The sequence below is a fragment of the Macaca nemestrina genome, chromosome 3 (genome assembly GCF_043159975.1).
Source record: "Macaca nemestrina isolate mMacNem1 chromosome 3, mMacNem.hap1, whole genome shotgun sequence".
NCBI lineage: Eukaryota > Metazoa > Chordata > Mammalia > Primates > Cercopithecidae > Macaca > Macaca nemestrina.
In genome coordinates this window covers 32,980,061-33,124,239 of record NC_092127.1, presented here as the reverse complement: position 1 = coordinate 33,124,239, position 144,179 = coordinate 32,980,061, and the positions used below count along the sequence as shown (strand labels likewise).

The 144,179-nt window shown below is 35.7% G+C and overlaps 1 long non-coding RNA gene across 2 annotated transcripts; it reads right to left on the bottom strand.

The window, feature by feature from the left end:
• Window positions 1-73,619: 73,619 nt before the first annotated feature.
• Window positions 73,620-130,648, bottom strand: LOC105488619 (uncharacterized). Of its 2 annotated transcripts, none has more exons than XR_011620502.1 (5): window positions 130,543-130,648; window positions 93,543-93,662; window positions 77,357-77,463; window positions 75,434-75,538; window positions 73,620-74,812 (listed from the first exon to the last, which is right to left on the bottom strand). It is a non-coding gene; the product is annotated as an uncharacterized lncRNA (long non-coding RNA). The 2 variants fall into 2 exon arrangements; XR_011620501.1 differs by lacking the exon at window positions 130,543-130,648 and adding an exon at window positions 121,712-121,814.
• Between the last annotated feature and the right edge of the window lie 13,531 nt (window positions 130,649-144,179).

Genomic DNA, 144,179 nt, shown 5'->3' with positions numbered 1-144,179 from the left:
AGAGAAAATACAGGTTGGTGCAAAAGTAATTGTGGCTTTTGCCATTAAAAGTAATAACAAAAAACACAATTACATTTGCAACAATCTAATAATAATACATGTATATATACATATATATACAGATAATGTCAAGATACCACTAATTATGCTGTGGAGTAGAAGAGTAAGTATTAATATTAATCTTTACTTTTTAGCCGGAGGCCTAAGATGACACTAATGTTATCATTATCATCATCAGCATCAGCATCCCCTTCCTTCTAAGAGCTGAGATTTGTTGAGCCTTTACTTTGTACTTTGCATGCATTATCTTATTTAATGACAACAATAACCCAACGAGTCAGTACTCTTATTACTCCATTTTTTAGATTTAAAATATCGGGTTTAGACAAGTGAATAATATTCCTAACCTCACACAGCTAGTGGAGGGAAGTTTTGGGATTCAGATCTAGTATCATATTCTAACTTGACAGTGCTTTCAACAATTGCTGAGAATTTCCTAGTAGCATAATTTTGTTGTTTTTTAATTACCTCATAGATGCTCTAACATGCAACTCGAAGACTGAAATAATCTTTATTGGTTGGTTACTGAAGCTACTTTCCTCTTTTTCAATTTTCTCTACTATGACCTCCTCCCCCTTCTACCTTCCCTCTCTTCCCTTCCCACCCTTTCTTTAAGATTACAGGAAGAAAACCTATTCATGCATTGCTAGGTCAGTTCTAAGAATAACTCTAGATAAACCTAAGGTCCCATTTTATATCTAAATTTCAAGACCAGTATTCATAATCCTTCCATCAAAGGGATTTTGTGTTTGTAACACAGATAGCAGTGTTCTAATCCAAGAAGTGTTTCTTGGAGAAAAAGACTATTACTCTTGTCACACCAACTAATGACATTGTCCTCCTTATAGTCTTTGGAATATTAGGAGATAGTGATTGTTTATAAGCTCAGAAAAGAGCATTAAATTGATGGTCCACTAGGATTGTCATTTTCAAAGTCTTTGAAACAACTTGGTACACACTTTTATACCATCCTATTGTTTTCTAAACAAGATTAATGGTTCTTTGACATTCTTTAGGATCATGCAGATTAAATAGTGAGAGTCTATTTGCGCTTATGTTCATCAAGTTGCAATACTGACTAAAGTCAAACTAGAAAATTAAACACCTGTTATTATCATATGTGACCAGAATATGAAGCCAATAAAAGCCAAACTGATTATTTTGGGTCATCATGAATTTATTCCATCTTTAGGTGATATGAAGGTTTCAGCTTTGATATTCTTTATGTATGGAACTGGAGTTTCTACTACTCAGTTCTAAGAGTAGTAGGAACCCGAGAGCATGACTTTTACATTAGTAGCAAATGATTTTTTATGGTATAAGTACTGTAGTTATATATATTTGATTATTCACTATTAAAGCATCAACAGATTTAATCGACCAATACTATCTGTGAAATACACTGAATCCAAATAGAGGACACTTCTACCTAGAAAAGAGGCAGCAGAGCAGAATACAATAAGGGACCTAATCGTTTTCACTTGTCACCTGTAAGTCTCTTTATTGTTATTATTGTGATAAAAACACATAACATGAAATCTACCCCATAACAATTTTTTTAGTGTACAGTACATATAGTTAATTATAGGTACATTTTTATAAATCAGATCTGTAGAACTTCTTCTCCTTGCATGACTGAATCTTTATATCCATTGAAAAGCAATAACCCATTTCCCACTCCCTGCTGCCACTGGCACCCATCATTCTACTTTTTGCTTCTATGAGTTTGACTATGCTTAATACCTCATATAAGGGGAATCATATAGTATTCCTTTCCATGACTGGATTATTTCACTTAGCATAATGTTGGAAGGTTCATCCATGTTTCAGCATATGACAGGATTTCCTTCTTTGTTGAGGTTGAATAATATCCCATTGTGCATATACAATAAAATATATACATTATATATATGTGTGTGTATATATACATATATATTTTTAAAAAGTTTGACTTACAGTTCTGCATAGCTTGGGAGGCCTCAGGAAACTTACAGTAATGGAGGAAGGCAGAGGAGGAGCAAGCACCTTCTGACATGGCAGTGAGGGAGAGAGAGTGCAATGTAGACGTGTTCCCTTTTCACTGCATGCACACCAAAATCTATTATTTTTTGATTTTTAGATTATGGTCATTCTTGCAGGAGTAAGGTGGTATCACATTGTGGTTTTGATTTGCATTTTCCTGATCATTATTGACGCTGAGAAATTTTTTTATGTTTGTTGGCCATTTGTATAACTTCTTTTGAGAATTGTCTATTCATGTCCTTAGCCCACTTTTTGATGGGATTGTTTGTTTTTTTCTTGCTAATTCACTTGAGTTCATTGTAGATTCAGGATATTAGTCTTTTGTCAGATGTATAGATTGTGAAGATTTTGTCCCACTTTCTGGGTTTTCTGTTTACTATACTGACTGTTGCTTTTGCTGTGCAAAAGCTCTTTAGTTTGATTAAATCCCTGCTATTTATCTTTGTTTTCATTGCATTTGTTTTTGGGTTCTTCATCATGATATTCTTGCCTGTGCCAATTTCCAGAAGGGTTTTTCTGATTTCATCAGGCTTTTCTGATTTCATCTTCTAGAATTTTCATAGGTTCAAGTCTCATATTTGAGTTGATTTTTGTATAAGTTGAGAGATGAGGATCCGGTTTCTTTCTCTTAAATGTGGCTTGCCAATTATCCTAGCACCATTCGCTGAATAAAGTGTCCTTTTCCCACTTTATGTTTTTGTTTGCTTTGTCAAAGATCAGTTGGCTGTAAGTATCTAGGTTTATTTCTAGTTTCTCTATTGTGTTCCATTGGTCTGTGTCTATTTTAAAACCAGTGCCATGCTGTTTTGGTGACTATGGCCTTATAGTTTAGTTTGAAATCAGGTAATGTGATGACTCCAGATTTGTTCTTTTTGTTTAGTCTTTCTTTGGATCCGTGGGCTCTTTTTTGGTTCCATATGAATTTTAGGATTTTTTTCTAGTTCTCTGAAGAATGATGGTGGTATTTTGATGGGAATTGCATTGAATTTGTAGATTGCTTTTAGCAGTAAGGTCATTTTCACAATATTGATTCTACCCATTCATGAGTATGGGATCTGTTTCCATTTGTTTGTGTTGTCTATGAATTTTTTCAGCAGAGTTTTGTAGTTTTCCTTGTAGAGGTCTTTCACCTCCTTGGTTAAGTATATTCGTAAGTTTTTGATTTTTGTTTTTGTTTTTGTTGTTGTTGTTGTTTGCAGCTGTTGTAAAAGGGGTTGAGTTCTTGATTTGATTCTCAGATTGGTCACTGTTTGTGTATAAGAGAGCTACTGATTTGTGTACATTAATTTTGTGTCTGGGAACTTTGCTGAATTATTTTGTCAGTTCTAAGAGCTTTTTGGAGGAGTCTTTGTGGTTTTCTAGGTATACAATCATATCATCAGCAAACAGTGACAGTTTGACTTCTTCTTTACTGATTTGGATGCCCTGTATTTATTTCTCTTGTTTGATTGGTCTGGCTAGGACTTCCAGTATTATGTTGAATATAGGTGGTGAAAGTGGGCATCCGTGTTTTGTTCCAGTTCTCAAAGGGAATGCTTTCAACTTTTCCCCATTCAGTATTATGTTGGCTGTGAGTTTGTCATAGATGGCTTTTATTACATTGAGGTATGTCCCTTGTATGCTGATTTTGCTGAGAGTTTTAATCATAAGTGGATGCTGGATTTTGTTGAATGCTTTTTCTGCATCTATTGTGATGATCTTGTGATTGTCATTTTAAATTCTGTTTATGTGTTATATGACATTTATTGACTTGCAGATGTTAAACCATCTCTGTATCCCTCGTATGAAACCCACTTGATCATGGTAGATTATCTTTTTGATATGCTAGTATTTTGTTGAGGAATTTTGCATCTATGTTCATCAGGGATATTGGTCTATAGTTTTCTTTTTTGGTTATGTCCTTTCCTGGTTTTGGTATTATGGTGATACAGGCTTCATAGAATGATTTAGGCAGGATTCCCTCTTTCTCCATCTTGTGCAATACTGTCAAGAGGATTGGTGCCAATTCTTCTTTGAATATCTGGAAGAATTCAGCTGCGAATCCATCAGGTCCTGGACTTTTATTTTTCTTGTCCATTGTTTAGAGGAGGCCACAAAATCTTTGCCTAGACCAAAGTCCTGAAGTGTTTTACCTATGTTTTCTTTTGGTTGTTTTATAGTATTGAGTTTTATGTTGAAGACTTTAATCCATTTTGATTTGATTTTTGCATATGGTGAGAGATACAGGCCCAGTTTCATTATTTTGTATGTGGCTATACAATATACCCAGTAATATTTATTGAAGAGAGTATGGTTTCACCAATGTATGTAGTTGGTATATTTATCAAAAACAATTTGGCTGTAAATACATGGATTTATATCTGAACTCTCTATTCTCTTTCTTTGATCTATGTGTCTGTTTACATAACCATAACATACTATTTTGTTACTCTAGCCATATAATACATTTTAACATCAGGTAATGTGATGTCTCCAGCTTTGTTCTTTTTGCCCAGCTTGTTTTGGCTACTAAGGCTGTTTTTGGTTTCATACAAATTTTAGGATTTCTTTTTAATACTGTGAATAATGGCATTGGTAGTTGGATAAAAATTGCATTGAATCTGTAAATTGCTTTGGGCAGTATGGTCATTTTAATCATATAAATTTTTCCAATCCATGAATATTGAGTATGTTTCCAATTTTTCTATGCTCTTTAATTTCTTTTTATTACTGGATTATATTTTTATGGTAGAGATTTTCAATTCCTTGATTAAAGTTATTACTAGAAATTTCATTTTCTGTAGCTATTGTAAATGAATTATTTTCCTGATTTTTTCTCAACTAGCTCATTGTAATGTATAAAACACTAATGATTATTCTATGTTGATTATATATCCTGTGACTTTAATCAATTTATTTATCTGGTCAAAGTTTTTGGTGGAGTCTTTAGGTTTTCCTGAATAGATCATATCATCAGCAAAGAGAGCCAATTTCACTTCCTCTTTTCTGACTTGAATGTTTTTTACTTCTTTCTCCTGCCTGAATGCTCTGGATAGGGCTTTAAGTATAATATTGAATAAGAGTAGTGAAAGTGAGCACCTTTGTCTTGTTCCAGGTCTAAGAGGAAGGACTGTCACCTATTTCCCATTCAGTGTAATGTTAGCTGTGAGCTTATCACATATAGCTTTTAAAAAAAATATTGAGGTACATTTTTTCTATGCCTTGTTTGCTGAGAATTTTTATCATAAAGGGATGGTAAATTTTATCATTTTTTTTCTGTCTATTGTGATGATTGTATAGTTTTTTGTTCTTCATTCTGTTGATGTGATGCATCATGTTTATAAATTTGCCTATCATGAACCATTCTTGTATCATGGGGATAAATCCCATTTGACCACACTGTAGTTTGTTGTTGTTGTTGTTGTTGTTGTGCTGTTGGATTTAGTTTGCTAGTATTTTGTTGAGATTTTTTACATCTATGTTTATTGGGCATATTGCCTGTGGTTTTATTTTCTTGTTGCATCTTTGCCATTTTTTGATATTAGGATAATTCTGGTCTGGAATTCACTCTACTCCATTTTTTTGCTAGAGTTTGAGAATAATTGATGTTAGTTTTTCTTTGAATGTTTGGTAAAATTTGGCAGTGATGCCATCCAGACTTGATTTTTTATTACTGCTTCAATCTCATGATTTTTATTGATATATTCAGGTTTTCTATTTATTTCTGATTCAATCTTGCTAGTTTGTTTATATCTAGGAATGTATTATTTTCCTCTAGGTTTTCCAATTTATGAGTGTATAGTTGTTCATAAAAGTCTCTGATGGTCTTTTGTACTTCTGGGGTATCAGTTATATTGCCTCCTTTTTCATTCCTGATTTTCTTTTTATTTGGGTCTTTTTATTTTTTCTTGGTTAGTCTAATTTGTAGTTTATCCATTTTGTTTATCTTTCCAGAAAACCAGCTTTTGGTTTCAATTATTCTTTTTAATGTTTTTTAGTCTGTTTCATTAGTTCTACTTCAGCCTCTTCTATTTCTTTTCTTCTCTTCATTTTGGGTTTGTATTGTTCTTGCCTTTCTAGTTTCTTGGGTGCATTGTTAGACCATTTATTTGAAGCCTTTCTACTTTGTGATGAAGATCTTGTTGTTATAAACTTTCCGCTTACCACTGGTTTTTCTGTATCCCATAGGTTTTGGTATGTTGTAGTTTATTGTTTGTTTGTTTGTTTTTTGTTTGTTTGTTTTTTGAGATGGAGTTTCGCTCTTGTTGCCCACGCTGGAGTACAATGGCTCGATCTCAGCTCACTACAATCTCCACCTCCCGAGTAGCTGGGATTACAGGTGCCCACCACCATGCCCAGCAATTTTTTTTCTTTTGTATTTTTAAAAGAGACAGCATTTCACAATGTTGGCCAGGCAGATCTCGAGCTCCTGACCTCAAGCAATCCACCCACTTCGGCCTCCCAAAGTGCTGGGACTACAAGCATGAGCCACCGCGTCTGTCCGGTATGTGTTAATTTTCAGTTGTTTCAAGAAATGTTTTATTTCCTTTTTAATTCCTTCCTTTACCCAGTGGTTATTCAGGAGCATGTTGTTTAATTTTCATGTCTTCATACAGTTTTGAAAATTCCTCTTGTTATTGACTTCTAGTTTGAGTTCACTGTGGTTTGAAAAGGTATTTGATATGTTTCAATTAATTTTTTATTTGTTGAGACTTGTTTTGTGTCCTATCACATGATCTATCCTGGAGAATGTTCTGTGTGCTGATGAGAAGAATGTATATCCTGTTGCTGTTGGATGAAATGTTCTGTAAATGTCTGTTAGTTCTATTTGGTCTGAGCACAGTTTAAATCCAGTGTATCTTTGTGAATTTCCTGTCTTGATGATCTGTCTAATGCTTAGAGTGGGTTGTTGATGTTCTCAACTACAATTGTTTTATAATCGATCTCACCTTTTAAATCTAATACTATTTACTACATATATTTGGGAGCTGGAGTGATGGGTGCATATATGTTGAGAATTGTCATATCCTCTTGCTGAACTGATCCCTTCATCGTTATATAATGATGGTCTTTTCCCTTTTTACTGTGTATGACTTAAGGCCTATTTTATTTGCTATAAATATAGCTACTCATGCTTGCTTTTGGTGTCCCTTTGTGTGGAATATATTTTTCCATCCCTTTATTTTATTCTATCTATCTTTACAGATGTGATGAGTTTATTGTAGGTAACATATATCTGGCTCACTTTAAAAATTCCACCCAACCAGTCTATAACTTTTAAGAGGAAAGTTTAATCTATTTACAATCAAAGTTTTTATTCATATTTATTTCTGTTATTTTATTAATTAGTTTCTGATTATTTTTATATTTTTTCCTTCTGTATATCTTCCTATTTATCATTGTGGTGTGATGGCTTTCTGTATGGTAATTTTTGAGTCTTTTCTCTTCCTTGATTCTGTGTTTGCTCTACCAGTGGGTTTTATCTTTTCATGTGTTTTCATGGTGATAGATATTATCCTTTTGCTTCTGGGTATAGGACTCCCTTATTCCCTTAAGCACTTCTTGTAGAGAATGATGAATTCTGTAGGAATTCACCATCTATTGATGATGAATTACCTCAGCTTTTGCTTGTCTGCAATGACTTTATTTCTTCTTCATTTAGGAAGGATAATTTTGCTGGGTACAGTACGTCCGGCTAGGATTGTTTTTTCCTTTCAGCATTTTGAATATATCATCTCCTTCTTTCCTGTCCTATAAGATTCCTGCTGATAAATTTACTGTTAATCTGATGAGGGTTTCTTTTCAACTGAATAGATGTTTTCTCTTGCTGTTCTTAGAATTCTTTTTATTTGACTTTTGACATTTTAACTATAATGTGCTGTGAAAAAGACACTTTTTGAATTTTATCTTTTTGGGAACCTCTGTGCTTCCTATATCTATGTGTCCAAATCTCCTGCTAGACTTGGGAATTTTTGTCTATGATTTTGTTAAATAGATTTTCTGAGCCTTTTAATTTCTTTTTGCTTTCTGTGATACCAAAATTTCAAATATTTGGTCACTTTTTTGTAACCCATATGTCATGAAGCTTTTGTTCATTTTTTTTCTATTCTATTTTCTTCTGATTGGGTTGTTTTAAAAGACTTGGCGTCAAGTTCTGAGGTTCTTTCTTTTGCTTGATCTAGTCTATTGCTGAAGCTTTAAAATATATTCTGTATTTTTTAAACGAATTCTTCAGTTACGGAATTTCTAGTTGGTTCTTTTTCATGATCTCTATCTCTTTGGTGAGTTTCTCATTTATATCCTGAATTGTTTTCCTGACTTTTAAAATATTGTTTTCCAGTATTCTCTTATATTCCACTGAACTTCTTTAGCATCAATATTTTAAATTGTTTTTCCATTCAACACCTCTGAAAAGAAGGGGAAATGAAAAAGAAAAAGAAAAAACTAAATGATTTTTCCAGGATTTTGCAAGTAATTTTAGCTGGGATCTTTTTTGGAGAACTATTGTCTTCCTTTAAAGGTGTCATATTTCCTTAATTTTTGTGTTTCATGTGGCCCTGTGTTGATATCTGCATATGGATGTATTAGTGTATTCTTCCAATGTTTTGAATTTGCATACTTAGGTGAGGACTTTTTGCTGAACATGTATCTATCGTGTTAGTTGAATATGTCACTTTGGTTTTGATTCCAGGTGCGTGCAGTAATGTAGTCTCTGTATAATTCCTTTGGCTGTAAAGAGTCAGTGGCGTCTGTAATTTCCTTGATGTCTTAGGGTATCATTATTAGTAGAGGCTGTGGTGATGTTTTTCTGGGGACCAGGATACAAGGTTGGCCAGTGCTTGGGGCCCAGTGGTGGCAGTGGTAGGCTGAGCATGCCTACCTGTCCTTGGGCTCCAGGGTGGCAAACACTGTACTGGTGTTAGTAGGACCAGGCAGGTTAGTGGGACCATGATTTTGAGCTTCCAGTTGGCTTGCTTAGATGCCTGTAGTGGCAGCAGCAAACCAGATGGGTGGACAAGTTCTTGAGCCCCTGTGCAGCAGGTGTGGAATGGATGATGACAGTAGCAGTAGGAAACAATCTTCTGGGTCTGAAGCAGTGAGTACTGCTGCTGGTGACTGCTGCAATGGGCTGAGTGGGTCAGTCTCAGGCCCACAAATGATACATGCAGGTAGGTGCCAACTGTGGTGGTAGCAGTGGAGTGGGCAGGCCCAACCTCAGGCCCCATGGAGAAGTTCTCAAATGCTAACAACAGTAGACTTGCTAGGCAATCCCCTGACCCCTAGACTGAGTGCTCAGGTACTGGCTGTGGAATCAAAGCCAGGCTAGTCAGGCTTGTACTCAGTTCCCCCAAGTGATAGGCAGTGACTGCAGTAGGAAAGTGCAGAGTGATCTGCAGTCCCCTGGTGAAATGCTTAGACTGGGGGCTGCAGCAATTGTGCTGTGGCCCTGCGTCTGGGGAGGGTGCGGTTTCTTTCAGTGGCAACAGCTATATGCAAATCGATGGGAAACATGATCTTCACTCCTACTTTAGCCCCAGTGGTGGTGGCTCTTGCTCAGCTCACACTTCAGTTCCAGCAGTGGCCGCCCACACTCTGTTTGTGCTTTTGACCTGGCAGTAGCAGCCCACAATTTATCATGCTTTAGGCCTGGCAGCACAGCTATGGGGATATAGAATGTAGTAGCTCCACTGCTGGAGGCAGCAGGGTTGTAGGCAATGTCCTGCACTTGGTCCCACTGACAGCAATCAGCCACAGTGTAGCTCCAGGTAGGGAATGTTGGTCGGGGTCCAAGGATGTGGAGATGCAAGCACTGTTGGGCTTCAGGGCAGAGTGCAGTCTGTTGAGAGCTGGGCTTTCAAAATGGTATTTTACTCTAGCTGCATAAGACTTTGGCCACAGCGTGAGTAGGACACAGCATGAGCTCCCTCTCTGGAGTAGTGCCATTGCTTAGTCTCCAGTCTCCAGGCAGCTTCCTATGTTAGTTTCAGAGTCTGTGAAGGTTAAGGGGCTCTGTAGTGGCTAGTATTGCAGCTCACAGTGGGAATTCGAACCACTGAGGAGTACCTCACTTATCCTTTTCCCACAATGGGGAGTCTCTCCAGGCTCACAGCAGATCCCTGCCAAGCAGGCTGCTTCACTTCCCTCTCCTTTTTTTACTTTAGGTGTTTCCTGTCACATCCCTGTTGAATTCCAGTGTTCTCAATATCTATTGAAAATGTGATTATCTACTCGCTAATCAGTTTTCTTTTTACAGAAGAAGATGTCTAGTTAGTCATCTTGGAGCCCCTCTGGTTTGCTACTATTTTGTTGAGAATTTTTCCATTTATACTCATCAGGAATATTAGCGTGTAGTTTTGTTTTGTTATTCTTGTAATGTCTTGTCTGGATTTGGTATCAGGGTAATGCTATCCTCATAAAATTATTTTGGAAGTAGTCCTTCCTCTTCAATTGTTTTGCAAGAGTTTGAGAAGTGTTGATGTTAATTCTTCTTTAAATGTTAGGTGGAATTATCTAGTGAAGCCGCCAGGTCCCGGGCTTTGTTTGTTGGGAAGCTTTGGGTTACTGATTCAATCTCCTTATGAGTTGTAAGAGTTCAGATTTATTGTTTCTTAATGAGTCATGAATTGTAAGGTCTGTTTTTTATTTCTGATTTTTAAATTGGGTCTTCTTTCTTTTTCGTTTTTTGCTCTAGCTATAGGTTTTCCAATTTTGTTGATCTTTTAAGAAAGAAACTTTTAGTTTCAGAGATTATTTCTATTATTTTTCAATCCTCTATTTCATTTATTCTGCCCTAGTCGTCTTATTTCCTTCCCTCTGCTAACTTTCAGCTTAGTTTGTTCTTAGTTTTCTAGTTTCTTGAAGTCTAAGTTAGATTGTTTATGTGGAATCTTTCTGCTTTTCAAATCTAAGTTTTTACTGCAATAAACTGCCTTCCTAGTATTGCTCTTGCTGTATCCCATTGGCTTCAATATGTTGTGCTTTCATTTACATTTCTCTGGGGGCATTTTCTAATTTTTCTTTTGATTTCCTCTTTGACCTGTTGATTGTTCAATAGTTTGTTGTTTAATTTGGACATATTCGTGAATTTCCAGTTCCCTTTTGCTATTGATTTTAGTTTCATTCCATCATCATAGAAATAGATACTTGGTATGATTTCAATCTTCTTAAATTTCATAAAACTTGGTTTGTGACTTAACATGTGCTCTGTTCTGGAGAATATTCTGTGTGTACTTGAGAGGGATGTGAATTCTATTGCTGTTGGATGCAATATTCTGTAAATGTGTTAGGTACATTTGGTCTCAAGTGTTGTTCAAGTGTTGTGTTTGCTTACTGCTGCTTGCTATGGATGTTCTATTCATTATTGACATTAGGGTATTGAAATATCCTATTATTAGTAGGTTGCTATCTATCTCTCTCTTCAATTCTGTCAATATTTGTTTTGTATAATAACTAAGTGCTGTTACACTAGATGTGCCTATATTTACAATTTTTATACCTTCCTGGTGAACTGACCCTTTTATCATGATATAATGTCCTTCTTTGCCTCTTTTGACAGGTTTTAACCTAAAATCTATTTTTTTCTGATATAGCTGCCTTGCTTTATTTTGGTTATCATTTGCACGGGTTATCTTTCTCAGTTTTTTTTTTTTTTTTTTTTTTTTTTACTTTCAGCCTATCTAAAGTGAGTTTCTTATATATTGTATACTACATATATTGGATCTTCTTTTTTGTTGTTGTTTTGTTTTGTTTTGTTTTTAAATCTACTTGGCCACTGTAAGTCTTTTGATTGGGAGACTTTTATCCATTTAAATTTAGAGTAATACTGATAGTCTATTAGTCTGTTCTCACACTACTAGAAAGAACTACCAGAGACCGGGTAAGTTATGAAGAAAAGAGGTTTAGCTGACTCACAGTTGCAGAGGCTTAACAGGAAGCATGACTGGGAGGCTTTGGGAAACTTACAAACATGGCGGAAGGTAAAGGGGAAGCAAGCACATCTTATCATGGCAGAGCAAGAGAGAGAGAACACAAAGGGGGAACTGCCACACACTCTTAAACCATCAGATCTTGTGCGAACTCACTCTCTATCATGAGAACAACAAGATGGAAATCTGCCCCCATGATCCAGTCATCTCCCATGAGGCCTCTCATCCAAATTGACATGAGATTTGGGCAGGGACACAAATCTAAACCATATCAGATAGGAAATCATTTATTTTGCTGTTTGTTAATTGTTTTGTGTGTGTGTGTGTGTGATATGTCTTTATTTCTTTCTCATTTTCTTTTGTGTGTCTTTCATAGATTTTTTTTTTTTATAGTTACCGTGGGGCTTACAGAAAACAACTCAAAGTTATAACAACTTACTTTAAGCTGAGAAAAATTGAATTTGACTGCATACAAAAACTCTGAACTTTTATTTCTCCCCTCACACTTTATGTTATTGAGGTCACAAATTGCATCTTTTTATATTATACATTTCTTAACATATTTTTATATTTATATTTATTTTTTATACTTTTGTTTTTTAACTTCTACCAAAAATATAGGTGATTATTCAAGACGATTACACTACTATAGTATTGTGTATTTGTCTACAAATTTATCTTTACTAAGAAGTTTTATGCTTTCATATATTTTCATGCTGAAGTTTACTTTGTTTCAACTTGAAAGATGCTTTATAGTATTTCTTTCAAGACAGGTCTACAGTTGATAAACTCCCTCAGCATTTGTTTATTCTAATAATTCTTTATATAGTCTTCATTTTTGAAGGACCTCTTTAAGTCTTGATCATACACATAGACCTTCTATAATACTTTTTAGAAACACTCATCTCTTTAGCCACCAACATATGGTAATCACAGACATGGTTTTTCTTTTTCTATTTTTCCAATTTGCTAATGCTGTGCTGTATAGCACTGTTGCATTTCATAATATATTGTCTATTTAAATCAATTTATTATTACAGTGATTCCATCTTAATAGTTAAATAAATACATCTCTTATTTTCATAAAATATTATATTCAATTAAATAAGCAACTAAGCTCTCTTCTAATTTTTTTCTCCCATTCTGACTCATTATGGGTCCAATTCCTCATGGAGATTATAATTAAAGGATTTTATAGCATGTTGAAGTAGACTTTAGAAGAGAGTAGCCTGATAAAATACAGAACACATTTATATCAAAAAATTCTTTGTTGATCTGAAATTTAAATTTAACTTGCTACTCTATTTTTATTGCCAAATATGGTGGTTTACTTTTGGAAAACTCCTGACATTAGCTCACCCCATGGGAATTAAGAGAAACAAACACTAAAATCAACGCAGATATTTTTTAATAGTGACGTGAGATACTCCCACTAGAATCAAATCAGAGGATAAAATAACATTTATAACAAAACAGGCACCATTGAAAACTTGCAATGTGCCAGACACAATGCTTAGCTTTTAACAGGCATTTCAGTACATAATTCTTCCAACTACTCTGTCTTTAAGATAGGAAAATGAAGACTTAAAGAGGACAATTTGCTAAAGACTACATCTCTAAGAAGTGAGACAACCAAGATTCTAGGCCAGGAGCAGTGGCTCACGCCTATAATCCCAGCACTTTGGGAGGCTGAGGCGGGTGATCACCTGAGGTTGGGAGTTTGAGACCAGCCTGACCAACAAAAGCTGTCATACACATATTAACAAGATGAGTTTCATGGTTATGGCTTTTCTTGAATATAAAAAATGAAAAATTTTCCACTCTACACATAACAGTAGTTTGTTTCCTAATGTGTAGTGGCTTACCTCGTGATCTGAGGTAACTCACCATTTAGAGTTTATATGCATATGTGAATAAATCAAAGCTGATTATTCAAATTATTAGAATAGACCATGATAACAAATTAGAAAATGGTTAGTATGTATTTTTATTGCTTAACGAGTATGCATATTTTATAATATGAGAAAAATTAATTTCTAAATAATTAAAAATTTCTCAAGCCAGATGTTATTCTTTTAACACTTACAAGTAGGATGATTATATCATTTATCACCCAAATTAGGATACTTCTAAGAGTAAAAGGAGAATCTATTATTATTATGTTTGTTCAACAGGCACACCCAGGATTGTCACAGACAAGTCATACTTGTAATCCATTCATCTCCATCTCACAGACTTCAAAGAAGACCTCAGTGTTTGGCTGTAATTAGTGCTAGTGAATTTTTCCTGGTGGGAAAACAAGAGATCATGGTACCAAATGTATTATATCAGGATTTGTCACGGCAGGCTTCTGGTGCCATTGACAGTGATCAGAGCTAAAAATACAGCAAAAGTGAAAATCCTTCCTCTCAGTAATAAACATTTATCCTTTCCAGTGAAGACAGAAACAAAATGCATCAGCTAGTTAAAAAGATGAGATAAAGAAGGTGAAAAACAGTCATTGTTGTGTAGTTAATAATAATGTATGTAAAACTTGTCATCTGTTATTACTGCTTATCTCATTCTTTTTATCTGCACATTTAGTTGTGCAGTATTTTAACAAGTGAAAAATCCCTCAGTAGAAAATGTTTTCATATTGCCCAATAGCTGCTTATTACTAGTCTATTTCTCTCTCTTTGTCTTCTTTGTGTTTAATGTTATCAACTTGGTTCAATTTTTATCTTATTTATAAGGAGATTGGTTCCCAGAGTGTAGTGACTATTACCACTAGAGCTCATATCTAGACTGCATCTTCAGTGACACATTGACACACTGTCTTGTAAATAATGCAGAGAATTATGCTTTATTTATCTACCTTTGTGGTTGCCTTCCTCCTCATTTAGTGAGAGTTCTGCAGAAAATTATTATTTGTCTCCGATATGTAAACCTAAAAGCATGCACACATATTCTAAGAGTTAACTTGAAATTTTAAAGAGCTGTACCCATAGGCAAGGATGCCCATATGCTAATTTGCAAATACAGCCATTCTTTAAACAAAATAAAATCAAGTTGTATTTGATACAACTTGTTCCATTCTAGCTCAGCAAATTAATAAACCCAAGGGAAAGTAACAATGATTGTCGGTAAGTGAAGAAGCTTTTATCTGCTTTACAATCTGCTTATTAATAGACTTTTACATGACAGTATTGGGAGGAACAGGATAGAGTAAAAGCCACATAAAAGGAAAGAAAGGTTTAAAAGTTAGGCTCACTGTACACTAAATTAGTTAGCATTAAACTGTTTTATATTTTATTTTTGAAACAATACTAATTTCAGAACCATTAGCAATTTCTATACCTGTACACATTTAAAAGCTATTGGGTTTTCTACATTATTTCCCCGCCACCCCCACCAGGAACAATAGTCAGTGTGCAAACTTTCTTTGACATTTCAACTAATACATTGGGAATTCGTGCAGATTCTAGAGGCATATTGATCAGGTTGAACTTTGGAATAAGACACAAGTAGGAAAAACAAGCCACATTTAAATGAAATCTCTTTCCAAGACACTGAAAGTGTTTTAGAACTTAGAAGAATCAATGAGACTTCACAGTGCTTCTGTAAGGTGAGGAGACATTATTAATAATGTTATAGCAATGGAAAAACAGAGATGGGGGATTAAGGGGCAATACAGGCCAGTAAAAAAGGTAGGTAATGAAAATATCCTACAGGGATCCAAGAACCATAGCTACAGCTAAACAGCTGTTTACAATATTTAAAATTTTAGCATTACTCATAAGAAATAGCATAATAATTCTGCATCCAAAATTATAGGTGGCTTAATAAATGTTCAGGTTTCCCACTAAAACAAATGTATTTCTTCTGTCATATTAAAAAAAAAAGTTAATCTATTTTAAATCTTCAAATATGAACCAAACGTGTTGAATGAAAACCACCACATTTTAAAATAGGTGTATTTTTGAGATGGGAGGACTGCTTTAGGCCAGGAGTTCAAGGCTAGTCTAAGCAACATAGCAAGACCCCATCTCTACAAATTAAAGAAATTAGCTGGGCATGATGGAACCTGTAGCTTCAGCTACTTGGGAGACTAAGGCAGGAGGATCACTTGAGTCTAGGAGTTCAAGGCTGAAGTGAACTATGATTGCTCCACTGCACTCCAGCCTGGGCAACAGAGCCAGACCCCCTTGCTAAAAAAATAAAAATTAAACATTTAAAATAAATTTAAATATAGGTATAGTCTTTCTCTGTAACATCACAGGAACTGCAGTTTTGAAAATCACTTCCCTGTGATTAACAACCACATGGATAACAGGGAAAGTGAAAATTAAATGGTTAATCAATCAGTAACTAGAGGGTAAAATACTCCATAGACAGGAAACTTCCAATGGAAAAAGGAGAATTTAAGAGTTCGGTTCACAGAATCCAACTTCTTTTGGTGGATTTTACTAAACTTGATCTACTTGAGATCTCTGCCATGGGTCTCCTTTCCCATCTTACTGCTGATAACAACCCTTTCTTTCAGTTTATAAGAGAAAGGAGGTGTGTGCTTCCTACTGATCTCACTAGGTAGCATCCCCTAAAGTTATAAAAACCTCCAGATCACCAAATAAAGAGAAAATTAAATAATAATGTCTGTAAAGCTTCCTTTAATCAAAGAAACATACATTTTTTCAACCAATTTTATTAGAGAAGTCTTTCCAATAATATTGCTTTTTATTTTTACAGAATTCAAAATATTGTGCACTACTAATAACTACTATTGTAATTCAGTCATGAAAAAGTTTATATAGAGTCTTATTATCATAAGAAGTAAATTATTTTAAAATTTCAAAATATAGACATTATTTTTGTTGCAGAGAACTCTATAGATGGTCAATACAACTTTCAATGATAAAAATAAACAGTATATTAATACAAAAGTCTAGGGAAGTAGAATGCAAATTATGACTTCGAGTGCACAAAGGGCCGAGTAAATTTTCCAGCTGCTAAGGAAGAGATTTCATGTATTTTTAACGTGGATGTTGGTGAATACCAAATCATTATGATTCTTAGGTTCATTGTATGCATTTATTTTTAAAAAGCCTGTTAAAAGTTGTATTCTTAAAATATAGAGGGTATGATTTCAAATGTATTATAAATATTGAGATTTTACAGCTTTATATTAAAATCTCAATATTTATAATACACTTGAAATCATATGCTCTGTATTTTTAAAATCTAATAATAAATTTTAGAGGTCAACTTAAAAGTGTGCAAAGGAAGACATATATTTTCAAAATCGTATTAGATGACTTCCGAACAAAAATAAAGTTTGAAGATCTCTACCAGAGCCAACGTCTAGTTTAATAGAAGCATAAAAACTATTGAAATAATATAAATCCTCAGAGTAGACTCAGGGACTGAACACTGAGTTTTCCTGAATCAATTAATACAGAAAGTTAATTGAGAGCTTTTCCAGGTGTTCTGTGTTTTGCAAGCAAAGGCTGAAAAAGTACAGGAAGCACATACAAAAGACCAAGCCTCAAAATTCAGAGACAAGCCCTGAACTTTCATCTCTAGTTCTTACATGTGAAATTTACCAAATACTGTAATCAATGTGTTTTACACCTGAGTAAATTATCTCCTAAGACATTCAATGTATACATTGAAGATTGAGTTATTCAGCTAACCAATAATTTAACCTTTAATTTTAACCATGAAACGTGTAGGGAGTATATACTTTGACAATACAAAAAGCAGTAATACAAAAAATATTTGCTTACTCAAAAGATTTCTCAGGAATCAAAGTAAGATAAACTTCAAAAATTCTTAACATTTTTAAAATTGGAGAGATAGCTTTGCTTTATATATTTAAAGGCCTACCAAAATCGTTATTTGAAAATATGATTTTTTAGGACAGGCACAGTGGCTCACGCCTGTAATCCTAGCATTTTGGGAGGACAAGGTGGGTGGATCACCTGAGGTTGGGACTTCGAGACCAGCCTGTTTATTTAAATTATTCACATGTATACTTTTTACTTTTAATTTTTGACTGAGACAAATTGATACTCTTTGATACTTTGTATTAAAATAATAGTATAAACTTACTGTTAAATTTCTTACAAATGTATGTTTTAATGTTTGGAATATGTTTATTTTCCATTTAAAATATATGTACATTTACTTTCACTGTAATATTTGATGTCATTAATTCTAAGTCATTTAAAAATATTAATTCTAGTATTTTATAATTGTGTAAAATTAATATCAAAATTGCACTCTGGTTTATTTTGCATCAGCATTGCCATCATTTGGCTTGATTTCCCAGGCACTTCCTCATCTGCTACGTTTTCTACCTGACACTGTTACTCCCTCATTTCCAACTTGCACCATTTCTTAGTCATCTCAGTTATCGTTCTTGTTTCTGGAGTTCCTTGCTTATTGCCTTCTCCTTTATCTTCTAAAACCTTATCTAGCTCTTGTAGTTCTGCCAGATTGCCCTCTTCTCTGACATTCAAAATTAAGTTTAAATTCCACTCTTCAGCATGTGGAAAGCAAGACCCCTGAGGGCACAGGTTTTAGTCAACTTTCATTCCAGTGCTGCCTCTACAGAGTTGAACACTTTCTGGTACATTAAATGCTCTCAGTAAGTATTTCTTGAAGAAATAAATGGAACTGACAATAAGTTCTCTTGCTAATATGATAAGTATTTCAAGCTTCTTTCATTTCCTTCTCCAAATATGTCACAAATTCCTCTGAATGCATGCCAACAGTTAACAAGTTTGGATCTGCAGGCCTGGCTCTTTCTCCTCTAATCTCTAGTCCTGCAAATTGAGTAAACTACCTTCAATGAATGGAATACTCTGAGTCAAGGCACCCTGATGACAAGTTAAGCTTCACGTAAGTATGAATAAATTGAGAGAGTAGCACTCTACTTATGCTTAATATCCTCAAAAGCAATGTGGTAAATATGAGTGATATGTACATTAAAATATTAATACAAATATAATCTACAGAATATATTTTAAGAAATGTATTTGCCTACATAAACTTTGTAATAAGTCTCAAAAGCTTTTACACAATATGTAACTTAAACTAGATGTTAACAAAGTATTTTACTTTTGCACCTATAACTGGGTTCCAAGCCCTATTTACAGGAATGCTTCTTAGAAACAGTAACCCTTTGACTTTCAGCTCTGATTTTAAGCCCTTCTATTCTGTGCTGTACCCTGTAGCTGCAGAGAGGCCACGCATACATTACCAGCTGGCTTTTCTCTTCTCTTCAGTCCTCAGAAGCGTTTAATTACTAGCTTTCTCTAATTATTCCACTTCATTGTACTTGCCCTGCTAATTCCTTGCACCTTGAATCTTCACATCTTCAGACTGGAGGGGTTTTTTCCTCAAATTATGATTTTATTTTCTTAAAATACAACATAAGTGCATGCTCTGTTATTTGTTTTAATTTGACTTCCTTTTAGGAAAAAGTGGAAAAAGATGAAAAAATAGCAATTTCAAAAGTGATTTTCCTACATGTAGAAAATTATCAAGTGGACTTCCTTTAAATCCTAACAAATCTTTTAAATAGACAAATTTTATTCCTCTACATGCAACATCATATTCCAGCACTTTCTTCCTTGTCTCCGAAGCTTAGACCTATAAAAAACTTTTACTTTGAAAATAATTAAATAAAATATTAAAGATTACTTACAGGCTAACCTAAGTACCTCCACAACTTTTATTTTTTAACTTGTTTTATTCCCCTCAGCTTTGTTAAAGAAGCAAAACAAACAAACAAACAAACAAACAAACAAAAAACACTGATGTGTTTCAAACCAGGACCTCATTTGCTACTCTGTTGTATCGCAACTTTATTATTACATTGTATCTTTACTTTGCACTCTTGGACAATATGCCATCAAAAATAAATGGTTTATTGATTGAATATCTAGGAAGCATAAAGATGATATAAGTTTGTATATAACATGACCTGTCATAATATCCTTTTTCCATTTTGAAAACTAAGCGTATGATTTTTTTTTTTGAGGACTTGAAGTACTTTTATTCCATATGCACAATATATAAAAGTTAATTTTGCAAATTTTTCCTTCATAATACTTAGTCATTATGTATCTAAATGATAGCTAGAAATATATATAGAATTTTTAGTGATGTTTTTTTTACTTCTCTCTTCTTTCTCTCTCTCTTTTTCTTCTCTCTCTCTTTTATTCTCTTTCTCTCTCTGTCATCAAAGCCAAAGTATATCAGTTTTGACATGGCAGCTGTCCAGAGGGATTTGCTCCCAATCATTTTGATCTAATGTTCTTTGTCTATGTGATGACAAAGCAATAGCACATTTTTCATCAAAGGCAGGAAATGCATTATTCTTTTTTTGATCTCTAAAAAGAATTTTGGGGGCAGAAAGGTGAGAAGACAGACCTTAAAACATTTCATAATGCTCTTATCTAAAACTAAACCACTTTAATGAGAAAAGTTAAATGTTTCTGAAAGCACAATTCCAAAATGAATAGGCCTTGATTTTTAAATTAATTTTTAAATCTTTAAATAATAATAATAATAAAAAAATTCTCCCCTTTTAGATGGGTATGTATCTCTACATCCCAAACTGGGGATCCTTTGCTCACTTTGACATCTTATACTGTATTTTCAGCTTGAAAATAAGTAAGATCCTTGAAACTCACTACTATCCCTCAAAAAGTGATCCCTTATATGTCCTTTTCTTCTGTCTTTCCTCTCACTTAGTTTGAAGCACTGGTTGAACTAGGGATTGTCTGTTCCACTGCCTTCTTGTCTGTTTCATGTTACCTTCAGTTTTCACCATTGTACTCATTTCTGCAGTTAGCTGACTTGAGTTTAGACCACATTTTGCCTTGTACCCAATTAATTTCTTTTTCTTTTTCTTGACGTGTGCATATGTGGGTGAACGTGTGAGCCTGTGTTTGTGGGTCTCTCCCTTACCTAGTGAATGCTCACTCTACTTCTCAACTCAGTTTTAAACTCTTAAGGTTAAGTACAACTTTTATTCTATATGTCAAGGAGAAGTTTTGAAAAGCACAAAAATTTTTAATTTTATAATTCATTTAATATTTATTTTGTGCAATACCCTACAGAAGCAATTATGAAATGGATAATGTATTTCTGGGCAAAAAGGTTCCTTCAGGAAAATATGACTTACAAGATAAAACTATAAAGCCAGGCAATGGATAAAAAGCATCATAGGTGTTCTATAAAATACCGAAGGGGTTTAAATGAGGAGTAAATATTTTCTTAAATCTTGGAGATAACAAGTAGGTCAACAGGTGGGAGAAATACCATGAACAACCTGCAGAGAAGGGAGAGTTTTAAAAATAGGGAGTATTTTTAAATAGCTAAATATATTGCATCTATATGTATAGTATAGCTATGGAGTTAAGTTGAGCAGGTCATGATGTTCCTTGATTGCCAAGCAAAGACTTATAAAGTTGATTAAGCTTAAGGAATAGGGAGTTTTATGATGATGAAAAGTGTCACTTATTCAGTTTAGCACTTTGAGGCTTTTCATTTCAGAGTATAAGCGTATGAAGAGAAAAAAATATTAGATTCTAGGAAACCAGATACAAGTGTTACTGGCAGTGAATCCATAGGGATCTGCATCAACCTCAATTCTTGCATCCTCAGAAGAAAGAATTCAACCAAGAGAATAAGGCAGAGAGAGAAAGAGAGACCAAGGCAAGTTTTAGAGGAGGAGTGAAAGTTTATTAAAGAGTTTTAGATAGAGCAGGAATGAAATGAAGTAAGTACATTTGGAAGAGAGCCAAGCCAGCGACTTGAGAGATCAAATGTACTGTTTGACTTTGACTTGGGGTTGTATATGTCAGCATGCTTCCAGGGGGTTGAGTCCCTTGTCCCCTGATCCTTCCCTTGGTATGGGTTCTCTGAATGTGCAGTGGCCTGCCAGCACTTGGAAAGGGCTGCAGGCACAGTGTTTACTGAAGTTGTACACGTGCTCACTTGAGGCATTTTTCTTTGACCAATAGAATATCCATAGAAGGTCACATACCCGTTAAACTCTGCCATTTTACCTCTTAGTGAACATGCGTGAGCCCACTTGCCCAGCTCCCGAGATCCTATTGGGAAGCTGCTAACCACCAGTTTCAGGTGTTTCTGTTTATTGGGAGACTGCCTTTCCCTGGCGCTGGCTGCAACCAGTTATTATTTCAGAGAGACAGTTAGCAACCACCTGAACATCACCTGATGACTGTCGGCCACTCCTGTCCTGTTGTGTGTGTTGGCGGGTGGTGGGGAGCCCTCTTCTGCTCTGCTCATGTCTGAGTGGCTGCCTACAGTGAAAAAAGAATGTCATGATAATCTATGCAGGATATGACAACAGCCTGATCCATGGTAGAAAAAGGATATAAAAAAGGCCTGAGAAATATTTCAAAGTAAATATCAAAAGAACAACAGGTGGAAAATAAGAAAAATTATGCCTTTGGAGTTCTCAGTCTGAAAACCAGGATAATGGTGGACCCAGTAACAGAATTTCAGAAAAGAACAAAAAGAACAAGTAAGCTATGGAAGATAGTGTCACTCTTCTCAATTTTTTTTTCCTTCAGGTGCTGGATTTTTCTTTCCTTTTTTTTTTTAAGACAGAGTTTCACTCTTGTTGCCAGGTTGGAGTGCAATGGCACGATCTCAGCTCACTGCAACCTCCGCCTCCCTGGTTCAAGTGATTCTCCTGCCTCATCCTCCTAATTACCTGGGATTATAGGCATGCACACCACGCCCGACTAATTTTGTATTTTTAGTAGAGAAGAGATTTCTCCATGTTGGTCAGGCTGGTCTTGAACACCCAGCCTCAGGTGATCTGCCTGCCTTGACCTCCCAAAGTGCTGGGATTACAGGCTTGAGCCGCCGTGCCTGGCCAGGTGTTAGAATTTGTACTATTTTTTTTTCAGAACCTCCTTCTGAGGGTAGAGACACCTCCAAGCCAGGTGAAAGTGGGGTTTCACTTTGTGACCTGCTTTGGCAATAGATTGTGGGTGGAAAATAACAAGCAAGAGTTCTCAGATAAGGCCTTCACAGGCGTCAAGTGCTGTTCATGCATGCTGCAGTGCTCCTGTGATCACCACGAGAAGAGCATGCCATTTTAGCATGGTCTCATACACTTGTAGAATGGCCTCTAAATTGAGGCATATGAAGCAGACTGGAGGAAATCTAAATCTTCCAAAATGAAATGTAAGACAGCTATCCAAGTTCACTTGCAGACCAATAAGCAAGAAAATAAATGTTTCTTTTTAATAACTCATTGTTTTAGAGTAATTAGTCATACTGCATTATTGAAGAAATTGATAAATGAGCTCATACTGAATTTTATATTAAGATTTCAGATGGAAATATATTGGAAATAATTAGAAAGTTAAAAGAGAGTTATGTCCTTGAGCTTACAGATTTCAGTCATGCTCATAAAATTTATGGTTAAAGAGGAGACAGTAAAAATCAACAAAATAAAAGGCTGACAAATGAATCATTACTATTAACAGGACTAAGAAAATGTAGTCAGTAAAGAAGAAGAAGAGAAAAAATATTTTTGCAGCATAGCCCAGTGGCAAACATAGAGGCGCTAATGAGATATGACCTTAGCTTCAAATTCTAGGTCTGAAATATTTGACTTATAACCTCAAATAAGTTATTAAATGTTTATTAGCCTGATTTTGTTTCATCAGTAAAACAGGAATAATATTTATTCCATGTGATTGTTCTAGAATTTTCTAATACATATAAACTCTAGTGTAGTGACTGGCACGATAATTTTTACTTAAACTTCATTTCTGTCCAATAGAGCTTTCTGTGATTAAACTGTTTTATATCTGTACTATATAATATGGCAGCAGCTAACAATATGTGGGCATTAAACAATTAAAATGTAATTACATTGCAAGACTTTAAATACATGTAGAATTTTATATATGCAATGATAGCACAAAAAGCCAGTTTTAAAATTTCAGTGTTCTAAAGTTATTGAATTTTTAAGTATGTGGTAGAAGTACTAATCTATATTGATCTTTGATAAATCAAAACACATTTCGATTTTTAGGTAATAACTATCAAGGGATAAGTAAAAGGAGGTTTGGCTAACAAATTAATGGAGACAATGAAATTTAAAAGTCACTATTATGGAAGGGTGAGGCCAGGGGATCACTTGAGCCCAAGAGTTTGAGGTTACATTGAGCCATGATTGCACCATTTTACTCCAGCCTTGGTGAAAGAGTGAGACCCTGTCTCAAAAAATAAATAAATAAACAATAACATTTTTTAAAATTCACTAATAAATCTAAATAAAGATAAGAAAGAAAACAACAAAACACCAGCAGGGAAAATAAAGCAAAGAATAAATCAGAAGAATTATACTCAAATATATCAGTATGTAAATTAAATGTAAATAAATTAATTATACCAATTAAAAGATAAAGATTATCTGATCAACTGGAGATTTCTCAAAGAAGTTAAAACAGAACTACCATTTGACCCAGCAAACCTATTACTGGATACACATCCAAAGGAAAATAAATCGTTCTATAAAAAAGACACATGCAGTTATATGTTCTTCAGAGCACTACTCACAATAACAGACTTGAAATTAACCTAGGTGCCCATCAAGGGTGGATTGAATCAGGAAAATGTGGCACATATACAACACGGAATATGATGCAGTCATAAGAAACAACGAAATCCTGTCCTTTGAAGCAACAAGAAAGCAGCAGAAACAATTATCCTAAGTGAATTAACACAGGAACAGAAAACCAAATCTGCATGTTCTCACTCATAAATGGGACCTAAACACTGGTTAAACACAGATATAAATATCGTAAAAATGGTCACTTGGAACTACTAGAGGGAGGGGGGCAAGAGCTGAAAAACTGCCTATTAGGGTACTATACTCACTACATGGGCGATGGGATCATTTGTATCCCAAACCTCAGTGTCATGCAGTAAATTCAGGTAACAAATTTGTACATGCATCCCCTGAATCTAAAATAAAAATTGAAATTATATATTTATATATGTTTTTTAAATACTTAAGTGAACAAAAACAGGTCTTGAAAACAAAAACCATCTGGAAATTTCCCTGACCTGATTTCAAGCCTTCCTACAGTTTCATAAAAATTAAGACAGTGTAATACTAATGTAAATATATTGATCACAGAAGCAAGTAAAGTACAGAAATAATTGAGTCTCAACAATCGCATCAAAGTAATCCAATGGGGTAAAAACATTTTTTTAACAAAGAGTGCTAAAAAAGTTTGATCTTTAGATAGTCTTTTATTTTAAAAAAAGATATTTGACTCTTTATTCCATGCACAAAATATTAATTTGAGACAAATGATATGCCTAAAGATAATCACTAAAGCCATAAATGCTCTAGAAGAAAACCTAGGAGACTATCTTTATTACTTTAGGTTGTCACAGATTTTTTTTAGAGAGAATACACAGAAATACTAACAACAAAATGTTGATAATTTAGACTTCTTTAAAATGTAAACCTCTGTGTATTAAAAAATCACTAGAAAGTTAATGACAAGATAATCTGTTGAAAATATTCACAATATACTAGATTTGACAAAAGACTCATGCCCAGAATATACAAATAACAAATTTAACTCTATAAAGACAATATAATAAAAATAGTCAAAATTCAAAAACAGAAGATTAAAACTGGAAAGTAAGCATATTTAAATATGTTGAACATCATTAGTCAGTAGGGAAATGCAAATCAGTACCACCAGGAGATATCTCTTCATTTCCTCTAGAAATAAAATTTAAAAGAGTGACCGCACAAAATGCTGGTAAGGATATGAAGGAACTAGAACTCTCATACATTGTTCATTGTAGATCTATTTGAGCCAACAATTCTCACCCAAAGAACTGAAAACACATGCCCACAAGATCCTTATACATATGTTCATAGCATCTTTATTCATGATAGTCCAAAATTGAAACAGCCCAATGTCTACCACCAGGAATATAAATATCACTAATATGATTTTGAACAAAAAGAGAAAAACATGAAGATAAATCAGCTGGAAAAGGAAAAGAGGGGAAGCAGGATTGAGCAAAGGGAGTCCTCAGCGGATGATACAAATCTGACTAAGTTTTGACCAGCCCCATGGGGTGCTCTGGAGCAAAGACTGGCAATGAGTGCAACCTAATTTTGAGTAGAAATCACTTGGCTCTTGTACCATAAGCTTGTTCGGTAATTGCCTGAAGGACAGTCCAAGAAAAGTATGTCCTTAAGCTACTGCCACCTGACTTAGTCATTGACTAGGGATTGCCAAATATAGTGTGGCCTAGACTGAAAAGCTGAGACAGGCCATGCAGAAGCTCACAACTAGAGGCTGGCAACTAACCACATTCCTTGCAGCTGGCATGGAGCTCTTCCTGGAAGTGGTATTTAAGCAACACATCTCCATGATTTTCACCCTGTAAGGTTTAAATTACGTAAATTTCAAAACTACCCTATGGGATGAGTTGTCGTGATGGTGGTTATCTTCAGGGAACAGAAAGACATTAGTGGTAGAAAGGGTCATGACAGTGGTTTCTGTGGTGCCGGTAATCTTCTATTTCTTAACCAAAGTATAAGTTATGTAGGCGTGTTTATTTTATAATATTTCATCAGGTTATATATTTAGAGTTGGTGCACCTTTTGTTTGTATGTTTATTTAATTAAAAGAAGAATACTTTCAGTACTTCCAGTAATGAGGATATAAACCAGATGATGTTCTGAAGAATAAGTGAGTAGTGAAAAAATTTAGAAGATTTTATAAAAATTTAGATTTTACATGTATATGTGTGTACATATATACACACACTATTTTTGAAAAAGCATGACAGAAAACAGATTTTGATGTACTGTAATGAAAGACGAGATACTCTTGAAAATATAAGTGATTATAATATCTAGATATCATTAAAGTGTCAGAAATAAATCTAATGAGGTAAGTTTATCATCTACTAAAATCTGTAATTTAATGAACTTCAAAATATAGAAATAGTCTATAAAATCTAAACTTTTCATTCTTATACTATATTCATCTTTTCCTAAACAAATTTTATTTTTCTTACTCAAATTATTATTTTTTATTATTATTATACTTTAAGTTCTAGGGTACATGTGCACAATATGCAGGTTTGTTACATATGTATCCATGTGCCATATTGGTGTGCTGCACCCATTAACTCGTCATTTACATTAGGTATACCTCCTAATGCTATCCCTCCCCACTCCCTAAAGCCAATAAAAATGAGATCTTACTAACTAAATGTTACTACAGAGTAAATTTGTTGACCTGAATTAAATCCATCCAAAATAGAATGACAGCAGAAAAATTTCATCTATATAATTTATCCTGTATTTAGGAGCCATAATATGCAAACACTCATTTGTTTATTATTTCTAACACACATTTACAGGCAAATATATTTTTTTATAAAGCCACCATATGTTAGGCACTATTCCACATACTAGTGGGAATAGGTGATTAAAACACAGTTCTTATCATCAAGGAACTAAAATTTCAACACAGAAAAATACACTCATATGATTAATTGTAATATAATGTGAGTGCTATACTAGTAATAAAAAAAAAGATGCAGGAACAGAGAGAACACAGGGTTCACGTTCTTTCTTTAATGGCAGAGAAAAGGCTCCGCTACTAGATGCTCCAGAGAAGTGTTCTGTAAAGTATTAAGAATTCACCAAGCAGAGGCAGGGAAAAAGAGGCAAGGAAAGGCAGTCAAGAGGAAAACATAATTGCAGACTGATGAACTCTTGTGATATTCTGAGGATGGTTGAAGATTGTAAGGCAACATAATTCAGTCCTGGTAGTAGAGGGAGAGTAAAGTAAAGGGCTGTCAGACATAAGCTGGAAAGTGCAGATTGGGAACATAATTTGAAGTGTTAAGATAGATGAGGGAGCACCAGAGCAGGCATATAAAATAATCCTGAGAGGAGAGAGGGTGGGACCCTGGAGAACAGCAGCCTGTAAAGACAGAGAAGCCAGGGACAGAGACAGGGAGAGAAAAACAAATGAAGAAGGAGAACAAGTGACTAACCCAGAGTATTAATGCAAAAATTAAGGGAAGCAGACACTTCAACAAGAAGGTAAATAGCAGGGTCAAATGTCATAAGTCAATCATGAAAGATGGGCTATGAGAAGAAGACCTTGGATTTGGCAGAAAGGAAGTGGTGCTAATAGACTGGGATGGGTAAGTCAGAATCAGTGGGTCTAGGAGTGAAGAGAGGTGAGAAAGTGGAGTCGCAAGTCTGTACTATTAGCTCTAGAACTGTTGTTGTACTATCCCTTTTAAGAAAGAGAAGAAACATCTGAAGCATTAGTTTGAAGACAAAGAGAAGAGAAATACTTGTTTTTTAGACATAGAAAAGCAAAAGTATAGCTGTCTGAGTGGAGTATGCCTATAAAGAAGGAATAATTACAGATATAAGAAAGGATATAAGAGAGCTATATCCTGGAAAGAAATAATCCTCATTTTGTTTTCCTCTGGAATAGGATGCATGTAAAGAAGAATGAGCAAATAGGTAGATAGATTTAGAAGGAGAGAGATTGACTTAAGTAAACTTGGCTAAGGACTGTCTTGAGCCAAAGGCAGAAAATGCTACACTAACGTTTTGTAGGAACGGGTCTGCATCTAGAGTCTCAGGAACAACACATCCTGTAAACGACTCATTGCCAGAATATGACTGATTACCAGACCTAGATAACTTGTCTACAAATACCCTAGACTGACTTTGTTTTTCTTATACCCTGTCCCACGTTTAATTTTTTTCCTTTTTTCTATCACTTCCTCCTTCTTATCCTCTAGACAAACGGCCGACTTTTGTTCTTCTAGACCTGCCTCCCGGCCAGATGCTGCCCCAGCAGCACAAGGGCTCTTTCCTGAAGGGAGCTTTCTGGAAGGGGAGATTTTACCCTCCCCAAACCCCTCGCTTCTTTACTACCCTTCCTCCTTCCTGAACCATTTGCACGAGATCTGACAACTCATGTTGAGTCAGACTTAATAATGTTAATGATAATAATAAAAAGAATAAAAAGAATAATCACAACAGCCATGTTTGAAACTGTGACACTGAGGCACAGAGAGTGCAAATAAGTTAACTTGCAGAGGCTCACAAGCAGTAAGTGGTGATGAAAGTCACCAAGCCCAGTGCTGCTTATTCTAACAACAAAAAGTAAGTCATGCTTTTACTGGGAACTCTTAAATCCCAGCAAGAATGGGTTGAGAGGCCAACTTGAGAAAATTGTTCTAATGTTTTCAGATACTTTTCTCTGAGCAAAACTGAGCTAAGGGCTTTGGAGATTTCATCCTGGATTTTCAAAGGACCTCCAGTGGACTTGTGTTGTGAGAATTTGCAACTAAATCATTTATGACTAATTCCCAAACAATCAAACTGTTCTCCAAAGAAAATCAGGTGAAGGTAAGCTGCTCTCAGCACTTTCAAATATGACTAAGCCCTTTTTACCTTCTTCAGAAATCCACATCCCTGTACACAGGGTTTGCGATCTTCAACTCTTTAAATATGGAGCGGTGGGCAAGTGGGCAAATATAAGTGGAAATGAATTTTATTACTAAAGATTTTCTCTGCAAAGTTCAAGTGTGCCAGGGAAAGGCAATGTTTTTACTTTAATTTTTATTTTATTGTATTTTTAAATGTTGGGCATATGCTGTCACTGAGAAAATTTAGAAATCTCAAACCAAAGGAGAGCTGACAAAAACAGGATCTCCTTTATCAGAAAAAATATGTAAATATATCTGAATAATTAGTTTTTAAATTGTAATATACACAGTTGTAGCTGCACTGGACATGGTCTATCAAACAAGTCCTGCTAATACTTTTTATCAATGACACATCTATGGATGATTAGTAAGATAATCCTGCCTTACACAAAATTTTGCACCACAACTTGCAAATATAATAACAACAACAATAATAATAACTAACACTTCAGACTCTACCTCTTCTTGTATGTTACTTGGATATTAAAAGGCGACATAAGAAGACAAATCTTTCTCAAGTTTTCTACAGTTTCAAGAAGAAGGATTAAAAGACAAAATAACTGTAGGCAAAATAACTAGCTGATAACTTAATCAGATAACTCCTATTCTGAAAGGCATATAATACGTGGGTAAGCCTCCAATATTCTGTGAGTCCACCTTGGCTCTGGGGCAGTGTACTCCAAGTTCTGCCTAGATCAATGGCCTTTAAACTCTACGTGTGTCAATTTCACCTGGGAAGTTTGTTTAAAATTCAGCTTCTTTTACAGTGTTCTAAAAATTTCTATGTTAATAAAATTAAAGTTGCACCCAGAAATTTCCATTGAAATCACATCTGGTGATTCTGTTACAGTTGGTTCAGAAAGAATACTTTGAAAAGCCTGTGTTTTGACGTCTACTCAGAAGTATTGGAATCAATGAAGAGTGGGACAGTGAATCTGGAGCCTCACTAAGGAATCATTTTCCAGAATACATCAAATGTTTCCTGCTTTGTAAACCTCTCCAATTCTCTCAGTTCCCTCTGTCATCATTCAAGCACTAACCATCAGACCTTCCTGTACCTAGACAGCCGCTTTCTGTTTCTCTGCCTCAGGCACTGTTCTCCTCCATTCAAACCTTCACAATCATTATCTTTAAAGTGAAGAACACGCAGTCTCAGGAACCCAAGATGATTCATGGCACCTCCAAATAAAATAGTACAACTTTTTATGTATAATTATTCTTATCTGAAAAAAAATAATAAAGCCTTACTACTATTTAAGATCTGGAATTAATATAGGTAATTATAATCAATCCCCAAGTCACTTATTTCAATGTTACAGAAGTTACTAAAGATATCCTGAGGAAAGACTGGGAATTCAACAGGCAGTTAACAATGCTAGCCACTCTTGTCCATTTCATTTAGCATGCTGCATTTTACCACAATTGACCTATGCCTGGTTAAGTGGATTTACAATTTATGTCACTAAATTTTAGTCTTCAAAAAATTGAAAATTAGATGTTAAAATATTCCTACAATAAAACTTTGAATTGACATCATTACTATACTATAAGTGAACAGTAAGAAAATAATAGGACCGAAAATTCTAAATCTGGCTTTTTCTTTGCTGTGTTACCAAGTAAACACAACAATGGTCTAATCACATTTGACAAGAAATCATCAAAAAGTTTGAAATTATCATATTATTATAAACAATGAACCTTAGCCTAAATGCATGTAGTGTCTTGAGATATTGGCCAACAAAATGCAACTATATAGTTTATATATAAATAAATACATTAAAATTAATTGGAGTAGGTACTCAAACTTTCTTCCTGACAAAAATAAATTATCCACATGTTTCACCATTCATTTCACTGTTTGGACTATGCTTCAATGAGAGTGACCTTGTGAAACACTCATTAAACTCTTCAGTGATTGTCTGATATCTTTAACATAGTTTTACAAGTTTCTCTACTCCAACATCTCATCCTGGGTTGCCCTCCAGAAATACTGGACTTCAGCTCTGTGAGACTTCCCGGGCTCTCTCTACTCTAGGTTTGCACACACGGTCTCTTCTCTGCCTGTAACATTCTTTCAGTAACTCTTTTCCCTCTTTGCCTGGTTGCCTTCCTCTCAATGGATCTCTTCAGATTATTACATTTAAAAATTACTTTGGTGGACCTTTCCAACACATTTAGACCAAGTTAACCACCACCACCTCCCCCATCTGTCTTTTTAGAATATTCTGTGCTTTCAGTCTTAAAAAAAATCACACTTTACTGTAATTTACTAGTTAAATGTTTTATGTTCCCCAGTAGTCAGTATAAACTGAGGTCATGAGCTAGGACTCTTGTGCATTGCTGCGTTGCCGCCACTGTCTAGCATACTGCCTTTTTTTTTTTTTTTTTTTAATTTTTAAAAGAAGATGACAGTTTTAGAATGGCATTTAGGAAAATACAGGCAAAAGCAAATTCATATGTCTTCAATTATCTCCCTAAAAACTTAGGTCATGAGGAAGTGTAACAGAAGTGCCTATGGTTTAAATGGGGCCAATAATCTGGGGTACTCAGTAGAGTAATTCCTAAGAGTAAGTCAGTAGTTCACTTATGGCTGGCAGAAAGTATATAAAGGTCCAATGCTTTGGGGAAACTTTGAGAATTTTAGGTTGTGCACAATTATTTTTTTCTTTAAATGGCTCTTATAAAACAAATTGCAAGACAAACACAATCACACAGAATTCCCGATAGAAAATGAAAGTGCTTCAGCAAAGGTAATAGGTTGTTGTCATTTTGCCAATAAATATATTGACGTTCTGACTTTCATTTGACCTTTCAAACGTGCTATATAAAAAGCTGCGTGTTTGAGGATGAGCCAAATGCTTTTAAAAGAAGGAAATAGTGCCAACAATAAAGGCTCTGTGACTGAGCACTTGCAGAAGGAATTATAGGGAGACAAGCAAGGACATTCCCTTAAGCAAGGCATCTAAAGAAGTTTCTCTGTTTCCATAACCAACTATGATGCTTAAACAATTCAACTAAAATGTTTTAATCCTTGTAGTAAAGTTTGTATTGGTTTATTATAATTAAGAAATAAGAAATAATAAAAAAAATAGATATTGTTGGCTATTACCTTTCCTTCATAGTGAAATAGTCTACTCAATAGAATGGGTGTTAGTAAAGAGAAACACAAATTGTATAATGAAGAAACTTTAAAAAAATTAGGCTACCTTGTTCAGACATTTTCTTTCACTTACACCCATTAATCACTGTCTACAGGTACTGATAGCTTTTTAAAAAATCATTTTTAATTTATTTGCTGTTTATTTATAATAGTTGTACACATTTTGGGGATACATGTAATATTTTGATACCTGTATACAAGTATAATTATTAATTCAGAGTAATTGGGATATCTGTAACTAAATATGTTACATTAATCGTCTGAGTATTTCTTATTGCCAGTGTTTGCATTTGACATTCATTTTGTGTGAGTTAGTACCTAGGTATGTGATATAGTAAAATACTACTTATATAGATATTTTAATGGACCAGCTATAAAGGCAGATACATTAAAAAGAATGATTTATATAGTAATCATGTAAATGTTCAATCATGAATATAATGAGTCATGATTTTTTTGCAATTTTGTTTTATAATATGCCTTTATTAACTCTGATGTATTTGAGGCATAGATCCTAAAAGGTTGCTGTGACAAATAAAATTTATGCTAAAGATTTAGTACTTAGTCTTTTTTTTTCTTTCTTTTTTTCTTTTTCTTTTTAACAAAATTGCTGCTTGGAATAATGTGTTTTATTTTCCGAATGATCCTGTTTAATATTGTACCCTAAGAAACGTTTGAGTGAAATTAACTGTTCCGTTTATGAATTATTTCTGGCCTCTACCATCACTTCTTGTAAAGGAATGTCAAATAGAAATCAAGCTATGTAACCCCACTGGTGATCACTGTGATACAATAGGTGGCAGTACTAAAATAAAAAATGTTTGTATATTTCTCATTCTGTCATTTTATTCTTCAACTTTTCATCATGAACACGAAAAACCTGAGTGAGAGATTTACATTACTCAAGCCCTAATCCCAAATAACTATATAGTACTGGCATTTGTCTCAGCATATCTAAACACTTTGAAATTTACCGATATAATTTAAATATCTTTAGTTAACACTGGTAAGACAATTAAGGGATGTAGAATAAGTATAACTATGTGTCATATATAAGAGACAGCGTTCATAAAAACAGAGAAAAACTTGCATATGAGTGAAGACATGCAGAAAAGAGCTGATGTTTTGATTTTCACTTTGAATAGGAGAAAGTGCACTAAAGGATATTCTTACTGCTAATGGTCAATTCTTTCTACAACTGTGATTTATTTTACTAGAAGCTGGAACAGGTGTGGTCTATCTTTGCCAAAGTCTTCCAGAAATTCATACCTGTCCCAGGTTTCAGGTTTCAAATGTGTTTGGTGAGATTGTCGAATAGCATGCAACCCAAGAACTTCTATCTTATTACACGGTCAGAGTACTGACTTACTGTGAAAGCCTTTATCTGCAAATCCAGTTTTTCACTTCGAATATGGAAAAACTGAACTTACATAACTTGAAGGATGTTGGTAAGTTTGGTCTCAAGAAAAATGTCTTCTTCGAAAACGTTTTAACAAAATGGAAGTTGAAGTATGTATATACATAAATTGAATTCACTTTCTTTAATTTCCCAAAATAAATGTCAGTGCTGGCCAAGGAACAAACATGGTACTTTTCATAACTTGCAATAGTTATTATAAAAGTTAACAGTAGGAAAATCAGGAGGTCAAAAGGAAAGTGTTATTTTGCTGCTTGGAATACAACATTTCTGCCATAAACTCTATGAAAAATAAATGTAAGTAGGGCAAAGGGAAAAAATGAAGAGTTTCCATACTCCAATCAAATATAGGGCTTTCACCTTAGGTCAAATACCATTTACTGAAAATACCTGACTTTATAAAAGAAGCCTTATAATTGCCTTATTTCCTTGGAAAAATATGCAGCATTTTGCCAAGCAGGTACATTTGTGTTGCCGTTAGTGTGGCCAGTTCATTTGGCGGTGCTGTTGAATGTCATGTGCACCACTTAGGAGCGATCACGTTTTTAAGATGGCAGAAAAATAATTGCAGCAGATCGGTTTGCTGACCCTGACTGCTATAAATGGCTACATAAAATGAGAATAGGTAGATCAACACAGCTCAAGTTCTGAAGTGAAATTTTATCTCATTTCTGGCACCGCAAATACTAACCTGATTCTTATCTGTCTAAGAAAAAACATTCCTCCGTAACAGGCTGGCAATAACTCTTTACGATTTCCACATACCTCTTAAAAATTATGAAAGACCCATTGTATTAAAACCTGGGATAAACAGGATATTTAAAGCCTGTTAGTGTGATCAAGTTCATCTGTAAATTTCACTTTGTTTTACAGATCTCTGAAGAAAAAAAAATTTGTTCAACGCTCTTTACATTTTTCAAATTTTCCACTCCCCTTGGGAAGAAAAAACCATGAAATAAGAAAAGGAAAATGAAGAGAATATTATTAAAGAACGCAGACTATTGTATATTAATGAGTTGTAGACCAGGAGTCTTGAGATTTTGTTTTCAGTCCCTTTTGTGCCACAAGTGAACCATGTGTCCTTGGCTATTTGTCCTTGGGGAAGATACATGGCGTCTCTTGTGTTTCCATTGACCAAATGACCTCTGAGTCCCATTTCAGTCCTAAACCCCCTTGTAAATATGTTTAAAATTTTCTTTGATTTTCAGTTGTCTTAATTTTAGAAATCCTAAATATTTATATGTCTACATTCATTCTAATTTCAGAAGAAAAACAGGCACTGTGTATAGTATATATATTGTGATCTTTGAGTTATAACACTCTGCCATTCAATGATAATTCCTTAACCAGTTACTTATCTTCTCAAAGCATGTTCCTCAGATGAAAAAAACAGTTACGATATTCTATTGCCCCTATATGGAGGCAATATTCATAGAATTTCAAGAGATAAACTAAGAACCTATTTTATAATTTACATAAAGAGTAATAAATAATAAAACACATACTTTTGAACCAACCATCAACTTCAGAAATTGAACATTTCCAAAGCCTGTACATTTTTTTGTGCCCTTCAATAATTACAGATCTTTTCCTCCTGTAAAATGGTAACCATGACTATGCATTTTTTTGTTGATAAGTTTTTGCACTTTGTTATTTTCTGACTAAATATATGTACCTATAAACTATATATATATATATATATATATATATATATATATATATAATTTTTATTTTTTTGAGACATTGTCTCACTCTGTCACTCAGGCTGGAGTGCAGTAGTGCAGTCTCGGCTCACTGCAAGCTCCGCCTCCCGGGTTCACGCCATACTCCTGCCTCAGCCTCCCGAGTAGCTGGGACTACAGGCACCCGCCACCACGCCTGGCTAATATTTTGTATTTTTAGTAGAGACAGGGTTTTACGGTGTTAGCCAGGATGATCTCAATCTCCTGACCTTGTGATCTGCCCGCCTCAGCCTCCCAAAGTGTTGGGATTACAGGCGTGAGTCACTGCACCTGGCCTAAACAATATATTTTTAAAGTTTTGTATATATGGGGAATTTATATATTATATTATTAATTTATATATTATTATTATTATTATACTGGTATTATATCAAATATATCCCTCTGCAGCTTGTTTTATTCACCCTACATTGTCTTTGAGATTAAAAAATGAATTGTTTGTTTATTCAAAAGGAGAAGAAATTTCCTTCTGGCATTTTTGAGGTAATTCTTGATTAATTTTTAAAATTGCTTTTATAACATTACTTAATTTTATGCTTTGTTTGTTTTTACTTCTTGAGAAAATTTTAGGCGTATATAGTGACAAGGAAAACCATCAATTTTATCTGGTTAGAACTCCTTAGAATAGAGGTGAAATCAAATTCTTTTTGTACTAATCTAATAATCCTGATTATTTGTAATAAAGCTGTGCTTACAGCACAACGAATCATGTATAAATGGCCAGTAATGATGGGCTGGAGAAGGCAGAGGAGTCACTCCTCTCTTCTCACTCCATACTCTATAAGCTGGCAATTCTCGAGTTTTTAACTCCAACCACGGCTCTTATAGATGAGTTTGTATACTGCCTAGTAGACATTCCCACGTGGAGGACACGAAGGCACCTGAAGATCAAAATAAATGACAGTGGCTTTACCATCTTTCCTCCAACTTTAGGCCTTCTTTGTCCCCTCTCTCTCCCAGCTTACTAAACCTAAAACCTGGGAGCCACCCTTGACTTCTCCTTCCATACTGTAAAGCCAATCAATTGCTAAATCCTCTTGATTTTGTCTAAACACAGTCCACTTTCTCCATCCCCACTAATATGACATTAAAGATCTCCAACACTTGCCAAGCACTGTGTAAGTGCGTGCTTTATATAGATTATTTTTCTGAATACTTATACCAACCTCATCAGGGGGTTATAATGGCTGTCCCCAGGATATATATTGGAAAACAGGGTGAGAAAAGATAAACAATCACACAACTAACAGATAACAGGACTGATTATGAAATCTCACTCCAAATGTTTGAACTACCTTGTGACAAAATACCTCAAACTCTTACCTTGTATCCAGTTCCTTGCTCTACTTCTGTCTCCCTCCAAAGTTTTCTCTGGCCTTGAACCAGAAGATTTTTTTAAAGTGTAAAATCTTATCTTTTTAATTCTTGGGTTAAAACAGGAGTGACCAATCTTTTGGCTTCCCTGGGCCACATTGGAAGAAGAATTGTCTCGGGCCACACATGAAATACACTAACACTGATAATAGCTAATGAGCTTTTTAAAAATCACAAAAAAAAAAAAAAAAAAAACCTCAAAAAGTTTTAAGAGAATTCACAAATTTGTGTTGGGTCACATTCAAAGCCATCCTGTGCCACATGTGGCCCATGGACCACAGGTTGGACAAGCTTGGCTTAAAAACTTTCAATAGCTTCTCAATTGTCTTATTCTCATTTTTTATTCTGTTTTCTTTTCTAATTCATTTTTCTTATTCTACTCTAAAAATCATTAGCAGAGTCTAAAAGGTGCCACCTGCCTATTTCTCTTCTCACTCTGAATAGATATGCCCCTTTCTGTCACAGATTCTTTGCTTTTTCCCTCTAATTAAAACCTCCTTCCCTAACTAAGAGCGACTGATTATAATCTTTTTTAAATTCTTCATATTTCACTCAAAAATCAGTTATTCAAGAAAGCCTTTCTTTCTAACTCATTAGTCTAGGTCTTCTCATAACATTAACTGTTATCACAGCAAATAGATTTTGCCAGGTTATTAAGATAAAATAGCAGCAAGGTAAAATGACTGAATATTTACAACTCTATTGTCTGGGAGAATTAACTCAAGACCTAGGTAGTCAAAAACTAGTAAACATTTGTTGAGAGCATACTATGTGTCAGTCATGGTACTGCTTTATGTATTTTTGTTATACTTCCTCTTAGAATTATGTATGGGTTCTATATAACACTTATAAAAATTATAATAAACTAACAGTGCGATTTATTAATATTTGTCTCCATTTTTGCACCTTAACTCATTAAGGGCTAAGATATCTTCAGTTCCTTTTCCAGTACATTTTCAAGAAGAATGTGTCAAACTAAAATTTGGTTGCTAAGATATAACTGCCAAGTTAAGACATTACTTATGTGCTCAGGGCAACCAATTTAAATACAGTTTTCTAAATTTTACATGTTACTATCTCAATGAAGTTGAAATATTTATCTTGCACCTTTAAAATTCAAAGTTAATAAGTAGAATATCTAATGCATAAAGTACAGAATATGAGACCTGAAACTGTAAAACTCTTAGAAGAAAATATAGGAAAAAGCTCCTTGACATTGACCTTGGCAATGATTTTTTTGGATATGAAACAAAAGCATAAGTAATAAATGCAAAAATAGACAAGTAGGATTAAATCAAGCTAAAAAGCTTCTGCACACTGAAGGAAAAAGTCAACAAAATCCCAACCTATGGTGTGGAAGATATTTGCAAACCTTGTATCTGATAACAGGCTAAAACTGAAATATATGTAAAAATACCCCAACAACACAGTGTCAAAAATAAATAAATAAAAAACTTGAATCACCCAATTTTAAAAATGGGCAAAGGATCTGAAGTGGCATTTTTCAAGAGACAATGAATTGGACAACAGCTGTATGAAAATCTGTTCGTTATCACTGATCATAACCAAAATACAAATTAAAACCACAATGAGATATTAATTCATGCCTGTTAAGATGGCTATTATAAAAAAAAAGATAACAAGTGTTGGTGATGGGATACAGAAAAGAGAACCTTAGGACACTGATAGTGGGAAATTTAATTCATACAAATATTATGGAACACAGAATTTGGATGCCTCAAAAATTTAAAACTAGAACTGCCATATTGTCCAGGAATATCACTTCTAGGCTTCTAGGCATATACCCAAAGGAAATGGGAGAGCTTCATTCCCATGTTTATTATAACATTATTCACAATGGCCAGGATATGAAGTAAACCAGTTTCCATAATAAATGGTGTTATCATTTATATGTGGTTTGTTTGTTTTTCTCCACCAAATCTCATGGTGAAATTTGAACCCCAGTGTCATTGTGTTGGGGACCAGGCCTAATAGGAGGTATTTGGATCATGGGGGCAGATTCTTCATCAATATGTTAATTACTTCTTTTGGGGGTGAGGGAGTTCTTATTCTATTAGTTCTCATGACTGCTGGCTATTAAAAAAAGCTGGCATCTCTCCATCTCTCTCTTGCTTCCTCTCACAGCAGGTGATGTCTGCACACACTAGCACCCCTTTGCCTTCCGTCATGAGTAGAAGCAGTCCAAGGCCTTCACCACATTCCCTATCTTGAACCTTCCAGCAAGAAGAATCATGAACCGAATAAACTGCTTTTCTTTATAAACTATTCAGCTTCATGTATTCCTTTACAGCAACACTAAATGGACTAAGACAAATTGATAAAGAAAATGTGATATCTATACATCTCTCTATCGATAAAGATAAGATACCAATTACAATGGAATATTGTTCAGTCATAAAAAGATGAAGATTCTGGAATCTCAGATGTCAGGGATGAATCTGGAGGAAATTATGCAAACAGAAATAAGCTAGACACAGAAAGACAAATACTATATAATCTCACTTATATGTAGAATCTGAAAAAGTTGAACTCAGAAGCAGAGACTCAGTAGTAATTGCCAGGGGCTGGGAGCAGGAAGAAGAGAATTGAAAGAAGGAAAAGGGAGATGTTGGTCAAAGAGACAAAAATTCAGTTACAAGATGAATAAGTTCTGGAGATCTAATATATAGCATGGTAACTATCATTAATAATACCATATTTGTATATTGTATACTTGAAATTTGCTGAAAGTAAATCTCAAGGGTTCTCAACAAATACATACAAAAAAAAATGATTACCTTAGATTACTATGTAAGATGATGGATGTGTTAACTACTTTGATTTTGGTAATTATTTCACAATATATATGTATATCAGGTCATATTATTCACCTTAAATATATACCACTTTGTATGTTGATTACCTCAATAAAGCTGGGGGGTGGGGAAATATTTGAAAAATGTAGTATTATAAGCCCTAAAGCTTTGAGTAAAGCTTTGAGCAAAGCTTTGAGCTTCAAGATTTTCAAGGTCTGAAAAATAATGAATTCCTTTCATTATCATGTAAATTTTAGAATCAGCCTGTTGATTTTCACACACACACACGCACACACACACAAATTGGAATTGTTTTGAAGCCGTAGATCAATTTGAGAAGAACTGACAGATTTAAATATTCTGTCTTCCAGGCCATGAACATGTTACATAGCTCCATTTATTTGGGTCTTCCTTAGTTTTGTTTTGTTTTTTTTTCAGTAATTGTTCATACTTTTCTATCTGGAAGTCATGCACAATTTTTGTAGTTATTTCCTTAGGTGTTCGGCATTTTTTATGGTCTCATAATGCTATTTTTCAATAATTTTTGTTTGTGGCATATACACATGCACATAAAATTGATTCTTGTGTGTTTACAGTACATCCACTGACCTTTGCTTGATTCATTAATTTATTCTAATAGTTTATACATAGGTGGCTTTGGATTTTCTATGCATATAATCATGCCATCTGCAATAACAATAGTTTTATTTCTCCTTTTGAATCATTTTACTTGATGCAAACAAGTTTAAGATTGTGATAACTTCCTTTGGAATTGATCATTTTGAGTTTATGAAGTGGCCCCCTTTATGTCCATTAATACTTCTTACATTAAACTCTAATGAGTTTGGTATTAGCATAGCTATAGCATCTGTCTTTTTAAACGTTCTTATGGCATATACCTCCATCTTTTTACTCTCAATTTTAGGTATATAATTGGAATATATGTATGTATGTGTAGGCAGCATATAGTTGGGCTTTATTTTTTAAATCCAGTTTGACAAAAATTATCTTGGAGTTTTATTTCATTCATAGGTAACATCAATACTGATATACTTGTAGTTGCCTTTAATTTTGACATGTAGCATATCTCAAATAAAGAATTCTGATCATAGAACAATAGTACAGAATACATGTCTAAGTATTTAGAGGCATAACTCTTCTACCAGAAAAGATTAAACCCAGAGTAAGAGAGAGAGAGAGAGAGAGATCTTCCACAGATATGCAAGTATGAAGAGGAAGTTATATATAAAAAGAGTCAGCCATAAACACTGTTTTCTAAGTAGGCTCAGGAAGGCACCTTTTGACTGTATATTACAAATTCATAAGAATACTTGAGCTAGGCTCAAATGGAAAGAAAAATTTCAATATCACCCAGGTCTCACAAAAGCAGAGCATTCCATGTCTTGTTTCAAGGTTGAGAAGATCCGCTATTAGTTTGCTTTCTCTCCTTCCCCGGTTGGATGAAACTTGTAAATGTTAGGGAGAGGTAAATTATAGTTTTGATGCATGATCACCCACATCGACACATCAAAATGATACCTTCCTATTTCCCTAGTCTAGTGTGTAAAAATATACTACATCCCAGGAATATTCAGTGTCAGTAAGAAAAAGAAATATGAGAAATACAGATCCAAACCCAAAATAAGTTTTAATGAGATCAATTCCACACATAATCTAATACCTAGAACCCTTACCTGAGAGGAAGTATAGTGTAGAGGTCAAGAGTTTATTACAGGTCAGAGATTAGGCTATGGAAACCGACTCTTAGGTATGCTACTTACCAAATCTATGAGTTAAAGACAAATCCTAAAATTTTTGTTGACTCAGTTTCCTCATCTGTAAAATGAGAAGCAATAACAGAAGCTACTTTGTAAGGTAATGTGGAGATTAAACTGCATCTAAAGCAATTGGAAAAGTGCCTAGCATATATAGCAACTGTTCAAAATGGTTATTATTGTCGTCGTCATCATCATCATCATCATCGTCGTCTAAGTATACATCCATGTTTCGTAAGTTTCAGGTTTACAAACAGCAGTGCTTCTAAATTTCAAACTACACCTCATTGTTGACACTCAACAACAGTAAGAAAGATAGTTATTGTACCACCATCAATGCATGGAAGGAACCATAAGCACAGTATTATATATTCAGTCAGCCTTTACTATTGACAATCAGCTTGAACAATCAGCTTTTCTATTCCTAAGACAGGATAGCTATGGAGAAAAGAGACTTAAATATGAAAGCCATTCACATCTATTTCAAAGACAAAAAAGACACTCTTTCAGCTCTCTACTCATATTGCAGCAATGCACAGGAATTGGACACAAAAATCGGCAAAGGGTCTTTTATATTTTGTCTTATATTCTCAGGACATGGATTTTAAGCTGTAATTCAAAAAATTATTTCTCATACTGCACATATGTTTATAATTGTTATAAAATTGAAAAGGACAAGATTGTGGGTTATACTTCAAAGATAAATTTTTAAAAATATACAACGCATTATAAATTTTATAGTCAGCATTCTGTGTAATAGATCACTAAAGCTTTTTCCTCCTCTCTAGTGGAAACTGTACCTTTTGATCAACATCTCTCCTATCTCCATTAACTTCCCCTCCGCCAGTCTCTTGTAAGACCTCTACCCTCTACTTGTAGGAGTTCAACTTTTTTTTCAATTCTACATATAAATGAGGTCATACTGCATTTGTCTTTGTGTGCCAGGCGTTTTTCACTTAGCATAATGTCCTCCAGGTTCATCCATGCTGTTGTAAATGACAGGATTTCCTCCTTTTACAAGGCTGAGTAATATTCCATTAGGTATGTATACCAAACTTTACTCATTCATCTGATGATGGACAGGTTACTTCCATGTCTTGGCTATTGTGAATAATGCTGCAATAAACATGTGAGTGCAAATCTCTCCTCAGCATACTGATTTCAATTCCCTTGGTAATATACCTAGAAATGGGATTACTGAAACATATGATAGTTCTATTTTCTAAGGAACCTCCATAACGGTTTTCATCATAACTGTATTAATTTACATTCCTACCAACGATGTACAAAGGTTTCCTTTTCTCCACTTCCTCACCAACACTTAACATCTCTTGTTTTTGGTAACACCCATTCTAACAGGTGGTGATAATATTTCATTATGGTTTTCATTTGCGTTTTCCTGATGATTAGTGATGATAAGCGTATTGTCTTGCATCTGATGACCATCTGTATGTCTTCTTTTGAAAGGTGCCTATTTAGTTTCTTTGCACATTTTTGATTGGGTTTTGTTTCATTGCTATCCAGTTGTTTGAATTCCTTATATATTTTTGATATTAGCCCTTATCAGATGTATGCTTTGAAAATATTTTCTCCCAATCCTTGGGTTGCCTATTCAAAGGTCAATATTTGTTATGTCTAATTATATGGATTTTATACATTTTCTAAATGCAAAATTGTATATTTGTTTTACTTGTTTGGTGTTTACTGTCTTTTTTTAATTTTTCTCATTTTTGTAATAATTATTGACAGTCCTTATATCTTGTTTTGGGGCTAGGAGGAAAACGTTATTGTCATCCAAGACAGAATTAGAGTGACCATCTATATGAAGACTCCTTACCACAGGATAGACAGAAACTCAACCTTACAAAAGATGCAGAAAAAAAATCTATCCTTTACAACAATCCAAATTATTTTAAACTTATTTTTAACTTAACTTTCCACAAACAATATATTTTCCATATTTTCTAAAGGTCTATTGGGGGAGCCAGAGTCTGTATAATATGCTCAGTCCATCATCTTGAAACAATTCCAAAAACATATTTTCATTTTCTAAACTCCTATAGTAATTTATCTACTTTTCATATGGCATTTGCCACTCTCTACCTCGTGCTTCAATTATCTGAGCCATTGTCCTCTCTCTCCTACTAACTCCTAAAGTGACAAGTAGACATGCGCATAGAGATGCAAGGTGAGCAGTTGTATTTATCAAACTTTCACTATGTTCAAGAAACATCACATATATTATGTACCTCAAGTGTTTTATGAAACATTAAATAAGTATTAACATTATTTTGTGATACAGATGAGAAAACTGAAGCCCAGAGAAATTACAGTACATTACCTTGTGTTTCTCTGATTTCAATGCTGTAAGTATTTCCATGAGGCAGAGATTAGATTCATTTTTGAATCCTCTGCAGAGCTGAGCATAGATCTTCATCCACAGAAATTCTCAATAAATGAAAGAAGGTAAACATCTTGACGATACTCTTACTTTATACATCGAATAACATTTGTCACCTGTGTTCTCTGGAAAGTTAGTTTTATAAACGGCTATGCTGTGATCACACACACACGACAATTTTTTTTTTAAAGGTATCTAGAGTGCAGGATGAATAAGGTTAAAGCACATTAGCAGTGTGCTTTATACTTATTTGTATACTTATTTGCTTGAATACTTGAGTCAGAACTTTAAATATTTCCTTTTCATTTTGTATTTAACCTATATATCAATGTAAACAAATGAAACAATCTTTATTCTTACCTACTATAACACACTTATAATCTAAAATACACTGGAATTGATTTGTTTGGATTGATAAATTCAGTTAGTTAACCAAGGTTGATTTCACACCTGTTGTGTGGTCTGCAGTGTAGACTCTACGCTACTCGAAGACTAAGAAGAGACTTTCTAAACATGCATGTTGCCACTAAACACCACCTTCTAACACCTTTACCAAACAGATGACTGCCTGGGCCTTTAAAATAAGCAAATTATGTGCAAACGAATAAACGCCACAGAATTAAGAACAATTTTATGAAGACAGGTTTATTCTACACAAACATTTTAAATCTGCTGTAATAAATCATACTTTATGCCAGCTGACATGTTGTGAGCTGCCCAAGGGGAGACCACATGGCAAGTACCAGAAGGAGGACCCTGGTCAGCAGCCAGCAAGGGGCTAAGGCCCTCAGAACAACAGCCTGTGAGGAACTGAAGCCTGCCAACAGCCATGAGTGAGTTTGGAAGGATCCTTTCCCAGTTATGTCTTCAGATAAGACTGAAGCTCCTGCCAACACTTAAATTGCAGTGCTATAAGAAAATCTGAGGCAGAAAACCCGACTAGGTAGGTGTGCTCTGATTCTTAACTCACAGATATAATCAGATCAGAAATATTCATTTTTTTCAAACCAGTAAGATTTGATGTAATTTGTTGCACACCAAAACAGTCTGTATTGACTGTAATACAGTTGGTAACAGAAAATAACTGAAGAGGGGCAAAAATAAATACCATCTTTCAAACAATGACTCATAAAACTGCTTGCAAAATACATACACATACACAAATACACATACACGCACAGACACACACACACACACACACATACACAAACACACCACAATAGAGTGATTAAGACCATAAATTCTGGAGCCAAAATTCTAGGTGTAAACCCTAGTCCTGCCACTTACAGCTGTGTGTCCTGGTAAAAATGTTTTAACCCCTCTGTTTCTTCATCTACAAAATGGAAAAAGTAACAGCAACATTTTCTCTGATTTGTAGTAAGGATCAACGTGCTTAGAACATGACCTGTACATTGTAATCACAATATAAATGTGAGCCATTCCTGTCATTTTGGCAGCTAGTATTGTGCCTGGCATATAACTCTTGGTCAATAAACATATATATCTCCCTCCAGTCACATTTGATCAACCTAACATGATTAATTCCCTGAGAAGCAATTAGTTCTGAAGCTAAAGCATATCCCATGGTCTAAACTCAATATACCTTTGAGTAGAGTTCTGAACTGAATTTTTTTATTGAAACTTCTGCTCACACCAGTTGAGAGCTTAATTGTATCATCTAGACATTCTGAGCAGGTGGCTGATTTTTGAAGCAGCCTTTCTACAAAACCAATGAAGCAAAACAAAGGAGTGAGAAGACTCATGAGAAAACACTCATAAGAAAATAAGATTTAGAGTTTACATAAAGCAGCCTTCTTCCAAAGCAGGATTATTGGTAGGGTGGGAACAAAAGTGGGAAAGAGTAGAATCAGGTAAATGAAATTTTTATGTGTTGTATACTGACATTTTTAACTGAATTTTTTAATGCAAAGCAGGGCATGCTTTTCATTGACTTTTTCTTCATCACTCTCATTGTTTTCACTTCTTAATGAGAAAACAAGTATTGCACTGCACAGACATCAGCCCAGATGGGGATGGAGACCCATCGAAAGGTGGAAATCCTTCTTAAGCCTTAGAGAAGCATCCACAAGGACCAAGCTCAGGGTAGACACTTATCTAAACCTTGTGGGTGTGTGAATTTCAAGCCACAAGCCTTGTGAGAACAGATTGAGGCACCGCATTCCTGGTATTCCTCCCCAGTGGGACCAGAAATACCCAGGGAGAAAGTTTCTCATGTGCTTCTTGCCAAAACACTACACTCCAAACTCCCACAGTAATCCCTTCTGCAATGAATTCTAATTTGTTTCAAAAATAAATTTAGTACTTATATGGGAAAAAAAAAAAAAACTCCTCTCTGCTCAATGATATCAAGGGGCAGAATCAAAATGAGGTTCAAAAAACAATGGTCCAGAAGATAAAACATTTGGCAATTTGAATCTTATTGTAGTAAATACCTTCTGGGTAAAGGTTTTTTTTTTGTTTGTTTGTTTTTGTTTTTGTTTTTTTAATTTCCTATTGAGTGACTTCTCGAGGAGTCTGCCACAGAGTATATAGGTGACAACTACCTCATTTCTAGGTCAGAAGAGATTCTCTGCATATACAGAGAAAATCAGCATCCAAGTCCCAGCATCTGTCTGTCATTAGGCATACCTGTGCTTAAAGCCACAAAGACAGTAAATGACTCTCATCGTCAAAACCTAAAAAAAACTAGAAGCAGCCTAATGAAAATAAGTCAGCTGTGCTGATTATTTTAATGTGCTTTTGGAATAATTTTTATGGGAAATAAATGTATTAGAAGAAATCCTGAGTATTTTTGTAGGAAATTGCTTATATTGTCTATTAATATGAGGATGAGGAAGAAGTGGAAAAAGGGGAACATTAGCAATTGCTGATGAATGTAATGCAAACTTTAAAGCAATACATTATAAGCAATTTTACATTGTTTATGATTAAGAAGGAAAATAACCAAAAACAATGGACTCTTCTCTTAGAGAACAGGATAGACTTTATCGAGTGAGTTGAAATGCATTACAGAGTTCTGCTAGCCAATAAAATATACTCCACCAATTGGCAGGGCATGGGAAATGCTCCCGATCCAAGCTTGTCTTCAGTTAAAAGAATTAGACTTTTTTAAGCAGCAAAGCGTACATTATTTTTATAAAGGGTCTTAAAGAAATGGGATTAGTGATAGGACAGTCTGGTTTGCATATGCATAGGACCTTCTTGTCCAGGTAAAGTGGACCATACAGAAGAATGCTCTGGAACTCCTTAGACATTGAATTTCTCAGTTAAATACAAAGAACTTATTTTAGTTAATTAATTTAACCTCTTACTTTGTGATTTTTTTTTCATAAAGCTAATTTTCAAAAATCCTAGAAACTAACTTGATGTTAATGTCACTTATTATTTTGCCCACTATAATCCATAATGGACTGGCCAATATACTTTTAGCAGAAATAAAATGAGCTGAAGAAAACCCTATAAAATATATGGAGTGGAACATTGTTCCCTACAAGGACAACTGATGGCTATTTTACATTTTCCAAAAACTACTACTGTTGAATAACTCTTTACAAAGTCGATTTGGACCATCTCAGAAATGGTGCCTTTCCTTCTTTTCAACAGTAGGTAAGTATGATGCCTTAGGTTTCCCAGAAGGACTCGCTGGAGTAGAATGCATCCAAATAAGCAAAGTTACTTGCCAAAACGTTGAAAGACATCTGCTTGCAAAATGGGACTTTGCATGCACTGTTTACTCTCTTTCCATGTGAGTGGAGTTTCCAGTTCAAGACGTCCATTTGGATGAAACAAGTCACTAAAGGATAAAATCAGCGAGGTTTGTCTAAACATGTTAGTCTATTGCATCTGATTGCAAATGATGTTTGCTTTATTTCATTGTATTCACTGTTCATATTGTGATTGCTTAAAGTCCAAATCTACAATACATTTGGAAGATTCCTAGACTTCCTTCACATTTCCCGTGTTAGCAAATGTTCCCTTTATCACTCTTTCACACGCACACCTGTAAGTGTAACTGCTTTTAAAATTGGAAAAGCTGAAAGAAAACAACTCTTTTTAGAAATGACCCAGGTCAGAAGGCTTCCTGGATTTTATTGCCACTTCAAAGCCAAACCAGATAAACTGGCTTAAGGTACTACTTTGGCATTGAATGGAATTCAATACAGCTGTCTGAGTAGCACAAGTTTTGAGGTCATAGTAATTTTGCTTGAAAGGCTCACCCCTCCTCCATATATGGCAGAGTTGCTATGCTTCCTGTTCCTTTGTGCCAAGAATTCTTCTCCTGTCTCCTGACCCAGCAGACTCAAGACTTCTAATTGTGCTGATAATTTCATCCCTCATCTTTTCAGAAAGTCACATGAGAGATTGAGCTCTGGTACTTAATTTAAACTGTTTATATTTGCTTTACAGTAGGCTCCAACCAGCAGCGTGGACCGCAAGTGGAGCCCAGCAATTGGAAAGTTACAAATGCCTGGATGCCACGTTTTCCATCTTCTTTAGATATCCTTGACTCATACATCCTGTCTGGGCTAATGTTGGTTTTCTGATTGCAGTGTGTCTGGAGTCTCAACAAGTGCCCAAGCCACCCTCAAAGGGTCACTCCTTGTTTCAAGTAGCACTTGTGCTTGCCTTGACCTCCCTGTCCCTCTCTGATTCCACTTAGGAAGCTGCTTAGTTCGATTTTTCAGCGAAAAATTATCCTTTGCTTCAAGCTACTCTGTCATATTGGTTTGTGTAGTGTTTTAAGCTAATTTGAACTAGGCAATGTCTTAGCCTTAGACATAGACAGATAATTTTCCAGATCAGACACACTACAGTAAAGCTTCAAAGGGAAAATTTTTATTCCTAAAGAGAATAGAAAACTCATCTGTGTTATTCATATTATATTTACGAAATGACCCAAGTTGAAAATAAATGTGACATGTGAAACTGAATATCCACTGATGTCTCTGGTAGCTTCTGCAATTATGTCTAAGGTTTTCCATTTTACTGTTCAGCTTTTATAATAAATACAGGGCCCAAGAACCATCTTCTAACAACAAAGCAAGAGATCAGTTCAGTCGAGGCTATTAGGCAGAAGTGGGAAACTGGAAGAAATATATTCATCTTTTTCTTCTGAATGTCTACAATGTAATGCCAGTTTAAAATAAAACAATAAAAGAAGTATATGAACTTAACAAGAAAGGTTATAAATACCCAAACGTTTAGGTGCCATTATCATTACTTGTTCTTACATTTTAAGCTAGTTATTTCTACAAACTATTTTGTGTACAGTTAAACTATTATCTTGAATTTTCAAACAAAATTCCTCATATGAACCTTATGCACCAATAATTGATACTTTAATTGATCTAAGATTAAATATAAGTTAAAGAGATTGTTGGCTTCCAATTTTTGTCTTATTTTTAAGAAAGTTGGGTCCATATAAACAGTCTTTCCAATAACCAAAACTTGACATAAACTAGATATTTGCAAATGTTTCTAAAATTCAAAAACATCATTGCTTGCTTTGCTTGGATTTTTTTCGCAATTTTCCATGGGCTCCAGCACTTCCTGTCTCAACTTGTGACCAGAAAAGAAACTATCAAAATGAAGCAGGAAAGGCTGTTTCTATTCTATAGTTGAATATGCCAGCCAGGAATCAGCAATATTATAGGTTGTCCCAAATGGAAAACACAGATGTTGTCAAATGTTACACATGTAATAACTACATCCTGTTAAGTTTGGTCATAAGCAGTATTCAAGAGAGAGAGAGAAAGAGAGAAGGAAAGAAGGGAAGGAAGGAAGAAGGGAGGGAAGGAAGGAAGGAAGGAAGGAAGGAAGGAAGGAAGGAAGGAAGGAAGGAAGGAAGGAAGGAAGGAAGGAAGGAAGGAGGGAAGGAAGGGAAATCAATGTTCTAGAAGTAGAGCTGATGCATCCTGTGATGGCAAAAGTATACAGGGCAAGTTCATATGCCAAAACAGTTGGTAGGATTCCCTCACCTCATTCCCATGTGTTGAAGTTGGTTCACATTACACAGGGTTGTTTGAATGCTAGTTGACATTATATAATAAATCTATTCTTCAGCTACCAAATACAGCCTAATTTAACCATTTAATTATCTGAATTTAACTGTGGCAAAGATATTTCTCCAACAAATAATTTTCTGTTAAAATGTCAAATATTTAAGTATTTACTATTTTACTTTCTTTTATCCTATCATAATTTGAGGATATTCACCAGAAGCTCCTTCCAAAAAATGAGTACATTTCCCAGTTGTGCTTACTCATGTCTTCAGAGTTTGGGTTTCCCCAACTGGTCTAAATGATGAAACATGTGACAAAACAGGAACACCATAGGATGACACTTAAGAGACCAAGTTGTATCACTATGTTACTAAAATGTAAACATTAATCCTACTACAGCCAAATTATTACATTGGTGCAAAAGTTATTGTGGTTTTTGCAATTACTTTTAATGGGAAAAATCTCAATTACTTTTGCACCAACCTAATACCTCACCCTTGGCTGTTTATGGGCCTCCAAAAAATTTTTTTAAATGAATTTGTGAAATAATGGAATATTTAAATTCATACATTCATATTGCTCATGAAAGCAGGCTATTTTAGTTTTTCAACTCAAAAAGCTTTTTTTTTCCCTATTAAGAAATAGCTGTATTAAACTACCACTGGAAAAAAATATATATAACAGAAGCTATGGGATGATGTCACAAATATTCACTGTCAAAGTATCAGCTGATCAAGCTAGTCAGCAGTAAACAACTCTCGCACTGATAGCAGCATCAACAGCGTTCCCTCAAGTGACTAAATGTCTTAGACTCAACCATTTCTCCTGATTTCCTAACCTATTTCTGGCCACATTATTCTTTGAATCATTCCACTGAAATATGGTTATCTCTACCCATCGTACAGAGCAAGCCATTCTACGAGGTGTGATTGAGAGTACGTGTCAAAAGAGAGCCACTGTGTCAAGATAACCTACCCACCCATCTGCTACAGCATTTGAAATATCAGCACTTCAGAACCATCTATTTTCATTTCTCTCTTTGGTGAACCTTCCACAATTCCAGCAAATTAAACTGTGTCACTCAATAGCAGGCCACATCTATTTTCTTTCCGGGAGAGAGCCAAAACTCTCTCCAATCTCAGCTGTGTTGGAAACTCAAAGACACAAATCCTGAATGGACTTGAAAGGGTGCAGAGGAAGCTGCTAAATCTGCTGCAGACAAAATAGTTAATGTTGTAGGGCAGAGAGTCTGCCTGGAATGATAAATTATTTCTTCTGCTCCTTAAATTCTCTCTACAGTTTATCTTTTTCCTCTTCAATCTCTATGCCTGAACTGCTTGCCCTCAACTGTAATTGCTTCTCTTGCCCCTTTATGAGTCATAGAAGATTCAGCTAAGTCCACCTTGGAAAATTCTACTGGAAAGAGAACACCTGATAATGTGATATCTCAGTGAATTACTGTTTCTCTTCCCAGCATTCCTGTCCATATTTGGACTCCGTAGTCATGGCAGAGTCATTTTTCTTGTATTAAGAACATAGTAAAATCTTTCATGTAATACAATTATTCTATGGTTAAATCATTCCTTTCTTAGAAAACTGTCTGCTTAGAAAATGATATATTTGATATACTACTTTGGAAAATTTAAGGGCTGTGAGAGATGATTAGCAGGCTTTTCCCTAGCTCATCATGAAAGTGAAAGGGGGAAAAATTCAATGAAAAAAAAATGTGCTTGTATGAAGAATTTAACATCCCAATGGAAATTCTGTAAAGCTCAAGACATACTGACTGATGTTTAACAGGCCCTCACCTACCTCTGCAAAGGAAAAGGAAAGAAAGAAGTGGAGGGAAGCATGCATTTGTTCTGTGATGTGATGCTTAAAAGTCCTACAAAGAGGCCCCTTGGTTCCTTTCCCCTACAGTAGCTAAGCTATGAGAGATAGCATCTTTGTAGGCTGCTGCTCCTAAGTCCATCCGCTTATGGAAGTACCAAGAACTGGGTTCTAAGTGTAGGAATCTAAAAGGAATACAATAGAACCTGAATTTCACTAATCTTTTTTCTTTTTTTTTTTTTTTTTTTTTTTTTTTTTTGAGACGGAGTCTTGCTCTGTCCCCCAGGCTGGAGCGCAGTGGCCGGATCTCAGCTCACTGCAAGCTCCGCCTCCCGGGTTCAGGCCATTCTCCTGCCTCAGCCTCCCGAGTAGCTGGGACTACAGGCGCCCGCCACCTCGCCCGGCTAGTTTTTTGTATTTTTTAGTAGAGACGGGGTTTCACCGTTTTAGCCAGGATGGTCTCGATCTCCTGACCTCGTGATCCGCCCGTCTCGGCCTCCCAAAGTGCTAGGATTACAGGCTTGAGCCACCACGCCCGGCCCACTAATCTTTTTTCATAGCCAGGGTAGAAATGTTCCACTGCACTTCACACATATTTTCCTTTATTTATGTGCTTCCTGGAACCATTTTGACTACTTAAAATATTAAGAGAGCAAGAACGCTTTCACTCATCGAAAGCATGCTGTACTCTTTTTTTGTTTTATCTCATTTTAGCAGAACTGCTTCCCACAAAAAACCTCATCAGATTTTAAACCAAACATATACAAATGGAGGACAGCTCCAGTTAGTGAATAAAGGAACCAAATAAGAGTTTCTGTGGTATAAAGTTACCTTCAACGAAGAAAGTTAGCACTAGCAATGGAAGAAGATAGACTTCCTTAAGATTGCAGAACACCGAAGTAATGACATTTACACATGCACATGTTTTAACATGGTGAGAGGCAGATGTGAAGCAATTTTACCACTTCCTGTTTTACCTGATAGGAATTACATTCTTCATTTGAGGCTGTCCAACATCTTTTAATATAATATTCTTATATAGTGGATATTTTGCACATTATGAATCCCACCTTCCCAAGGAAAACACAGAACACATGCATCTTCAGACTCCTTGGCAGCACATGGCCTGGATGCTACCAATCACACTTGCCCAGATAATCTTGAATTGGTGTGAAAGTAATTGTGGTTTTTTGTGATGAAAGGTAATGGCAAAAACTGCAACTGCTTTTGTGCCAACCTATAATATGTAGAGATTTAAGAGTGAAACTGTATATAGGGATCTTCCACAAGTGTTTTTGGAGATACCCAGTTCTTCAAGCTCTACAGGGAAAGATCTTCTGGTGTATAGGCAAAATTCTAACAGATGTACCAGTAGTGTTTTCATTAGAGAAGCCTCTATATTGTAACTGAGTGCTGAACCTGTCGGTGTATCTCTGAAACCTGACGCTGTTTGTGCTGACAATAACCTCTGATAAGACATTTTTTTTTTACTTAGATTATTCAGAATAGATTCTGTTGTTTGGAGCTAAGGACATTAACCCATACGTCATCCCTGCCCCAGGATTTTCATTCCTCCTTAGCTGAGCTTTATTTTGATTAAGTATGTAAGCATCTGTCTTTCCAATGCCTATGTTTTTCAGTGCCTGTATCTATAGTGACAAGAGGTGAAAGCATCATCTTCCTCCTTTAATAGAATTGACAAAGTCTTGGTGAAAGCTGCACAAAGTGAGCTAACAGCCATTATTAGTTTGATCTTGGATATTACAACATGAGACATAATGACTAAAGAATGATGGCAATTAAACATGTATTAGGTACTTGAATGCTATATATTAATTATAAGCAGCCACATGTTACCAAGATATCTAGGGGAAAATATCTGAGTTTGGAGTGTTCCAAAATAATCCCAAAGACCCCTGCCTCTTAGTACATATACCCACCTATAATTCCTTCTATCTGTGTGTGGCTGGATCCAATGACTTGCTTCTAAGAAATGGAATACAACAAAAGTGAGGAACTATCACTTCTGAGATTAGGTTATAAAAGTCTGTGACTTCTGTCTCACTTATACTCTGTCTGTCTCTTTTCCTTTGCTTGCTTTGATGAAACAAAGTTCCATGTTGTGAGCTGCCAAATGGGGAGGCTCACTTAGCAAAAGAACCAATGGTAGCTCTTGGCCAACAGCCAGCAAGGATCTGAAACCTTCAGTCCAAGAGTTGAGAAAGAATTGAATCCTGTCAGTAAACCCATGAGCAAGGTTGGAGGTGGATCCTTTCCCAGTGGAGCTTTGAGATTACTGCAGCCCCTATCAACACCTTTGTTTCAGCCTTGTGAGACTGTGAGCCACAGGCACCAGCCTAAGCTGCAGCCACCAGCCTAAGCCACAGACACTGTGAGCTAAGAAATGTTTTAAGCCACCACATTTACGTTTGATTTGTGGTTTGGTAATAGATAGCCAATACAAAATGAAAGGATTATCTATTGAGGTTCTCTTTTCCTTTTTTTTGTTTTTTGTTTTTTTTTGCACTAATGAAGGCCTTCAGTAGCATACTTAATGAAAAATAAGAAGGCTTTGAAGGTTTTGTTTAGTTTTGCTGTTATTGAATGTTGAGTCAACTTGAGGAACTCTGAATACTGCCATGGTGTATTGTGGCTGAAATGGTAGAAGAAACTCATGGGGAGAAGAAGCCTCTGGGGCGAGGTAACTCTTACTGGAAAAGAAGCTTTGGGACAAGAGAAGCAATGCTTACAGGTGGTTTGAGGGAAAGATAGTCCAGTAGGCAGTGTGAAATATCTCTTTTCCTCCCTGCGAAACATTTAGTAAACTGTACATTCTTCTTTAAAACATTTGGAGTTAAATGTGACTTGGAGAGAAAGTGAGATACTAAGACCTGCTTAGAGCAGCTCACAACTACTGAGCTCAGGTTAAAATAAACTAAGAACCTCCCTTTCATTAGTGACAGATGATTAAATAAACGAGATGCCTAGTAAGTTCAAATGGGAAAGAAAAATGAATCAAAGGTATCCTTTGAAAAATAAAGTGCATGGATTGGTCATGACAATGTAATCAGGAGCATTTTAGTGGCCAAAGGAAGGAGGTAAATTAATTTGTACTTTCAAAAGGAATTATGAGGAATGGCATATTTTAGAGAACAACCTGCTACCATTTTAAAAGGGCAGGTCATCTGAATAATTCATCCAGTTTTTTTAATGGGATTACCTCAGAAAAATAAAAGGAAGATGGCAAATACTCTCTGGATAACATGGAGACAGTAATATGAATTATAAAACCTTTCTTCATATATTTATTCACAATAAGATCCTATAATTGCTAATGGACTCAGGAGAACATCTAGTTTATTTCTTACTGTCTTGGATAAGAATATCTAATTAACTCTGATAGTTATCTTTTAAAACCCCATATATCTCTGAAAGGTCATTTTACAATTCTCTATTAGCAAATTTCAGTGCCAAGTATATCTGACAAAATTCTCAAAATAATTTTTTTATCATTTTTCACCTTCGTAACTGAATATTCTACTAGGCAAGACCTGAATTTGATCCTAGAACTGATAACTTTCCCAGAAGAGCCTACTGGTGCTTCTTTGTATTTGCAATTCTGTACATCTCGCCTTGAACTTAAACATCTTCTTCATTTTAACACTCCTCCTACCTAACTTCTAGCTAATTCCATTTTCTCTGCTCATCAGCAGCTTTCATTCTGCCATTGACACTTAACTGATTGCTCATTTCGTAGCACGCACAATTTTAACTCTGGGGCATTATGGAGGCAGAAGTACAAGACTTGCCTGAGCAGTAAAAAATTAAACACAATGAAATGCCCAAAAGCCTGGTGAAGGTAACAATTTTGGGAAGGAGAATCATCAGTGAAGATAGTGCCAAACAACATTACCTGGACCTGAGTCACATACCCACCCTCAAAATACGACCTGCAACAAACTCCACTAGAAGCATGAAGCCTGAGTGTAGGGGAGGAGATAGCTCCCCACAGCAAAATTGAGATACTATTATATATTCTGTCTTCAAAAAGAAGAATAATGGATCTGAGCACCAAAACTCAATGCATATTTACCACAGTCCCTGAAACACAAGCAGTCCTCCTGCTGAGGTTCACGCCATTTGGCTGTATTTTAATATTCACCATTCTTCCCTCCCAGATTCTAAGTTTCTCCCCTATAGGGAAATTAGTCATCTGACTCACAAAATAAATTTTACCACAACCAAAAAACCCTAGCACCAGGCAGTCAGATTATCACCCCCTGAGCCATGCAGTGCTCCCTAACTGCAGCAATTTCCGCTCCAGTTAAAGAACCTGCTGTGAAAACCATGCCTGCGACATCACCATTGTCAGGGTTGCTCTGACACCAAATAATTCAATCCTTCTGTCTCACAACAGTCATGTCTAACACCCAGCTCAAAACTCATGTCTTCTAGGATGTCTTACCTGAACCCTCAGAATACACTGAGAGTTTCCCACTCTGATGTCCCCCATCACCACAGCCACACGTGCTCATAGCATGTGTCACACTGTGGTCATGCACAGCACCTAGAACATACTTGTGACTCATCATGTTTGTTGAACTAAACCTATTTATTCTTCCTTGTCTGACCCTCCAGTGTTTCCATGTGGTCTGTAGTCGAACTCCAGAACTGTTTATCAAGTCTAGAGTCTTCTTTTGGTGATCTTTCTTACTAATATCTCATATTTATGGGAATTTGCCCATTCCCTTTCTATTCCCTCCAACGGCATGCCATATATGGGCTGGAGTAGTAATTTCCAACTTCTCTGCAGCCTTCACATTGGCTTGTGATCCTTTCCTAGTTACTAGTCTTATCATGCTCCACTTTCTAAGAGGCTAATCCAACTCATCTTTACTTTCTTCAGTGCCTTTATCCAAAATGAGGTCTATTACTTTCAGCTCACACACAAACTTTTTCAGTCTTCTATAACACAAGGAAAATAGACTTTCCTGTAAAAAATTCCTATATTTTGCATATAAATCCCCAATTACAAATGTCTCTACAATTAAGTCCATCCTTTACAAATGGTTTGAGTGCCTGTCTTTCATTGAGGTTGGAAGTTCTTAAAAATACAACTACCGGCCAGGTGCGGTGGCTTATGCCTGTAATCCTAGCACTTTCGGAGGCCTAAGCGGGTGCATCATGAGGTCAGGCGATAGAAACCACCCTTGCTTACACTGTGAAACCCCGTCCCTACTAAAAATACAAAAAATTAGCCAGGCATGATGGCACATGCCTGTATTCCTAGCTACTCAGAAGGCTGAGGCAGGAGAATGGCTTGAACCCAGGAGGCAGTGCTTGCAGTGAGCCGAGATTGTGCCACTGCACTCCAGCCTAGGTGACAGAGCGAGACTCTGTCTCAAAAAAAAAAAAAAAAATACAACTACTATATAATCCAACAGTTCCTCTGTTGGGTATATATCCAAAGGAAATGAAAGCAGTATGTTGAAGAAATCACATACTCAAGTTAATTGCAGCATTATTCACAATAGCCAACATACAGAATCAACCTAAGTGTCCATCAGTGAATGAATGGGTAGAGAAAATATGATATATATGCACCGTGGAATATTATTCAGCCATAAAAAAATGAAATTTTATCATTTGTGACAGCATGGATGAACCTAGAGGATATTATGTTAAGTGAAATAAACCAAGAGCAGGAGGACAAATGCCATATGATTTCATTCATATGTGGAATTTTTCAAAGCAGATATCATAGAGGTAGAAAAAGTATTTTTCAATGTGGATATCATAGAGGTAGAAAAAGCATTTTTCAAAGCGGATATCATAGAGGTAGAAAAAGTATTTTTCTAAGTGGCTACCATAGAGTAGAAAACTGGTTACAGAAGTTATGTTGTGGGGGTAGTGAACGAGGTTGGTTGATGGGTGCAAAGTTACAATTAGACAGAAGGACAATTAGACAGAAGGAATAAGTTCTGGTGTTCTATTGCACAACAGGGTGACTATAGTTAACAGTAATGTACTGTATATTTCAAAATTCCTAAAGAAGAGGATTTTGAATGCTTTCACCCCAAATAAATAATAAATATTTGAGGTGATAAATACACTAATTATCTTGATTTGATCATTGTACAATGTTATCATTAATGAAACATCACACTGTACCCCACAAATATCTACAAATGTGTCAATTAAAAACAAAATAAAACTTTTAAAAACGAAAGTGGTAATGAGGGCGGTAACTATGACTTATTTATGTTTGTAGGCTTAGTGATAAAATAGTGCTTGGAACATAGTACTAATCATTATGTTTTCAATTCTTCTTTCTCATTAAGAGTAAAAACGGAGATGAAGAGGAAAAGAATAATCAGGAGAATAGTTAACATGTATCTACTATGTTTATGTGCCAACCACAGTGCTACATGATTTTCCTTTATAACGTGGATACTCTTAATTTCCCCTTTTAACAAAGGAGATTATAAGATTTGGGGAGGTTACATACTTGTTAGCCAGTTCCCAGGCAGCAGGCCTGAGATTGATCCTATTGGGTTCCTTAATGCCATGAATCCTCCTCTTAACCACCACTTATTAAATGCTTCTAGAGACAAGAAAGGATGTAAAGCTAGCACTGTACATATGTTACATGCAAATCTTCAGGTAGGACTAAGAGTGTAGAACAAAGGGAGCAACAAGTAGGGCTTATTAATTGTAGCAAAGACCTCTCTAGAAGAGTAAAAGGTAAAGTTGAAGAGGTGATTTAAGATTACAAGTAATGAAATAACTTTATTGGCAGTGGAGAAGTATTATGAAATATTCATTCAAAAAGTCAAATCTATCTTATATCTGTAATGTTTCAGGTGTTGTAATAAGCATTATGAAAAGAGGGCAGATTAAAATATACAGAAACCTTAACAACTAAGAACTTATAATGAAGATAAAACTTAATTGCAAATATTTATAATAGAAGATAAAATATCATGGTAAAATTAAGTTTATGGAACTTCAGAAAAAAAGTTTTAAAGATGACAGTAAGACACTTTATGAAGGATGTCATTTTATAGACATTAAAAAATAAAGTAGATCCCAGATTAGAAGGAAGCTCATTCCAAGAGAAAAAAATAGCCAAGCAAAAAGTGCTGAGATGAAAAAGCTGGAAAAAAAATAAGAGTTTTATTTGAGTGTAGTTTCCAGTCTGCATGGGGAGCAATGAAAAGTACACACTAAAAGATAAGTTCAGACCTCCATCTCCTTTGCATAAGCCCTTTATACATCAGATGTTGGGATACACTAAATGTTCATTAGCTGAAAAATTACATTATTATAACTATAGTTGAAAAGACTGATCTGAGAGTGCTGTGTGGTGTGAAATCGAAACCTAATGACTTGGTGAAAGGTGTTCATGTATAAATTACAATTGATGGAGCTTAACAACTATCTGGATTTGTCAAGAAAGAGGGGAATGAAAGAATCAAAAGTTACTCCAACTTTCAAGCAGAGTAGTCTAATGAAAGAATGTCTTAGGAAACTTAAACCTGAGAAAGTGTCCAAACAAAATAATCATAAAGAGACTAAGAATGGAGACAGCAAAACGAATTAATGGAAAGATGCTAATGCATGACTTGATAAGGGTTGGGTGGCAGTAGGAAGAGAATGAAGCATCTAAAATATATATCAAAATACGAATTATCGACAATTAATGTTATATTGATTACAAGGCATAGAAGATTAAAATAAATCAAAGTCAGCGCTGAAGTCTTAAGCTTCAGAAATTTGTAGTCCACTGAGAGTAGTTAAGAATTTAAGAGGAAAAGTTCACCTTAAAATGGGAGTTCTCTTTAAAACAGGTTGAAATTTGGGCATGTTAGGCTGCATAGTGGAGCTACAATTCAGAATCTCAGTCAAACATTTCTGAAGTCACTTTTCCACTCACGAACTTGCTTTTTTAAGATTGTTCTATATAAGACACATAGAGCCTTCTATTTCAGACTTTCAGTTCCTGGAACCCTTCCTAACATTTGATAGTTCTAAATATTGCGAACAACTACTGACTTATGTTTTTAGGCTTGTTGCATAAAACTATAGCAGCACTGCTAGAGACACCAAAGAATAGCATTGGTCTAATTTTTCTATGCTTTAACTCTAAAGTATACAGAAACCAGAAATTATATTATTATAACTATAACTATAATAATATAATGTATACATTACATGCAGCTGAAATTGATCCTCAAGTCATTCCACAATGCTCCATTTGGCTATTGGTATGAAGACCCAGCAATAACAAATCTAAAAATATATTTGGTCATATAAAAGTTACTTATTGATATGAAAAAAAGTCGTCAGATTACTGGTTGTGAACTTACTGTTTCAGTAATATGAACCAACACAGTCATAGAAAGGGTAGATTAACTTAGGTTGTGTAAGAAACAAGCCAAATAAAACTACCAAATTCCAGATAATCATAAAAATAGTTAGAGAAAATAAGAGAGTTAAATATATGTAGGAAAAATTTCTCATGAGTAATTTTTTAAATTAGGCAAATCCAATTATTGAGCCATCATTAAATGGCCTCAAAAAGCTTTAGGATGTATCTAGTCTTGTCCTAACCTCTAAAAGAAACCATATGCAAACTCATGAAGGCTAATGTTGTCCAACAAAATAACTTGCTCATAGAAATTATAAAAAACCGTTTTTCCAGTGATGTTATGACATTAATAGTAAATAAAGTAACATAGGTAACAGAGAAAGTAGATATACCATCTATGTTCCGAAAATTAAGAAATAAATATATTTGTCTTCTATAGACATTCTCTCACATTATAATAAGTTCTCTGGTAGCCTTATAATCACATCTCATGTACACAGACATTTATGGACTGAATGTCTGTGTTCATGGAAATTCATTATTATTATTATTATACTTTAAGTTCTAGGGTACAGGTGCATAATGTGCAGGTTTGTTATATATGTATACTTGTGCCATGTTGCTGTGCTGCACCCATCAACTCGTCAGCACCCATCAACTCGTCATTTACATCAGGTATAACTCCCAATGCAATCCCTCCCTCCTCCCCCCTCCCCATAATAGGCCCCGGTGTGTGATGTTCCCCTTCCTAAGTCCAAGTGATCTCATTGTTCAGTTCCCATCTATGAGTGAGAACGTGTGGTGTTTGGTTTTCTGTTATTGTGATAGTTTGCTGAGAATGATGGTTTCCAGCTGCATCCATGTCCCTACAAAGGACACAAACTCATCCTTTTTTATGGCTGCATAGTATTCCATGGTGTATATGTGCCACATTTTCTTAATCCAATCTGTCACTGATGGACATTTGGGTTGATTCCAAGTCTTTGCTATTGTGAATAGTGCCGCAGTGAACATAAGTGCTCATGTGTCTTTATAGCAGCATGATTTATAATCCTTTGGGTATATACCCAGTAATGAGATGGCTGGGTCATATGGTACTTCTAGTTCTAGATCCTTGAGGAATCGCCATAATGTTTTTCCATAATGGTTGGACTAGTTTATAATCCCACCAACAGTGTAAAAGTGTTCCTATTTCTCCACATCCTCTCCAGCACCTGTTGTTTCCTGACTTTTTAATGATTGCCATTCTAACTGGTGTGAGATGGTATCTCATTGTGGTTTTGATTTGCACTTCCCTGATGGCCAGTGATGACGAGCATTTTTTCATGTGTCTGTAGGCTGTATGCATGTCTTCTTTTGAGAAATGTCTGTTCATATACTTTGCCCACTTTTTGATGGGGTTGTTTGTTTTTTTCTTGCATATTTGTTTGAGTTCTTTGTAGGTTCTGGATATTAGCCGTCAGATGAGTAGATTGTAAAAATTTTCTCCCATTCTGTAGGTTGCCTGTTCACTCTGATGGTAGTTGCTTTTGCTGTGCAGAAGCTCTTTAGTTTAATTAGATCCCATTTGTCAATTTTGGCTTTTGTTGTCGTTGCTTTTGGTATTTTAGACAGGAAGCCCTTGCCCATGCCTATGTCCTGAATGGTATTACCTAGGTTTTCTTCTAGGGTTTTCATGGTTTTAGGTCTAACATTTAAGTCTTTAATCCATCTTGAATTAATTTTCGTATAAGGAGTAAGGAAAGGATCCAGTTTCAGCTTTCTACTTATGGCTAGCCAATTTTCCCAGCACCATTTATTAAATAGGGAATCCTTTCCCCATTTCTTGTTTTTCTCAGGTTTGTCAAAGATCAGATGGCTGTAGATGTGTGGTATTATTTCTGAGGACTCTGTTCTGTTCCATTGGTCTATATCTCTGTTTTGGTACCAGTACCATGCTGTTTTGGTTACTGTAGCCTTGTAGTATAGTTTGAAGTCAGGTAGTGTGATGCCTCCAGCTTTGTTCTTTTGACTTAGGATTGTCTTGGCAATGCGGGGTCTTTTTTGGTTCCATATGAACTTTAAAGCAGTTTTTTTCCAATTCTGTGAAGAAACTCATTGGTAGCTTGATGGGGATGGCATTGAATCTATAAATTACCTTGGGCAGTATGGCCATTTTCACGATATTGATTCTTCCTATCCATGAACATGGTATGTTCTTCCATTTGTTTTTGTTCTCTTCTATTTCACTGAGCAGTGGTTTGTAGTTCTCCTTACATCCCTTGTCAGTTGGATTCCTAGGTATTTTATTCTCTTTGAAGCAATTGTGAATGGAAGTTCATTCCTGATTTGGCTCTCTGTTTGTCTGTTACTGGTGTATAAGAATGCTTGTGATTTTTGCACATTAATTTTGTATCCTGAGACTTTGCTGAAGCTGCTTATCAGCTTAAGGAGATTTTGGGCTGAGATGATGGGGTTTTCTAAATACACAATCACGTCATCTGCAAACAGGGACAATTTGACTTCTTCTTTTCCTAACTGAACACCCTTTATTTCTTTCTTTTACCTGATTGCCCTAGCCAGAACTTCCAACACTATGTTGAATAGGAGTGGTGAGAGAGGGCATCCCTGTCTTCTGCCAGTTTTCAAAGGGAATGCTTCCAGTTTTTGCCCATTCAGTATGATATTGGCTGTGGGTTTGTCATAAATAGCTCTTATTATTTTGAAATACGTTCCATCAATACCGAATTTATTGAGCGTTTTTAACATAAAGGGCTGTTGAATTTTGTCAAAGCATCTTTTCTGCATCTATTGAGATAATCATGTGGTTTTTGTCTTTGATTCTGTTTATATGCTGGATTACGTTTATTGATTTGCATATGTTGAACCAGCCCTGCATCCCAGGGATGAAGCCCACTTGATCATGGTGTATAAGCTTTTTGATGTGCTGCTGGATTCGATTTGCCAGTATTTTATTGAGGATTTTTGCATCGATGTTGATCAGGGATATTGGTCTAAAATTCTCTTTTTTGTTGTGTCTCTGCCAGGCTTTAGTATCAGAATGATGTTGGCCTCATAAAATGAGTTAGGGATGATTCCCTCTTTTTCTATTGATTGGAATAGTCTCAGAAGGAATGGTACCAGCTCCTCCTTGTACCTCTGGTAGAATTCAGCTGTGAATCCATCTGGTCTTGGACTTTTTTTGGTTGGTAGGCTATTAATTGTTACCTCAATTTCAGAGCCTGCTGGAAATTCATTAATGAAAATTCAAACCCCCAATGTGATTGTCTTAGGAGGTGGGGCCTTTGGGAGGTGATCAGGTCATGAGGGTGGAGTCTTCATGAGCAAGATTAGTGCCATTTTAAAAGACGTCAAAACAGCTCTCTTTTTTCCATCATGTGAGGACACAGTATGATTGCTATGTGTGAAGCAGGAGGCAGGTCCTCGCCAGACTCCAAATCTGCCAGCACCTTGATCTTGAACTTCCCAGCCTCCATAACTGTGAGAAATAAATTTTCATTGTTTAAGCCACCCAGGCAATTGTATATTCTTTTATAGCAGCCTGAACTGATTAAGACAGCATGTAGACAAGGTTACCCATGTTTCCCTCCTTAACAAGGATTCTAAAATTAAGCTGTGTTTCTGTGTTTTAGAAGAGATATATGTCCAATTCACTACAATCTTTATATTTTAAAAAGTAAAGACTGTGCATTAAATTGATGACTTCCATATTTATATATTTCTTAACAATTAAAATCATAACAAAACAGACATAAATAGATTGGTCAATTTGGGCCAAAATAGCTTATTATTAGAAATGATATTTTGTCATGCAATTAAAGTACTTTGAATGAGTAATAGCAATAGATCCTCATACTAAGGTCATTTTGTGTGTGTGTATAAAAATGATGCCTGCACTAAATATCTGGAATCTTATCGTGGAGTGAGAATTAACTTAAGATCAGTATAACAATTTAAACTTTGCAATACAGACCAGGAAATTTAACCACTGTTTCATTCATTTGAGAAATCTCTTCAGAATGCCTAAGGGTTGAAACAGACTAAACTGAAATGTGGTGGAGTACTCCATCCCCAGACATACCCGTCTCGAATTACACAGAGCAACTGCTGTAGACTTCACCACAAAAAAAGACAGAGCGCTCTGAAATGCACTGTGAAGGACAACCTGCTTGCATTCCTGCTAGATTAAACAATATGTTTCTGCATCTGACCAGATGAATTTTTTCGATAACATCAAACCCCAAATCCAAAAACTTTCAGCAGCCAGACATTTAGTTCAAAATCTTCCCTAATTGTTGCCAACACAGCAGCTGCCAGGAGCCCAGATCTGACCAACAGAGCATTTTCCATTATCCTACCACAAAGAGGGTGAGGAAAGGAGATCCTCCCTCTCCAGGACTATCTGATTTGGCTCAGATTTGGAGGAAAGTTGGGGGAAGGGGAAAGGGAAAATAACAAAATATTTTGGCCAGTCTAGGATAATGGGAAAGTCCCTGAATAGTCCTCTGAGTTCTAAAAGATTTCTCATCTTTGTCTAGGGCTAAGAGAGCTGCCAGAATGTATGCAATCTTATTTTTAGTCTCATTCTTTGGAAAGAATTGTATTTCCTCAACTTCACCAAGTTCACTGAAAGGGTAAAGGGTAAATACATGGCTGATGAGCATGCTGTTCTGCTTATTAGAAGAAGTGAGCTGGGTGAAATGGATGACTATCTCCCACTTTTCCGAAACTAAAAGGAAAGCACATATCATTGAAATCCATTGAGGCAAAAAACAGACTAAACATAAGCCATGACTATCCAAATAATCCAGAATAGAGTTATGCTATCAAGATTGCATTTTATAGTCTGTTGTATAGTTATTTAAAAGGAGACACAGGGATTATGGTCATCAGAACATTCTACAGAAATGTTCTAGAGTCAAAGTCTCCAGCTCATGGGTCCAGCTATAGCTCACCCATGGATTAACGTTGTGATCAACACAATAACGGTCTAGGCCTCACATAGGTATGGTAGATTATTCTTATAAAGACGTCTTCGAAAACTGGAAATCCCTCAGCGCTGCAGAAAGGTACTGCCAGGACACAAGTCGTTGCTAATGAGCCCCAGAAGAAAAAGCAACACAGTAATGTGAATGTAAACCTCATTTAGTAGCAGTTTATCCAGCAGTTCCCATTTGCTGAACATTGTGCTAGAGAAATCCCCACCCTCTGGGAAATTGTTCAATGGACTTTTAATGATGAAGTGCAATGTAAAAAGTACCATAAGTGATACATCCACATTTTGCAGAATTCAGATAAGAATTCACAATTCACAATATCTGGAAGAAATAGAGTCTTGAACTATGGATTTGGGTAAATCCCAGTGATTTACCCAGAAAGACTAAGGGTAAATGCAGGTTGATTATTCCTCATCTGAAATGCTTGGGAAGAAAAATGTTTCAGATTTCGAATTTTTTTCAGATTTTGGAATATTTGCATATGCATAATGAGGTATCTTATACACATAGCCTGAAAGCAATTTTATACAATATTTTTCATAATTTTGTGAATTAAACAAAGTTTTGAATGCATTTGACTGTAGCCAGTAACAAGATCAGGTGCGGAATTTTCTGCTTATGGCATCATGTCTGTGCTCAAAAATTTTTAGTTTTGAGGGCATTTTGGATTTTAGATTTTCAGATTAGGGATGCTCAACCTGTAGTAACCTAGAAGAGAGAATAGCATATTCAAAGGTGTAGAAGCTTCAAAGACAGTACATTAAAGAATCCAAGAATCAAATGAAACAAACATACAAAATATATTTTGGTAAAGAGACTGCAAAACAGGCCACATATTTGCACAACTGTTTGTAATGTAACTTCGTAAAGGATAGATTCTATTTCTTCACTTATTAAATCTGGGTGTGGCTGTGTGATTTGTTTTGTTCAATGAGGCACAAGCATTATCAAATGTGGTACAAGCAGAAGTTTCAAAAGTGTTTGCACTTTTCACACAATAATAAGCTTAGGAAAGCCTGCGGGGAGCATATGCTTAACCCACCACCTTCACATTTGCTGATAGCCAACACCAACCTCTACTCATGGGAGTGAGGCCAGCAGAGACCACCCATTTCCCAGTAGATCAGCCAGGTGACTGCTCCCACACCAATGAGCCTAAGTAAAACTAGCAGTAGCAACAACAACAACAAAAAATATGATTCACTGAATAATTAGCTAAGAAGTTATTATTTTCTGAAGACAGTAAGTCTTGGATTTGGATGGTTACAATGCAAAAGCTAACATGGTTGTGATGCTACAGAACAGTGTATTAATCAGGGTTCTTGAATGAAAATACATATGTAAGTGACTTTAGCTAATTTAATAATAAATGATCCTATTAAATAAAATATTAGACAGTTTGTAGACCCTCAAGAGGGCCAGATGATTAGATGTGGAGTGCATGCAGCCGGAAACAAAGTCCAAATGACTAGCAGAAATCTTTTCCTGGCTACACCACTGACTCCTCCACAGGGTCCAGCCACACAAAATTGCCTCTCTCACTTCGGTCACTGAACGCTGGATTCTCTTCGTAGAACCCCTCCAACTTCTAGAGACACAGTGTAACTGCTGTCCCCCTCAAGATAGATCCCATATGCCACCTCCTTATTTGCATGACTGGCTTTCAAATTAAAGTCCCTGGCAGGTTGGCATGATTACCCTCCAGTAATGAAGCAAGGTATTGAGGGAGTGGATTTGTGACTTTAATTCTACGAAATAATGAGCTTATAAAGAAAGAAAAATACTCTAGGAATACAAACAGTGTTTATAGGTAGCAGGTAGCAATCGATAATTTGTAAATGTCCATTAAAGTGTACTTATTTATATTTACACCCTGCTTTATTATTTAAATGTGCAAATGGCAAGAATATATTCTTCCAAATATGATTCAATTATCACTCCCCTAATAAAAATTTCTTTATGCTGTCCTCAGAGGGAGGCATTACAGTCTTCCATCAAAAAGCCAAATGCAGGACTTGTGAATAATCATTACCCCAAGATCATTCCATCCAAGATCATTACTAATCTAGTTTTGTCATACTGTGTCCGGAATTGGTGGGTTCTTGGCCTCACTGACTTCAAGAATGAAGCCCCGGACCCTCGCGGTGAGTGTTACAGTTCTAAAAGATGGTGTGTCGGGAGCTTGCTCCTTCAGAAGTTCATATGTGTCTGGAGCTTTTTCCTTCTGGTGGGTTCACGGTCTGGCTGTCTTTAGGAGTGAAGCTGCAGACCTTCGCAGTGAGTGTTACAGCTCATAATGGCACCGTGGACCCAAAGAACTAGCAGCGACAAGATTTATTGCAAAGAGCCAAAGAACAAACTCTGCACAGCGTGGAAGGTGACCAGAGAGGATTGCCACTGCTGACTCCAGCAGCCTGCTTTTATTCCCTTTTCTGGCCCCACCCACATCCTGCTCATTGGTCCATTTTACAGAGCGTTGATTGGTCCACTTTACAGAGAGCTGATTGGTCTGATTTGACAGAGTGCTGATTGGTACGTTTACAATCCTGGAGCTAGATACAGAGTCACAGAGTGCTAGTTAGCTAGATACAGAGTTAGCTAGATACAGAGTACCAATTGGTGCAGACACAGAGGGCTGATTGGTGTATTTACAAACCTTGAGCTAGACACAGAGTACTGATTGGTGCATTTACAATCCTTGAGCTAGAGAGAGTCACAGAGTGCTAGTCCTCCAAGTCTCCACTAGGTTAGCTAGATACAGAGTACCAGTTGGTGTATTCACAAAGGCTGAGTTAGACACAGAGTGCTGACTGGTGTATTTACAAACCCTGAGCTAGACACAGAGTGCTGATTGGTGCACATACAGATATAAAAGTTCAAAAAAAAAGCCCAAAGGGTTTCACCCAGTGGATCCTGCAACAGGGTTGCAGGCGGAGCTGCCCGCCAGTCCCGAGTCACTCCTGCACTCTTCAGCCCTTGGGCTGTCGATGGGACCAGGCGCCACAGAGCAGGAGCAGGGGACGGCGCCCCTCGGGGAGGCTCAGGCCGCGCGGGAGCCCACCACAAGGGGAGGAGCTCAGACAGGGCGGGCTGCAGGTCCCGCGCCCTGCCCGGCCAGGAGGCAGCCAAACCTGGCGAGAATTTGAGTGCAGCTCCAGCAGGCCGGCACTGCTGGGGGCCCTAGCACAACCGCCTCAGCTGGTGGCCCGGGTGCTAAGCCCCTCACCGCCCTGGGCAGGCGGGGCCGGCCGCTCCGTGTGCTGGGCCCGCAGAGCCCAAGCCCGTGCTCGCCGGAACTCACACTGGCCCGCGAGCACAGCGCGCAACCCCCGTTTCCCGCCGGCGCCTCTACCTCCACACCTCCCGGCAAGCAGAGGGAGGGGGCTCCGGCCCACAGAGGGGCTCCCATGGTGCCGCGGCAGGCTGAAGTGCCCCTCAAGCGCCGCCAGACTGGACACTGAGGCCGAGAAGGCGCTGAGAGTGAGGGCTGCTAGCACTTTGTCACCTATCAATACGTGTCTAGTTGCTGGATATTCTGTAAACTATGAGTTAAGAGATCAAGTTTCCCACCTGAAGATATCCTATATAAAAGAGAAAAAGCAAAAGGGGGAGATATACTAGAATCGTCAAATGCATACATAACAGATGAAAGAAAAAAAAAAAAACATGTAAATACTATAAGTAGTCACAAGGGTGCATTTAGAATTTATAACATTTCTCCTCCTTCATGTAAACCATGTTTTTGTTTTGTTTGTTTGTTTTACCCTCAGCCAACTGCTCATTTGGTTAGGGTTCTTTATCAGTTGACGTAACCCAAACGTATTCCTCAGAGGTCTGAGGCCAGAGGGTCTACTTTTTAGGCGACAATTTTTTTTAACATGTTTGCACACCCCTGTAATGACTGGCTTACAATCTTCCACAAATTTTTATCATTGAACATGACAGTCTCATGGGGTGCCTGTGTTCCAAACATACTACCCTCTCCCTGCCTTTAGGATAACAGCTACATTAATAATGCATGAAAGAAGTCCCTTTTGCGGGACAAGTTTAGCCGAAAGTAATTAGGTAGTAAAGAACAAAGCCAATCCATCATTTCTACCTCCAGAAATTTAGAACTTCTTTCCTCAGAAACTGGATCAAGGACCAGCGAACTTTTTCTTAAAGAGCAAAACAGTCAATATTTTAAGCTGAGATGAAATCTAAGATATAATGTGGGCACTTATAAAAACCATTTAAATTGATATAATTTAGAAACATAAAAGCGAACCTCAGCTCATGAACCATAACAAAACAAAACAGAACAACAACAACAAAAAAACAGGTCACTAACAAGATCTAGCCATTACTGATTAACGGTTATGAGATGCCATGATGTGATGTCATCAGGAGAATCCTCTTTACCCTTACAAGGTATTTGCACCTGGCAAAGCCATTCTAGGTTCGTCAAACAAGGCAAAAACAGTCTCATTAGACGGAAGAAATGGCATCTTGTTGTGGAAAAGCCATGTTAGTTATTTTAGCAGAAAATAAATCTATTAAGGGTAGTTAGTCAGCTTCTTGCTGTCACAGGAGGTCTTAGAATCTACACAGCAAACCACAAGGTACAAAGGCTGCAAATTCACTGGAGACACTGCTCCCCTTGAGATGGCCCTGTTACCACCATTGCACACTGATGTCCAAGCACCCAAAATCTCCTCCCCAAAGCCAGACCACAGATTCTACTACTAGAACTTCTGCCCCTAAAGCATCTGAAACTGGATGTCCCTAACCCCACTCATACCAGATGCTCCTGCTTTTCTGTGTCACTAGTTCCAAAATCCCGAGCTTGCACAAGTAGTCAGATTGACAGAGTCTTGGGTGTATCTTACAGTCCCAGTTATAACAAAGAATAATAGAAAAGTTGTTTTCTGGTTTTTATTCTGTGGAACAAATTCAAGCTGTTCAATAGTATTGGGGAAGAGCAAATAATATAACCAAGTTACAAGATGTGAAGTGACTTGTTCATGCACATTCAGGCAAGAAGTAGCAACATCACAATTCCAATTAAGTTATTTGCTCCCTGAGCGCAAGCTATTCACCAGCACAGGAGACAGCCGAAGTGTGTAGACAGTAATCAAACACAGGAATGCAGATAAAATTGCTAGGATGCTGTTTAAAACAAAACAACTGACAATGAGTCATTAGCAATCTCATATTTTAAAATGTGGGAGAAGAGACACTATTAAAGCAGACTAAGATGGGGAAGAACATAGAAAAAGTAGCTGGGAAAGAATGAGGGTCAAAGATCTGAAGTGAAGGAAGAAATTCAAAAAGAAATTTGCAAGGGACATTAACAGTAGTTCAGAAGTCAAAGGAGAAAAGAATATCTACGTATCTCCAACCATCTTTAGGAGTCAGCAGTTAAGGGAATATAGACAACCTCCACCATAAATTGAAGTCATAAGGACAGCCAGATTCAGTTGGTTGGGAAAAGAATGTGAAATGAATAAGTCTAGTCAAATAATTTCACACTTCCCTACCAAGGGGTAAAGCAATTATAAAGAACAATGTTTCGAGATGGACAGAGACTCCAGGAAGCATTGCCTAATTGTTTTTCAAATGGAAGAAACTTAACCAAGTTTATATGTCAGTTTCCTTGTGAAAAAGAGGACAAAGTGACAGCAGTGGAGTGAGTAAAAGTCTCCAAGGAGTGACAGGAAGTTTTACAAAGATACTCCAGGGAGCAATCAGAAGGACACTAACCAGAGCTATGCTCTCACAGTTTCTAGCCCAACTAAAATCCCAGCTAAGGCTCATGTCTGTGAGTCTGAATGCTTTCAGGTGTCTTGCTATATACTCCAAGGTAATGATAGGAAAAAAGACATGGGACTACACTGAGGAAATGGCATAAAGATAAGGAAGCAAAGAACTTGGAAGTGGTGGTCACAGGGTCTTCTAAGTAATGAACCAATAATCTATTCTGGGTTTATAAGAAAGTGATCTGAGATGGTTGCTGCATCACAAGGGGTTTTCAAGAGCCCAGAAGTTTCTATACAAAATTTTGTGTGTGTAAGTGAAAGTTCTTCATCAATAGAGCAGTTGAAGAGGATTGAGTGAAAAGCATTTGGAGGACAGGTAACAATGGGGGAATTGAAAAGAGGGAAGAAAGGTAGTTCAGATTACCATTGAAATTGGAATAAAAGTAGCTTATTAGATAAAGAGATGATGGAAGTATGTAGCCTCCCCAACCCCATTCCTGATCATTGCCTTAAACAGGGGCAAGATACCAGGCACTAAAATTACAGATTTAAACACTTGTTCCAAAGTCAGTGCCTCAAGGAAAAAGAAATAAATGTTTCTCTAACTTCCTTAAAAGTGGTATTAAAATAAACATCTATCCAGACATATGTCTCCTATAGACAGCAGAATAGAATTCATGATGCCACATTCCAAGACCTGGATGGGAGAAAGAACAGGTTGCTGTTCTATGAATCACAAAACATACTTTTGCAATTTCTAATTATGTAAAAATATTAAAATCTGAAAGAAAAACCTATTCAAAATCATTCATTCGTTCAATTAGTATTGACTGAACCTTTTCTAAATACCGGGAACTATGCTAGACATTTGGAATATAATGATAAACAAAAATTGTAGTACCATTTCTTATGGAGCTTACAGACCAGTTGGGAACCCACAGTAACCAAACTAGGACACAGGTATGATTATATGCTGTGGTTAAGTGCCAAGAGGAGAGATATACAAGGCTACAAGAGTGCAAACAAAGGAGACTTGACCATGTCTGGAGGGTCAATAAAGTCTTTGCAGTTGAGGTAATGATGAGTACAAGTGAGTGAAAATGTGGAAGGGTGTCAAGAAAAGAACGTGTAGTCCAAGTCAAAGACCTGAGGCAGAAAGAACCCTAGTAAATCTAGGAGCTGATAGAAAAGCCACAGGGCAGTATGCAAGGTGAAAAACAATTCAAGGCAAAGCTAGTGAGAGAAAGGGAGGTCACATCAGACAGGTTCTATAACCATTAAATTGAAAAAATATTTTGCTCCAAAAAAGCTAGCAAACCATAAATGATTTTGAATGGGAAAGAGACATAATCAGTTTTTTGTTTAACAAATCACTATTTCTATTGAATACGTTAAAAAGGAAAGAGTGGGCCTGGCGTGGTGACTCACATCTGTAATCCCAACACTTTGGGAGGCCAAGGCAGGTGGATCACGAGGTCAACAGATCGAGACCATCGTGACCAACATGGTCTCTACTAAAAATACAAAAATTAGTTGGGCATGGTGGCACATGCCTGTAGTCCCAGCTACTCGGGAGGCTGAGTCAGGAGAATCGCTTGAACCTGGGAGGCAGAGGTTGCAGTGAGCTGAGATTGCAACACTATACTCCAGCCTGGAGACAGAGCAAGACTCTGTCTCAAAAAAAAAAAAGGAAAGAGTGGGGGTGATTTCAAGAGCAAAGATTGTTGCTTGGACCAAGGCGACAGCAGTGCAGATGGAGAAAAGCAGAATGTGTAAGAAATATAGAAGCAAATAGATTAGAAATTCTAGGTACAAAAGCAATCACAACGGCAATTAAGTCCTAGGGTTCTAACTTGACCAACTGATAATATGAATAACAGGTGTGGAGATATAAAATCCTGAAAGAGGACCAAGTTTTAAGGAAAAGATCACTAGTTGAGTTTTGAGCATGTTGAGTTTGAATGGCCTAAAAACAAGATGTTTTGAAAGCAGTTGATTCTAATAGTTCATAGAGGTACACATTTGGGATTCATTTGTTGTACAAAGAGTACTTGAAGACATTAGCATGGATAATATGGATTGAAAAAAGAAAATGGCTAGAGAAAGTTTTAAAAATACAATATTTAAAGGACAGAGGGAGGAGGAAGAAACATTTTCAAAAGGCTACTGAGAAGGAGCATCCAGAGAGATCAGAGGAAAGCAGATTATGTGTCAATGAAGCCGAATAAAATGATGATTTCAAGAAGGAAAGGTTCCTTGAGATGTTCAAATGCTACTTACAGGTCAGGTAAAATACAGAAAAAAACAATGTCCATTTTCATTAGTGACGTGAAGTCTTGAGAGTTTTTAATAGAGATCCTTTTCATGAGGTGATGGAGCAGAAGACCGATTGAAGTGTATGGTGTGATAATTAAAAAATAGAGAAAAATAGGGATTGAAAGCTGACTTTTTTTTATTTTTTTATTTTTTGAGAATCGGAGCTGGGAAGGCCAGAGGGAAAAAAAAAATGAAATAGTGCTTTGTCTGTCCTAAATAAGTCTTGTCCAATACCTTTTCTTAAGCTTATACAATTAAAAAAAAAATAATAGAGCATTTAAAATTAGATGACTTTGCATAAAAATGAAACTGTCCTTGAAATGTCCACTGACCTGGCAACACATATTTATATTCTATCTGTTGTTTGCCAAAAGGAAAACTCTGCCTTGAGAATTTACATGACTTGCCCAATATTACAGCTAGGCAAGGACTGGGACCTATGACTACTGAGTTCAAGTTCTGTTTCTTTCCTTTGCAAAATTCCACTGTGCTTCTCATTCCTGTTTCTCAGGAATATAAGTCTGCATTCCAATGCAATTCTGGAATGATCAGAGACACTCAAGTCAGATTATGTTCATATGATCCTGACCTGGAACCAATTTGTGCCCTTAGATGTGCAGGGTGAAATCAAAGCCCTCCAGTCTGGGGTTCTCTGTCTCTACCTCACTAGTTTGTGGGACTGAAAGAATGTTCCCTCTTCGTATGTTCAAAGGAGAGCTGCAGGAATCCTTGGAGAAATTTCTCTCAGAATCAATTACTGTAGATGAGCACAAGCACCGTTAGTCATGACTCACAAAATGATGAAAGTAAGAAACAGTCAAGAATCCAATAAGAAATAAAATACTTGGCCAGGTTCATGATTTATACTCACTGTCCTCCAAATGTCTGGTCTCTGGAATGGAAATATCTTTCCTTAATTCTGTTATGGTTCTCTGCTCGGGGGAGCTACTGTTCCAGAGAGCAATAAAGCTCAACAAGAAAATTATTCTCTCTGCCATTGTTGGGGAAACTCTTATTTACTCTATTGTTTTTGGGCATATGTGTGACATTGTTTTATTCAATTAAACAGCATTTTGCTTTCATGTATATGTGATTCTTACTGGCTACGGGGTAATTGTATGATTAATGTAATTGATTTGAAAATAAAATGTTGCTTTTTATGAGCATCACAACTTTTTTTAACCGTATCTTTTTTTATATTGTGAGCTCTGAACACAAAAAGAAGAAGTTTTAAATGTCCTCTTTCTTCCGGTTTAGTCTGGTGCTTCCCTATTTTCTTCCTTTTTCCCCGCTTTTCACCTAGCTCTTTGTCACAAGTCTGGAAAACACAGAAAAAAATTACCTTGCTTTCTATTTGCAGACTCTTAAAAAACTATATTGGCAATGATGAATATTTATTTAAAATGCTCTCAGTTTGAAATGTGTTGTCATCTTAATAAAAACTTAAAACAAGTGACTTAAATAAACAGAAGTATATTTAACCAAAAAATAAATGAATCAATGAACATGAATAGAAATGTCTTATTTTATCTTGCAAGTGAGTGAAGATATACATCAGTTTTATATCCTTCTTGAAAGTTATCTAAGTGTTCATCACACACAAAACAATGTTTCCTCCCAAATGAAAAACTACATTTAGGGAGTTCAAATTAGCTTAAATAGGTAAAACTAATAAACTATTGAAACTTCTAAATTAGATTTATATTTTTATGTCTCTTTTAAGGCAGTGAAGATAGAAACTATTTTATTTCACTTTACACAGCATTACATTTCCTCTAAAAACTTCCACATAATTTATACCAATATAATAAAATGTATTTCTTCTAGGAACTTAAAGGAAGTACATTTGAACACAATTAAGAAAATAAATGTAAACCCTAATAATTATTCATGTCAAATTGTGCCCCAATATACCTAAGTGTCAAATAGTAGTGCACACCTCTTTGCTTATTTGTGAACTTCGTGAACTTGACACAGAGATGACAATGGTTCCTGTGGCAGCGCGACTTCCTCATGAGGCCAGCTCTGAGATGGGTGTAGTATGCTGAAGATTTATGAGAAATTGTAGAATCAGCACCAGTGAAGGAAAGGGAAAGGGAGGAAGGAGAAGTGGACAAAGCAAGATGATGGCTGTGATGCAGTCTCAACATTGGCCTCAGTCAACCCTATGCGGAGCTCTAAGGCTGAGAGGAACCTCCAGATTCTCCTAGCTGGGGAAAGAGGCCCAAGTGTTTATATCCCATGTCTACCGACACTGGGCATAGATCACCCTGGGAAGGGCCTATGATCTTGGGCCCTTCCAACAGAAGGAGTTATTTAAATACATCTACATCTCCTAGCCCAATTTTTCTACTTATATTTGAGATTTGTCTTTTCTCACAGTTACATCACCAAAAATTATAGAAAAGGAATATGACAAGTATATGTTTTTTGGTGATATTAAGAAAAAAAAATATTCAAGTCAGATAAGTATCTTATTCTGCCTTCTAACTGCCTATCCTCCCATCCCCACTGATCATTCAAATCCCTTCTAAATGCTGGCTCTTCCTTCAACCATGGGTGAAAATATGGACAATCTTCGTAACTATTCACTCTCCCTCATAAAATTAAATGTCCTCTGATCACTTACAGCCACTGTTACAGATCAATTTTTTTTTTTGCTAATCAATGTATTAAGATCCAAGGAATTAAAAAAAAAAAAAACCTATAATTTAGTTAAGGGTTGAACCTCTTCTTTTCCAGGATTTTATCTCCTTCAGATTAGTGGCCTCCTTGGTGGGCTTTATTTTTTCACTCGACTGACTTCTCCCCAACTACTGGCTGTTTGAGGTTTCTTGTTCCCCGTTATTGATGGAGTGAGAGGGGGATGCATTGAGAAGCAGTTTAGTTAAGAAGGAGGAATGTATCTGTTTCATTGATTCCCAAAATCTGACTGACCTTTGTGAAGCCATTCCCACTAGGCTTCAGGTGAAAAGGACATTCTTCCTTTATTATAGGAATTATAGCAAATCAAAGATTCATATTCTTCAAAGAAAGAATTAATTCTCGATATCCTTGGCCCTTTCAACTCCAACTGTTGTACTCTAGAAATCAGTGAAAGGTCAAAGTTTCCATATCTGCTTTCTTCACCTCTTTTTCAAGGCTTGCACTGATGATGAGGCATATCCTGCTGGAATGTGGTCATACTTGCCATGATGATTTTGTTGGTAATCTTTAGGACTCGTTTAGCAATGAGGCCATAAAATTCCCATTTCAACAAATTATTTCTAACATTATTCAAATGGTAGATGCAGAAGCCACACATATTAATCACCCAGGCTCTTGTGTGACACAAATTAAATATATTTTGATGCTTATGCAAGACACTTAGAGAGACCCTCACTGATCTCCCTTAAAGGCCAGGCTTAGCTAGTAGCTTTAGTAACGCGTAAAACCTCTATCCACTTAGGTCATTGAGCTAATTTACAGGACCCAATTGTCAAATCAGACTCTCAGGAATCAGAGATTTTACCTATCAAGCTTTACTAAATAATTTCAAGGATGTAGTCAAGGAAAAGGCTTAGACAACGCAAAGACCTATCTGGATCATCAATGGCAGCTCACAGATTCTGATTCAGATTAATAAATTCAGAACTTTTAAGATACTAAACAATTTGAGGGAATGGCATAGCTTTCATGACATGACCCTCCCATCCCCCCGAAGCCATACCTGATAAATCCCGGGTTCTATTTTCCTAGGCAATCCCTAGCTTGGGGCATCCTAGTAAAGGCAGTTAAGAGTTAAGGTGTTTCTTACTAGCAAATAACGTTAGTTTTTTAGTCAGCAGTTAAGTTGACAGGGAGATTATAAGGAGTTACCTACCTTCTTTTCCTTCCCCCAATAGAGTTTCTACCATCCATCATTCTTCCATAAAGGGAGCCATCCATTTTAGCACCTTCCTCTCAGTTGTTTAATGCCAGAATTCACTACTGGGGGGAAATAAAGTGTTAGTTTACCTGTAGGGTACAATTTACAAACTAGTTTAATGCAACGAAAATAAAAAATCAGGGGGATTAGGTGAATGACTCATAACATGATTAGAAGTCCCCATTTTAAAATTAAAACTAGGTTCTCAAGTAAAATAAGGAAAAACAGTTATATATTGGCTCATATTCCTTAAAGGTTTTAAGTAATATTCCAAGATTCATTTTTCTGCCCTATCTCTTTGAGTTGGCTCAATTATTTGAGTCCATGCAGCAGTCCCTGTAAGTTGCAGGTTTACAGCCAGACCAGAAGACTTAATCTAGCAAAAAGAAAGAACCTGCTTCCCAACTAGCTCAAACCAAAGGCCTAGAACTGTATTTAGTTGACTGCAATGGTTGACTTGGGTCATGAGCTCATTCCTGAACTAGTAACTGTGGCCAGTGGGACTGGCTATCCTGACCATTCCTTTCAGTTCCTGAAGTGCAGGGAGGGTGCAGTACATGGAAAGAACATGGTGAGGAACCATGGAACCATTCATTCTAGGCAGATGAGATACTGTTGCCATAGAAAGATGAAGGAGAGGTTGCAATCTGAAAACAACAAATGCCTGCCACATCCTCAGACAAGAATTGGAGGAAAGGTCAAAGTAGATCAAAGTTAAACAAGTTTTAAAATTACACTATGGGTTTACTGTATACCACAGAGTTTAAAATATATTGAATTGGGGAGAGGTTAAAAAACTGCTGATGAGTCAAATAAATGTAAAAAAATTATCTTTGACAATTTGACAGAAAGGTAAAGGTAATAAAAAGAGGCAACTAGGAAACCCACAGTTTTCTGAAACCCTGCCCTGAACTTCCTGCAACATCTGTGCTTTAGAATTTCTACTTCACACTGGGTGCAGTGGCTCACACCTGTAATCCCAGCACTTTGGAAGGCCGAGGTGGGAGGATTGCATGAGACCAAGTTAGAGACCAGCCTGGGCAACATGGTGAGATTTCACCTCTCCAAGAAGTAAACAAAATTATCCCGGCATGGTGGTACATGCCTGTAGTCCCAGCTGCTTGGGAGGTTGAAGTGGGAGGATGGCATGAGCATTGGAGATCGAGGCTGCGGTGAGCTGAGATTGCACCACCGTATTCCAGCCTGGGCAATAGAGCTGGACCCTGTTTCAACAAAAAAAGAAAAAAAATAGAATTTCTACTTCTTTTTTTTCCCATCTCTTCCTGCTCCTTTAGCTACTACTTACTATGTTTTGAAGGCAGTCCAGAAATACCTGCAGACTTTCCAGGAGGACTTTTTAAATAAATATGTAAATACATTGTATTTACATATCATACTGTTTTCACGCTGCTGATAAAGACATATCAGAGACTGGGCAATTTACAAAAGAAAGAGGTTTAATAGGCTTACAGTTCCATGTGTCTGGGGAGGCCTCACAATCATGGCAGAAGGCAAGGAGGAGCAAGTCACATCTTACATAGATGGCAGGAGGAAAAGAGAGACCTTGTGCAGGGAAACTCCCATTTTTAAAACCTCAGATCTCTTGAGACTCATTTACTGTCACAAGAACAGCATGGGAAAGAACTACCCCCATGATTCAGTTATCTCAGACTGGGTACCTCCCACAACATGTGGGAATTGTGGGAACTGAAATCAAGATGATATTTGATTGGGGACACAGCCAAACTATATCATATGTATTACATCATTAACTTTACCTTAAATCTATGTACCTTCTGTCTCCCTATCTCTGAATATTTTTAACAAGAATAAGAAGAGCAATAATATTTCTCTTTTCATTTTATTTCTTTGTTTACTTCAATGTAATCATGGATGCATTTCTTGGAAATGTTAGTCGTGCTATTTTAAGTGAATTTTCCAGCACAAGGTTAAAGATAGACATTTGAAAGATAAAAATCTGTTGTTCAAGGATAAAACTTTGCTCAAAGTAAATTCTGTGAAAATATTTAAGGAAAAATTCAGACAGTTTATTTTCTAAAAGATTTGTTTTCTGCTGTGTAATCTGTAAAGAGGTTACCAACAAAGAAAAAAATAGAAAAAGAAAAAAAACCAAAAACCTGACCCTGAACCTGAAAAATGTACCAGAGAAGAAAGGGAGCTGACAGACTTCAATATTAGCAAACTTAATTTAGAATCGTCATATGTCAGACACAGAAAGTACATGGCCTGGTAGAAGGTATCAGCTGAGAAAGCCCAATAGTTGGCATTTTCTTTGTCAAATGACTGCCAGCCAGGATCTGACCTTCAGGGTGCTGACAAAATTGGAAAGCAGCTAATAGACTCAGAAAACCAAGCTCATAAAATACTGATCAATACGACTCATGACTACTGTCCCCAAAGACAGTCTCTGCTCTAACCCCATGCCAAATTTAGAGCTAGACTCAGGACTTCTTTGCTTTCGCATTAAAGCTCTACTTGCACCAAATTCTGTATTATTGAAGTTGATGTTATTGGATATGTTAAAGAAGAGATGGAGGAAGAGGTTTTACTTCGCACACTTCCAATAATTTGAGCAAAACATCTTGAAAACATGTAATTTCCATAAAATATCTCTTCATCATAACTGGTCAAGGAGGCTCTTTTTCTCTTTGACTCCTCCCCTCTGGCCATCTGTGCCATAAAGCCCAAAAATAAGGCTCAGATGTGTGCCATCTTGACATCTATCGAAAGCCCTTCCAAGGGCCTAACTAGGAGTTCCCCTCCCAACTCTATGGACAAAGTCTCCTAGCCAAAAAAACCCTCCCTATCAAAAGGACCAGGTGCACTCCTTACTTATCCCTCAGTAGCAGGTTTCAATTTCCTGCCAGCGAAATTGTTCAAACAAGCTAGTCACATCCTTCTGGAACCAGGGGGTACTCCAGCCTCTGGATACTACAATACCACAATGCCTGTCTCCCACAACTTCTGGTTGTTCACTCTATTCCCAAGTGCAACTCTCATGTGACCCTGCACATCATGCTATGTCTTCCTCCCGGGCTGTGAGTATATACAACTTGTAAATTGCCGCCAATTTCATCTGCTTGCTAACAGATGTTGTTTGTTGGGCTATCCCCATAACTCTAAGAAGGGAATGTAAAAGGTGATTAAAGTACCATCCCTTCAGTCCATCTGCCTCAAGTATTCTTACTTCCAGCATTTCTAAGCAAACTAGCAGTCTCCTGTCTCCGACTTCCAAATCTTCATTCCATCAGTGTACCATTTCAGGAGTGAGAAAAGCCTCTATGGTGGAGAATATTCTGGGAGAATAAAAACGAAAGATTCCTGCAGCCACCAGAATCCACCCTGCCTTATATTCCAGTGAAGTTAAACAACTTTTTATTGTTACTGTCCTATGAGTCTATAAAGCTAAAGTTCAATTTACAGTGTGAAATGTAACTGCCAGAAGACTAAGCCATTCATATTCTTTACCAGTACTTTTCCATCTCGATGCAGATCTAAATGAAAGCAAAAGTATATTCAGGTTTTTTGGTAGAAGTAGAATCAGAAAAATTGAGATTACTTGTTTGAGTTTAATATTCAATAAAAATAGATATAAAATTCCTAACAGTATTATCTCATTTAGTCTTTACAAAAATGAACTATCATTTATGTAGAGTTGTTATCTCCATAGCACAGATGTTATCTCCATAGCACAGATCCATAGCATGCTGAAAAAGTGTTGAGTAATTTGCCCAGGATCACACAGTGATGAGTGTTCATTGGGCTTTCCTGCCTGTTTACTAATATGTGACAAAAACTGGATGAAGCCCTGAGTGTACCATAACACTTGTCTTTGTTTATTATAAATTCTCCTCTGATTCTGTCTTCCCCAGTATATGGTAAACTTCTGAGGGTACACCTTACTGCCACACTCAGAATGCGCCACATAGTAGATGTCTGTATATAATCCATAGAATGCATGGATGACTACATGAATGAATATTCAAACACATCCATTCATCTCTAGAACCATACTGCAAATATGGGGTGAATTCAATTTATCGGATTTGTATGTCAGTGTGTCCCCTCAGGATGTATTCCTAATTTACAGTTACAACTATTTTCTCTTATACTGTTTTCCTCCTAGGTTCTAGATGTGACCAACAGGATCTCAAGATCTCCCCTGTGGGACCGAACCAAATTTACCTTTTGCAGGTCTCGATTTGATAGCACACCTTTGCTTGATCTCTTTCCCTTACTCCTTGCTTCTCTACTCAAAACTTTACATTTCTCAGGGAACTTCTCCTAGTAGGGTCTGCTTTTAAGAAACTCACCTCAAGATGCCACCTCTCTTCAACAGAACACAATTTCTCTTTAAACATTCTAAAACTAACCATTCTTGATTAGCTTTAAACATGCTATTTTGGCCAGACTTGTTTTGATCCCAGCAACAAAAGTATTTCATGTTTATGTTACCTTTTGCACATGTCTAATTTTATCAGTTGTGTGTTGACTTTATAATTGAACTTGGTGTTTTGTTTTTTTCTCCTTGAATCTGCCCCTGTACTGTCTGGAGTGAACAGTCATTTTATCCATGGAAAAGTGTATAAACTCTCCTTAGGCTTTTATCAACAGTTTTATTATGCCTTTTATCATTTGCAACAACCTGCACTTCAGCAAGACAATGATTATTCTCAATTCAAAAATGAGACAGACCATCTTGGGCTCAGAGGGAGGCCACCCAGGCATGTCATTTGGATGAACTAGAGCTAAGCCCAGGAATTCAGGTCTCCTGATTCCTAGAATGGTGCTCATTCCCACATCTATCAATCACTTCTCGAGAATCAGTCTTCACATACTCGTAATCACTAAGGTTGTTTTTACGTGTTCTTAAAATATCTGAACTTGCCACGTTTACAATCATACACCAAGCAAAACAGCAGATTCTGCATGAAACATTAGAGAAGCCTGGGACATTTAATTCTATGCATATGTGGCAAATCATTACATATGCATACTAAATCTCTTAACTGTCATTTGTAATAGGGATGAAGTCATGAGTAACTTGCCCCACAATGGTTCATCAGTCTGCAAAGCAAAATCCAAAACATCTCACAGTATGCATATGAAGGTGTCTGCAAGTGAAATTGTCTTTTTGGTCTGAAAAACAAAATTTGTATCTTCCAAAGAATGTCTTCTGTTGGACTGCTCACCTTCTTCAATAAATCAGGTTATCATAACCTCACACTTCAGAGTTCTTCTATTTCTGGATTTTTTCTCAGAAATTGCCCAGGGTGGGGAAATAAGAAAAATAATCTATATGTTCTTAGCTATAAAATACTGTTATCTTGGCTCTCTACTAATCTGGCATGTTTATTCCTTTTTCTCATTCTTTATACAAAGATGTGTCTTCATAATCCTAATTTAAAATAATGAATTTGGTAAAACAATTATAAGTTACCCTATATTAATAGAAAATAACCCAAGATCATGTAGGAATATATATTGACTCTTCTCAGTATTTCAGAACATTTTAACTCAATTACCCATTGGAGATTTTAATTCAGTTGTGCATATTCAAAAATGTAGTTTTTTGATAACTTCCTTTTTGCCAGCAGAGGAGTGGGGAGAATTTGTTTAGAGGTCATATTGCCTAGTATGTCTGCACAGAAAGTTTTTCTTTATCAACAGCAACAGTGTTGATTGAATTAATACCACCATTGTAACAAGAAAAAAGTTAACATCTGCTCTATTGTAAAAGAGAAGACAAAAACGCTATTCATTTTCTCTTGTTCTAATAACACTCTCTTGAATAAATTTAGTCCTGGCTGAGACTTTACAATAAAACTATGGCAATGTGAGGCCTATTAAAAATGCTAGAACTTAACAAAACATTTTATTGATTTATCTATTTATTTTTAGGATAGGAAAAAGCATAAAAACAGGGAGATAGGTAAAGAAATCAACAACTTGATTCTCTACATTTAGATGACTGAGGAAATATCTCACGGCAGTTGGATGAAGAAGCCTGGAATTTAAGGGAAAGTCTGGGCCAGTGATATACATTTGTGTCATCAGTGTATAGGTAGCATTTCAAGGTAGGGAACTGGATAAGATCACTGAAGAGTGAGGATAGACAGCAGAAACAAAAGGCAACTTTCAATAGCATGGCCTTTATTAATTTGCATATTCTCAAGAGCTCCACAAATGTGAGATAGATTCAAATGATCTATTCTTTTAGAATTTGTATAAAATGAATCAAACATGGCATCATCCTGTCATAAAATTTCTCTTCTCCAGACATGTGACTAAAATGCAGATTATAAAAATTGTAAGTGTTGAGGATTTCTGTTCATGGAAGCTTTCTTCACAAATTAATGGTTGATTGTGATGACGTCAGACAAGCAAAGAATGATGAATGGTGAAAAAATTATACAATGCCAAACAGTATGATTACCTCCAAAAATCCTTCCCTTATTGATAGCTGCCCTCAAAACATCTCTTTATCTTTGTAACTCTTCCACATAACCAATACTTTCCTTTCACTTAAAATATGTTCTTTATTTCTAACTGCATTGGACAACCCCACTTACGAGCTCTACTGGACTGTGTATGTGTGTTTATATATTTCCATTTTAATATGAACTCCTCAAACTTTTTCTTTACTTTGATCAAAAGCATTGTTTTTGTAGAAACAAAATGGTGACAAAACACACACAGTACACAGATGTAGATGACCTGATATTCCAGGATAGATGTTTAGGAGTGGTAGTATTAGTCTATCCTAGAGACAGAGATCCAAAAGAGATAGAGAGAGAAAAACATAGATCTAGAAAGACTTAACAAATGATATTAAAGCAATATTAGGCCTATCATATAACACTGAAATTTGACCCATTACTTAATATACTGTTTTACATATTTCATATGTTGTATTACATATATGACATACTATATATTATAGTTTTATATGTGCATTTTAAGTTCAGATTGTGATATATTTTAAGTAGGATCCATACATGAAACTGTTCATTTAACAAGACTTTTTTCTGGCACTGATTTGTTACGCCAGCAAGATTTCAGCATTCTTTAATATTTAGATAATTAGATAAGGATTTTTTTTTTCTTTGTAACCTCATGCTGAGCCTCATGGGAGTACTAGGAAAAAAAAAAAAACTACAGAGTATGTTGATAAGAAATCAGTTTCAAAACCAATAAACCCAACTTTATATACTTTATGCAATGATCATTTATATTCCATTCATCCCTTGGATACTTGAAACGATTCCCCAACAACAGCTGTTACAATAGATGACAGTGTACCACTTGACCTCAATATGGCAGATGTGTGTGCTTACTGCAGCTGTCAAACTATAGTAGAAAGAGCAGCAGAATTCTACCAAAGCTATGTCTATGAGAAACCAAAAGTATTTTCCCGTTGTACACAGATTAGAAAAAGAAATCCTAAATTCAGGCACATAAATGAAATAAGCTGGTCGTTTTACAAAGTGTGGACTAAACCAATTAATAGTTCATTGTTGTGTTCCAAATAATTTATTTCCCATCATAAAAAAGATGCATATCTCCTCCCCATTTCTGCCAATTGGCTTTACATGATACTGGGCTCCAAGTTCACAGGGATGAGAGATCAATTGCTTCTGTAAAAGCTACCACCACTGATCTACCTCTAAGTTATCCTAAACCTTGCACACAAACACACACCTGCAAACACTCTTGCAGCAACACTGTACATAGAAGACAATAAGACACATTTACAGTTAACTGTAATTACTCTGAAAAAAAACTGATGACAAATGATAAAACAGTTGCTTGGTGATAACGATTGTTGCTGCCTATTCAGGATTGCTTGGGTTGATCATTTAGATTTCTTTTGGTCCTTTTATAGGTGTTTATGTCCAAAAGAACAAAATAGAATACAGCTTGTCTGAGCTGTACTTCTTTGGTGATACTTTCCAGCATAACTAATGTTGTTTTCTATGTCCTGAAGCCCAAGATCACCTTTCTTTTCCTAATATGGTCAAGTAACTGACTGAAAAATCTAGGAAAGCAGTTGGTGAGGATATATGAAGACTTTTCTGTTTCACTCATGGAAAGCCAACTACATACAGTCAGGAAATGCATCATACCTGAGGCAGAAGGCACAACAAGTGAAAAACTCAAGTAGAAATACATCTTAAATTATATTAATAAAATAAATTACACTATAATTTCAAAAGTCTTTCCAAGCCCAAAACATGCCAATAAATATATAAAAATAAAAAACATTTTATTGTCCCTGAAGGAAATGTAAGTATTAACACTTCATGTCTATTCATTATAATTTGTAAATGTTTATTGAAAATAAAAAGGTTTTTTTTAACTTATTTTAGTCTATACAAATATAAAGACACGAAAAACTTTAGAAATGACTCTGGTCATTCCAGACATTTTTCACTGATAAAAATCAAAAGGGACAACTTCTAAGTTTGTAAAACTTGGCGGAGACTCTACAACTACCAATTGTTGGCAGATTTTCATTCCCTCCCCCATCTTGTGAGTCTGGTTTTTGTGTAGTAAACCCTTTGAAGTCCATGGGTGTTCTCCACACAGAAGAAATTGTGTCTGGTGAATCAGGTCTTTACTTTTTTGCTTTCTCCAGACATTTTGTAAATGTTTAGTGCTTAACTAACTATATTCATGCTGCATCTTCTGCTTTTCTTCATCATAGTATAAAAAAATGCGTTTAAATTATACAATCCAGAGAAAATATTAACCTGTATACTTTCCAGAAACAAAAATAATTATTAACTCAAACTTAAAACATACATTATCAAATTAACAAGCACTATAGAGAACTAGAAATTAAATTGTGAAATGTGCATATATATAAAGTTTAATGATGCAGACAAATATTCCAATTAATTTGTAAATTACTTCTCTGTGTGTGTGTGTCTGTTTCTGCCTCTTCTCTTACTCTTGTCTTTTTTCTCTCTCTCTGTCTCTCTCTCACTTTCTGTCTCTCTCTCACTCTCTGTCTCTCTCTCCTAGTTATAAGACTTTAAAAAGTTAAATCATTTGGCCTCAAATTTTCCACATTAGTGTCTAGTCTAAAATGGAATTTCTTTTGAAGGCTTAAGCAAGATCTGTCTAGCTATTTGTGTGTTATATGAAAATAGAAGAAATATGCTTCTCCATTATAAAAAAAGTACTGTTAAGATTTTTCTTTTTGCTCGTATAAATCAAACAGAGCCAAAGCTATAAACTTTCAACTTAGAAAGATTAGAATCCCATTGAGGAAAGAGAATGTAGCTAAACTCAATGAAAATATTCTAAGTGCTTTTATTCATTAATTTATAGAAATCAAAGAAAAGTGGTTCGAGCATACCTAGTAATACATGTCTATTTACCTGTACAAAAGGTCACACAATTTATGCCTGAGGGCGGCGACAATGCATACCTGCATGTGGTCTACTCCCTCTTAATACTGAAGGTAAACATTAAGAAATTACAACTCAATAAATTACTAAATAAGTATTTCTTGAACAACATAAGTATGGGTTGTATTTATGTGTAAATTAAAAAAATACACTAAGATTATGTTTGAATTACAGGTCAAGTTATTTCCTAGTTTATACATATTATTAATACATATATTCTACGTTCTGCTCTCACTCCAGGTTAATTCAGGCTTACCCCACTCTATCTCATCCTTAGTCTCCATTTCCAAACACTCAAGCAGCCTTTTCCTCCATTCCCAAACTGTGATTTCAAGAAACTCTATGGGTGGCAGTTTATAAGCATCTTCTATATTTTTACTCTTGGTAACCCAAGAGATACCAGTTTTCTTCTTACTTTCAAATGGCAACATCACCATCTGTAACTGTGTTCTACCTGAAATATAAGGAAAACTGTCAGCACTTTCTTTAGTCTCCAGTGACTGTTTTCAGCACTGTGATGCTAGTTTTGAATTCTCCGAGGACATCCTTTTGAATTCTTTTGATTATAGTTCAGTTTTTCATATTCCTTTACATATTTGGAATGGGGTTTAACTGTTTTTTTCTTTTCCCCACACTATGTTTCTCTAACATCTTGAGCCACATCATCATTTGTATACATGACCATCTCAATGCTGTGGTTTTCCTGCTTCCAGTACTTCCATGAAATTTTACTTCCATGATTTCACCATTGCCTTTCTCCACTTTTGGGTCCACGTTACACTGCAACAGGCCAGGGTCTCTCCATTTTCAGCTTGCCTTAGTGGCACTGCCTCAAAATTAACTCCCTGTTTCGGGATTCCTTTTCCTTTCCCCAATCCATTCTCTACCCTGATTTCCAAATACAAGATTAGCCATCTGAAAACATTTTTATTTGTAGTGTTTTAGTTTGTGACTTCGATCTTCCCACATAGTTCCTTTTTAACTCTAATATTAGTCTGTGAACTCCAAATTTTATCTACTGACTTACTGCCTTGAAAGGTAACAAACACTTTTCTCCCATAGACAGCTACATTTTGTTATTAATATCATATTATGATTTTTCTCTTGGCTATTTTTAAACTTTATATACAACACTTAAGTCTCTCTATATTAAGCAGCTTTAGAAGGTATTTCTTAAACCTTTGTTATGTAAGAAGAGAAATGTGAAATTATTGCTTCTAAAGAATGGAACAAGTTTATGAGACATTCACTTTTCATTCTGTACCTCTCTGTACTGTCTGAGTTACCTGTACTTGAATTGCTTGAAAGAAAATAAACAAACAAAGATCTGATTATGACATTCACATTCAATGATGGCCCTTTTTCTCAAATATTAGTTTTTCATACTCCCATAATTTTGCAGTTTTTATAAACCACCTCCACCCTGGTGCTCAGCACCAAATTGATTTTCCTGCTTTAAAATACTATTCCCTGCTAGTCTTAGAGCTCATCCCAAGACCTGGCTGACTTATCCAGAACTATGCCCTCAGTACTGTAGACAGGCATTATTCACCAAATAAATGAATTTCACAGCTGCAAACTCGAACTAATAGTCCACAAATCCGATAAAATATGATAAGGCATCCCATATGCAATTCTTGATCTCTTATCATGGCCAATCTGTCAGATGAAAGATCAGGTTCTCCCACATCCTTGAGTTAAGGCACATTAAGCAAAAGTTCAACCCCCTCTCTAAAGCCAAATGACAGGTGACTTACCCCACCCCTTTTCCTCCAGCCACATTCTCTTTTAATGATACCTCCCCACCAGCAGCCGCTACAGCAGCAGCCATGCTAGTAAGGCCCCAGCAGGCTTCAGTGACACACTTACACAAATTAAGGCTTAATGTTCAATTTTTTGTGTCTTCCAACTCTTCTTGGCTAGACTGTAAGAAACTCCAAGTCAAAGTAAATTTTCTGCTTCATGTAGACATGATTTAAGCTTCAGTAAGAAAATCAATAAACATTTTACAAGAAATAATACGATGGAACTCCAAAGTTTTCAACATTCTTCTAGCAACACTCCCAAGTTTCAGAAGCAAATTTATGCATTTCTTTTTCCCCTACTTCAACCATTTCAGCAGAGTTCTCATTTGGGGGAATATATTTTATTTTATGTTTTATTCTCATGTTGAAGTAAAAAGAACATTTTCTTTCATCACGTGTATTTTTCAAAAGTGAACATTTCATTTCATATTGTGGATGGCAGTAACCAGTCCATGTTCCATGATCCTCAGGCATGGCTTTGTATACTGGTCCCCAAACCAGATGAGATGTACTCATCACTAAACCACCAGGGTTATCAGTCAGAAGAAAACTGCTCGGATTGCTTTGAAAAAAAAAAAAAAAACAGCCAAGGAAAGAACCTCGCAGCCAAGGAAAGAACCCCACAGCCAAGGAAAGAGGGGACAATAATTTAAAGCATTTCAAAAATGCCTTGCTGAATATTTAATACAAAATAAAAAGAAAGGGCAGTCGCTAAAATTGGACAGAAAAAAATGCAGATTAAGAAAAACTGTATTTTATTTTTTAGCATCTGAATAGATTTGTCCCCAAGTTTTTTAAATCAAATAAAAACATCAAATAATTCCAGAAAGCTTATCAAATTTACAATTTCAGAACAGTAAGGCAAATATTCTTTACAGACAAAATATTCTATTGTACAGCTATAGTCTGGTCGTTTTATATTCCTGAGGTACTTTCTACTTTCCACCACAAAGTCCAAAATATAATAAATGAATCTCATTTCTAATCATCACAGTAGGACTATAGAGGGAAAAATATTATCTAGTTCCAGTTTCCTCTGCTTTCTCTACTCCATCCACATTGCATGTCTTGTATGCCTTCCAACTCACTGCATTTTTCGGCTCAAAGCCAATGAATTTGCTGTTCCCTCTGCTGGAAGCCTGCCCCAACCATCCCTCCACCTCACTTGTCACAAGCTTCTTTATCAAACACGTCTCCTATGTTCATTCATTCTCTCAGCAACCACTTATAAAGAACCTGCTATGTACCCAACACTATTCTAGACACAGGTGTTACATCAGTGAACTCACTGGGCTCACATTCTAGGAAGGGAAGAGAGGCAATGAATAAATAAACAAATCGTATGAAGTATGTCAGATGGAATAAGTATCATGGGCAGCAATAATTCAGGGTGAGGGGAAATGGGATACTGAGATGGCAGAGATGGCTTTTTTACCGTGTAGTTGCTGTATAGTTTTTGAAAGTGGCATTAGAGAAAGAATCTGAAGGAAATTATGGGGTAAGTCATACTTATATCTGGGGGAAGAGCATTCTAGGCTGAGAGAACAGCAATCACAAAGATTCTGAGGAAGAAGCATGCTTGACGTGTTTGAGGATTAGCAGGAGGCCAGCGTGGCTAGGGCCAGTGAGCAAGGGAGAGAGCGTCAGGGGCAACTGAGAGGTAGCAGGATCAGATGATCTATGGGGGGCTCCCACTCTACCTTGAGCAAAATAGGAATCATCAGAGGGTTTTGAGCTAAGAAGTGCATAGACTGACACTAGGTTTCACCAGGATCACTGGGGTGCCCATGTTGAGAATGGATTGTTAGAAGGAAGGGGAGAAGCAGAGAGAGCAGTTATGAGTCTTTGCAGTAGCCTATGTAACAGACAATGGTCTCCTGGAGCAATGTGGCGGTATCGATGGTGATAAGACAATGCAGAATTCTGCAGGATTCTTTCAAAAAGTAGGACTGATAGCATCGACTGAAGAATTGACTGTGTAAACTTCAATGTGACATGCTCAGGGAAACCTGGTTTCAGACCAGGTTAAGGCTTCCTTCTATAAACACCCAAAGGACCTGACATCTATTCTCATAACATGTTTCATCCTTACAGTCTTTTTGCCAGTTTTATCTTCTCTTGTAACCCCAGCTCCCAAAGCAATGCTTTACATGTTAGATGTCTAATAAACATTCTATGAAACGATTCCTTGAATGACAAATTAGAGGGTTTATGCATTTCTTCACCTCAACTTGTAATGACCTCTGTAATTTATTGACTTGATAAACCCCTATTCATCTGCCAGTTATCACCTTCTCCTGAAGCCTTCCATTTCCCCTTCTCCCAAGACAAAGTGAATCCTTAACCCTCTGGTTTTTGAGCCTTGTAATACTGCATCTATTGCCATGTATTGCAATTTACATCTGTAGTGTGGTTAAAAAAATTAACAGATGTGCTCTTAGCAAACAATTGTATCTAATAGTCAATGGTTTATGTTGCTGCAATGCAATAAACTGGCCTCAGCACTCTTAGGCCTCTAGGGCATATGCTATATGCATAAGCACTAGTATATGTGACTTTTAAAAATGATAACAAAGAGTGTATTGAAATTTTACGTTATACCACTCTTTATGTTAAGTATTTGTCTAAATGATCACATTTGCTTTCACAAAACACTGTATGAACAAGAACAATTTTTAGCCCATTTTACGAGGGAGTAAACAGAGGATAGGCTGCTTGCCCAGCTTATACAGGTACTGTCAGAGTGAGAATTCAATCCTAAGCACAAAGACTGTCATCAAACAACCTGTATGCCCTGCTGCCCTCAAAAGAAGAGGATTGAGTTCTATGTCTAGTCCTAGTACAGATGAAAGATAATAGGCACAGAAAATTATATTTAAGTTAAATCAAGTGTTCAGTAAGAATAGAAACACCGAAAGCCTAAGACAAAACTGACCATGTTGACATATAACTTCCAGGAATTTTCAAAAACATGCAAGGCAAGATATTTTTCATGGGATAATATATAAGACAGACGAATCCATTTAATTTCATTTCCGAAAGATAGGATGGCCTGAAGAGACATGTGAGCTACATTTATTTTTAGGTTCACCTCTTCTAACAAATAGAAGCTTCCTTGAAATAAGCCCTCTGCCTTTTCCATTTTTCATCCCACTACTCAGCAAGTTCTTGTTTAACTTCATGGAATAGTCATTTAAATCTTGCTCCTTTTATGGGTACATCGACTCAAACCTGAAGAGATTAGATTACTCAATCCCATCATATAGGTGATTTTTAGCCAAAAGATGCCTGGTCCCTGGACTCCTGTTGTAATGCTTTCTATCTCCCACCACATTTAGAACCATAAAACAGAGTCACCTACAAGAAAACTAGGATTCAAGAAGAAAGAAAGGAAGGGGATTAGGAAAAAAAAAGATGGGAAGGAAGAAAGGGGAAGGATGGAAGGAAGGAGGCAGGAAATAATTTATTTTCTTTACTCAATACAACAAACTCCAGAGGCAGGTTCAGTTAAAAATCCCATTTAGTGGAAAAATTCCTTCTTACTGATATTGCAAAGTATCTGTCAGCTACTGTGTGGACATCAGTCTCATCTAATAATGCTTTTTAATATAGCCATTTTCTTGTTCATAAATTATTTCATTCAAGTCTGGCATTGTATTGAGACGGTAGAGTCATTTGTATTTCATTGAATTTCCATTTCCTAGACTGTGGCAGTAATAATCTCCAACATAAATGACTTTATAACCCATTATTAAATATTTGGCAAGCACTTCATCTGCGGTTGACACATTAGAAAAGCAGAACCAAATCTCTCTATAGCCAAGAATGGAATCATCAACCAGTGAAGTAGATATATACCACAAAAATTAATAATAATAAAATCAAGCAATGACCAGTTTACCTGCTGTAGATTCTCAAGTATGATAGTTTTTCCAATACAGAGTGTCAAGTTCTGGCAAATTATTGGAAGAGACCTATCTAACAAGTTAGGGACCCTTTTGCCAACCTCTACTCCCTCCTCAAGCCCAAATTTTCCTGAGACCTCTGCCCCTTTGCTCCCCACCCACCCAACACACATTGCCATATATATTTGGTGAAATTTCTTCACTTGCATTTTGATTAATTTGGTTTTAACTTTCATTGCCCTCGACACCAATTCTTTGTCTGAGAGAGGCTAGACATGTTTTATAAATAGTTACAGGCTAAATTAAATTTAAGCATTAGTTCAATGCCCTATCACTTCTGTGAACACTTCTTGCTTCAATGTGTCTAGTCTGCTGGTGATGGATTGAAAGACAAACTTATTTTTGTCCTCAACTAACCTCTGAGATGCTTTTGACTGCAACCCAGGGCCATTAATCTCAATGATATATTCTTCATTTTCTTAGACTCTGAGTTTCTCTGCAGTATGGCCTTGCTGACTGGGTAGATCAGCCCATGCCATAACTGCCATCAACTTATTCTGGGGTGGGAAACAAGGTTCCAAAATACTTCTAAGTAGAGACAATGGGCATAGTCACTACTGTTCTTTTCTGGACCAGTACCTCATGAGTTCACTTTGCTACCACTGAGGAAATCCAGAACAATTACTCAAGGACACGTCTGAATGAGTCACTGAACCATGGTTCTGTGAGGTCAGCTGCTCTCTGATCCACTCATTCCTCAGGTTAAAGACAGCTCCAGCCAAACTTGATCACTTATCCCAATCCGTAGCAGTAGCTTTTAAGCCTTAAAAATGATCAGAATGGCATGAGGCAACTTGTTACGTGCAGATTCCTGGCACACACTACTAGAGACATCAAATCAAGTGGTTTGAAATGATGACAAGAGATCTAACACTTTGACAAGTTGTTTTGAGACAGGTAGATTTCAGACTATAATACTGTGAAAACTACTAACCTTCCGTCTGTGCTGCATACCATCATGTTTTCATTGGTTTCACATTATTATTCTTGTAAATCAGTGGAGATCAATGGTGTCTACTAGTAGAGATTCAGTAGACCTTCCTTTTTCAGGTAGCTAGAAGGGAATGTTGAGGAAAGCTCATTTTCGGGGTATAATTCTCTGCCGTCTGTCATATTAGCATATATACTTGTGGTTGAATGGTATTTACTCACTAATTTTACAGTTACTGCTTAATTGCGCCAACAATTAAGTCATACATATCAGGTAATTTTTTAAAGACCATTAGCTTGCTTATTAAAACCCAAGGAATTATCACATTATAGCAAATGTCACAAATATAAATATATGATAGAAATATGTTTTAGGGGAAGAAAAATAAGTCTACAGTTGTAAGATATTGAGAAACGATGATACAACAGTTTGGCCTTTATCTTGGATAATAACCTGAACTCAATGGTTCTTCTCATTGATTAAAACTAGATAGTTTCTTGAAAGCTTATTTTCTGTTCTCATATTTTATCTAACCTTCTAGGTCAAAGGTAAATAGTGAGACAAAAAGGAATTGCTCAAATACTGTGATGCATGTCATCTCTTCCAAGAACCTCCAGAATTTACTGAGCCTGTAACATAACTTTTGTATTCCTTTTCTGTGAAATCCAGTACTGTGTCAGTTTCATAGGGTCTAAAGTGTACCTTTCTTAAAGGACCTCAAGATTTATTTTCCTGAGCTTTAAATGAGTGAAAATGTGTTTTGTTGAAACTTCCCAAGAAGTGAGTGCATTTCCTATGGAATCTTCCATTGTTTATGGGCCTGATGAAAGCATTTGGCACTTAATGATTCCCAGACTATTTCAACTTTATAAAAAAGAAAAAGAAAAAAAAGGTGAAAAGTAAATGTTTTGAATGCTAACAATAAAATATGTGGATTTTTAAACCTTACAAAGAAATGAATGCAATGATTTGCTTCAGATGTTACAAAAAATTTTTATGACTGTCGACCTGTTCAAATGAGGAAAATGAAACATGAGAGAAAGGGACTGAGAACAAGATATCCAGGTGGTCCTCTGAAATTCAAGTCTGTTGCTATTAGCCCTGGTTTAATTATCTTCTACTCCCTCACAGTTAGTTTTCCCATAAATGTTAATACTCCCTATGAAATCTCATCCCTTACTTCAGTTGGGCCATTTGTCAGTGGTCTAAGTTATGTATTCTGCTCAACATCTAGCCAGTTAGAGATATCACACATAGAGCATAGTGACAAAGGGTCAATTTTGGACAACTACAACCTTTAATTTGAATTTATTATAATTACAGAAAAAACTATTATAATTTTCTCCAAATTATTTTGGGCAGAAGAAACTAAGTAGCTTATCCTTAGCTGATGCCATCAATTTAAAATTGACTTCAGAATATTTATTACATGATAAAGGTGACTATTTGTATGAGTGTAACATTAAATCCCCTCATTGCTAACATTAGGTTATATATAAAGTATGTAGAAAGTACAGACAATACCTTCTGCTAAAGGATTTTTATCTTTTAAATATACCTTCAAATGTAATAAATCTATCAGTAAGGCTTGATTGCAACACTACAGTCTCCATTTTATTAAACAGGGACGCCAATGGAGTTTACCCAATTACTTTGTCAACACGCTTTACACTTGAAAGGGAAGTTAAAACAACAAAAATTCTGGAGTACAGTGTTATAACCCAGATTCCTTTAACTCCTGATTTTTCTATTGCTAAAATCCAAAGTTTACAACTCTAAGTGAACAAACCCTGAAGGCTCATTATTTACTATTTGAAAAGTATCTAAAATGTAGTGAAAGCTGAACAGAATTTCCTTGGAGCTTTAACTAGCAACACATTAGTAATAGCAATGATTGATTTTCATGCTGCTCACTCTTTCTGCACATCTCCTCTGCCTTCTCACACCCCAAATCCAGTAAGTGTCTCCACATTCTGCCCTGGTCTCTTTAAAGCTTCACAATTCAATGGTCTGTTGGAAATATCTTCCCTGACAATAATGTATGTTCCAAAATAAACTCCCTCTAACTCTTTTTATCTTTCCAATAATCTATACTCTTTGAATCTGAGCCAGCATGTAGCTAGAAATTTGGAATAAAATATCTGTATTGGTAAACTTTGGTTTCTTTTTAAGCGGAAAAAGAGGTGTTTTCTTTTTAAGCAAAAGGATAATTTATTGGCTGCTTTAATTTGGAAATCAAAGTAATTAGATGACCTTTATGCACAACTAGATCCAGAATTGTGAATAATGTCATTAAGAATCTCTCACTCCTCTGTTTTTCATTGAAATCATTTATTTTTAGCCAGGTTCTGTCCATGAACAGTAAAAATAGCTCTGGAATGCTGTAGCTTTATGTGACACTTAGTATTTGGAATCTCAGAGGAAGGGAGATCCTTTCTCCTCGGGTATACATATAATTTCCCCCAAAAGTGCCTTGATTGGCTCCGCCTGGATTATATGGCAAAGCTGGACAATCACCAAGGCCAGTGAGATGGGATCAGTGATTAGTTAGCCGAGATCAATTTTCCATTTCTGTGGCAAGCAAGTAGGTGTTGTGATTGATAAACTACCATTTAGGAAAGGGGAAGCTCACAAAAAGAAAAGAAGGGCCATTTTCCTATGCTCCCTCTGTGGATCAACTGACCTGTTCACTATATTAGAGATGTTTTCATTCTTTGAGAAAGTTTGATACTACAATTATTTTCCACTGAGTGAGATTGCTGGTAATGTCACTGGGATATTGAAAATATTATTTTACCAATGGACCCTTCCAGAATTCCCTTAAGGATGGCTCATCTTCTTTTGCTTTTTGTTTTATTTCCATGATGATTTAATTCCAAGGTTTGCTGCTCTCTGAAAATATAAGTGGATTTATCGGTTTTCAAAAGACACTTAAGAAACAAATCAAGAGTCAAAGAAGCAAAATACACACATACTTCTCATCTCCATTGTAGTCATACAGACACATTTACTGAGAAGTTGGTTTCCAGTTCCTTTCTAAAGCATGGCTATAAAAAATCATTCTCAGTAAATACATCATCTCATTATTGTTGAAGTAAATCAAGTAAAAAGGAAAAGAAATATGGTAGGGTACATATTATTTTTCCAAAATACAGTTCTTCAACCTCAATCTCATAGCCCTGATGAAAGATTGTCTTTACTTATTTTATTATAAATTAGGCAGAATCTTGGAATTACCTCACACAAAACTACCCTGACAGCCTCTTTGAACCTGACATAGTTTAGATTATATTTATTCATTTGGAACCTACTTCTTCTCTAAAGATAATGAATTCCTGACAAAAAGTCAGAGCTTTTAGATATTTGACGTCATGTAAAATCTTGCCCACTTTTTCTAAATAACTATAAAATCTGGCATGAAACTATTTAGGATCTTAGATTATAATTTTTAAATAAATACTACTCATCAATAAATTTGTACATTAAGCACATATGTTAAGCTTGGATTCAAGGATGTTGTGGGCTAAAGTATTAATAGTTTAAAGCTGGAGCATCATCAAATGATGCTGACAATGATGTTCCACCATTACATAGCACTGGAATGTAGTATTAAGAATTTACTATGAGACAACATAGCTAAAACATTTCAACAGAATAGATGATCATATTTGTAACTTGAATTAATATCAAATGCCAAAACTTCTCAGTGCTTTGCAAATCCTATGTACTGTTAAATTGTCCAATTATTATTTCAAAGCTGTGGTGACACTTCTTAATCCATCCAGACACACATCTTTCTCTATCTCTGTCTCCCTTTACCTTCCTCTCTCACCTCAAACATACACACATGGATGTATGTGAAGTCTCTCTCTCTCACACACACACAACTTGCAAATTCAAAAATATGTTCTTCCCATTATGGATTTTCATTGTACGTAGTGGAAAATCTCTTCAGACTATATAAGACTTAAGACAGACTTTGATCTGGATGTTGATAACACATTGGTTCATAGACATCAGTTCAAAACTCTGTATGAAACTTTCTATGATTATGTTGTAACCTTAGTATTTCATTCTCTGCATTGTTGTCCACGTACTGAGGTAAAAGAATGCCATGGCAGCGTTCAGCCCTGGATTTTCCATTTAAAAATGTGAGCATGTGCATGGTGTGGATAAAAGCAAGATGCCCTTGCAGCTTTTGTTAAGCAAGTTGGAATAAGGCAGGTTATAACTTTTAGAGTCACTGGGACATAGCCCCAAACAATGAAGCATAAAAGTAGGTGGATGGCAACCACAGCAACTGCTGAGACAACTCCACATAGCTTTAAGGGAACTTTTTATCTTTTTTGAACAAAAATGTCAGACAGGCCAGACTATCTGGAAATCCCAAAAAGAAAAATTTCAGCATACTTTCCAGATGGTAGAGGAAAATATCAAATACGAATCCTACGTATGTTTCCACATTTTATTGTGGGGTGTCATGTTTTTACCTATACTCATGGATCTAAATACCAGTCGTATTTACTTCTAAATTAAAGTGCAACAAGAAATAGTCAAAGGCAAATATGTGTGTATGTGTATATATACATATATATGTAAATATGTGTGTGCATGTGTGCATGGATAATGCATGTATACACACATATACATGATTAATACAGTAAAAAATACATAAGAACTGGATATTCTCCTTTTGTGAAAATTTTAGATGATAAAATGAAGCCCCATCAAGTATCAAATTTTGAAATAACTTAAAGAATGTAATTGGATAGTTTGTAACTCAAAAGATAAATGTTTAAGGGGATGGATACCCCATTCCTCATGATGCGCTTATTTCACATTGCATACCTGTATCAAAACATCTCAGGTGCCCCATAGATATACCTACTGTGTATCTACAACATTTTTTGAAAAGTGATTTCCTTAAAAAGGAATTTTCAAATGTTTATCCTTCTACAACCAAACGATTAGTCACAAAATCACATTTGAAATAATTTTTAATATAGTTTAAAATATTCTTAATGATAGATTGGTTATAAAACCTATTTAGAACTCTGGAAATAATTTTCAATGTGCTTTTATGTTTTCTACTGCTACTCATAATTATTTATCTTGCTGTAATATCAAAATTTTCATTACTATCACTCTGTCTGCTAGCCAAACTCCCTATACCTCCTTCCATTTGACTTCCTGTTACTAGTTTGGATGATTAACAAAGTTGCCAAGCTTGTTAAAAGTGTCTTTTCCAAATTAAAATAATAAAACAAAACATCAAATTAAGAAATACCAGGATAACTATCCCTAAGGCAGTTTCACACAACTTTCCTACACACTGCCCAAAAAAGCCAGAAAAATGATAAAACCCAAAATGAAAACTAGGAAAGCCAATTCAGAAGAGATTCTATATACAACCAAGCATATTGGATTAAATCAAAAAGTACAATTGATGGTCTAAGTGTTGAGAACCTGCCCACTGTAAGAAAAATGGAAAGACCTGGTAACTTCCTTTAATCTCTGTCCATTGGGTCAGCTGTGCAAGATACATACCAACAAGAAAACAAACAAGTTCCCCCACTACTTAATAGATTGGATTTTATTGATCCAAAGCACCCCTCTTTCTTAATCTAAATCTAATCCCATCTTCCACCCCAACACCTCAACACACACACACACACACACACACACACACACACACACACACTCATACTTTTTCATCCTTTTAGAAAATAAAGCCTAAAGAAAGAAAGTAAGCAGGAAGAGAATACACTGTGTTTAAAAAAAAAAGATTGGAGTGCTTTTATGACATTTTAGAAAATGTAACCCTCCAAACTAAGATTTGTAGAAGGCATGAAAAGTCTTAATAAATTTTTTAAGTGGTTACAATTTTTATATATTCCATTGCTTTGCAATCTAATATTTATTCTAAAGATAAGATTTTATTCAGAATTGAGCTAGGAGTTGCACATAATAATATCAGATAGTAGAATGACCTAGTTGATTTAGTTGTGCTAGAAAAATCTACATGACATCAGTGAATTAAGGATAGGGCAGTCAACATGGCCTGTTTAAAAGAAATACCAGACCTGGTGACATCTCTACTATTTCAAATAAGAATTAAAAAAAAAAAAAATGAAGCTAAAGGAACTTAGAAAACGTTGCAGAACAAGGAAAAGGGAAGCTCATTCTGTAGATTAAAAACCTGTGCAAGCCACCAAGCAACCAGAAAAATTGTTCAAAAAGCAGGGCATTTGCAGAAAAGCTCAAAAAGACTAAGAAGAATTTCATGTAAAACAAGTGCAAAAGCCTTTAAAAGATTCATATTTTAAAAGGTCCAAAATATTTAAAAGTGAGATAGATTAGCTAGAGGCATTACACTTTCTGATTTAAAAACATATTACAAACCTACAGTAATGAAACTAGTATGGTACTGACATAAAATAGCTATATGGACTAATGGAACAGAATAGGGATTAGAAATAAACCTATCCATGTATGATCAACTGATTGCTTACAAGGGTGGCAAGAATACACAATGGGGAAAAGATAGCCTCTTCTATAAGAAGCATTCAGAAAGTTGTGTATACACATCAAAGAACAGAATTGAATCCTTATTTCACACCACACACAGGAACCAAGTTAACATGTATTAAAAATTTAAATATAAAATTTGAAATAGTAAATATCCTAGAAGAGAACATGTTGGAGAAGAGCTTTATGAGTAATCTTGGAAATTACTTCTTGGATATGACATCAAAAGCACAGACAACAAAATAAAAAATAGACAAATGAGACTGTATTAAAATAAACACCTTCTGCACAGCAAAGAAAACAATCAACAGAGTGAAAATGCAGCTTCCAGAATGGGAGATAATATTTGGAAGTCATATATCTAGTAAGAGATTAATATCCAAAAGATATCATGAACTTCCACAACTTGAAAACAAAAGAAAATCAAATCACCCTATTATAAAATGGGAAAGACACCGAAATATATACTTCTCCAATGAAAACACACAAATGGCCAAGAAAATGAAAAGATGTTCACAGCACCAACAACAAAAAAGGTCCTCACAAAAACCCCATCCAAGAATCAGCTGCCTCAAAGATCGAAGACAAGTCATAAGGATGAGAAAGAATCAACAAAAAAATGCTGAAAACCCCAAAGTTTTCAGGGGTTTGTGCCTCTCATCCTCAAAATGAGTGCAATGCCTCTCCAGCAAGGGTGCAGAACTGGATGAGGATGAGATGGACAAACTGGCAGAAGTAAGCTTCAGAAGATGGGTAATAACAAACTGGCTAAGCTGAAGGAGCATGTTCTGATCCAATGCAAAGAAGCTAAGAACCTAGATAAAATGTTAGAGGAGCGGATAACTAGAATAGCCAGTTTAGAGAGGAACATAAACGACCTGATGGAGCTGAGAAACATAGCATGAAAACTTTGTGAAGCATACACAAGTAGCAATAGCAGAATCAACAAAGAGGAAGAAAGGATATCGGAGTTTAAAGACCTCCTAGCTGAAATAAGGCATGTAGACAAGATTAGAGAAAAAAAGAATGAAAAGCAATGAACAAAGCCTCTGAGAAATATGGGGCTGTGTAAAAAGAGCAAACCTATGATTGATTAGAGTACCTGAAGGAGAAGAGGAGAATGGAAACAAGTTGGAAAACACACTTCAGGATATTATCCAGGAGACGTTCCCCACCTAGCAAGACAGGCCAACATTAAAATTCAGAAAATACAGAGAACACCACTAAGATTTTCCATGAGAAGATCAACCCCAAGACACATAATCATCATAATCTCCAAGGTTGAAATGAAGGAAAATTTGTTAAGGGCAGCCAGAGAGAAAGGCCAGGTCACCTACAAAGGGAAACCCACCAGACTAATAGCAGACTTCTCAGCAGAAACCTTACAAGCCAGAAGAGAGTGGGTGCCAATATTCAACACTTTTAAAGAAAAGAATTTTTCATATCCAGCAAAACTAAGCTTCATAAGGGAAGGAAAAATAAAATCCTTTCCAGACAAGCAAAGGCTGAGGGATTTTATCACCACCAGGCCTGCATTAAAAGCGCTCTTGAAAGAAGCACTAAATATGGAAAAGAAAAACTGGTACCAGCCACTGTAAAAACACACCACAATATAAAGACCAATGACACTATGTAGAAATTGCACCAACTAGTGTGCAAAATAACCAGATAGCATTATAACGATAGGATCAAATTCATAAATATCAATACAAACTTTAAATATAAATGGGCTAAAGGTCCTAATTAAAAGACACAGACTGCAAACTAGATAAAGTCAAGACCCATCAGTGTTCTGTATTCAGGAGACCCATCTCATATGCAAAGACACACATAGGCTCAAAATTAAAAAAAAAAAAAAAGCAGGAAAATTTACGAAGCAAATGGAAAGCAAAAAAAAAGCAGGTGTTGCAGTCCAAGTCTCTGACAAAAGAGAATTTAAACCAACAAAGATCAAAAAAAGACAAAGAAGGGCATTACATATCGGTAAAGGGATCAGTTTAACAAAAATCTAACTATTCTAAATATATATGTACTCAATACAGAAGCACCCATATTCATAAAAATAAATTCTCAGAGACCTACAAAGAGACTGAGACTCTCACACAATAATATTGGAAGACTTTAACACCCCACTGTCAATATTAGACAGATCAATGAGAGAGAACAGTAACAAGGATATTCAGGACTTGAAGGAGCTCTGGATCAAGTGGGCCTAATAGACATTACAGAACTCTCCACCCCAAATCAACAGAATATACATTCTTCTCAGTGTCACATGATACTTATTCTAAAATCAACCACATAATTGGAAGTAAAACACTCCTCAGCAAATGCAAGAGAACTGAAATAATAAGTCTCTCAGATTACAGTGCAATCAAATTAGAACTCAGGATTAAGAAACTCACTCAAGACGACACAATTACATGGAAATTGAACAACTTGCTCCTGAATGACTCCTGGGTAAATAATGAAATTAAAGCAGAAATCAAGAAGTTATTTGAAACCAATGAGGACAAAGAGACAATGTACCAGAATCTCTGGGACACAGCTAAAGCTGTGTTAATAGGGAAATTTATAGCACTAAATGCCCACATCAGAAAGCTTGAAAGATCTCAAATAGACAACATAAAATCACAATTAAAAGAGCTAGAGAAGCAAGTGCAAACTATTCCAAAAGTTAGCAGAAGACAAGAAATAACTAAGATCAGAGCAGAATTGAAGGAGATAAGAGACACAACAAATCTTCCAAAATAAATCAATGAATCCAGGAGCTGGTTTTTTGGGGAAAAAAAAAAATAGACCACTAGCTAGACTAACAAAGAAGAAAAGAGGGAAAATCAAATAGACACAATAAAAATGATAAAGGGGATATCACTACTGACCCCACAGAAATACAAACTACCTTCAGAGAATACTATTAAGACATCCACACAAATAAACTAGAAAATCTATAAGAAATGGATAAATTCCTGGACACATGCATCCTCCCAATACTAAGCCAAGAAGAAGATGAAACCCTGAGTAGGCCAATGACAAGTTCTGAAATTGAGGCAGCAATTAATAGACTACCAACCAAAAAAAGCCCAGAATCAGATAGAATCACAGTCAAATTCTGCCAGAGGTACAAAAAGGAGCTGGTACCATTCCTTCTGAAACTATTCCAAACAGTTACAAAGGAGGGTGTCCTACCTAAGTCATGTTGTTAAACCAGCATTATCCTGATACCAAAATGTGGCAGAGACACAACAACAACAACAAAAACTTCAGGCCAATATCCCTGATGAACATCGATGTGAAAATCCTCAATAAAATACCGGCACACCGAATCTAGGAGCACATCAAAAAACTTATCCACCATGATCAAGTCAGCTTCATCCCTGGGATGCAAAATGGGTTCAACATACACAAATCAATAAACGTAATCAATCACATAAACAGAATCAAAGACCAAAATCACATGATTACCTCAGTAGATGCAGAAAAGACCTTTGATAAAATTCGATATTCCTTCATGTTAAAAACTCTCAATAAACCAGGTATTAATGGAACGTATCTCAAAATAATAAGAGCTATTTATGACAAAGCCACAGCCAATATCAGATTGAATGGGCAAAAGCTGGAAGCATTCTCTTTGAAAACCGGTACAAGGATGCCCTCTCTCATCACTCCTATTCAACATAGTATTGGAGGTTCTGGCCAGGGCAATCAGGCAAGAGAAAGAAATAAAGAGTATTCAAATAGAATGAGAGGAAGTCAAATTTTGTCTGTTTGCAGATGACATAATACTATGCTTAGAAAACCCCATCGTCTCAGCCCAAAAACTCATTAAGTTGATATGCAACTTCAGCAAAGTCTCAGGATACAAAATCAATGTGCAAAAATCATAAGTATTCCTATACACCAACAATAAACCAGCAGAGAACCAAATCATGAATGAACTCTCATTAGCAATTGCTTAAAAAGATAATAAAATACTTAGGAATACAGCTAACAAGAAATGTGAAGGACCTCTTCAAGGAGAACTACAAATTCCTGCTCAAGGAAATAAGGGAGGACACAAATAAACAGAAAAACATTCCATGCTCATGGATAAGAAGAATCAATATCATGAAAATGGCCATACTTTCCAAAGTAATTTATAGATTCAATGCTGTTCCTATCAAACTGTCTTCACAGAATTAGAAAAAAACTACTTTAAATTTCATACAGATCCCAAGAAGAGCCCGTATAGCCAACACAATCCTAAGGAAAAAGAACAAAGCTGGAGGCATCATGCAACCTACCTTCAAGCTATACTACAAGGTTATAGTAAACAAAACATCATGGTACTGGTACCAAATCAGACATATAGATCAATGGAACAGAACAGAGACCTCAGAAATAGCACCACACATATACAACCATGTGATCTTCAACAAACCTGACAAGCATGACAAAACAAGCATGATAAAACAAGCAATGGGGGAAAGGATTTCCTATTCAATAAATGGTGCTTGGAAAACTAGCTAGCCACATGCAGAAAACTGAAACTGGACCTCCCTTCCTTACACCTTACACAAAAATTAACTCAAGATGGATTAAAGACTGAAATGTAAAACCCAAAACAATAAAAGCCCTAGAAGAAAACCTAGGCAATACTATTCTGGACATAGGCATGGGCAAAGACTTCATGACTAAAACAGCAAAAGCAATGGCAACAGAAGCCAAAATAGACAAATGGGATCTAATTAAACTAAAGAGCTTCTGCACAGCAAAAGAAGCTATCATCAGAGTGAACAGGCAACCTACAGAATGGGAGAAAATTTTTGCAATCTATCCATCTGACAAAGGGTTAATATCCAGAATCTACAAGAAACTTAAACAAATTTACAAGAAAAAACAAACAACCTCATCAAAAAATGGGCAAAGAATATGAACAGACACTTCTCAAAAGAAGACATTTATGAGCCAACAAACACATGATAAAAAACTCAACATCACTTATCATTAGTGAAATGCAAATAAAAACCACAAGGAGATACCATATTACACCAGTCAGAATGGCGATTATTAAAAAGTGAAGAAACAATGGATGCTTGCGAGGCCATGAAGAAATAGGAACCCTGTTACACTGTTGGTGGGAATGTAAATTAGTTCAACCACTGTGGGAGACAGTGTGGTGATTCCTGAGGGATCTAGAACCAGAAACACCATTTGATCCAGCAATCTCATTATTGAGTATATATCCCAAAGGAATATAAATCATTCTACTACAAAGACATATGATTATTGCAGCACTATTTACAATAGCAAAGACATGGAACCAACCCAAATGCCCATCAATGATAGACTGGATAAAGAAAATGTGGCACATATACACCATGGAATACTATGCAGCTGTAAAAAGGAATGAGATTATGTCCTTTGCAGTGACATGGATGAAGATGAAAGCCCTTATCCTCAGCAAAATAACCCAGGAAGAGAAAACCAAAAACCGCAAGTTCTCACTCATAAATGGGAGTTGAAAAATGAGAACACATGGACACAGGTAGGGGAACAAAACACACCATCAGCCGTGTGGGGTAGGGGGCGAGGGGAGGGAGCCTAGAGTAAGGGTTAATAAGTGCAGCAAACCACCATGGCACGTGTATACCTATGTAACAAATCTGCACATTCTGCACATGTATTCTGGAACTTAAAGTAAAATTTTAAACAATTTAAAATAAAAATAAAAATGTTTAACATTGCTCTTCACCAGGGAAATGCAAATTGAAACTGCAATGAGATATTACCTTACACCTATTAGGATGGACACTGTCAAAACACACATACCCACACAAATACAGACACAAAAACAAATGTTGATGATGATGGGGAGAAAAGGAAATTCTTGTACACTGTTAGTAAGAATCTAAAATGATGCAGCCACCATACAAAACAGGATGGAGTTTCCTTAAAAAAGTAGACATAGAATTCCTGTATGATCCAACATTTCACTTCTGGGTATATATCCTAATTAATTGAACTTAGGAACCTGAAGACATATCAGCACTCCCATGTTCATGGCAGCAGGTATTCATAATAGCCAAGATGTCAAACAACCCAAATGTCCAAAGACATATGAGTAGAGTTTTAAAATGTGGTAAGTACATTCAATGGAATATTATTCAGCCCTAAAAATGAGAAGAAAATGCTACCATCGGTGACAACACAAATGGACCTGGAAGACACAATGCTAAGTGAAATGTCAGCCACAGAAGAACACATGCTGCTTGATTCCTCTTACATGTGACATTGAAAATATTGCTCTACAGAAGTAGACAACAGAATGGTGATTACCAGGGCATGAGGGAGGTAGCGATGAAGAATGGTTGTTCAAGAGAAATAAAGTTACCTTTCTACAAGATGAATGAGTCCCAAAGATCTGCTGTTACAACATAGTACTCACAGTTAACAATAAGGTATAGCCCACTTAAAATTTTGTTAAGACTGTAGATCTCATGTTAAGTATTTTTACTGCAAAAAAGAGAACACAAGGAAACTTTTGAATGTGATAGATATGTTTATTACTTTGACTGTGGTGATAGTTACCTGTGTTGCAGGTATGTCCAAACTCACCAAATTGTATACCTTAATGAGGTGCAGTTTTTGGTTTATTGATTATACCATCTTTTTTAGGCTGGAGAAAATAATTTTTAAAATAAGATGAGTTAGATGAGGAAAAATAATAGCAATAATAAAATACATATTAGAGGTGATAAAAATTAAAATTGACATAGAATAAAAATAAAATCCTAATTTAGAGAACCAGCTAGATAAATTTCCTAATAACACAGAGGAAAATTAGTGTAAAGAAAGGAAAACATTACATAAGAATTTATAATTTTGAAAGACATACAATACAAATACAACCAGACAATAGTAGAAGTTACTGTGAAAGAAACCACAATGTCTAAAACAGAAGGAATAATGAAAGATTTATGAAAGAAAAAGTTCCTATGCTAAATAAATTACCAATCTATAGATCAAAAAGGCTCAATAATCTTTGAACATAAAAATTAGAGAGACTTATATCTTAGCATACCCAAAATAAAAAATGAAGTTAGAATGATAAAGAAAATATACTAAAATCACCCAAACATTTTTAAATTTAATAAAAATCAGGTAACACTTCTTTCAAATGGTAAAACAAACAAACAAAAAACCCACAACTTGGATATTCTACCAAGTGGTTGTTATGTGTACAGCCCACAGGAAAAAAAAGATATTTACAAATACGCAAGAGCTCAAAAGAGATTATGCTAACACATATAGCTTACAAAAATCAATACAAAACTATTCTAACAGCTAAAAATTGATAAAAAGTAATTTTTTTAAAAGATAGTTCATCACGTAAAAAGACTTACAGTAAATGTTAAATTAGTTCAATGACATGTAAATATGAAGTAAATGGTGAAACTTTATCTAAAAGTAACATATATAAATAATAATAATATAGGTGAAAATCTCTAGATTAACGATCACAATTCCAAGTGACCACAGGGCCTGGGGAATAAGGCAGATCTATAAAGAGGGCCAGCCTTAATGAACAGGGAGTGGTGGGGAAGACACTGTGTACTAGAGAGCAAGTTCAGCTACGCACAGCGTAACAACCTTTAGGTCAACGATGGGCCACATATATGACAGTGGACCCGTGAGATGTGTAAGATTCCATATTTTTACTGTACCTTTGCTGGGTTTTTTTTTGATTAAAGCAGGTTAATTTACTTTAAAATATGATTTAGTGAGCTTTAAACACAGAATATTATAATGTTGAAAAATGCAAAGTAATATTAACAATAAAAGAACACATTTATAAAGATGCACATTTTGTAAGTAATTTCAACTTTTCAAAATGTCTGTATAAATACAATTACCTAAATAAATATTGGTCCATAAAGACCATCTCAAAAAAATTACATAAAGCACAAATTATATAGCCCATATTTCTAACCATTAACTGCTTTTGTTTCTCTTCAATTCAATCCTGTGGAAGAATTGAATCAGAAGCAACCAGAACTCCAAATGTAGGTTATTTAGAAAGTAACAATGAAAACATGCTTATTTCAACATATAGAAGATGACCAAAGTTGTAGTCAGTGGCAAATGAATTCCCTGAAATGCTTTCTTCATCTTACAAAAAAAAAAAGGATAAAAATAAATGAAATAAACATTAAGAAAAAGGTTAAAGTAGACAAGAGAAAATGGTAAAGATGAAGAAAGATAAAATGAATTTGAGGATATTAGAATATATTATAAGCCTTGAGGCCAAACAACTCAAAAAAACTATGGGAAGCATATGCAAAATTTTAAATGAGATCATTAACAATAGATTAATGTTAAAATGTTAAGTGAGGTGCAATTCTATGCTAGTTTATTTAAAATTCTTAATAAAATGTATGTTTTTCTAAGAAAAGATAAATTATCAGATGTTTGAGTTGTCCAGGGGTTGAATCTCAGGGTAAACAATGTGAAGTAAAACAATTTTTACAACAGAGCACAAGAGTACATGTCCAGAATTTGACACTCCTGCCCTGTCATTTTCTGCTGAGTGGCCTTGAGCAAATTAATTCAGTTTCATTGACCATCCCTTCTCCACCATAAGACCTTTGCCAGTGGTGATTACTGGGGTCTCTTTTAATAAAAATTTCTTGGTTCTCCTACAGGCTAAGCCATGTACAGGCAGGCATGTGAGTAGAATAGCAAAAAAATATAACAGTAAGCACAATTTTATATAATCATCATATTTTAGATCTATTCTGTTTGCTTGTTCCCTCATTTATACCCTCACTTAATATCATTCCCATTAGTTCAAATGCTATAGCTTAAAGAAAAAATAAACGTTGAAGAATGTAGTTCAATATTGTATTCATTCACTGACTTGTCCTGGAATTCTTTCTTTTCTTCCTATTTCTTAGACATACATTTCCTTTTCAAGTAATGAGAAATCGTCTGTAGTGTTTTTTTCCTCAAACTCCAGGGGTTGTGGGTTCCAATGAGTAAGTATCCCTGAAACTCACACTTTGGTTTCGTGGCTATTGTTTGTATTGTTTTATGGAAAATAGCCAAAGTGAGCATCTGCATTTGTGGTCTTCCAAAATCTCCATATCTCACCCTATCTGTGAAATTTCTCTTTGGAATTTCATATCATTTGGCATCTCACTTTTTTAGTGAGGGTGACACTCTTAAGTCTCTTGTGATGACTCCAGGCTTCAGATATATATTACTCCACTCCTGCTGCCAATGTAACAAGTCAGTCAGATTTTGAAATACCATATGGTTATGATTTGAGTGTAATAGACCTTATAAGTAAATACGTTTATCAGAGTTAGTTCAAAATTATTATTTCAACTAATTTCAGGCTACCATAACAGCCATGAATTGAATAAGAGCAAAAAGTAAAATTTCTTGTTAAGGAAGCCTGTAGGAGATGGGGAGGCTGAGGAGGGAAGAGACGAGAGAAGGGTTGATCTAAATATGTCATAAGTCTACATTTAACTACACTTTTCTCTCTTCTTTTAACTTCTCTAATCTCTTAACAATTAATCATATTATACAGTATGTAATTTATATACTCTCATGACATATTCAGAATACCAGATTCAGATTGAGTGTCTTCTGTGTGATTTATTTATTTATTTTTATCCTGTAGAATAGATAAGTGGTTTGGCTCTCCTATGTACCTACTGAAGTTTACTTTCTTACAGGACTTTTTTTGTTGCATTCTGAGAGAAGTTATAGCAGCATTGGGCACACAGATGTGCATAAAACAATTTCTCTGAGAGCATAAAGTACTAACCATGTCTAGCATTTAATGGTCACCTATGAGATATTATGGGAATCATATATATGGGAAGTGTATACAAAATTTAAAATGAGATTATTAACAATAAATGTTTTGAAAGAACACAAATGCAGATGCTTACTTTGGCTATTTTTGATTTAAAAAAAAAAAACAGTATAAAAAGAAGCCACAAAACCAAACTATGAGTTTCAGGGAGTCTTAGGTGTTGGAACCTCCAACCCCTGGAGGTTGAGGGAAAAAAAAGACTACGGATGATTTCTTATTACTTGAAAAAAAGCATATGTCTAAGAAACAGGAAGAAAAGAAAGAATGCCAGGACAAGCCAGTGAATGAATAAGATATTCAAATAGAATTTTATGTAATAGGTACTTTAATAAACTAAACTTGAAGCTCTATGGCAACAAGTTATCTTCTACATCCATCCCAAGAACCTAGAACATCGCTGGGCTCCAGGTAGGCCCTCAATTATAGTATTGAATGAATAAATGAAGTCAACAGTTCATCTTCATCTTTACAACATAAGACAATAAGTGCTGTAATTCTCATTTTTACAAATCAGGAAAATGAGGCTCACAGAGAGTAAGGTTACTTCCCCTCAGTCACATGGCTAGTAAGTAGCTAAGTTAGAGTATACACCTACACCTTGCCAATTTCCAAGCCCTTGCCATTTCTACTACCCTAAACCTGCCAACCATGTACTAAAATTTTGAATTTGCTTTAGTTTAGGTTAGGCATTTTATAGGCATCTCATTGCATATTCACAACAAACTCAAAATGTTCTAGAAAAATATCAGATGTGTTTGACCAGAAAGTAACACAGCTATGAGAAATCCTAGAGGACAGTCAAAAAGAGTAATTACACAAACTTTGCATAGTTAAGACCATGGCTTCTGATTATTATTTAACATTCATGAGCAATGACAAATTTCCTGGACATTCTAAGGATTTTAGGCCATTTCCTATGACTTATCTAAAACTATACATCTTTCCTACTCCAAGAAGCAAATTTAAACATAAATGAAATTGACATGGTTATAGAAAAGTTTGTGTATTTTAACTATCAATAATGATAAGTGAAAAGGTCAACCACAGTTTAAAATCTTTAAAAATTATTTTAATCTTTAAAATATTTTAATCTTTAAAAATAATTTTTAAAAATATGTTTCAGAGAATACATACATTAACTGGGCACAGTGGCTCACACCTCTAACCACAGCATTTTGGGAGGCCGAGGTAGGTGGATTACTTGAGGTCAGGAGTTCAAGACCAGTTTGACCAACGTGGAGCAACCCTGTCCCTACTAAAAATATGAAAATTAGCTGGGTATGGTGGCACATGCTTGTAATCCCAGATACTCCAGAGGCTGAGGCAAGACAGGAGAATTGCTTGAACCTGGGAGGCGGAAGGAGCATGAGACTGTCTCACACACACACACACACACACACACACACACACACACATACATAGAAAGGAAAGGCCACAAGTGAAAGTTAAAATATAATTCATTTGATGGTACTATATTATGGCATAACAGACTACAGTAAATAAAGTCTACATAAATATACTCCCATTATTAAAATATATTCAAATGTTACATAATGAAATAACTAAGATGCAATATAATGCCAATTACTGCCTTTCTTAAAAATAACTGTCATACATGCCTTTCTTAGACAGGAACCAATTTTGTCTTAGTTGTTATTCATGTTATTAAGAACTTTTAAAAATTTATGTTCATTTAATAAGAGAGTTATTAGTCATTCATAAGAACTTAGTGGTATATTCAAAAATATTCCTGTGAAAAATAATTGTATTTGTCAAAAGAAGAACTTTAGGCAAATTAAATTTAACAGAGCTTATTTGAGCAAAGGATGATTGACCAATTGGGCAGCACTCAGAACGAGAAGTGGTTCAAAGATCTCTGCCCAGCAGTGTGAGCAGCAGTCTTTGACAGGTGAAACAGGGAAGCAAAGCAGAGAAATCACCTGATTGGCTACAGCCAAGCATTTGATTTATTTGGGTATGGGATGATGAGGCATTTGTCTTATTTGGGCATGGTCTGATCAATTCGTTGTTGTGACTGGCTATAGCTCAGCTGTTTATATTGGCTGCAATCAGCTAGTTCTTATAAAAATATACTCCTAGTTAGGTTTCAGTCTGTTTACACACTAAGTTAGATTGCAGTTTGTTAGATAGAGACTCAAAGCATGGAGACAGTCTTAGGCCAATGGCCCCTTGCTTATTTAATTTCACATGTTGTGATATTATAAATGTATCAGTATCTTTTCATCAAAAAGGACAAAACATTCTCTAATATACATCATCCCACAGTTTATGACATCAAATCATGGCCAATTAGCATATATGTCATATTTTTACAATTATGCATCAGTCGGTCTTTTAAACATATCAGTGTAATAGACATATTGTCAATTAAATATACTGGTAAAGTTAAGTGCTGAGTGCACATTAGAAATGAAAGTAAATGTCTTCGAGTTACTGAAGATCAAGGTCTAAAACCAGTTGATTCAGAATCCGACTTGGATTCTCTGTTTTATAGTGATTGCAATATATCAATTACTTGGCTTTTGATCTTGACACTGACCAAATTAATAAGTAAATAACACATCAGTGCTTCAATTTTCAATATAAATATTAACAAAATCTAGAGCCAACAGCTTTTGATGGTGAATCAATATTGAAACTAGCAATGATTTTCTCTTTTTTACTTGCCCTTAATGCTACATTTCCTATAACATAAAATAAGCAAACATTGGCAACTACACTCAGAGATTATTTTAGATCCCAAGCAAATCTAATTCTTTAATCTTGTGGCTTTCTTTACTACCTAGTTGAAATAACTGTGAAAATGAAAAAAAAAAAAAAAAAAAAGACCACTCTTAGCCAATTTACAGGATTTTATGTCATCCACACAAACAGACATACATATGTCCCCAGAAGAGGACCGTGACTCCAGTAGCAATTACAGGCCTGCATTTTTCTGAAGTTCTGTCTTTGGAAGAGTCACTCCTGGCCAAGACAAAACAGTTGGTGACAACATTCTGGCTCTGTGTGTGCTCACCAAGTAAAAAATTGCCAAAATTCCGTACTCTGAGAACTAGCAAACAAAAGTCAGTGGTACAACTCAATTACCATGGAATGCCAATTTTCCACAGACAAATTTGTCAATTATTGCTAGAATTGTTCATTATGATTTGGAAGTCCTTGAAGTCGAAGTAGAATTGACACATACATATTTAAATTCGAGCATTGGAAAGAGTGAAATATGATCTAAAGAAATACGCTTTGTGATGAAGAGCAAAAGTTCTGGGGTTGGACAAATGAGTTCAATCCCAAATTCTGCTTCCTACTGACCATTTGATCTCAACTTCACTGAGCCTCAGCCCCCTGTCTAAAATTCAATTCATAAGGTTATTTGTGAGGATTAAATGAGAAAACGGAACAAAAGAAAAGACTTAACATATACCTCGTTAAGGCACATGGTACCTGGCCCACAGAAATGGCTCAACAAATGTTACCTATTATTTTCATCTCTCCCAACGGACGTACAAAAATCACTTTAATTTCAAAAACTATTTACTGAGAATCAACTGTGTCACGGACATCATCCTAAGTGTAAGACACGTCAGTGAACATAGCAGAGATCCCTGCCCTTTCTAGTGAAGAAAGGCTGCAAAAAAACCACAGTGACTATAAGAAATATACTAAATTTTGGAACATGTTAAAGGGTGAATAGCACAAAGAAAAGTAGAGTAGAGGAAGGATGCCTACGAGTGGATGGTGAGACTCGTTGTAAGTAGGGAGGCCAGGGTGAGCCTACAATGTAGGATTTCGTTTGTTGACATCCTCAGAGAGTTTAAGCACTGTTGCAGTTCTACTCTTTTTTTTTTTCATTAAAATAAAAATCCCTTTTTCCAGGTTATTTAACAGTATTTATTGTTCAAAATCAGAAGGCTCATTATATTTCATCATCCCGCCTCGTTAAAAATTACTGAGTTGACAACTGTGGGATCAATTGTTAACAACAGGTTGTATAATCTTCTCTAACATTATGTATAAATCAGCGCTATCACTGAAAGCCTCTCTCTGATTTCATCATAACTTTTCACACATACTGCCTCTATCCAAATCTAAAGCTGTTTTCTATCAGAGCTTTCAGAGCTCTGAAATATTCACCTGGCAGACAAAGCCCTCCTGCTTTCACATTAAAAATACCACTCTGTGTTCCAAAACGTCTATGGAAATTTACATGGTAAACCAATGAAAACCATGCAGTAGCATATGAAATATTTTTCCAATTATTTCCCCTCAAATGTATTACTTTCTGCAGGTTGAATCTGAGCTGTTTGGGATATTGTACTTTTGACAGCTTTTTAAACTTTTAATTGGTTCATAGCCCTGCTCTGGAATAAATTAAAAAAAAAACTTGAGGAAGAATTACTGACAGTTTTTAAAATAACATTTTTTGAGAGATGAGGTTTCCTTAGGTAATACAACCTACTTTTAAGATTCTGAAATTAAACCAATCACAAAGAATCATATTAATATTAAGTAATATTATTTTGAAAATGGATACCTGCTTCAAATGAGTATGGAAAAACCCTGACAACTATATAATTACCATTTTAGAAGCCAAAAAGATGCATATATTCACTGTATTTTTCTTCTTCTTTTGCTTAATCACTCACCCCCTATCATGCCTCCTACAGAAAGCACTAGTGGTTCTGGGGAATAAAATTTAAATTACTTTTCACTAGAAACATTAGCTTCTCTCATCAAAGCAAATGTTTTAGAAAGCTGATACCCAAATTCAACATCAGTGACTACCCTCTAGCAATTGTTTTACCTTTTGTTCTTATTTAAATGCCTTATTCATAATTTTTGTTGTATTTTTATTTGTAATTTAAATACAGGTTATTTTCTGCAAAATTATATGAGTTAAAAAACGACTGTCACAACACAAAGAATTTCCATTGAAATACTTTACTTTAAATGTGATTGATCCAGAAATAATAATTAAGAGGTTTTTCCTCCTTTGCATAAGCTCTGACATTTTGAATTTTCACAAGATATATTTACTAAGGATCACTACTCTAGAAAAATTGTTCTTCCATTTTGTATACCATACTCTCCAGCAACTTTTCCAATTATTCTTTAATCTTTTTCCTAATTGCACCCTCTTTTTATCCTCAACCCATTTGCAAGGCAAAACTTAGAAGAAATATACATATACCCACAAGCATATTTGTGTGTATACACACACACACACACACACACAATATCTTGATTTCCTCACCAACAACCTTTGGAGAAGATGATAATATATAAAACAAAAAAGCAGGGAATGCTGTATTTCAATCCCCAAAATACACATTAGCAAAAACTGTTGAATATGTGTTAGCCAATGAAAAAAACTACCAAATGTAGTGGGAGGAGATTTTATGATCAGATAATGGATCTCAATCATTGAGATTAATGGATCACACAGGTTTTGAGGTTTCCATACCTCTGGTTTGTGCAATCTTTCTTGGCATTTGCTCTGATTCTCTAGAGACCTACAAATACCAATTTAAGAGTCATCGTTCCTAAACATGTCGTATAAAGAAGACAGTCAGAAATATCAAGATACGTTTCTAGAAGTAATGTTTCTGATCCAAATTTCACAAATCTCTAAAGAGAACATTGGTTAAATTTTAACTCTGGGACTCATAAGTGGATTATATTTTCTTTTGAAACACACTTCTGAAGTAATCTATATTCTGCCATTATGAATGAGTCCTTTCAAACACAATGGATTACTTAGAAAAGTCAGATGAGTAGCCCAACAGTTCATCCAAAAGCAGCTGGCCACATGCAGCAGTCTCTGTTAATTTGTCACACATATAAGTGCAAGCCCCTCAATTGCATGGGGGTCCAAATGATTAGGATAGAGACAGTAGCAGTGAAAGAACACGTTCCATTCCTTTGTCCTATACAGGCAGATGGGCTCTTTCTCATTCTTCAAATCTGATAAGAACAAATCAGTGTTATTCCCTTAAATAATGATTCTCAATAAATTTTATTAGAAAATTCCACAAACGAGAAGCCAACATATCTCTATTTTTATTGAAAATCTCAAGCCTATAGAGAAATTCTTATGAAGTTATATGGGATAAGGTTACAACATTTCTTAAGAATATGTTCTCACATTCACACATAAAGCTGTCCAACGTGTAATGTCATTCAGTTGCCACAGTGCAGAATCTGTTAATTGGATCTGCCTATGTTTTCCAACTCACAGCATCCTACAGTGCTAAGTATCTAATATAAACACTCCCTGCTGAGACTCCTCATAAACCCTGATTTTTTTTTTCCTTCCTTGAAGTCATCTAGTGAATTTAGATGGCCTAAATACTAAAAATAAACTAGGGTTTTAATTCTTTACTGACATAATCCAATCTCACAAATGGAGTTTAGTAATGGTTATCTATTTTATAATCTTCTCCAAAATGTTAATGCAGTGTTGATATAAAAAGTACAGAAAGAGGAAGGGAGAACAACATTTTGGCAATCTTAGCCATTAACTTTCAGAAATCAGGCCATTTCCTCTCTATACTTTTTTGGCAGTTTGTATTTTGACTTTAATGCTTATTGAGCTATAGCATATATACAGGAAAGAATGCAAATCCTAAAGGTAGAATTTGATTAATTTTTGCCTAATTATCACACACATACCCAAGATAAAGGCCAAACTACAGAACATTGTCTGCTCTCCAGAAGCCTTTCTTAGGCCCCCATGTAATCATTACCACATACACAAAAGTAACCACCATATTTAATTTTATCACTAGAGATTAGTGTTGCTTGTTTTTGAACTTTATATAAACGATGCTATGCATTTTGTACTCTTACATATTTAGCTTCATTTTCTTTCCCATCATTATGTCTATGAGATTCATCCCTGTTGTGTGTAGCAGTAGTTTATTTTCTTTCGTTGCTATGTGGTACTGCATTGTAGAAAGGTCTTAATTGTGAATTCCATTTCTATTTATTTATTTATTTATTTTATTTTTATTTTTATTTTTATTTATTTATTTTTTTTGAGACGGAGTCTTGCTCTGTCACCCAGGCTGGAGTGCAGTGGCCGGATCTCAGCTCACTGCAAGCTCCGCCTCCCGGGTTTACACCATTCTCCTGCCTCAGCCTCCCGAGTAGCTGGGACTACAGGCGCCCGCCACCTCGCCCGGCTATTTTTTTGTATTTTTTAGTAGAGACGGGGTTTCACCGTGTTAGCCGGGATCGTCTCTCGATCTCCTGACCTCGTGATCTGCCCATCTCGGCCTCCCAAAGTGCTGGGATTACAGGCTTGAGCCACCGCGCCCGGCTATTTATTTATTTATTTATTATTATTATTATACTTTAAGTTCTAGGGTACATGTGCATAACATTGCAGGTTTGTTACATATGTATACTTGTGCCATGTTGCTGTGCTGCACCCATCAACTCGTCAGCACCCATCAACTCGTCATTTACATCAGGTATAACTCCCAATGCAATCCCTCCCCCCTCCCCCCTCCCCATGATAGGCCCCAGTGTGTGATGTTCCCCTTCCCGAGTCCAAGTGATCTCATTGTTCAGTTCCCACCTATGAGTGAGAAAACCAAATGCAGTGTTTGGTTTTCTGTTCTTGTGATAGTTTGCTAAGAATGATGGTTTCCAGCTGCATCCATGTCCCTACAAAGGACACAAACTCATCCTTTTTTATGGCTGCATAGTATTCCATGGTGTATATGTGCCATATTTTCTTAATCCAGTCTGTCACTGATGGACATTTGGGTTGATTCCAAGTCTTTGCTATGGTGAATAGTGCCGCAATAAACATACGTGTGCATGTGTCTTTATAGCAGCACGATTTATAATCCTTTGGGTATATACCCAGTAATGGGACAGCTGGGTCATATGGTACATCTAGTTCTAGATCCTTGAGGAATCGCCATACTGTTTTCCATAATGGTTGAACTAGTTTACAATCCCACCAACAGTGTAAAAGTGTTCCTATTTCTCCACATCCTCTCCAGCACCTGTTGTTTCCTGACTTTTTAATGATCGCCATTCTAACTGGTGTGAGATGGTATCTCATTGCGGTTTTGATTTGCATTTTTCTGATGGCCATAAAGGACTATTGAGGTTTTCAGTTTGGTCTTAGGTCTATTTTTGAAAGTTGTATTTTCCAAGATTGTTTTAATTTAAACTTAAAGACATTTGTTTATTATCTTTTAAAGTCTGTGGGTCTACAATGATATCACCTTTGCATTCTTTATGTTGGTAACTTGAGTTTCCTTTTTCATAATTTATATCACTAGGGAGTTCTTCGATTTTATGAATCATTTCAAATAATAATATTTTGGTTTATTGGGTTTTGCTATTTACTTCTGATTGTTATTGGTTTCTGTTTCTTATCATTTCTATTATCTTAGGGTTTTTGGCTTTAATTTGCCATGGTTTCTGCTGGACCTGTAGAATAAAACTGAAGTAACTGTTAGCAATTACTATTTTTAATATAGGTATGTAATGCTATAATTTCCTTCTGCAGTTGCATTCCACAACTTTTAATATTTTAACTAAATGAAAATAAGTTATTTTAATTAATATTGTGATTTCTCCTTGACATATATCTAATTTAGAAAAGCACATTTTAGTTTCCAAACATTTTCAGGATTATCTACGTGTACTGTTGTTACTGATTTCTAGATTATTTCTTCTATGGCCAGATAACACTCTCTAAATATTTTCACACCTTTGTATTGTGTTACAATTTGCTATTTTGGCTAGTACTATTGGATGATGATTCTCCATGGGCCTCTCATGTTTCTTCACATCTTGAGAACAGAAGTATTGACTCCTTTTATTTCCGGACTATATTCTCAAGGATGTTTGTGAAGCAAATAGCTTTGGAAGATAGAGACGCTGTCTCCCTCCAGAACAAAAGGCATGTTTTCTGAAAGTCTTGGAAGACTCTTTCCATCTAGAAAAGCAAGTAGGCATTCTTAGTATCTAGTGTGAACAACTCTCGTTTTCCAAGCTCATCCATCTTCTTTTGTAACACAATTCAGCCAATGTACAAGCACTACCTGGCCCTCTTCAAGACATCCTCTAGGAATTGCTGCTTGGGGAGCTGATGCTTGTGCAGCTTGCTTTACTGTGGGTAATAGAGTTTATTGTCTCTGCTTTAGGATTCTCAGGCTTTTTTTGACAGCATCCCTAAAATCATGGCAGACTAACATTTTAGGGTAAAAGTCAGGTAAAATTGGGGTTGTTATCAGAAAGATGGCAGAAAGGCTCGGAGTCTCCTTCCACCAAGAAGGCACTGAATCAACAACAATACATAGACCAATTCCCTTTTTGAGAAATCCAGAGAACAGTTACGAGGCAGCTGCACCCCGGGGGAGCATGAAAGCAGCCACATGAAAGGCAGTAGGAAAACTCCCCGCACTCACTCTCCACACTGTCTCCTAACACACCCTCCTCCCAGCTCAGCATGTCGTGATCAGGAGAAAACTCTTAGTTCCTGGTTTCTCCCTGGGAGGAAAAGAGAAGAATGAAACATGTATGCAAAGTCTGGACTTTTCCTGGGTCTGCCCAAGAGACTGGTTTCTTTCTTCCCTTCTTTCTTCCCCTGCTGGGGATCAGCTTGCTCTGGGTTTCTGGAGAGCACTGAGAACACAAGAGAGCTGGGTGGCTTGTGGCTTGCTACTGTTCCAGAGGACAGGAGGTGCAGCAACTAGAGGTCCATATAGCTGGGCAGCCTCTCCCTCGGGAGGGAAAGAGAGGAGGAGCCTCTGTCTAGCGTTTCAGTGTTTCACGCCCATGTTCTTTCCAGCACTATTTACAGTAACCTAATGGTGGAAACAACCTAAATATCCGTTGATTGGTGAATGGATAAAGCAAATGTGGTGTATGTATACAATGGAAGATGACTCAGCCATAAAAGAAGAAAACACAAATGTGACAACAGGGATAAACCTTGAGGACTAAGTGAAATAAATCAGTCACAAAAGGACACATATTGCATGATTTTACTTAGATGAGGTGTCTATAATGGTCAAAATGAGAGGCGGGAAATAAAATGGTTTTCAGTGTGAAACGAGGAGTGGTTGTTCAATGGGTATAGAGTTTGAGTCACACAAGATGAGAAAGTTCTGGAGAGCTGCTGTACAACAATGTACTTAGAGTTAATATGTGCTATATACTTAAAAATTTGCTAGGAGGGTAGATTTCATGTTATGTATTCTTTATCACAATAAAAATAAACATATAAGTAACTGAAAATTACATATTAAAAAGGAACAAATTATTAACACAGGCAGAAATTCAGATGAATATCTAGGGAAGTAGTCTGAATGAAAAAATTCAATCCCAGAGGTTATATATTGTATAATTCCATTGACATAATCTTTTTGAAATGAAATTGCTGGAATCAGTGTTTTATAAATGTGTTTTAGATCAAGTGTGTTAGACATTCTGTTTATGTCTTCTATATCTCTATTGATTTTTGTTCTGTGTTCTAACAGCTGCTATGAATATTTGTCTAAGATGTAGAATTTTCCATTTTTCCTTAGTTCGGTCCATTTTTCCTTTATATATCTTGAGGCAATACTAATAGTTACATATAGTCAGTCTTAAGACTGCTATATCTTCTTTTTAAGTTAACCTATATTGTTATAAAATGTTTCCCATTGCATTCAGTAATACTTTGTGTCTTGGGGCCTATATTGTTTATTTGTTAACATAGCTACACTAATTTGTCTATAGATCAGGAATCAGTAATGCATGGTGTCTTAGTTCAGACTGCCATAACAAAATACCATAGCCTGTGTAGCTTATAAACAACCGAAGTTTGTTCTCACATTTCTGGCATCTGGTCCAAGTTCATGGTCAGATTCTGATAAGGGTTCTCTTCTGGGTGCAGACTGTCAGCTTCTTGCTGTACTCTCACATGGCAGAAAGAGTATAAGCCAGCTTTCTTGCTTCTTCTTCTATGAGCACCAATCCTATTCATGAGGGTCCCACCCTTATGACCTAATTACCTTCCAAAGGCCCTATTTTTGAATACCATCATAATAAGGATTATATTTCCACATATGAATTTTGTGGGGACACAAACATTGAGTCCATAGCAGATGGGCTGGTACACAGCCTGATTTTGTACATCCTGTAAGCTAGGAATGTTTTCTACATTCTTAAAGGGATATAACAAAACACACAAAAATAACATGCAACAAAGACCATATGTGTACCACAAAGCTGAAAATATTTACAATCTGGGCCATTACAAAAAAAAAAGTTTTCTAACTGCTATTAGTGTTTCTATGATGTATCTTCTCCTATAACACTAGTGTTAACTTTCCTGTGTCCTTCCTAAGAAGATAGAAAATGTCATTAACAGTAGTTGTCTTTAGTTGACATATTCAATTGTTTTCAATGTAAATTGTGATATATTTGTATTTAAATACATTATCTCAGTATTTTTCAAGTTACTTCATCTATTCTTTGATCTGTTTTTACACTGGCTTGTCTTCTTTGAGAGTAATCAGGCTTTAATATCAATTTTTACCCAATATTTACCTGTTATTACATTCTTATTTATTTATTTTCATTGTTAGCCTGCTACACTGTATACCATTAATCTATTAATATCTACTTTAATTAATACTTTTTCCCATTCCTAGATAACGCAAGGACTCTGTTTTAGCCTGCTTGGGCTGTCATAAAAGAATACCACCTAGGAAGTGGCTTAAATGGAAGAAATGCATTTTCTCACGTGTGGGGCACTGGAAGGCAAGATCAATGGCCAGTACAGTCAGAGTCTGTTGATGTCTGTCTCCTCTGGTTGCAGATGACCTTTCTTCTGTGCCTGTAAAGAGACAGTTCTGGTGTATCTTCCTTTTCTTAAAAGGACACCATTCCTGTAAGACCTTTATGACCTCACTTACATGCCTCATCCTTAAAAGGCTGTCTCCAAATTCTGCTACATTTAGGTTTAGGGCCTCAACATATGTATTTGTAGGGGAAGAGAAGGAGACGTGATGTAGTCCCTAACAGGCTCTGTAATACTTTGTCTGCAATTACCCTCTCTCTAACCTGTGCTACTTTGCCATGTGCTTTAATCCTGCGCATAATAAGTGTCACATAGCGTTAGTATTTATGCTTAATAAAGAATATCAATGTATAGTTACTCCCTTATATTCATTCTTTTCTTCATTTGTTTTTGTAATTCATCTAAATTTTTATTTACAATTGTTTTCTTTCTGCCTGAAATTTTTCTTTAGCATTTCTTTTAGTGAATATCTGCTAGCAAAAAAGTATCATCTCACTGAAAATATGATAATTTTACCTCTTTTGAGGGCTGGATGGGTAACACAAACAGTAAAAACAGAGGAAGATATCCTAGTATTATTTTGAAATTTAGCAGATGTGATTCCTTAAAATTCTTTTTAAAATTTTTAATTGTTATGGATACATATTAGTTGTACATATTTCCGGAGTACATGCGATATTTTGATACAAGCATATAATGTGCAATGATCAAATCAAGGTAATTGGGGTATTCATTACCTCAAGCACTTATTGTTTCTTGGTGTTAAGAATATTTCAATTCCACTCTTTTAGTTATTTTGAAATATAGAATAGATTAACTATAGTCACCCCGTTGTGCTGCCAAACACTACACCACATTATTTCTATCTAACTGTGTATTTGTACCTATTAATCATCCCCTCTTTATCACTACCCTTCTCAGTCTCTGGTAACTACCATTCTACTCTCTCTGAATTCAATTTGTTTTAGCCACCACTTATGAGTGAAAACATGCAGCATTTGTTTTTCTGTGCCTGGCTTATTTCACTTAACATAATGTCCTCCAGTTCCATCCATGTTGTGGCAAATGACAAGATCTCGTTCTTTTTAAAGGCTGAATAATATTCCATTATGTATCTGGTATGAATTAATGTTCACTTTTAATTTTGAAGAATATTTTGCTGAGAGTAAAATTCTGCAGTGCCATTTTTGTCTCATTTCAGCCAATTAAATATAGCATTTGATCATCTTCTAGATTTAATCATTTTGTTGAAAGGTAAGCTGCCAATGTTGCTGCTCCTTTGAAGATAATATTGTCTTTTCCTCTGTATTATTTTAACAGGCTCTGTATGTTTCTGGGTTTCATTGTCTTGACTAGGCCTTGGTCTAATGTTCTCTGTACTTACCGTGCTTAGGTCTGAAGTACATCTTGTTCTCCTCTCTCCTACATGCCAGTCACATAGAGAGAGATATATTAATATGCCTACATAGGTATACAGATAGGCAAACTTTTCACCATATCCCACCCACATTTCTCTCATGCTATTTTCTGAATTGCGCTTCTGTCTATTTGGCCTTCAGTTTATATCTTTGCTTTTAAGGTATCTTCCAGCTCATTACTTTTCCCTTCAGCTCTGCATTTTCTTTTTAAACACAAACTTTAATTATTACTTTTTCTTATTCTTCATTCTAAATATTTCCTATGGACATGTTTTCTAATTAACTAGTTATTTCTATTTTTTGGCTAATTTGCTTTTAACACAATTCATTTAAATTTTAATATTAGTTACTGTAATTTTTAGTTCCAAAACTTCTATATGAATCTTATGTATTCAAATCATCTTGTGAAATTCCTTATCCTCTAGCCTTTTAAATGAATGTATCAGTTATTTAGATTATAAATATATTTGCTATTAAGTTTCCAAGTGTGTAAACAACTGATAATATTAATATGCCAAAAGAAAGACATCACATTCCTTTTCTCCAATACCCTTATGCCATTTTAACATCAAAATAACAGAACACAACCCAATGAATAAAATAGAAATTATTTTGCACATACTTTATTAACTAATGAACCAATGAAATCATTAATTAATTTTTAAGTGAGTGAGATAAGAAAGCTTCCTATTAGAACAGAATGTCAACTAATAAATACAGAAGTCATGATGAAACCAGATAATCATATTTGCCAATAATCACAGGAATACTTCATTCAGCCAATGTGTGTCAATGAACACTAAAAGCAGCAAGTAAAAATTTAGTGAGAAAATCAATACTTACACAGTCTCAAAGTACCTCCCCACACTATATGCATTAATTACAAGTAAGAATTAGTAAATTTACAAACGAGAAACCTGAAAGAAACCTCTTTGATCAAATTATTTTAGTTAAATATTCAGTAACAAAATAAACAAGGCAAACAAATCACCATGCTACCTAATGCCTCATTTGGAAGAGCACAGAATCACTTCTCACTTCTGTGCTATTTCTGCCCAAAATGCATAACCTTAATCTCACTGTGAGGAAACATCAGACAAACCCAAAGTGACATATGAAGTAATAGATGGGAAGATAGGGAAAACTCACCAGTTTTGAGATATATTTGGAAGTAGTTTAGTTAAAAGTTTAAATTACATTGGGTATGGACCATTATAGCAAGAGAAAGAATAAGTATGACACAAAGATCAAGGCAAATAAACTGAATGATTGATGGAGCCCTTAACTGATATGAAGAAGAATAGAGAGGTGGTACATTTTCTCGGAAAGGGAAACAGACCAAGAGTATTATAATGTATTCATTATTTTTTGGAGTTCTTTGTGATTGTTAAATGTAAGTGCTTCGATGAATGTATTATCATTCCTAAAGTTAATGATTAAAAGTCATATAGGATTATTAATGATTCAACATCATTTTTTAGATTTAGGACATTTTATATAAATTTCGTAGATCTCACTATACTTATATGTCTACAAGCAAATTCTAGAATTTTAATTAAACCTATTTTGCGATTCAATATATTACTTCAAAAATTATATTCAGAAAACACAAAGAAAAAAACAATAAGCTACTACTACTTAAGGCTTTCTAGTACTAAACTGTGGTTTATATTATGATTATATTGTTTTCTTTCCAAATAATTTTCAGTATTTTAAAACTGATATGGCAATCTATCCCTGAGTTTTAAATAAAATCTATTGGAAACTCTTTAATGAAAAATACAGCTGAAAGCCCATGAGATGCATGATAGCATTGCCAATATAAAGCATGCTATTTTGCTTATAAAAATGTGTCTGCTATTAAAGTCTCCAGGCACATAGACTATGCAGAATCATTAATAAGTCAAAAGAAAGGCAAAGTCACATTCCTTCTCCTCCACATCCCCATGCCATTCTAGAAAGTCCAGCAAATATGAATTTCGCTTTTTCATTTCCATAAGCTCTTTTGTTCAAAAGAAATTTATGTTAATTGCTAGGGAAAGGGGCTACCCATAGCGCCGGGAAAACAATTCATGGTTTAATATAAATACCAAATTCAGCAGTAGCCACTTTAATCAGGATATATACCACCATGATACATTACTGTAAATATTTGCAACCATAAGTACATTTTGTTAGAGGATTATAGAAAAAGGAAGACAATCAGAAAGGATTTACTCTTAACTAGGGAAATACAAATCTAGAAAGTTATAAAGTTAAAATTAAACTCTTGGAAGCTTTTTGAATCAGAAACAGAAAAGGCTTATTTACAGTTGTGAGGAATAAGTGAATTTAGTGTTCATTAAAATTTCTCTTCTATTACAAGTGTTGTCTTTAATTTCCAATATGTTCTTACATAGGCAAGCTCTCTTCACTCCAAATAAATGTGTTCTGTTCCACCGTTTATATTTACTTTTTATTAAAGAGTTCCTCTTCTTAGCAACCTGATAATTTAATGAATCTAAGAAGTCTATCAGATCAGCTGGCTAGAATAATATAGACACAGGAAATAATTCCTAAATTAAACACTTCAAATTTTTCACTTTTCAATCAGTTTTGTGCGTGAAAGGGGAGTGCATCGCATAGACAAATATACTGAGACAACACTAGAAAATACTAGAAATGATAGCAACCTTAGAACCTCTTTAACTAAGGCCCCTTGAGGTTAATTAAATTGCTTTTGGTCAGATACCAGTTCCAGCCTAAAACAGAATATTACTGCTGGTGCTAGTGCCTTAACAGTTCAAAGGATCGTCCTACAGAGCTGGAACTCAGACTTCTGTAAAGGGAACTTGAGCCATCTGGCACTGATACCTCTGAGCTGGCATGATGAAGCTACTCCTTGAAATACAGAAAAAATTGGAAACTGGTACCAACTGCTGTTACTCAAACCAAATGCTGAGATGAAGAGTGAATTATTAGAGCAAGCAATCAGGAAGGTGCTTGTCTCTTCTTCACTGCCTTTGGTGCTCCCTATTGGCAGAACCTAACAGGGAGTCAGTGGGCAAAGGAAAAGAATGGTTTGCAGAATCCCAGCCATAACAATCATAAAGAAAAGAACAGAGGATGGGTCTGGAGCTTACAATACTTAACAACTGGCACATTCAAACAGGCATTCGACTTCCCAGATGACACTGCGTTGGGACCAAAATAATGTATCTGTTAAAAATGTAAAAGAGGAATATGACTGTGAGCATGCAAGCTGCAGTGTCTGCAGTAACCACTTCTGATCTAGAGATCAATGCAGTTTAGTCATGGAGCTGTGACACATACAAATTACAGCTCAAGAGCCAGAAGTGATTAAAGAGGAATTTCTTCTTATGACCTCTTGGATGACATTAAAGTGACTGCAAATAAAAAGTCTTTAGAAACACCCATTAAAGTACCCTTTGTTTCCATTCCACTTTCCTGGCAGGTTTCTTTCTCATGCATGCTCCCTCCCCACCCAAAAAGAAAAAAAAAAATTGTACTCTACTCCCAGTTCATGATGCTTTCATTTCTTCTCTTTCCCACTCCTTATATCATTTTTTCATCAACTATTAATTATGATTATTTATTAATTAACATCTCTTCCTTCAATACATTGTTATTTCTCAATTGATGTATGAACGACCCCAGTTCCTCACTCCTCTCTGTGAATATACTCTTTGGCATGAAACTTTATAGCCCCCGCTACTCTCACCCTAAGCTTGGCCATGTTATTTGCTTTAGTCACTGAAATTTTGGAAAGTGGGACATAAGCAGAGGGTTGGGAAATAGTTTGACCGACTGAGTTTGTTCTCATTCTTGCTATTTGATGGCACTACAAGAGTACATCCAGTCTAGCCTGCTGGAGGATGGGAGATTCGCAGTTCAGATATGGCTGCTGACCTAGCTGGCAGCCAGTATACACCAGACCTGTACATCAAACCACTCAAGATCAGAATACCCCCACCAAGCCTCGCCTAAATATCTGACCATAGATTGATGAGCTAAATGAATTCTTACTATGGTAAGTTCCTGAGATCTGAGATGGTTTGATATACAACAGGCAACTGATATGCTTATTCTTCAAGAGGAGCAAATAATAAAGGGATGATTATTGTAATATCCTCTTTAGTAGGTTGAGGAAAGAAGAAATTCTGTGAACATTTATACACTAATAATTTATTCTGCCATACTGCAGTCAGATTAAAGCAAACAGCCAAAAACAAGGACAAAGTCCAAGGTAAGAGACTGATGGTAAGTGGCCTGTTTACAAGGAAAATAAGATTACTAGCTCTACTTCCAGCTGATTCAGAATAACTTCATTTTTAAAGCCAAAAATTTTGTAGTTGAGCTCTTGAGTGCAATTTTCTTAAAATTGTCTAAACCACACAGAAAGTCACAAAGAAACAATGATATTTCTTTGTTTGAGCTTCCTTTTTAGCAGTTAGGTCTTATTTTAAAAATATTTTCTAGCCTGTTTAGGCTCTTATTTAAAATTATCTACTTTTCTCAAAGTCTTTGTCATACTTGAGATATCCAAAATATTGAATGATTGATGTAAATTATATCAAATAAACTGCAGGACTATATTTTTACCCTGATTCAGACAGTTTCCAAGAAGAACTTTGAACAACTAAAAATATGTATTACTATAATGTATCTGAAATCTTTTTTATTAATTTTGTTTGGGGGTGTGTGGAATGAGTCATTATGAGAAAAGAAAAAGTAATCAGACATTTTCCACCCCTAACTTAACAGAGTTGACGATATCAGCAGATTCAAATTACTGGGAATGGGAAAATATAGAAAGATGTAGGTACCCACGCATGAGCTTACCTTCCCAGTGCTCTATGTAACCTCACTTCCATAGCCCGAAGTACTAAAAAGAAGAAAAAATAATAATTCAGGCTTACTATTTAAAAGTACAGTGATTCTGGCCGGGCACGGTGGCTCACGACTGCAATCCCAGCACTTTGGGAGGCCGAGGCAGGTGGATCACTTGAGGCTAGGAGTTTGAAACCAGCCTGGCCAACGTGGTCAAACCCTGTGTCTACTAAAAATACAAAAATTAGCCGGGCGTGGTGGCAGGCGCGTGTAATCTCAGCTACTCGGGAGGTTGAGGTGGGAAAATTGCTTGGACCCAGGAGGCAGAGGTTGCAGTGAGCCAAGATTGCACTACTGCACTCCAGCCCAGGTGACAGAGTGAGACCCTGTCTCAAAAAATAAATAAAAATACAGTGATTCTGAGAGGCTTACCTTTCCACACTACCTCCTACTTGTTTCATAGCTCTTATCCCATTTTCCTCAACTGCCACATATGGCCAGGACTTCCACAGTGTATTAAACATCTTCTTTGGACAAGAGAAATATCACTGAAGCAATGAGTGTAGAAGTTATTAGAATGAACTGAAGACTGATGTTGGCACACAAATAGGGAGACACGTCAATATAATGGACTAATGAATCTAGAAGTACCTTCAAGAACTTATGGAAAAGTAGATGTGATAAAGGTTGCATTTCAAATCAGTGAGCAAAGTATTTAATAGAATTGAGACAACTATGTATTTATTAGGAAAAGATTAAAGTTGGATGCATATTTAGAAACTCTCCTCAGGTGTATCAAGATTTTAAATGTGAGGGAGTAAAAGAACAAAAGATAGAGAAGAAAGCAGGTAAGCATTTTAAAATATCATCTCAGATCTTCCAAGTTTGATACATAAATTCAACTAAAATAAATAGTTATTCATTAGAAAAGCATTTGTCATAAGGCAAATGAAATTGTGAGAAGAATCATTTGCAATACGTATCATAGACAAAAGGCCAATACTCCTAATATATGAAGACCTCTTGTAAACCAAAAGAAAAATAAAGAATAGTATATAGTATGCTTTCATTTGTGCAAAAAAGAATGTAATATATGTGGAATATATCTGGAAATAGATATAAGAAACTATTGATTGTCCCTACGGATTGGAAATCGGTGATCAGGGTTCAGAAATCGAAAAGGGCTTCTTCACTCTATAGCCCATTCCGCTTTAAAATCACGAACTCTATTAATACATTATCTATTTGTAAATAAATAAGCAATAATTGAATTAAACATTTTTATTTGTAGCAATTATATAAAAATATATTTTACATACTTATTTAAAAACTAGTAACATTATATTTTAATCAGGATTCTTGATGCTTGCTATCAGACAAACCCCAAAATCTCAAAGCTTAACAGACACAAGGCTTATTTCTCACTCAGTAGAGACTGATATGTGTTGGTTGACCCTAATGTATGTAATATCCAGCCATCCGGAACATGTGCCTTTAAGACTGGCTGCATTAAAAGAGGCTCACCGATCCTAAACTATCCCAACCCAGACCTGACACAGGTCATTTCTGCTAACACTCCACTGGCCAGAACCACTAGCATGGTTCCCACCTGACAACTGTAAGGAAGGAGGTGAAAGGAAGAGCATGGATAGCACATCATGACTTGCATTTTTCACACTGCAGCAAATTCATCTTTAAATAAAGGTCTTAATAATTGCAAATCCTCATATTTGGTGTAACCTCCTTTTGTGTGCTTTTGTTTTCACCTTGTTAAAAAGACATATTAGATATTCCCAATGAAGCATTACATAGATGAGACCTGTGGGATGTCATAGAATATCTAGATACATCCTCTCCTAAATGTAGAATAATTAACTTTGACCTTGCATAGAAATATAGGCAAATATACTATTGGCCAATCCAAATGTGAATATGCTTTGAAATTTTTAAGCTTAGTCATTTTTTAGTTGTTCCAGGTACAATTAAACAATTGTAGTCTACACAGTCATTAACCAAACAGTGTTTAGAGACAGATGAGCTCATATTATCCATTTTGTCTGCATCCTTCAGCCAACGTTTTTACATGTACAGCCCACGAAGGCCACTAAGTGTGTTTTACATCCACTAATTACAAAGTCAAAAGGGAAAGCCAATGCAATGTTCTGCTGACTATTTTTATCCTGGAAAGAACTGTTTGTGTTCATGCTTAATTTTTGTCTCTTAGTTCTACTCCAAGTCAGTTTTTGCCAAACTATACTTTTTCACTTTCCAGCAAGAGAAATGAGGTCTGCTTCTTAAAAGTAAAAAGCAATGGAATATGTTACTAGATGGCTTCTGCATTGTTCATTTAAGTACTATGCAATGAAATATGGACATGATTTAGCAGCATAATTTAGTTTCTCATCATTCTGTGTAAGTAGTTATTTATGAGAAGGATTGCTATAACCAATTCTGAATAATGCCAGCTGTCCAAAAGAAAGACTCAGGAGACAACACAGAAATGTTGGTGATTGGGGGATTACTCACCAGGAGAAGACAATGACGAACATTTCATTTCATTGAGGAACACATTGATCAACATTTCAGCAGAGAAACCAAAGCAAGTAAAGTACATCATAATATGTCATTTTAATGAGCCATGAAACCAAATGCAAGAGCAACATGCAGATTGGGCGTTTTATCTCTTACAACATGTGCTATTTTTGTTTACCATTAGTAAAAACACCACAGGGTCAGGGTGGGGCTGTGACAAGTAAAATGTTGAGTTATGAGCACACCCTACTGGTTTGGTGTGAGATGGCAATAAAAGACAAAAGGTTTCATAGGCGTTTTGAGGTGTGTGTTTGTGTGTGTGTGTGTGTGTGTTTTATTATGGACATAATGAAACATACAGTACTCTGCAGTTTTAATATCATACCAAAAAGAAGAGTAATATGTGTATTGGATAGATGGTAGATAAATAGACATATTTGAACAGAATTAAATCCTTTCTAAAGTTTATGAATGCCTTGATATGCTTTATTTCCCTTTTTTCCATTTTTAAGACTCTTTTAACTCTCTCCATTCTCATTTAGTTTTTGAAGACTTGGCATCCCAAGGAAGACTCTTTTGAAGTCAATTTCCCTGACCTTGGATCCACAGAGCCACCTGCAGATGTCACACTGAAACTTTGCTGTTGACACACCACCTGTTTTTCCTTGTTCTCCCTCGGTTTTTGCTTTCATCAAGAAAATTCTTCAAACAGCTGGGTGATGTCAATACATGGAGCCCGCTGGTAAGTACATTCTTGTTCCACACTAGAAAACCAAACTTAATTACTCAGTCATATTTAGAGTACTTTTTCTTCTCCATGCCTACTCTAATCAGGTTAGCCATATTTGATCTGGAAAATAGCAGTGTTTTCAGCCACACATGATGAACATAAATTTATGTTTAAATACAAATATTAGGGAAAGACAAACAGGTTGATATAATTATGTGGCCTATTCTCCTGTGGTTAGAAAAAAAATAAATGTGCCACCTTATCACCTGTCTTTCTCACTGAGAACTATTATCTAGAAAGGGGGTATTCTAGAGGATCATAATGACGAATTAGTGAGTTTGGGGATTATTCTTTTGTTTCGCTTTCTTTTTTCACCCAGAAAGAGTGACTAAAACCACATGGCTATTTTTATATCATGACTTAAATACATCTTTATCTCCAAGCACTGAAATTTCACTAACATTGTGTTCCCTGGGTACAGGCAATATGGGGTTAGTTACTAGTAATTAAATTTCTATGAGTAAAGGGAAAAGAAAATCAAATCTAACATTCTGTTTTTATGTAATCCAACCCTTTCTCTTCGACATCAGAAAACTATGCGGACACCATGATAAACAAAGGAATCCCTGCCCAACTCATATGTATCTGGCCTAAAAGATAATTTTGTGACCAACTATTGTAGCTTTTCCAGGATATTAAAACAGTACTGAGAAGAGCTTGTGTAGGCACTAAACTTAAACAATTTGACAACGTTTGCCTTCCATATTTTCTTTTCTTTTCTTTTTCTTTTTTTTTTTCTTTTTTTTTTTTTTTGGCTCAAAACTAACTGACCCAAAGAGCTTTCAATCACATTAATCTTTCAGTGGCAACATTCCTTAATTTGAGGCTTACTCTTTCTAAATTTTGACTCACACTATGTTTTTAACATTGAAATCTGATAGACAATTGTGTCAAAATGGCAAGGTATATTCCATGCGTCCAGGTGCTGTATCTATCTTGAGTTACCTCTATGAAATGCAAGATGCATCTTGCTACCAGGTTAATCTGATAAAGCAGACCCCAATCATATCATTCAAAAGCCTTTAATGGCCTCCCAATTACCTACACCTGCAAAACTGGATTCTAAAGCCTTATCCCAACTTGCAAAGGACTCTTTAGCCAATTTCTCCACCTTCATTTCTTACCATTCTCCTTTGGGCATTCCTGGGTTACAAGCTAACTGAATTATTTTTGACTTCCTAAAATATTCCTCTTCCTTTCTCTGTATAGCTCTCACGCCAGGCAAAAAATACTATTGACCAATTCAAATTCCTTCCAAGTGACATGTAATAATAGTGATGATGGCAATAATGATATAAGTAGTGCCCAGCCTTAGGGAGGGCTCATTATGTGCCAAGCATCGAAATAACCAGTTTCTACATGCTTAAAAGAATAAAAAGACATAGTTCTTTTATTCTTCTTGATAACCCTAGGTTGTAGGTTCTGTTGCTATGAGAAACTGGGATCTATACCTTATAAGTAAATGAGTGCAGATGGCAAACACTTTCTTTTTCATGAGTGATTTCACGAGTTTTATAAACCAATTTTATTCAGATTTGTCAGGCAAAATTCTTTTCGGCTGTTTTTGGTAGAAATGACAGCCACCAACAATTTTTAGCTGTTCACACTTCTGTACGCTCAGTGAAGCCTAGCTCTCTGTCTTCTTAGAGGTTCAGGCACCTCCAAGCAGGAAACCTTCACTTTAACCAGAGCAAGAGTCCAGAAGCAAGATTATTTTTACCTTAATACCAACAACTGCAAATCTGAATTTTCTCTGGTGCTGGCTGAACACAATGAGATTTTAAAATTATAGCTAGGATAGGCATTGTTAGAATGTGATCCCTATGGATTTCTTGGGGAATCTGTAAGGTCAAAACTATTCTGTGATAATATTGAGATGCTATTTGTTTTCTTTCAGTGTTTCAACATTTACGTTGATGATGCAAAAGCAGCAGTGAGTAAAACTGTTGGAGCCTTAATACAAATCAAGACAGCATTGAACTGTGCTAGAAGTCTTGTGTTCTTGACTCCATAGCATTCACGGGGTGGAGGAGGCAGGAGAGCTCCTTTAGGACTTCCTTGAGAAAACAATGAAATTGATTAATTTTATTAAATCTAGACCCTTGAGTACATGTCTTTTAATATTCTAAGTGAAAAGTGGAAAGTTTGTAGAAAATCCTTATGCTTCACACTGAAGTACAATGGTTGTGTCAAGGAAAAGCACATGTGTAATTGAGCTAAAGCTAAACTGGATGTTTTAATCAGGGAATATTTAATTGAAAGAACTGAAAGGCAAAGTATGATTATTCAATCTTGGGTACTTGGCAGACATAGTCTCAAAAACGAAGTGAGCCTGTTGCTTCAAAGATAGCAACTGACAGCATTTGCTGCCAGTGATAAAATTTGAGCTTTCAAGAAAAATTTAGCATTTTGAAAATCTTGTCTTCTTCACCATACTGACAGTATCCCAATATTTAAAATTTTTTATGAGATTAGTGGAAATATTAATGACTGTTATTTTCTTTATATTCAATAATGAAATATGTTAACATTTGTAATATGTGGATAGTCAGTCGACCAACATTTCCTAATTACCAATGCATGATGCTACAAAATCATGCATGGATATAAGATCCACTCAAAGTCCAAGATAGACTGGTGGATTTTAATGGAACAGAATACACAATGTTCATGGATATAGTTTTAGATTCCACATTGTAACCAATCTTCAATAAAATGCCACTTGTTATATTGTGATACAACATCAATAGAAAAAACATCCAAATTATCTGCAAAGATAGTAAAGCACATTTTCTTCCCAGCGACATAAGTCAGATGAGATATGAGGTCAGATTTTCTTCATATGCTTCAACCAAAACAACATCTTAACAGATTAAAGGCAGAAACACAGGAGAATCCGGATGTCTTTTATTAGTCCATAAACTAAAGAGATTTTTCAAAAATATAAAACAATGCCACTCTTACCATATTTTTGGTTTTAAAGAATAAAATTATTTTTCATAAATGTTTATGTTTAACAGGTAAAAAGTCTCTTATCAATATTTAAGAATTACCTAATAAATATTTTATTGATTTCTTATTTTTAATTTCATAATATAAGTTCTTTGGAGGTTTTAATAAATTTTAAGAACATAAATGGGTTGAGACCACACAGATTATAATCCACTGAGCTAAGTCATCCCGTCTAATGATAAAGGCTGTAAGCCTAGTGGATTCTTATACACTGTTCTCAAAAGAGTGAGCATGTGTTGAAAATTCTTAAGCTCATTCACATATGTTGAATACCTATAATTTCACCACTGAGAGAACATTTTGACACCTATTGTGGTCATTTACAGTAGCCACAGATGAAAAACCTTTCTGATGTTTACCATGATTAGAAAAGTCTGATGTGTTGATCAAGCTAGAGACAAGATCATGTGTAGAGGCTGGAACATGGGCTTTCTCATTAGAGCATTAGCTGACAACACCTGGAGTTTAGATTCATATTATAATTCAGAGTTCAGCAACTGAGTTCTAACTCAACCTAAATAAGAAAAATCTAGCACTACGCTAGCTATGCTAAAATATTTTAAAGTTAAATTACAGACATTGTAATATCCGACCAGATACCACCTGCCTTTGAATTTCTATTTCTTTTTACATATGTTTTTCAGCATCTCTAGTTCTATATTCTGCCAATTCTACACTGAAAGCTTTTGTGCATTTATTTTACTCCCTGTTCTTTTCACAAATTATGAGATATTACCTGACTACTAGAAGCAGAAACAATATATGATAACTGGGTAAAGCAGATATTAAGAAGCAAGAGAAATCTATGAATGCTAATGGGAAGCTGCGCACTTGGAATGCAATCCCAGTAATACATAGGGAGTCATAATAAAGAAAAAGTGAAGAAATGGATATTACAATGGTACCTGAAATACAGCAATGAGTACCTAGAAGCAGACACTATTTGGTCAAAAAAAGTTAAAAAAAAAAAAAAAAAAACCCAACATCTGAAAATTGTCAAGTCTTTTTAATCCAGTAGGAGTTCAGGGGTAGGACTTGAGTCATGAGAGGGAAATAAAAAATAAAAAATGAAGTTCATAATCTTAAAGAGATTCAACTATTAATCTGGTATGAAGTTAAAGACTCAAGAAAAAGAAAACAAGACAACATTCCAGCTACCAGTCTATCAGAATATATAACTAATAAATATATAATTTTTATTTTAGTGAAGATATGGCTTTAGATGTACTGAAAATTGTATTCTTATTATTTGATACTATCAGTCTGCAGATAAAGTCACAAGGCTAGTGACATAGCATGGATAAATTAAGAAACATGGAAGAATAACTCCAAAGCTATAAGAATTCTAACTCCAGTTTTATGATTAAGAGAAGATCTTTGGAGTTAACATTTTTTTTTTTTGAGATGGGGTCTTGCTCTGTCACCCAGGCTGGAGTGAAGTGGTACAAGCTCAACTCACTGCAACCTCCGCCTCTGGGGTTCAGGTGATTCTCCTGCCTCAGCCTCCCGAGTAGCTGGGATTAGAGGCCCCCACCACCACGCCTGGCTAATTTTTGTATTTTTAAGTAGAGATGAGGTTTCACCACATTGGCCAGGCTGGTCTTGAACTGCTGACCTCAAGTGATCCACCTGCCTCAGCCTCCCAAAGTGTTGGGATAACAGGAGTGCACCACTGCACCTGGCCTAGAATCTTGATTGTCTCACTTCAATTGGATCTGAATCCTATCTCAACCACCATCTGGAAGTATAATCTTGAGCAAAATGTACAAGTTCTCTATATTTTCCTGATGCAGATATTAGAAGGATTCTACATAATATTATATGTATAGAGAGAATAACATGCATAGGTATGTTAATTGTTAATTAGTTTTAGTAATAAAATTATGGATTTTTATTATAACACTAAAAAAAAAAAAAAAGCTGTTGTCACAGTTTCTTAGAATAAAATTTTTTCATGGGCAGCCAAAAGAATAAACACACACAAAAAAGAAAACAAAACATTAAACATCACTAGAAAGTACATTTTAAATGGAAATAGAAACAGCCAATCGTAGTACAAAAATAACATGCTTCTCATTATAAATATGTGAGTATGCTAGGAAGTTTTTGCTAACAAGCAACAGAAACTTCAAAGAGATGGAAAATGTTTAGCAACCAAAATTTAAAGACATAAATAGACTTCTGAGTGAGAATAAAGGTTTACAGTGCTATTTAATCTAGAAATATGAATACTGACCAGAGATATGGTCAAAACAAACACCACAGTAAAGGTAAATGGGTTTAATTTACTTGGATTTTTCACATGCAGAATTTATTTTAAGCTATTGGCAAATTTAAAGATAAATATTTTCCAATATTTCCTCCATTTATACTTGGAATAAACAAATCTTTCAATAAATACTATTTATTTCTCTAAATATTAAATTTATTTTTAAACAATTCTTACATAATGCTATCCTGAAAGACAGACTGTAGACAGGTACTATGAGACTTCTTTAGAGATATAGTACTGTTTTCTTGTACCGTAATATCTTGACAGGAGCAGTTGATATTTTCTGAGTTCCTCTTAACCTCCTTGAGAAGAGGTTATGTGTACCGGAGAAATAAATAAAAACCACCTAAACTCTGATTATGAGTACACAGTTACCGAACCTAAATTAAAGAAGATAAATTCTTCATGGTATGTTAAATGCTCTTAATCAGCTGTCTTAGAAGAGCTGTATGCATAAACCTAGTCTGTGGAAAGACTTTCCATGCATCTAGTCTACATAAAGACAAACTTTCATATTTTCAACGTCCATGTTCTTCAACTCCCACATATATTATCTTGAGTTGATGCTTCTGAGAATAAAATTTCGATTGAGGTACAAGATCTTCATTTCCATTTCCCTTTCAAGATAGTTCTGTGCCCATCGCAAAGTTACTGGCACATTAATGCAGGGTAAAAAGTTTCTGAGAAGCCAAAAAGTGGTATAAAGATATTTATGCTGGAGTTGAGAAAGGAAATAAATAACAATAGGCAAAGAATCTGTTTGTAAGTCAGGTAGTTTCCAGTTGTTTGCTTTGCACAAAATCGAAAAACCTAACTGGTAGTGATGGATTATCAGAATTATTTTTAATAATCTACATAGTTTGGAATAATAACTAGGAAAAACTTCAAATAATTATGCCAAATTCTAATAAGAAAACTTGTTCTATTCCTATCTGGTTAATTATGTAACAAAGTTTCTGAATATGTACATCTAAGGGAAGAAAAAGAACATCATTTGAACACTGTCTAAATCTAGCAAGGAGTCATATTTAGGTGTATAAATTAGTTTTCTTAAACATCATCCATCTCATTAAGAGATGTGCTACTAAAATTTTTATTTTTACGTTTCCTTAGTTTTAAGAATTTTAATGTATTTAAGTAGTTTTTATCAAAGGTATACCAATTAGTTATAACAAAAACTCAGTTCAGAGAAGAACAGTTGTCAGATTTGTGATAACAAGAAATCAAAAAATACTACATTTCAATTATACATATGCATGTACATGTTTTCTTACTGCGTAGAAGTATGATAGGATTATCAATAGAAGACATTCAAAAATAAATGTATTTTACATTTTTAAAATAGATGATGCATATCAAGTTGCTATAGGTTTATGCATAGGTTTATAAATTCTCTAAGAAACATTTCAGAAGATGAAGTTAACAGTTTTAATTTAGCTGCAATCATTTACAGTATGCTGAAATTTTTTTAAGTTACAATATTTAAATTTATGTTCTACCTTTAAAATGATCAGCTAAATGTGTAAAGTAATCCATCATTCTGTGAAATTCCTTTAGGGGTGAATGAATAAAAGTTTGAAGTTCAGTACTCTAGTCTAAACCATAGACAACAGAAGACAATGCACTGAGACTGGGCTGATTTTAAAACCTCATGGTGATCACTACCTACTGTACAAGGAGGAAGAAAAAACATTTGCAGTTCAGTGACTATGTCTGGTCACTGTTAACTCGCCACACAAGATTTATGATTTTGAATGATTAATCAGCAGTGACCATGATTTGTTTTTAAAGAATTTCTCTTTGAAATGTACCTTGATCTTGATATATCACTTTAAGTTGATCTATACAGGAAAACCTGGCACCAAAAGCTGCAACTGCTTTCAGGGGAGCTTTATGTGATTATTAGATTTCAAAGCCACTAAGCTTTTGCTAATCTTCCACATAAGAGATCTAAACACGATTGTTTATGAAAACTTCCCTCTTCCTCTAAGCTTTCCTCCCTACTCACCTTCCATTTTCTCTAATACCATCTAGAAAGCATGCATTGATTTTCTTTGTTTCAGAAGTTTTTAGCAACCTGACATCCATTTATTTGAAGCAATTCACATACCTACAATGGGAAAGACTGGGTAGTAAACTGCTAAGCATGCAGGCATGAGAAAGCACATCTCCTCTAAACATTTAAAGTCAGAATTTCTATAAAAGTCACAAGTCTTCAATAAATTTTTCCATAACATTTGACTATTTCTAGAGCACACTAAGAAGCATGATACTTTCCTTTTCAGAGCACTGACATTTATTACTTTGCACTAATTGAATGTTTGAGACCCAGACCACTGCAGACACAGTAGAAAAATCAATTGCTTTTCTTATTGCTTTAATAAAAGCTATAGAAATTCTTTGTATTTAACATGTGTACAACGAAAGAGAATGTGTGTGTGTGTGTGTGTGTGTGTGTGTGTGTGTGTGTGTGTGTGTAAAGGGGAGCTCCAGCTGCCTTTAGCTTGAAGGAATCTCCATGTCATCAGCAGACAGGAATTATATTTCATTCACCCTTTTGCCATGGTAAAGGAGTCAACAAGATCCAGATGGTTGTTCTGGGTGTTAAAGTGAGTCTGCTTTGTAATCGTTGTCTGAGACCCAAGCCCTTGCTTTATAGTGCTTAAATAATTGATTTCACCCAGTCTTCAGTCAGAGCTAGAAAACTCCAAGTATTTTCCCATTAATCCTCAGAGTAAGGAACTGCTGATGGTGCTCAGTAGTTCCAAAATTCATGGCTTCATGGGAAATCATACCGTTTACAAAGAAATCCATTTTGGCTGGGAAAGAAAATAAAAACCTCATGCTGATGATTTCATAATGTGTCAATCCGGAGTTGCAGATTGACATAGTAAAACAGGAATACTATTAAACTTATCAAAGATGCAGGTTTATGCTGTTCTATCATTTAGTAAGTTATTATACATGTACACTGTTGTTATTTTTTAAATAGGTGAGTTTACAAAAATTAGGGGTTCAGTGGAAACATACGAGGTAATTCACATGCTATAAAACATTAGGACAACTAATCCTGAAGGTCAAAAACTCTGTAATGAAGAGCTCGGGGTGAAAAGATATTCTGAATGTTTAGCCAGCGAAAGAAGTTCAATAAAAATATATTCCCAGTAGGAATGCATTCAGAATGTTCTGTCTGCTATTGTAACCAATGCAATCCAAACTTTATTCATTGTTGGAATTAAAGGTAAGCACATGTTTATTCATAATGACATTGTAAACTCATTTTCGTTGTTCACATTTGATTGAGATTCTGAAAAAATATGTGAAGCAGACTAGAAACTGAAGTACAGCATGATATAAATCACTTAAAAATAAATACAACAAAGTTTCCTGAAGAAAATTGGAATAACTGCTCTAGACATCTGAATTGAGTAGATTACCATACTCAAGCAATACATTTGGCTGTAAGGTTTTTGAACAAGAAGGCAAAGGATGGGAAACCTATTGGGCTGCATCATTTTCACATTTTAGCACTAGGAAGTATAAAATTTCACCTAATGTCTCTACTTTCCCTAGAAGGAAAGCTGTGTTCCTATACAGCCGCTGGCAATACGGACATTAACAACAGCGTACATTTAGATATGTGTAGCAAATATAACGCTAGTGATGCTGGTGTTAAAGTGTCCGATACAGCAAGCTCCGGAGGATACACAATGGATACTAACTTACTTCCAATTAATGATCAACTATATTTTAATGCTTACAAGCAGAAAAAAACACATAAATGTAACATTACAGAACAGGGAATTTTCTCGCTTTTTAAAAAAGAAGTTACTTTGCTAAATTTAATGAAAAACGGCACTTTAAAAATGGTTTGATGTCTCTAAATGTGCCCCAGAAGTTTTGACAAGCACAAATATCAGGAAAGTTACCATGACAGGTTTTCGGAAACAGACATTTTTAATACTATAGTCCCAGTTAGAGCTTTGATCTATTGTCTCACCTACAAAACTGTGTGAGGTGATAAGCTTTAATATGTGCATTATAATGTTCACAAATAATTAGAAATCCTTTCACATATCTTATTGAAGTGCTTCTTTATCAACCACAGGGCAGTTCTCTCCAGAATGATGGAGGTGATTCGATTACCCTTTGTAGACATGGCAGAACAAGAGTTAGTAGAAAAGTTATTCTCAATATTGCCAGGCACGGTGGCTTACGCCTGTAATCCTAGCACTTTGGGAGGCCAGGGCGGACAAATGACCTGAGGTAAAGAGTTAGAGACCAGCCTGGCCAACATGGTGAAACTCTGTCTCTACTAACAATACAAAAATTAGCTGGGCATGGTGGTGCACGCCTGTAATCCCAGCTACCTGGAGGCTGAGGCAGGAGAATTGCTGGAACCCAGGAGGCAGAGGCTGCAGTGAGCCGAGATCATGCCACTGCACTATAGCCTGGGTGACAGAGCGAGACGCCATCAAAAAAAAAAAAAGAAGAAGAAGAAGAAGACGAAAAGGAAAGAAAAATTACCCTCATATGGATTTCAAATGATAAATCTTTGTGTCCCTTTATGGAGTAAATCTTATGATTGGTTCACTGACTTGCTTTTTCTTTTTTTTTTTTTTTTAATTTTTCTTTAACTTAGCAAGAAAAAGATTATTATCTGGATTTAAGTTAATGGAATTTTTAAATGGAAAGATTTATGTAACGGAAGATAAGAAGAAATATGTGTTTATTTTTAGCAGCACTTTAGTGTGACAAGTCAGAAGCCAATTACTCTATTTTTAAAATGTTTCCATGTGCAAAGGAATATACATTTTTGGAAGATGTCAAGCAATTTCATTGATTTTCCTGGGACAATGATTGTTTCTAAGAAGAAGGCCATTTGAAAGGTGCAGCCTCTACAGCAGGAATGAAGGGAACAGGGAATGTCTCTAAATGACCTTCCCATTCATACGTTTCTTAGCCTTCTGGCAGCCACCACAACTGTCTTGATGAGACTACATCAGTCTTTAAAGGAAATGAGGGCATGCAATTTTCCTGAGATGGAAGAAAAAAACTAAAAAGTAAACAAACAAACAAAAAAACCTGGCACTGCAGCATCACATCTTTAAGCTTTAAAAAAATGTGTTGTAGTCTATTAAGTAAAAATTTATATATATTTTTTTGCCTGGCAAGGTGGCTCACACCTGTAATCCCAACACTTTGGGAGGCAGGTGGATCACTTGAGGCCAGGAGTTCGAGACCAGCCTGATCATTATGGCAAAACCCCATCTCTACTAAAAATACAAAAATTAGCTGGACGTGGTGACACCCACCTGTAATTCCAGCTACTTGGGAGGTTGAGGCACAATAATTGCTTGAACCCAGGAGGCAGAGGTTGCAGTGAGCCAAGATCGTGTCACTGCACTCCAGTCTGGGTGACAGAGTGAGACTCCGTCTGAAAAAAAAAGATGTTTACTTTTTGAAAATAATTACAGAGATTGTCATGTTGCTGCAAACGACTGACAAAACAGCAGAGTAATGTGAATTCATTCATTAAACACTATCTTTTGAGCTCTTACTGACAGTGTGCCAGGCACCATTGAAGACATTTGGGAGGTAACGTGGAACAAGACTGACAAACTCCTCACAGGGTTTCTTTTCTAGGACTGAGACACAATAAACAGGTATGCATAACATATGTTAGGTTGTGATGAGTCCTAACAGAAGGGGTCAAGCCGGAAAGCAGGTGGGAAGCATTACAATTTCAGATGAGGTGCTCAAGAAAGATCTCTCTGGAAAGGCAGCTGTGGAGTTCACAGAAAATTGGCTTCTCTTATTCCAGGATCATCAGGCAAGCCAATGTGGAAATGAACAGTGATTGAAAGATTCAAGTTCTTTTGTTTAATATTTAGAGTCATTAAATCCTTATTTAAAAAGTGGAGGAAAAACAATTTTATTTTTAAATAATTGCTGATGAGGTAGCAACCCTTTTTAGTGGTAGGAAATGATATGTGTCTGAAAGCAACCATTCACCTGGAAAACTGAAACAGAGGTAGCTATTATTTCATATTTTCTTCTCTCTTATACCTCAATAGATTTCTCAAAAGAATGGGAGTTGGGGGAACTTGAATATTCCAGTACTTAGAGTAATGTGGTTTTTGTTTTTGTTTGTTTGTTTTTTTGTTTGTTTTGAGACACAGTCTCGCTCTGTCACCCAGGCTGGAGTGCAGTGATGCAATCTCAGCTCACTGTAAGCTCCAGAGTAGCTGGGATTACAGGCGCCTGCCACCACACCCGGCTATTTTTTGTATTTTTAGTAGAGACGGGGTTTCACCGTGTTAGCCAGGATGGTCTCGATCTCCTGACCTCATGATCCGCCCGCTTTGGCCTCCCAAAGTGCTGGGATTACAGGCGTGAGCCACCGTGCCCGGCCTTTTGTTTTGTTTTTAATGAAAAGCACCATTTCTACAAACTTTGAAAACCAATTTAAAGAATGAAACAAAAATTCAAAAATACTTCATTTATTAAAGCTGCAGACATGGAGATACACTTTACTCACACTAGTAAGATTAAATGTGGTGCAGTTCAGTCTTGATAATGTGCATTTGTTTAATGAGCAAAGTGTCAAGAAACTTTTCATAAAATATACAAAATCCAAAGATCGTTTTGTCATAAACAGACAAGTTGCTATATCCCAATGACACTGGGCATCAGAACATTTTAACAAGGAAGCATTAGCTTCTCTTCTCACTACTCTTTCATCCATCCCAACCTACTCAACAAAACAAGACAATTCCAGCACCTTGGGAGGCCAAGGCGGGTGGATCATGATGTCAAGTTTTCAAGAAAAGCCTGACCAAGATGATGAAACCCCATCTCTATAAAAATACAAAAATTAGGTGGGCGTGGTGCCAGGTGCCTGTAATCGGGGGGCTGAGGCAGGAGAATCACTTCAACCTGGGAGGCAGAGGTTGCGATGAACCAAGATCTTGCCACTGCACTCCAGCCTGGGTGGAAGAGTGAGACTCCATCTTAAAAAAAGGGAAAAAAAAATTCAAGACAACCCCTAAATTTATTCCTTGCAAAGACATGGGTTAAAAAATAAAGTAGCACCTAAAAGCCACGTGAAGAAAGGAAAATAAGTAAATTTAACAATAATCAGCATGCATTAAACCACAGAGTAAAAAGAACGAGGGATAAACAGAAAATGTGTAAGAAAAACTAAGCCAGGAATTCATTATTATTGTGTGTAATGATCCCCATTAGACCCTTCTTCATGATGAAATAAGAGTTCTGAGCCATAAACATGACAAATACTGAGAGATGCAAAACGTAAAATTAATGGACCAAAAGATTCTTCTCATTAGAAAATACTACTAATGTAGTATTTTCAAATATACGGCTCACACTTTCCTTTTTTTTAATGCCTATTTTCTTTCCCTGTTTATAAAATAGCATGTGTTTCTGGTGGCATAATCTTTGGAACAGAAATCAATGCACAGTCATTTTTGTTTTAAACTAAAAGATAGTTTAACAGATGTTAAGTAGCTCTGACAGCATTTCTTTAAAAAGTTC